Below are 144,179 nucleotides of genomic sequence, written 5' to 3' on the forward strand. Positions count from 1 at the left end.
GAATTTGTATATGATGATGCTGGATTTAGAATGTTAAACTAGTAGTATTTCTTATAATATTTTCTTTCCATAGAATATCTTGTTGTACTCTTGCTTTTGTTGGCTGTTCTTGTTGTTGTTGTTGTTGTTACTGTTGTTGTTGGGAAATTATGATAACTTTACATTATTATTACACTACTGTAAGTAAGCATTGCCACCGGGATATTTTCCATTTGCGAAGTATTTTTTAATAATAATGTCATAAAAATCCCTTGAAATCACGCTAGAAATCACGACAGAAACACACAATCTATATATATAAAATAAGAGTTTTTTCTGTACATTGCTCAGAATTTGAAAAGAATGGTATTTCTGTATCGGTCATATCCACAGTAACAAGAAAATGCATTTTTTACTTTTCCGTAATTTCTGTCTGTCTGTCTGTCTGTCTGTCTGTCTGTCTGTCTGTCTGTCTGTCTGTCCGTCTGTCTGTCTGTACACGCATCACGAGAAAACGGCTGAAGGGAATTTAATGAAAATCGGAATGTAAAGTCGGGTGATGAACCGCTACTATCTAGGCTACAAATTATTTTAATCACGCTGAGTGAAATGGTAGTTTAGGGGAAGGCCTGACAAATATTTGTGTTATTAGTGGCCGTGTCTTAATGAAAATCGCTAGACAAAGATGGGAAATAAGTCGCTACAATATAGGCTATACACGCTGAGATAAATGGTAGTTTAGGGGAAGGCCTAAAATTTAATTGTCAAATATTTATTTTATTAGTGGTCGTATCTTCACGAAAATTGGTATGCAAAGTCGGAGAATAGGTCGCTATAATCTAGGCTATCAATAATGTTATTCATACTAAATGAAATGGTAGTTTAGGGGAAGGCCTGAAAGGTAATATATATATAAAATAAGTGTTTTGCCTGTACATTGCTCAGAATTTGAAATGAATGGTATTTCTGTATCGGACATGTTTACAGTAATAAGGAAATGCATTTTTTACTTTTCCGTAATTTCTGTCTGTCTGTCTGTCTGTCTGTCTGTCTGTCTGTCTGTCTGTCTGTCTGTCTGTCTGTCTGTCTGTCTGTCTGTCTGTCTGTCTGTCTGTCTGTCTGTCTGTATGTATGTATGTATGTATGTATGTATGTATGTATGTATGTATGTATGATTGTACACGCATCAATAGAAAACGGCTGAAGATAATTTAATGAAAATCGGTATGTAATGTCGGGTGATGAACCACTACAAGCTCGGCTATAAATTATTTTATTCACGCTGAGTGAAATGGTAGTTTAGGGGAAGGCCTGAAATGTAATTCTCAAATAAGTTATGTTATTAGTGGTCATATCGATAAATCTATATATATATATAAAATAATAGTTTTGTGTGTACATTACTCAGAATTGGAAAAGAATGGTATTTCGGTATCGGTCATGTCCACAGTAACAAAGAAATGCATTTTTTACTTTTCTGTAATTTCTGTCTGTCTGTCTGTCTGTCTGTCTGTCTGTCTGTCTGTCTGTCTGTCTGTCTGTCTGTCTGTCTGTCTGTCTGTCTGTCTGTCTGTCTGTCTGTCTGTCTGTCTGTCTGTCTGTCTGTCTGTCTGTACACGCATCACGATAGAACGGCTGAAGAGAATTTAATGAAAATCCGTATGTAATGTCGGGTGATGAACCACTGCAATCTAGGCTAGACATTATTTTATTCACGCTGGGTGAAATGATAGTTTAGGGGAAGGTCTAAAATGTAATTCTCAAATAAGTTATTTATGTTATTAATGGTCGTATCGATACTACATAACTAACATAACTGTAGTTATGTCGTAAGTTAGTAGTAGTTATGTAAGAAGTTATTAAATTTCCGATCACTTATGTCTTATACATTGTTACCGTACCGCATATAATCGGAGATATTCATGAATTTGGATTTTTGTTACTAAGTCCAAATCAGCGCCGAGTCACGAGAAAATGGGTAAACAGTATTTAATGAAAATCGGTATGTAAAGTCTGAGAATAAGGAACTACAGTCTACGATATAAATAATTTTGTAAGACACCCTAATATCACAGAGTCGAAAGAAAATTAATGTGAAGGCCTGCAATATAGAAAGCTCATAAACTTCATCAACAATAACATTACATTGACCATTGTTTGTTGTGATGTGCTTTTTGTCTTCTGTTTCCTCTCATCCCCGATAGATAGGATTACTGCAGCGTACCGAGGTTTTTTAAAAAATTTGCTTGACGTCGCACCGACACAGGTAGGTCTTATGGCGACGATGGGATGGGAAATGAATAGTGGTGTGAAGGAAGCGGCCTTGGCTTTAAGGTACAGCCTGGTGCGACCGGTGTGAAAGTGGGAAACCACGGAAGACCATCTCCTTTTTTTTTTGCTTAACGTCGCACCGACACAGATATGTCTTAAGGCGACGATGGGATAGGAAAGGTCTAGGAAGTGGAAGGAAGCGGCCGTGGCTTTAATTAAGGTACAGTCCCGGCATTTGCCCGGTGTGAAAATGGGAGACCACAAAAACCATCGTCAGGGCTGCCGACAGTGGGGCTCGAAGCCACAATCTCCCGAACACCGTCCTCAGGGTTGCCGGCAGTGTTGTTCGAATCCACTATCTCCTGGATGCAAGCTCACAGCTGCGCGCCCGTAACCACACGGCCAACTCGTCTGGTCGTACCGACTGTAACAGCCTGCCTGTATATTGGTGGGAAGTAGCTGGGGTGTAAGATTTCTTCTTTAGCATGCAATTCCTCTGGTTCATACATTTTCTGATATATCTGGTACGTTACACACTGGTTCATCATAGTATTCGAGCTATACAATCCCTACTCTGAGCCACTGATTGGAATGAGTAGTGTGCATATTTAACGGAATAATGGCAAAGGAGTGTTCACGGCAGTCTGCGACCTGGTTATTCCAGCTCTGGAACTTTGGACTCTTAGATCGGCACCGTAGTACTGTTCGTTGGAAGTGAGAAAGTGTGCGGTTTTTTTTTTCATTTGATGGAATATTTTATATGATAACATTCCTTTCAATCGCTACGTTCCTACTGACGTTTTTGTAATGACCTATGATGAATTCAGTTAGGAAAACCACCAAGTCAGTCTTTCTGAGAATCCCGTAGCGAAGCACGGGTACATCAGCTAGTAGAGAATAAATCCCTCCACACAGGGTTGACGTCAGGAAGGGAATCCGACCGTAAAAATGGGCACAATACACAACCAGTGTCGACCTCAATTAGCTGAGAGAGAAGACTAGAAGGAGGAGGAGGAAGAGGAGGAGAAGAAGAAGAAGAATATCTTAGCCGTTTCATCCTGGTTGTCGACTCCCAGTACGTTAAACTTCAGGTAATAATAGCACGTCACTCAGCACACATTACACATAAACATACTGCGAGAAGTTTTGGAGATATTTTATTGTTGCACTTTATGAAATGTCGAATGATTGTGAAGTTCGGTACTACCCTACACATTAATCACCATTTATCTCTAGACAGCCCTGACAGTAATGAGACACGCCGCATTTAACACTAAATGAAGCTGGCAAGCACGCGTGGCATTGTTTCACAAATATCGTCTCAGTACGTTCATACTTTGCACATATCCCAAACACATCGAGCCTCGGTAAGACTGCATACCCGAGATGTCAAGCTAAGGAGAGAGCAGCGAGTATATTTCACCTGCCATGTGTTGACGAGACTTCAAGTGAGATCAAGGAAGACTGTTGACGTGGAGGGGTCACGAGAGATGTTCTGTGCATTATTTACAGACTTACAAAGAAGTCGTTATTACGTCTCGAATAATTCGAATCTAGAAGTCTCCATGATAGAATGCATGTTCTTTATCTCATGAGGTTCCACCTGCGTAGTCTAACGGTTAGCGCTATTAGCTGCCGGTCTCGGAGGCCCGGGCACGATTTCAGGTACCGCCAAAAATTTAAGAGACATGAACGCTAGTATGTGATTAGAAATGTACATACACTCACAAGTACTGAACAGAACATATTACTGGCCGGATTGAGTAGCTCAGACGGTAGAACACTGGCCTTTTGAGGTCAGGTTGTCGGTTTCGATCCCAGCTTAGTTTGGTGGTATTTAAAAGTGCTAATAAAATGACTCCATCAGGACAAAATTCAGGTACATCAGCGTCTCTGAAAACCGTACAAATAATTTCTGGGACGTAAAACCTTGATTATTATTACCAAATTTCAGACGGCCCAATGATGTACTTGTTTCACTACCCCTGACATGTGTCAATGCAATAAAACTTAAGTAATCATTCTGAATAAATATATTTTATATTATGTGCAAGTCTGTGGTGTGTGGGTAGCGTACTTCCCTCTTGTCCGGAGGTCCCAGTTTCGATTCTCAGCCAGTCCAGGGATTTATTTTCTGGACTGAGTGGTGTAAATGTGTCTACGCAACCTCCTTAGACCAAATAAGGAACTGTCTGATATAAGACGCAGTGCATTCGGTCAAGAAAGCCAAACAAGCGGCTGATTATAGTGTCATGCTGATGACGTGGCACACCTTCTAACTTGGCAGCAGTCGTCTTGGGAGGCCAACACATCAAGTTGCTGTTGCATTACGGGTTTTTCAGAGGGGCAAGAGCAGAATAGCTTCAGGATAAGAAAAATTCACTACAAGTACACCTTATTCGTCCGAATCTTTCAAGGAATAGATGAAAGAAAACTGGTAGCATACGAGGGTATAGGAAGGGCAAGGATATTATCTTGGAACAACACAGTGTAAAGGTGGATAATGCGAACATCTTAATAGAACGACGCAGTAGTGCATTTGATAAACAGTGCACAGAAAAAAAAGAAACTTTTTGAATTGATGAATGCATATTCCGATGCCATTTCATTTCGTTCGTTTTGGACATGGCCGTAAACACTTGTGTTTATATGTGTTCTGATTGATTTCCCGTGTTACTGTCACTGTTGCACAGGTGTGGGTCAACGCTAGCAACCAGTATAGTCATTGGTATTTTAGGTAGTTCGCTTCAATCGATCGCAAATAGGACTGGAAAGAAATATATTATGTCTCCGAGGAACTTTTCTCTCAATGACGGGCTTCACCTCTCTTCCTAATCCATACAAAGACAAAGTCACCTCCGTACAGGCAATGAAGGCGCTTGGATGAGTGGAAGCTAAAGGCTTCTACCATTGTTAACCGCGGCACGTGATGGGGTAGAGTAGTTAGCTCTACGCCCGGCCGCCTTTGCCCCCAGGAATTAACCTGGTACTCATTTTTTTGGTGTAGGCTGAGTGAACCTCAGGGCCATATGCACCTCCGGAAGTGGAAATCTCCTTTTTAAATTTTACGACTTCCTGACGGGGATTCGAACCCACGTCCTTCCTGACGAACCGAGCACGCCTTTACCGCCTCGGCCAGGCAGCCCCTTCCTAACCCATACGTGATCACCAAATTTCTTTCACGTCTGGAGTAGGCCTATAGCGGAGGAACAGCAATACCTATAAATCACCTTTAAAGTTACAATTATATGCAAAGATCTGCATAATCTTTGCACACAAGGTGAAGGCATTGTGCTCTGGAGGTATCTGCATGGTGCACTTTGCCTAAATCCTATTTTACTCCAGTCGTTTTCACTGAATCAATCTTGGAGGTAACGCCATGTTGATCAATGTTCGCAATCTGGGAATCAAAAACATTGCGAATAATATTGTAAGGATGTAGGGATCAGGTGACGTCCAACGTCTACAAGTTGTTGGTTACACGTGAAATTCTAAAACTTATACTTGACCAGCTATACTGCTTGAGCAATACAGTACTGCAACTTTTATATCAGAAGCCGGCAGCGTGAATAATTTCAATCGCCAGTTAGGCGGGCTGACAGTCAGCAAATAAGCTCACCGAACAAGGAATGTGTCACTCCTGGAGAAATCATTACAAGCATCATTTAATACAGCGTAGTTCCGCCTCTGGACTTAATAACCGCCTTGATTCGGTTAGAAAGTGAGCCCACAAGGTTGTGCAGGTACGTCACATCCAGTTAAAGCCACTCGCTGAGGGTTTCATCCAGCAATTCCGCCAAATTGCGGGAATGCTGATGTTGATGTTTTACCCGCTGTTCCAACATGTTCCGCATATTTTCAATGGGGATCAATTCAGGTGATTTTTCAGGCCAATCGAGATATAATAAGGAGGCGGAGTGTTCATGAAACCAGTCACATACTCATCCAGCCCGATGAATTTTGCTGTAGTTATCTTGAAATATCGGGTTATCAATAGCATACTCCTCATACAGATGTTGACTGAAAGGCAACACCTGATCAACCAGAAGGTGTAAATAAATATGCTGGTTCATTTTAGTGATCACCTCAGTGAGCGGGGCCTACGATAAACACTCCCCAAACAGCATAGACCCACCTCCGGCTTGAACCTGATTTTGCACACATCCAGGATTAAATGTTTCATTTGCCTTTCGGTGCACTCAGCGACGTGCGTCATTGGAATGGAGGCAAAAACTTGATCCATCAGACCACGTTACGTTCCGCCAGTCACCTACTGTCCACGTTCGATGATTTCTATCCCATTGAAGACGCGCAGCTTTATGTTCCTGTGAGAGCAACGGCCTCTTGCTACGTGACCGACTCGAAATGTTCATTGCATGCAGTTCCAGTCGCAAAGTTCTCTCGCTAACAGGTTGGGATGGACTTCATTGGCTAACTGCAGCATCTCCTGTCGGATTTAAGCGCGACCGGGCGAGTTGGCCGTGCGCGTAGAGGCGCGCGGCTGTGAGCTTGCATCCGGGAGATAGTAGGTTCGAATCCCACTATCGGCAGCCCTGAAGATGGTTTTCCGTGGTTTCCCATTTTCACACCAGGCAAATGCTGGGGCTGTACCTTAATTAAGGCCACGGCCGTTTCCTTCCAACTCCTAGGCCTTTCCTATCCCATCGTCGCCATAAGACCTATCTGTGTCGGTGCGACGTAAAGCCCCTAGCAAAAAAAAAAAATTAAGCGCGATTTTAATTCACAAGCCTTGAAACCACTGATCTCTATACATGGATCGCTGATGCCAGCTCTCCGCTGCAGGAGAAAGTACGCCAAGTTGAGTGCGCGGTTCGCCATGTTGGTGTACCCATTCTAGAGCTCTCCTTATAGGGGAGCAATGATAATTTAATCAATTTTAAACCGCAATTAATGGCGCATTGGAATAATTAAAAATATAGAGACATGTTCACTCAAAGCATAAGGACATTGGGAACATCGACAAGTCATTCCGAGATCAGTAAAACTCCGGGATAGCAATAAAAATGAGTGTATAATAACGGCCGACAAATATTAACATAGGTGCTGAATATATGCAATTAGCGATCGGCAATACAATAGGAGTGAAAAACAGTTTCTGGAAACGTTGCTGTAAATTTTATACATGTATGCCACGAAATTATGCATTCTCAAGGGGAGGTATGACTGAATTTTTCGTATATTGAGCCAAAAACTCGGTTTTTCTTTTTGTTCATACAAAAATAGCCCTATTCTTCCTGTTTCAGAAAATGTTTTTATTTTAGTAATTCCGGCTTGTTGAAGCCATTTAACATGAGCCCGCAGACATTTAAAAGCCCAGAACTACACCCACTTCTCCTGTAACGGCATAATGATAGTTTACTGTGTGTTTTTCGCTGGATATTCAAGTATTTCGCGGCATATTTGCCATAGAAGTACACTTAGGTATGCTGACAGTCACTTGTTTACTACGTGCTCAATACAATTACGTTATGTTAGGAAATATTGTAATTTGAACTGACGGAGAGAATGTTGTGCCTCTTTCAAATAGTACTCAATTTATATCTGCCACACACGTATACTTTGATAGTTTAAATACAATATGTATTTGTATTATTTAGATTTAGGAATTCGTATTTGTGTTGATTGTAGTAGTAGAAGCACGGCTCCCTTGTTTGTTTATATTTTACTAACATGCAGAAGTAACATGTGGTTTCAATTCAGCGAGTGAAATATCTAAACTAGTGATTTCTCATTGATGTATTTCATCTTAATTCCTTTGTAAATGTGTGGGGTATTATAATAACACAGCACAGAACATCCGTGGAACTACAATCAAGAGGCTTTGCGTCACTGAACTGAGCATGAACAAAGCAAGCGCGCTCCTCGTTGTCTACTGCACCGTGCGCTCGCTGCCATCTTACTACGCCAGTCATCTTCTATTCGGCTTACTGCTACCCAAGCTACCAGCCATCCATGTATAGAGATCAGTGCTTGAAACACGTCTCAGGTCCCTCTCAGTCAGGATTTTTCCGACCAAAATTATGATGTCGCGTTTCGTGGCCACGTGCAATACATCACTGCTTGAATACACGTTGAACAGGGCCAACAAATTCAGCAACTTCACACACTGTATGGCCTTGGGCATGCCCAAATACGATTGCCCCTTTTTGTCACTCAGTCACATCCTTACATATACCCATATTGAAGTAAACTGCCCGCTTGAAACATCAATGTCTCACTGATCGCTACTGCCTTATGCTCACGTAGTGGCAGTGCGAGTGCTGTTGAGCACGGGACTTGTACGCTGCGCCCTCTGTACAGGCTTAACGATCCATCTTCGCGTTCGCACTAGGGTGACTAATATTTTGTCCGGTGATCTTATATCGGTCAGGTACACAATCATCCACACTCTCATTGGGTAGATCAGCAGTGAAATAGCAAAATAAGCAATGTTAAAGCAATCGAAACCAATTGGAATGTGAAATAGGGTCAGACAGGCCATGTGAGGAAAACTGGTTTCTGCTGCATAATTATAAACTTTTTAATAAACATTCAACGCAAAGTGGCAGTGAACGATGCCGAGATTCCTGTTATTGTTACTCCTAGTTCAGTACGGAGATTGGACAGCAAGGATGCAGACGCCTTGGAATGCCTGCGTGATTGTTAAGACTGTTTTGGCTAGCTCCAATGTCTCGGATCCATCCTATGCCGAAGACTTGGTCTGAATAGGAGACTGTGCTGAATGACTACAATATAATATTTTGAAATATAAAAAATAGGTGCAGTGAATATGATATGGAAATTAACATTTCTAAGCATAAAATGATGTCAGTATGAAAGAAACTTAAGAGGACTGAATGTCCGCTTGCGAATACAAAACTCGAACTGGTAGAATATTTCAAGTATTTGGGATGTGTGTTCTCCCAGGATTGTAGTATATTACCCTTCAACGATCAAAAGAACCTTTGCAACTTTGACTTCTCCGTGCATTCTCTCCGAGTGGATGTGTGACATCATAAAGGAGTGGTGAAGGGTGTCATGTGCTGTTTGGCCACCGTATTGCGCACGCTGTGAAGGCGCGGTGAGAAGAGTTTCGTTGCCACTTCTGTATCTGTTTTTGTGCTCTTGTTGATTTTTGGTTCTACACGCATCCTTTATTTAATTGCAGTCCTAAAATCCTTTCTCGTGTAGAGTGTACTGCATTGTTAAATTGTTTTAAGTATTGTATATAGTGCTGTGTAGCATGTTATTGTAGTGATAGTGTCATTTTAGTGTATTTGGCTGCTACATCGAAGTCTGGTAGCAAATCTGGACGGACGGCCGTGAAGTGGACAAGCCTGAGAAATAGTCTATAACGTAGCTGCTTGTCTAGGAGAACAGAAATCGTTCGTAAACTTAATTACGTTATTGTATAGTGGGAAGGCAGGGATGAAATGGCTTCATAGAGTAGTAAGATTAGCATGGAGTGTGGGTAATGTACCTTCAGATTGGACAAAAGCAGTAACTGCACCTATATATAAGCAAGGGAACAGGAAGGATTGCAACAACTATCGAGGTATCTCATTGATTAGTATACCAGGCAAAGTATTCACCGGCATCTTGGAAGGGGGGTGCGATCAGTTGTTGAGAGGAAGTTGGGTGGAAACCAGTGTGGTTTCAGTCCCCAGAGGGGCCGTCAGTATCAGACTGTCAGTATGCACCAGGTAACTGAAAGATGTTAGGAGAGGAATAGTCAGTTATGTTTATGTTTCGTAGATCTAGAGAAAGCATATGGCAGGGTACCGAGGGAAAAGATGTTCGCCATACTCGGGAACGACGTAATTAAGCGTAGATTATTAAAATCAATCAAAGTCATTTATGTTAACAATTGGGCTGCAGTGAGAATTAATGGTAGAATGAGTATTTGGCTCAGGGTATTTACAGGGTTTGAACGAGGCTGTAATATTTCACCTTTGCTATTCGTAGCGTACATGGATCATCTGCTGAAAGGTATAAAGTGGCAATAAAGTGGAAATTTAGTAAGCAGTCTGGCCTATGCTGACGACTTGGTCTTAAAGGCAGGTTGCGCCGAACGCCTGCAGTCTTATATCTTGGAAATTGAAAATAGGTGTAATAAGTATGATAGGTAAATTAGCCTCTGGAAGAATAAATTGTTGTCGGTAGTTAAGAAATCGAATAGAATTGAATGCCAGATTGGTGATACAAAGCTGGAACAGGTAGGTATTTCTATGTATTTAGGTTGTGTATTCTCCAAGGATGATAATGTCGTATGGCTTTTAGTGCCGGGGTATCCCAGGACGGGTTCGGCTCGTCAGGTGCAAGTCTTTCTATTTAACTTCTGTAGGCGACCTGCACGTCGTGATGAGGATGAAATGATGATGACGACAGCACATACACCCAGCCCCCGTGCCATTGGAATTAACCAATTAAATTTAAAATCCCCGACCCGGCCGGGAATCGAAGCCGGGACCCTCAGAACCGAAAGCCAGTACGCTGACCGTTCAGCCAAGTAGTCGAACTCGAAGGATGATACTATAGTGAGATTGAATCAAGGTGTAGTAAAGCTAATGCAGTGAGCTCGGAGTTGCTATCAACAATGTTCTGTAAGAAGGAAGTCAGCTCTCGGACAAAACTATCTTTACATCGGTCTGTTTTCAGACCAACTTTGCTTTACGGGAGCGAAAGCTGGGTGGACTCAGGATATCGTATTCATAAGTTAGAAGTAACAGACATGAAAGTGGCGAGAATGATTGCTGGCAGAAACAGGTGGGAACAACGGCAGGAGTGTACTCGGAACGATGAGATAAAGGCTGAGTTAGGAATGAACTCGATGGATGAAGCTGTACGCATAAACCGGCTTCGGTGGTGGGGTCATGTGAGATGAATGGAGAAGGATAGGTTACCTAGGAGAGTAATGGACTCCGTTATGGGGGTGAGATAATTAGAGGGAGTCCAAGACGACGATGGTTAGACTCAGTTCCTAAAGATTTTAAGATAAGAGGTATAGAAATCAATTAGGCCACAGCACTAGTTGCAAGTAGAGGATTGTGGTGACGTTTAGTAAATTCGAAGTGGCTTGCGGACTGAACGCTGAAAGGCATAACCGTATACACTGACTGAGCAAATGTCATGGGATAGCGGAGCACTGATGGGCAGGTGTGTTGTCTGCGCACCACACGCCCCATGTGCAAGCGGCAGTTGTATAGAAGACCTTGTGAGCAGTAGCTGTGCATGTGACAGGTGTAACATGGATCGTCGTCGTGAGCTGACACCGTTCGAACGGGGTATGGTGGTCGGTGCCCGACGGATGGGAAGTGCGATTTCGGAAGTTGTGCGGGAATTCGGATTAACACGATCAACCGTGTCAAGGGTGTATCGTGAATGGTTGAATGCGGATGTCACCGTCCACAAAAGACGAACGACCGGCCGTCCAGCCACCCTCGATGACCGTGACCGGCGACATCTGAGACGGATTGTCAATAGTGACAGACGGGCAACCGTGCAACAAATCACGGCTCAATTCAACACAGGCCGTGATAGATACGTCTCCCAGTGGACAGTCCGTAGGAACATGGTTTCTATGGGGTATGGGAGCCGGCGCCGCACACGGGTGCCACTGTTAACCCAACGTCATCGGACACAACGACGCGCATTTGTCACCAGTCACCAGGGACGGACACTGGACCAATGGCGTAACGTGATTTGGTCGGACGAATCACGATTTCAACTGCACCATGCCGATGGGAGGCAACGTGTATGGCGCAGACCACATGAAGCGACGGATTCCGCCTGCCTCGAAGGTGTGGTCCAGGGCGCTGGTGTCTTTGTTATGGTCTGTGGTACATTTTTCTGGTATGGAATGGGCCCCCTAGTTGTTCTGGAAGAGACTTTGAATGGTACGCGGTATGTTGAGCTGCTCGGAGACCATCTCCACCCATTTGTGGCCTTCTAGCGCTTAGACGGACCAGCGGTGTTTCAAGATGATAACGCGCCGCCACATCGCTCCCAAGTAGCCCGGGAATGGTTCCAGGAACATGCAGCGAAGGTCCAACGACTGCCATGGCCACCCAGGAGCCCCGAAATGAAACCTATCGAGCATATCTGGGATGTCCTGGAACGCAGGCTCCGTACCATGGATCCTGCACCCACGAACAGACCCGCATTGACGGCCGCTCTGCAAACGATTTGGTGTCAGCTGCGTCCAGAGTACTACCGGGGACTTGTCGACTCACTTCCACGGTGTCTCACTGCAGTTCGCACGGCCAGAGGAGACCCCACTCGCTGTTAGGTGACTATCCCATGACATTCGCTAAGTAAGTGTATAATGATAATGTATGTATGTATGATAGAAAGGAAGATCTTAAAATTAGAACTATAAGGCAGTACCATATGGCTGATAAAGCAGGCATGAGGGAGTTTTCAATATGTAACTATGATCGGTGGAAAACGGTAAATCAAAAATGTAAACAGACTCTGAGATATGTTTAAAATAATTGTTGAGGAATGTGTAAACAATTTTGTACCTTTGATGTTGGTTAGGAATGGTAAAAATCCACTATATTATAACAGAGAAGTGAGGAGACTAAGAAGGAGGTGCAGGTTGGAAAGAAATAGAGAGTTATAAATGGCTGTGGCAATAAGGAGATATTGAAGTAACTTACTAGGAAATTGAATCTAGCAGAGAAGTCAGGTAAGGATAGCATGATGGCAAGCAAAATTGGCAGTCATACAAATTTTAGTGAAAATGGAAGGGTATATATAGGTACTTTAAGGCAGAAACAGGTTCCAAGAAGGACATTCCAAGAATCATTAATGAACAAGGGGAGTGTGTATGCGATGAACTTCAAAAGGCAGAAGTATTTAGTCAGCAGTATGTAAGGATAGTTGGTTAGAAGGATAATGCCCATATAAAGGAGAAGACTAATGACGAAGAAGTAACAAAATTTACCTCTGATATCAATGACATTTACGGTAGGATACAAAAGTTGAAAAATAGGAAAGCAGCTGGAATTGACAAGATTTAGAGGGATATAATAAAAGCAATCGGTTGGGATATAGTACCGTATCTGAAGTACATGTTTGATTATTGTTTGCATGAAGGAGCTATACCAAATGAGTAAAGAGTTGCTACAGTAGCCCCTGTGTATAAAGTTGTGGGTGGTAGATACAAAGCTGAAAATTTCAGGCCAGTCAGTTTGACATGCATTACACGTAATATTTGGTAAAGCATTCTTTCTGATTATATTAGACATGTTTGCGAAATTAATAACTGGTTCGTTAGAAGGCATTTCGGGTTTTGGAAAGGTTATTCCACTGTAGCTCAAATGGTAGAATTCCAGCGAGATATAGCAGATATTTTTGTTTCAGGAGGTAAATGGACTATATCGCGATTGACATGTATAGGGCATTTGATGGGGTGGATCATGGGATACTACTGGCAAAAATGTGTGCAATTGGACTAGATAAAAAATAACTGAATGGATTGCTGTATGTCTAGAAAATAGATCTCAAAGAATTAGAGTAGGTGAAGTCTTATCTGACCCTGTAAAAACTGAGAGGGGAATTCCTCAAGTCACTATTATTCGACTTTTATGTTTTCTTATATATATTTATATACAAATGGCGTGAGTAAAGAAGTGGAATCGGAGATAAGGCTTTTTACGGATGTTGTTATTCTGTATAGGGTAATAAACAAGTTACAAGATTGTGAGTAACTGCAAAATGCTTGCTTGCTTGTTGTTTAAAGAGGCCTAACATCGAAGGTCATCGGCCCCACTGCAAAATGACCTCGATAATGTTGTGAGATGGACAGTAGGCAATGGTATGACGATAGACGGGGTTAAAAGTGAGGTTGTGGGTTTCACAAATAGGAAAAGTCATCTCAGTTTTGATTACTGCGTTGATCGGGTGAAAGTTTCTTGTGGGTATCATTGTAAGTACGTAGTTGTCAATATAAGGAAATATCTCCATTGCGGAAATAACATAAACATGATTTTAAATAAAGGGTACACATTTCTGCACATGGTTGTGATTGTATTTGTGGATTATAGTAAGGATGTAAAGGAGGGGGCATATAAGTCTCTGGTAAGACCCCAAGTAGAGAATGGTTCCAGGGTATGGGGCCCTCAACAGGTTAATTTTATTCAAGAACTGGAAAAAAAATACAAAGAAATGCAGCTCGATTTGATCTGGATGATTCTAGACAAAAGAGTAGCGTTTAAAAGATGTTGAAAATTTGGGCTGGGAAGGCTTGGAAGAAAGGAGACGAGCTGCTCGACGAAGTGCAATGTTCCGACTTATCAGTGGAGAGATGGGGTGGAATTATATCAGTAGACGAATAAGTTTGATTGGTGTCTTTAAAAGAAGGAAGTATCACAATGGGTAGGTAATGCTGGAATTCAAGAGGACAAATTAGGGGCAAATATTCGTCTATAGGAAGGGGAGTTAGGGATTGGAATAATTTACCAAGGGAGATATTCCATAAATTTCCAGTTTTTAAAATCATATAAGAAAAGGCTAGGAAGACTACAGATAGGTAATATGCCACCTGGGTCACTACCCTAAATGAAGATCAGTAGTGTACCATTTTGATCGTCCTGATAACGGAATAAATGATGTCATACGGCGTTAAAATTTGCCATGCACGGTAATGAGATCACAGAGATTATGTAATTGAGCCATACATCTAAAAAGAACGAATGTATTAAGTTAAATAGGCCGTGATTTCATGATATATAATACGGACGCATAAAATCAAGGAGGCCATGAATGTGACGGCAAAGATGTTCATTTGGCGAATCAAGTATGCCTAGGTCACGAAATTAGACATAAAGATATAAAGGATCCATGCGGCCGTGATAAAAAAATAATGGAAAGTTTTTAAAAATTGTTAAAAAAAAAAGACGTGAGTGAACAATAAAACTTTTTACGCAAGACTTCGAAGCAAGTTCATCCACGAAGAAAATAGTCCTCGCGGGAAGAAGAAGGGAGATATATAAAAGAGCAAGAGCTAAAGATCCAGCACATTGAAGAATTTTTAAAGTTACGCCGATATCTGACCTAATATTGAGGCGGGTAAGGAGAATAAATTAAATAATATTTGGACAGTAGTCGGAATACAAACTGAAGGTCGACGCGAAATACCAAAACAAATTAGACTTCTCATATGCTGATTGTCTGAATGAAATATTAAGAGCTAATTCGATAATTTACTTGTTAAAATCTGTTACGGGAAATTGACATTGAATTTCTGCTATAATAACCTGATACAAAACTATAATCTAGCTTCTTTGTAGTACATTTTGAAGGCTATGGTCGTGACATTAATTACGATGCTGGAAATGTTTCTTTCACATATGACTAACGGCTACAACATGAGAGGCTAAATCGGAGATAGGGCCGACTTTCCGACGTAGACCGCCCAGCTGTTCCTGCTAGCCCGAGTCTTGAGACTACCGCCTGATGATGACGTAACGGATGTTGGAGACTATCTACGCAGCCCTAAGATGACAACATCGGAGCCTAACCCAGTCATCTAACATCGGCAGTCGCAAGTTAAGTTCCAAAGAATTATTTTATAATTTTGAAATTTATGTGTCGTAGACGTAGTATATAAATATTTGCGGTAAACATTGGTATGTAGCTTGTTATGAAGTTCTTCGTGATGAATTCTCAATCGATACTATCTTTGCAATGAGGTTATCCTAGTTGATTTATCATTATGGGAGTAGGTAATCTTCGAGTGTATATAATCAATGTCATGATATAGGAATGCTTAAAGTTAAACAAGGAGAGATTTCAAATGATGTTTTCAACCATTATGGAAATGAAACGACGTACACAATGTGACATATTCCAGACGTAACGTTTTAAAGAAGATAAATAATTTCTGAGTTGCTTAGACTTGGTTACTATTACGACGCGACTACATGTGAGTAAATATTAACTTATTTTTGTTTATACATGTGTTTACTTTACAGAATAACTTGATCATGTGTACTACAAGTGAAACTTAACCCAGAAATGCACCGCTGTAGTATATTAACGATATGTTAAGATGATTTGCCGCCTAGATGGAAATGATTAATGTTTATGTAGGGAAGTAAGGATTTGAGCGACATGTTGATGTGGTTTTACGTATAATTATTCGTTGAGATATATTTATTGTAATGAATGACGCGGTATTGTAATATTTAATATTGGTATATGGAGGGATAAATATACTTATGAATTTTTGGTGGTAAATACGATGTGTTACTAAGCAATAATGTTATTTAACGTATGCGGCATGATTTTAAAATAGTAATGCGAGATATATTGGGTTAATGATACATGTATACAATGAAATACGTCGCAGAATTCGTATGTTGGTTACCGTAAATTGTCTTCAGGTTAAATATCCAAATAAGGAATAAATAAGGGTAAACTTGTTGTCTTCATGGAGAATATGTCAACGTTGTAATGAATGTTATTTGATGTTTGGTCTCAAGGATATATTTTAATGGATAAAGCGACTTAATAATTTGAAACTCTACCACAATTAAATAAATAATATTACTAAATACATTCGTACGAATTTTATGGTACTTGATTGGACATAGGTGCAACCATAAATCATGATAGGTTTAATTGCTGATAGAATTACGATAATAACTGATCATTATACGATACCTACATTTAATTTAGGATGTAATATGATTATTTTTACCAAATGACATGGTCAAACAGACCAATATATTTCATTTAATGATCGATATATGTTCGAAATAGCCATTTTGAACTATTATATACTTGGAACTTACTTGCAACCGCTGACGTTACGATTTTGGAAGATATGCATTTGTTTAGTGACAAAATATGAATTCAATAACAATAAAAATAAGCATTATTTGAAAAAAACAACAGCCGAGGGACTCTAATTAAGCATATTTATTATGCATTTTTCTAAGGCTTAGGGACTTGGTTTTTTGTCTTAACCAATATTAATTTATCTGCTTACCAATTGATTGTCGTTATTAATTTGAGATACTTAATTTCAAAGAATATTTGACTACATCCTCATCAAATATGACTGATACCTACGATTTATGTGATTATGAGAATTTTTCTTTGTTTTTATGAAGCGGATAACAAGTATTTAGCAAGAGGATTAATTGAATCAGATCGTAGATAGTTTAGGTTTATATTTTTCAACAGAAAGAAGAGAAAGGTGATTGATGTAAATGACTGTTATCATATTTTCTTTTATGATTCTAGAATCATGAATAAAATTGTAGATTTATACAATTTAGAGGTTATTATTGAAAATAGGCTGATTAATTATGGTTGATAAGATGATTCTGAATTAATTAAAAAAACTATAAGTACTTTTTTCTCGAATGAATGGACATGGACAACTTAACATCGATTCCGACGGATGGATGGTATCGCTGGTAATTTATTAAAAGGAAATGCGGTTTCCCAGTTGACCTCACGTAAAAAAATACTATTCACAGATGCATTTTAATTATCCCTGAGTGGTGTCGCGTGGCAATTTAGGAACTATTTTGATGACAAATGTGACATGTGAAATGAAGATTGCGGCGTTGCTTAATTTTTTTTTAATGGCGCGATCACTGATTTATTCATTCATTGATAGAAGCAAGTATAGCTACCGACACTAAGCATCGTTTTCATAAATGCATTGATCCATTCTACTGATCCGAAGAGATGATAGTCGGAGGAGGGGAAAATAGCCGGAGCACTTGATAGGTCGCCCATGATGGTGCAAGAAAATTATTCCCCGCAGGATGGTGCAGTAGTGATTTATTGATTGAATAATAATATGTTTTTTGCGAATATTTTGCAGTGATATGAACTGATCGAGCTTGAGGGTAATATACTTATTTTGTAAGGCAATACAACGTCCTCCGAACGATTTCTCGAGGTACTGTGACAGTGAACTGGACCCACCCTCTCTTGAAAGAACGCCGGCTTACATGCATGTTCTAAAAATATCACTGGTTAACAATTTCACTCTGCGTATTTTTTGGACATAGTTATGTCTGCAGAGTGACAAATCCCTCTTTATCGCAGGCCCCTCATGCATTCTTACAGCGCGAGAACTTCAATAAATGTAACATAAAATATAACATACTTTTCTACATAAAACTAGACGTATCTCTGTTCCACAGCTGGTAGCCATAAGCAATGTGATATCTGAAAACGTATTCTGGAATGAATATGAGTACCATACGTTTAGGATTTCCGTGCAGAGAACATTGAAATAGCTTAAAATTATCATTATTAGGGATGGATTATGCATAATTTTCAACGAGATATTCACACAGTAAGCCCATATCATGTTCGAATATAAGAAATGACGTTATCAAAAGACCAAGTTATACCGTACAATATTTCACAAAATTAAACCGACTTCTTTATATTTCTTAAAGGTAAGTAAATTGCCTTAATATCCTTGCTACCGGGCGAGTTGGCCGTGCGCGTAGAGGCGCGCGGCTGTGAACTTGCATCCGGGAGATAGTAGGTTCGAATCCAACTATCGGCAGCCCTGAAGATGGTTTTCCATGGTTTCCCATTTTGACACCAGGCAAATGCTGGGGCTGTACCTTAATTAAGGCCACGGCTGCTTCCTTCCAACTCCTAGGCCTTTCCTATCCCATCGTCGCCATAAGACCTATCTGTGTCGGTGCGACGTAAAGCCCCTAGCAAAAAAAAAATATATCCTTGCTGTGTAGACGGCCCTCTTCATAAACTGACCGACGGGATGATCATATCAAAAGTGTTTTGCTGTCCAAGTCGTAAAGAAAATTCATTTATCATATCTACGTAACGGACATTGGTATGTTCACAAATACAGTATTCTCTCTCGCTATGTCCGGCTCCATGGCTAAGTGGTTAGCGTGCTGGCCTTTGGTCACAGTGGTCCCGGGTTCGATTCCCGGCAGGGTCGGGAATTTTAACCTTAATTGGTTAATTTCGCTGGCACGGGGGCTGGGTGTATGTGTCGTCTTCATCATCATTTCATCCTCATCACGACGCGCAGGTCACCTACGGGTGTCAAATCAAAAGACCTGCATCTGGCGAGCCGAACATGTCCTCGGACACTCCCGGCACTAAAAGCCATACGCCATTTCATTTCATTTCTCTCACTATTATAATATACAGTATTATTCAAGATAAGTTGTCCACCTCAAATATCTTCCTATCCGTTAAAATAAAAACATTCTGTTTTCAAATGTTTTATTTGTACTAATTGGTAATAAAATGCCGACCATTTCGTCTCCAGCACGTACTTAATTAAAGAGAAACCAGTAGCAACTTGGTTTTCTTAAATATTTCTACACTAACTTTACCCAACAGAACAACTAAGAATCGAGCGATATGTTTAATAATGTGCTTATTTTTCAAATCCGACGGGTACTTTTGAAATTATTAAATGGGTTCATATGTGTAGGCTTTACACAAAAAACAATGCGCTGCTCGCTGTGATGCCAAGTGCATTATTCTCCTGCATGACTCATGCCTTGTTGATAGACACACATATCTCGAGTGGGCCCCGAGAAACACAGTATGATGTACTGTACAGCACTTCAGAGTTACAAAGCTTTTGTTTCATCGACGCTGAGTCGGAAAGAGACATGACAACATATTGAAACTGTAATACTTCAAGTGGTTTATTGTCCTTATCTTCAGTACACAGTACATGAAATGGACAACTTCAAAATCCTACGAATGACATGCTTATTGGAAAGAATGGGTGCAAAAATTAACGGAGAACGTTATTGCCGGCTCTTTGGGCCTCCTTAAAGTCAACAAATAAGATCGAAGTAGCTTAGTAACCGGCAGTGGTAGGGTTCGGAATAAATAAGCACAGGTATGCTAGAATACATCACGGTTTAGACAAGCATTGTTTCACTCTCCCACTCTTCAATCACTCCCATGACGCATGGTAATACATAATCACTAATAAGTGGTTGAGTACTTAATAGTGCTCAAGTCTCTCCCAGGCACATTCACACTTGCATAAAACTGTCTAGCTTGGTTTACGTGTTCCTGAGAAACACACACATTTTCGAATAAACAGAGCGAGATGATTTAACACAGGTGCAGACGTGCTAATATATACAGGGTTATTCACACAACACGTTACACGCAAATAACTTCTAAACCATTAAAGATATCAGCATTCTGTATTCATGTTCGTAAATAGTACCCAGGGTCTTGTAAAATGATGATGATGATGATGCTTGTTGTTTAAAGGGGCCTAACATCGAAGGTCATCGGCCCCGGTCTTGTAAAATAACATACTACATAGTCTCATGGGGTGATTAACAACCGAGATATTGATACTAAATCCATATTTTTGAATGGAATGGCACAAATTAATACAGCTGATTTAAAAGATCATCTGCGTACAAGTTCAAATATGTAAGAATTTTCAAAATCGGACACTTACTTTTTGAGATATAAGAACAGCATGCGCTGTTTTGCATGCCACATCAGACGGCGTGAAGTCGGGCAAGGGCATATTGAGGCGCAAGCAGTTTCCTGGGGGTGAATTCAGCCACCGAATGGGTACCAGGCATGTAAGCACCTCGTACACATGTGATGAGTTTGCAAAGTGTGTATGACAGGCGAACACATGACAGGACAGAAAGGGTTGATGTGTTTAAAACGAATAAAATAATTACTTTGCCTTGAAAGGAACATAACGAAAGCTATAAATGTCACTGGTTTCAGCGTACAGTTCATACTACTCTGTGAGTTGAGAAAAAAACATAACACAAAACACAGGAAGAGCTCATTCTAGAAAAGCAAATGTTCAGAGCTGATCGTAGTGAGATGGCAGCAACACTATTATTTATGTTTTATTTTACACGCATTAATCTCCGCAGAGCTCCAGCGCGACTGTAGTAGCGTGCATTCGGGAGAGCGTAGGTTCGAGTCCTGCCTCGCCCAACCTCATATTGATTTTCATGGTGTCCTACGGTCAACACAAGGCAAATACCGGATATGTAATTTGTGATAGGCCACGGCCGACTTTCTTTCCAAATCCTTCCCATTCCCATCCGTCAGAAAAAGCGCTAAACTGAGCGCAGCCTATTACATGTCAAAACAAAACAATACAACTTTAATCTCCCTTCCCCGTTGTGTGTTCGCCAGTCATACAATAACGTTGCACACCCAGGGTATTTTACAGTACATCACATTATGTTTACAGTACATGCCTGCTATGTGTTCTGTGGCTGGAATCAAGGCCAGGAAGCAGCAGAGCCTCAATATGTCCTTGCCCGACTTCACGCCGTCAGATGCGGCATGCAAAACCGCTCATGCTGTTCTTATTTATATCTCAAAAATTAATTGTCCGATTTTGAAAATATTTAGGTACATATTTGAACTTATGCGCAGATGAACTTTTATATCATCTGTATAAATTTGTGCCGTTCCATTTAAAAATATGGGGTTGGTATCAATATTTCGGTTGTTAATCATCCCATGAGACTAAGTAGCATGTTATTTTACAAGACCCTGTGTACCATTTACGAATGTGAAAACAGAATGCTGATATCTTTAATGGTTTAGAAGTTATTTGCGTGTAACATGTTAGGTGAATAACCCTGTATATATAGAATACCATGCAATCATTCACTTTTCAAGGAACTGTATACATTCCTTCTGGGAATGGCGCTTGTGGTTGTTAATTTAAGGATGGAACATCGAGGTAACAATGGAATACATTGAAGGAATAAAAATGAAGAGGCATGCCCCTTGAAAACTTTCGACTTCGATAAGAAAGGGAAGGACAAAACATACAAGCGGACTAAACTCTAAGTAACCCGCGTTTTTCAATTTGTGTGCTGTGGAGGATAAATTACTTCCAAAGTTAGGAATACAGTTTCAATGAAAAGATTTATTTTAAATGCTTCTTGTCGATATACTTTTTGACGTTTGCCATCTGTATGTTATACCGACCCAATTTGACCACTGACTACAGGTAAATTTTGAACACGTACTATGAACACTGCATTTTCAGCAGTAATACATAGGAAAGGTTCCAGAAACGTGTATGCGTAGTACCGTTGCTTTTCTATAACCGTGTATGCGTAGTACCGTAGCTCAGGAATTGGAATGGTAATGCTCGTTTTGCATGTACTCGTTTACTCGCAGGCGATTCGAGCTGAAGTCACTATATTAGCACGTGCTCACGTCACCATCAACCACGACGCACATCTGCAATCTCCTGGCGAGAGCTGTGCGCACGTTTAATGGCTATCAAGCGACATGCTGCAACGATGCGGTACTTTAGGTCATCTGGAGTCGTCGGAGCTTGCTGGTAGGCTTTGTCCTTTATTGTAGCCCACACAAAAATCAAAGGAGCCAGATCGGGTGAACGTGCTATCCACTCACAATCCACTGGTCGTGGAAAGACCCGTTAAGGCCTTCCCTAGCAACGAGTGCTTAGTAAGCAGGACACCCATCATGCTGGAACCACATGTACGTACGTATGTCGAGTGGAACGTCTTCCAGGTGAACAGGTAGTACGACCACAAGGAAGTCTGCTTATTTGTGTCCTTTTCATGAACGTTCCATGAAGTATGGACCGGTCATAAATTCCCTCAGTATCCGAAACAACACATTAACACTACACGGTATCTATTGTTCCACCAGGCTCAGCCAGCATGGTTTTTCTATAGCCCAGTGGTGAATGTTCCTCAGGTTTACGTTAGCATGGATGCTGAACGCGGCTTCGTTGGTAAAAAGAACTAGTGGGAGAAACTGTCTACTGTTTTGTAGTTGCACAGAAAAAAGACCGAAGTAATTCCACCCTCCTTTCATAAACACGATCCTTCTGTTTCTGGTGAAGTGATACGTGGTACGGATGTTACTTAAGGCATTACAAAATACGAACGAGACTTGGATGGCTTATTCCTGAACCCCTCGAAATGTCCGTTGTATTCATCTGTGGATTGTGTTCAACCGCCGCAAGAACGTCTAATGTCGTAGTTTCACTTGTGGATGGTTTGTTCATGTTTCTTTCCCGGGGTATCCATTTTCCTTCAGATAAAAATTTCCTACACAAACTCCAAAGCGTAATTCGTGATGGATGCTATCGTAACGGATACCTCTGTGTGTATAACGCTACCGCTGACGTCGCATTTCTTTTTTTCATTCGTCATAAATAAGAAGCATGTCCTCTTATTTCGTTACTATAGTACATTTCCCTCCTCGTCATGAGTAACCTACACAGAAAGTAATAGTACGATGGAATGTCATTTATTGTGTATGTATTTATTTCCCTCTTCCCACCACTTCCTGTATCCTAGTGTAAATATCTGAAATCACCACACTGCGTAGGATAAATAATTAGTACTGTGCTACTTCAGTACTGACGAACTTGAGAAAATTGAACATTTCAAAAATGCATTAAAGTCCATGTGATTAAGAACATTATTTACCATCACTTCATAACGGACATTATATTCACGAATACAGTATACTTTTTCACCAAGCTGTATATTATATAGGGTTGTATAGCTAACATTTTAAAAATAAACATGAAACACACTGGCCCATTTAGATTATTGTGAACGTCTCGTCCAATTTTAATTCTTGGGAGTCCGGTTGACCATCATACACTTTGACAATGTGCAATGCAGTACCATCATAGTATGCTATGCATGCGATGTGTGTTTATCAACAAGGCGCGAGTCCCGCAGGAGAGAAAATGCACTCGTCATCAAAAGAGTGGCGCATCGCTTTCTGTGTAAAGCCTACACATATGAAATATTTTAATACCTCCAAAAGTACTCGTCAAATTCGAAAAAATTATCACACCACTGAAATTGCTGCCTGATTCTTAGTTGCTCTATTAGGTGAAATTGGCGTAATTCCATTTATAAAGAAAGTTGCTGTTGGTTTCTTGATGGCTACGTAAATCATGAAAACGAACTGGACACTGTTTTATGAGCTCCTAAATACAATTTAATAATTTAAAAACAGAAGGTCTGTATCTTTAACTTGCCTTAAATTTTTAAATAGATGCAAGCGGACATTGTAAACTAAAGGTCAAAACACCATTCCTGGCGATAGTGCTGTGTGTCGTTGAGGAGGGTGTCGCTCATCTGGTCCACACTGAGCACGCAAACGACCATTACTACTCAAAACCACCCTCGCTATTTTTCCAATCAGGCACTCATTTCACCACAACAACAGGGGGCGAGCTGCACGTTGTCAGTTGAAATCTGTCTACTGGCACATCTCTCTGGTATGTATTCCATGCCTATGCTTCTTCACCTGATTCTGCTTTTCCTACCGCTTTTCGGATGCTAACTGCGTCGCGCATGTGAAGTTGGTCCTGTTTACGGCCGGATGCCCTTCCTGACGCTAAATCTACATGGAGGGATGTACTCACTTTTGCGTGTTTCTGTGGTGGTTGGTACTGTAGTGTGTTGTGTGAATTTGAAGAGGAGAGTGTTGGGAAGGACACAAACACCCAGTCCCCCAGCCAGAAGAATTAATAAAAAGTGATTAAATTTCTCAACCAAGCCCGGAATCGAACCCGGGACCCTCTGAACCGAAATCCAGTACGCCGACCGTTCATCCAACGAGTCTGACACACGCATGCCAATGCTTATGATTACTATATCAAGAGTCACGTTAAACTGCAAGCTTGCTTGCTTTGCCTGACATAAATATTTCCCGTATTTGGACCCAGGATTGAAAATGAAGTAGCCATTGCCTAAGGTACTAACCTGGTAATCACTTGGAGCGGAAAGTATGATAATGTAAACTTACTTACGTACCTAGCTTTCTTTCTTACTTTCTTTCTTTCTTTCTTTCTTTCTTTCTTTCTTAATCTGCCTACCCTCCAGGGTTTGTTTCTCCCTCGGACTCAGCGAGGGATCCAACCTCTACCACCTCAAGGGCAGTGTCCTGGAGCTTCAGACTCTGGGTCTAGGAATACAACTGGGAGAATGACCAGTACCTCGCCCAGGCGGCCTCACCTGCTATGCAGAAGAGGAGCCTGGGTGGGAGATGGGACGATTGGAAGGGGTAGACAAGGAGGAGGGAAGGAAGCGGCCGTGGCCTTAAGTTATGTACCACCCCGGCATTTGCCTGGAGGAGATGTGGGAAACCACGGAAAACCATTTCCAGGATGGCTGAGGTGGGAATTGAACCCATCTCTACTCAGCTGACCTCCTGAGGCTGAGTGGACCCCGTTCCAGCCCTCGTACCACTTTTCAAATTTTCGTCGCAGAGCCGGGAATCAAACCTGGGCCTCTGGGTGTGGCAGCTAATCACACTAACCACTACACCACAGAGGCGGACGTTCCTAGCTTACAACCCTGAAATCGGCATTCAGTTCTTATTAGAGATGGTAATCCGATTTGGATCAACATGCATCAAGGCCATAGCAACGACTTTAGCGGCGCATTTCCCAGCATAACGATCTTCGCTTAGACTGGTGGAACATCAGGGTGATTAAATGCAAAATCTTCGAGTAGTTGGCCTCCAACACCTTAAGGAAACCCTGCGAGACAAAATTCCGTCACCTCGTTATGTTAAGACCATTAACAGTTAGAGCGTGCGGATGAACAATCATAAATTGTCTAATCTCTGGATACGTGAGATAGCCTATAAGGAAGACCACTTCAGCTATGTTCGTTCCCTGAAAACCGAAAAAGTAGTTAGTGGGACGTAATGCCCATAACATTAGCTATGTTCGTCTTTGTACAGTCGGTTAGAAGCATGGCCGGTAGTTCCAACTCCTTCTGCCAGCCACTCTCTGTCTACTCTCTCCCCTCTCTTCTCACCTGTCCCTCCCCTTCTCGTGACATGACCTTGCATAGAGCACTATGATATTATAAGCACGTCACATTCTCTTACGTAGCGCAATGGGTTAGCTATAGGCAGCAAACCATAACAGCTAAGTTTTCAATCCCGGCGTGAACGAATTTTAGTTTCCGAATGAATACATCGTGATGATGTCAGGCAACGAATATCCCATTCGGCCGATACGAAAAGAGATACATAGCCGAGTTTTCACGCAGTGGCTGCATATCTGTGTCGTTTTGGGGGTGGGTATCGTCTGATGGGGCTGAAGTGCTTCATAGGATAAATTACCGTCTTACATCTAACCAATATTTGGACATTTTGCAGATTATTGTGGCACGAATGTGGAAGAGCACTGTCCAGATGAGGTCTTATTTTGGGCTAGTTTTGTGATCAGGTCTTCATTTACTTGCTCAGTGTGTTCCTTCGAGATCCAGAGTTGAAACGCATTGAACTGGTGTGGGCAGGGTGGAAGCACTACGTAAAGGAACTCTGGCCTCAACCTCCCTTAGGTTTGAATGATGCTTTGTGGGGTGTTATGGTGTACGAATGGGAGGAGATCGCTCCCGCATGCATTGTTCTGGATCCGAACCGTGGCTGCCTACGTGAGAAGCCAGTGTCTATACCACTCGGCGACATGCCCGAACACACATCACAACTACACACATAATTAGTCAGATTTCTTATATACTTACTTAAACACAGCTGTTCACCATCATGCCTTAAATTCTTACTGGAAGAAACAGCAACAGAAGCTTGGGAACATTATAGCCGAAAGACTCAAAATCGTAGTCGGTGGGCTACCGTAGGATAAATCCAATTCCTCGGAAATCTCGGATTCACCTCTCGTGAGATAGTGTTCATAGTGAATTGCGTCTGTCTGGTGTGGGTTATGAAATGTGTTTAACTCTGGGCATTAAACTTAAGAAGCTTCCTAACGTATTCCTCGTCGATCTGTCTCAGTCTCAACTCTGGTTTTAGCGATATCAAAATAGTAGATTTGTGAATAGCATCACTCCTCTCTGCGATGAATGATGTGAATCGCTTTCATGGTCAGTTTATGTGTGCACTCTATAAGCGATGTTCAAGTGAAACATTGACATAGCTGACAACACTGCAAATAACAGTTGGGACAGCCAGAAGCTGGCAGCACTGCATGGTTGATGTTTGTGGTAATTGTTCAGAACGTGGTCAATCTTAGACATATGTTAGCTAAGTAGAGGAAAAATATTTAGCAACATTCGTGTTTAATTGTTACGACCAAACAAATATAACGTGGCATAATTCAGATTTTGCGCAAAGAAGGTGCTTTAAACGGGAAGACTGCCACGAATTGTGCTTGTGCTCCACGGTAAAGCACGCCACCACGCTGCCGCTGCGCTATTATCACTGGGATATTTTGGGCGTCAAGTAGGAAGACCTGCAGTACGCGAGTGAAACACGTCCTCGGGTACTCCCGGCTCTAAAAGCCATAAGATAAACAATTTGCTTTTTGTTTTTTTGCTAGTGGCTTTACATCGCACCGACACAGATAGGTCTTATGGCGACGATGGGATAGAAAATGCTAAGGAGTTGGAAGGAAACGGCCGTGGACTTAATTAAGGTACAGCCCCAGCATTTGCCTGGTGTGAAAGTGGTAAACAACGGAAAACCATCTTAAGGTTTGCCAACAGTGGGATTCGAACCCACTATCTCCCGGATGCAAGCTCACAGCCGCGCGCCTCTAATAGAACTGCCAACTCGCCCGGTGATAAATAAATAATACCCTGTTTACAGCGAATATGTCTCCCCTTGCGACAGTCACTTATTTGGCCTGCCCTGAAGAATATGCATTTCAGCACCGATCAAGTGGTTCCTGATGGTGTAGAAGTGTGGTTCAGTCAGCGACGAGCGACCTTCATTGTGAAGCAAAGCCATCTCCGTACAGACCTAGAAAGCCATTGGAGGAACTGAACGTAACCTCGGTACTTATTAGGACAGAGTGGTTAGCTTTGTGCGCGACCACCTTTGCTCCCAGAAATTAATCAGGTACTCATGTTTGGTGCAGGCTGAGAGAAGCTTAGGACCATGTGCCGCTCCAGAAATGGAAATCGGAAATCTCGTTCCTTAATTTTTCGACTTCCTGGCGGAGATTCGAACTCACGTCCCTCCGGGTGAACCGTTTCATTGTGAAGTATGGACGGATGATTTGTTCAGCGTTGGGACATGTACCTGAACGATGGAGGTAATTATCAGTGAACACTGTCAAAACTGCCATTGATATGCTATTGTTTTAATATAAATTTAGTGTATGTTGTCCAATACATGAGGAGTAAGGTTCCAAAAGTCATCTTATCCAATTTCGGTTGAAACTGATTTAGCAGTGGCTTCTGAAAATACTCCCTTTTCTCCAGTATCTTGCTGATACGTAATATTCTAAATTAAGTCATATCCGCTTAATTTTAACGCTAAAAATCTGACTGTTAGAAACGACGTCATATCCTCTAGCGCATCGGTTTCGAACCACGCCTTGTTTATTTTACTTTTATTATCCGCCTAATCCCTATGTGTCCGGGTATAATATCAGTTTCAATTCTCCTGGGACTGATATATGTTCAGAGTGCCTGTCACTGGGAGAGATTGCAAATTAGAACTCTGTCCCGTGTAGAAAGAGCGGGAGTAGGCTGTGCGTTCTTTGTCGACAATAACAGGTTTCTTTTTCCTCCCCCGGAATCCTGTAGCGTGTACACAACAAAGTTCTATGCTATTTGTGAAGCTGTGCGGTACACGCTGTCCGATGAGCGCTGGCATATCCTGTTGTGTACCGGCTCCTCGATCTCCCTGCAATCTACTGATACATGTTCCCATCGGCACCCTCGTGTGCAGCGGATTCAGGAGACCTGCTGGCTGGATATGCGGATACCGGCATCAGAATCACGTTTTGGCTCCTCTTGATGGAGTGGCAGGCCACCATCTGCCACTCAAGCTGAGAGCGATAAAAGGAACAACGAAGGTATGGAGGACTTCCCTTCGGGCTTCTCGGAGGGAAGCGGTGGTATTATGTCGTCTTCGGTTCGGTCACGGTATAGTAACGCATTCCTATTTACTGAAGGGAGAACTCCCTCCGGTGTGTACTTGCGGCGGACATCCTACCGTGGTACGCATCCTTACGGAGTGCATGGACGTGGCGGATCTGCGCCGTAGTCTAAAACACCCGTACCATCTCCCTCATCCTACGAGATGACGAGCAGTCAGCAGATTTCGTCATCCATTTTATGAGGGATAGTGGGCTGTTTTAGCGTATATAAACGTATTATTGTTTATTACGTTTTATTCTATTGACTTTTTTAGTTTGTGTTTGTATATATTAACGTGTTTTATATTAATTTCAATAATATAGCCATTGATTCTTTCACGGCCCGTACTTATAGACATGATATAGGCTTTTGGCCTTTTGCCTTATTTGCTTGACACGGTATTGTGACTGTTTCGATAGGCCGGATGACTAGAATATGTGAACCGAGTGGTATACCTTGGAGTTAGTGCTCTTTACATTCACATCGATTTCACCTGTGGACTTATTACTCTTCTAATTAGTTGACCTGAGCCATAAGACTTCATACTAGTGTCGGCGGTTAAGAATGAACCCGTTAGTGAAGGAAAGAAAGAAAGAAAAGAGAAAGAAAACGTGTCTCGCAAACCTACGAAAAATCTTACGGCTGTCGCCGGCTGTGTCCAACTTAGCAAACGACTAGTGATACTATTAAACAGCGTGCTGGAAAGGCAATGTGTATTTCAATAATAGTAATTATAATAATGATAATAATGATAACATTTCTGAGTATTATCTTGCGAGTGAAACAAATGTGGGAAATTGGGAAGTATTAAATTTTTAATAGAAATTCAATTGTTATGACCTTTCTTTTTTTGATTGAATATCACTTTTATTTATTACAGTTGTGAATTTGACGAGGTTTCCCGTTTGAGCACGCGTGCGCAATGCTTCAAGGACTGCAGCTCCCCAGCTGATGTGAAAGTTGATTCGGTGTTCGGCTGTTGTGCAGTGCACACGTCTCTCTCCGGTCACTGGTGCAGCGGCTTTTTCACGTCTGTAGATAAGTAGAGTGTTTTGTGTTTTGTATCCTAGTAATTCTTCTCTTGTAGTTGTATAGGTGCTTGTATAGTGTAATCACCTTTCGGAGTACTATGTCTGTAGATAGTGGCCGTGGCCCTTTAGGAAGACCTCCTGATATTGGCAAGGATGCGATGAGTGAGGACTTACACATGGACGCTAGTAATACTGATACCCAACGAGACAGTTCTCAAGATACAATACGTGACATGGATCAGCGCCAGCACGTTCCTGTATCTAAATATTCTAACACTCATCTTGGCCCCTACATAGTTTATGTAGAATCGACCGAATCTCAAAATAAAATAGGACATGTTCACCCTATGACTCTGGGTCGGATTTTCTATGAAAGGCAAATTGGTGAAGTCAAGGCCATCCATAGGAAGGGAAGAAATAGGATCCAAATTACTTTCATGTCTAGCAAGGCTGCAAACGCCTCTCTTTCTCATCCCATTCTGAAGGAAAAGAAATTAAAAGCTTTTATTCCGTCCTCGAATATTCATCGAGTAGGGGTAGTACGGGGAGTAGATACTACTATTTCCGAATCCGACATTCTCACCTATTTAGAATCGCCATATCCTGTAGTGAAAGTACAACGTCTAAATAGACGACCATCCAAAGAGGGAAAAACAGAATATATTCCTACAGGTACTGGGAAGGTTGTATTTCGAAGTCAACAACTTCCGAAAAGTGTGTCCATTTTTAAGGTCATTTTAGAGGTTCAGGCCTTTATATTCTCTCCTTTATTATGCAAACGATGTCAGCGGTATGGACATACCGCTACTAATTGTCGTTCCAGGGAGCCGAGATGTGGAAAATGTTCACTTAATCACTCTACCGAAGATTGCACTCACCAACTAGTTAAATGCGCTAATTGTGCAGAAAATCACCCTGCGGGGGCTGAACGTTGTGAAATCCACAAACAACAGAAAGAAATCAAACGCATTATGAGTGTTGAAAACAAATCATATTTAGGAGTAAAAAACTATTTTTCCCCATTAGAGTCCATATCTAACCCCCTTATGATGCCACATTTCCCTCCTTTACCCAATAGACCTTCCCAATCGGAAGAAACTCTCCCTCGAAAGCGTAAATATACTATGGTGGTTAGTAACCCTCCCCGCCCACCTGTTAAACCAGGTTATGACAGGGCATCATATCTGAATTTGATAAGTAATCCGAAGACGGTTCCAGAACATTCTGGCACTCCAGTAGTGCGTTTGATACCTGCTACTCCTACCGAGACTGCATCTACATCACGGAAGTCAAGTCCCCAAGGGCAACCTTCGGATCCCCACGCACCAATATCAGCATCTCCCTCTGTCATGGCTTTACATTGTAATTCAAATGCTAATTCTAATGAAAAATGTCGAAACGTCTCTAAAAAATTTGAAGATTTAATGGAACACATGGGACAAAACGTCCAATGGAAGCATCTGTTAAAATCATTACATGATGAGGTTCTTCTTTTATTGGGACATTCCACTACTGCCAAGTAAAACATGCGGTTACTGCAATGGAATTGTAGGAGCATATTAAAAAAGAAACATGAATTAGTGAGTATGATAAATTCTCTTGATCCTGCGGTAATTTTATTGAGCGAAACTTGGTTGAAATCTCATTTTCATTTACGGTCATGCGGCATGATGCACCCATCTCTGGAGGTACATGCATTTTACTCAAACAAGACATCTACTTTCAGGAAGCTCCATTAAACTATATAATACCGGGAACTCAAGCCCTTGTAGTAAAAATTCAAGATTGGTACGTGGTTTCAATATACTGCCCGCCGTGGATAAAAGGTAACTATGCCCAATTGGACAAATTTTTTTCACAATTCTCACAAAAAAACACTCTCATAGGTGGTAATTTTAATGCCCACAATCCTCTTTGGGGGAGCATATCTAGTTGCCCCAAAGGGCGGAATATTGAAAAAATCACCGTAAAACAGGAACTGGTTATCCTCAACGACGGTTCTCCTACTCGTCTAACAGCTCCTAACATTAATAAAAGTGCAGTAGATCTCACTATTTGCACAGTTGATTTGGCACACAAAAGAAATTGGAATGTAATTTATGATACCCATCAAAGCGATCATTTCCCCATTCTAAAAGATATAGGCCCACAGGTTATCAGGAATGTCTCTCACTTTACTGCATCCCGTAATCTCCGCTCGTTTGATTCTACACTATTCACGACCTTTCTTGCAGATAAAATCCGCTCTACACTTCCAGATCCACATATTCTTGACTATGATCTACTATTATCCTTTATTCATTCTTATTTAGATACCTATCATCCCATTGAACACAAGCAGCTTTTTAAAATGCAGAGCAATTCTATTCGTTGGTGGGATTCCGAGTGTGCTTCTTTAGTTCGTCGAAGACAAGCTGCCTTAAAAGCTTATAGAACATATGGCACCTATGATCACTATATCCAATATAAAAAATAGTCGCTTCTATACAGACTATTTTAATGAAAAACGACGAACAGCGTGGAAGGTATTTGTCACATCTATCAATCGACAAACTCCTATCAAAGATATATGGGCAGCCATCCAACATTTAAGTAATGCTCATACAAATTTTGTTTCTCAATCGCACCCTAACGGAATTGCCGAATTTTACCACTAACTAACACCAGATTACGTGGAACCTTCTTATGAATATAGTTTAATACCTTCCTCCGAAAAACTTTCTAGTCTATTACAGAATATCTCCCTCCATGAACTAGATATGGCACTCGAACATCGAAAAGATACTAGTCCGGGCAGAGATTCTATAACTTATAAAATGTTGAACTATCTACCGTCCCACGCTAAGCAAACGCTGCTAAATACATTTAACGCCATACTCGACAGCCATGCAATTCCTGTCGATTGGAACGATTTACAAATTATACCACTATTAAAAAAAGGTAAACATCCTCAAGACGCAAACGGGTATAGAGTGATCGCTTTGGGTTCCTGCCTTCGTAAAACTTTTCAACGAATCCTCTTGCACCGTCTTCTATGGTGTTTAGAATATTATAATATACTTCCAGTGTATCAGTTTGGGTTTTTGAAAGACCGAAGTACGGCAGACGCTCTTAATATATTTTTTACAGATTTATTACTCGCTCGAAGTCGAGGTGACGTTCTGACGGCTATATTTCTCGATATAAAAGGATCATATGATAATGTGGACATCGGAGTACTTCTTGCCAAATTACATAAGTGGCAATTTCCTCTTCCGTTTATTAATATCATACGGCAATTATTCACCAATCGTCACATTTTTATAAAGAACAATGGCCAGAGTCTCGATTCTAGGTACACTTCTAAAGGTCTCCCACAAGGTGATATTTTGAGCCCTATCTTATATCTGTTATATACCTTTGACTTAGAGCGGGTGATTTCTCAACAGGCTAAAATCCTACAATATGCTGACGATATAGTTATTTATTCCATTAAAGAATCGGCACTTGAATCCCGTAATACCATTGAACGTACACTAACGATCTTCCATAGATGGCTCCTACATCATAATTTAGAAATAGAATCTCAAAAATCCTCTGCAATGATTTTTACGAGGAAAGGAAATTATGATCATACGCCAATTACCTTTGGCTCCCATGAGATTAGTATCAAAACTTTGATCAAATATTTAGGAATTAAAATTGATAACAAATTACTCTGGAAAGAGCATATCGAATATATTCTTTCCAAATTAGAAACTAAATATCACATAATTAAATCTCTCACTAAACGCAACTGGGGATCGGATCCATATGTCCTTCTTACGGTATATAAAAATATCATCCGGTCAGTATTCGAATATGGCTGTCACTTTCTTGATATAGCATCTAATAGCCACCTACGCAAACTTGATACCTTTCAGTTTAAAATACTCCGCTTAATCATGGGGGCTATGTCTTCCTCCCCAACGAACGCACTTTTAGCTGAAGCATCGGAACCGCCATTAAAATTTCGACGACGACTACTCGCCAGCAAATATCTTCTTAACAAATTAAATAAATATCGCCACCCAATCCTCCCGAAACTACAGCTGTTACACGAATATTATCAAAACCGGAATGTTAATGAAGAACATCAACCGGCTCTATTATGGGCATTTAACCAATTCGGTCACTTTCGTACTAGCATGGTACAAACATTAAACCACCCGAAATACTCTATACCTTTTCGAGCTAGTACATTTAAACCCGACATTCTTCACACGATCTTCGAAAATAGTCCTCCAATACTACGAACAAATAATCATGTCACGAACAGTCTATTTCAATTTGCGTTAAGTAGGCATAACCACGAGCAATATATCACTTTTTACACTGATGGTTCAAAGAATCTATCCCCAACTGGTGTAGGTGCTGCATTTTACTCCCCCCAACTGGCTGTGAACAAAAAATACACTCTCCCACACCTAGCTTCTTCTTTCACGGCCGAAATTTTCGCCGTACGCCAGGCTTTATTGTACATAAAATATTCCGGTATATCAAAAGCTCTAATTTGTACTGACTCCTTAAGCACTTTGATGGCTTTAGACAATCCCGAACATACCAATAATTGGTACATTCAAAATTTATGCAAATTAAGTTATGACTTGTCCCAGAATTAATATTAATGTATTATTCGCGTGGATTCCGGGCCATTCTGGAATACAAGGTAACATCACAGCAGATATCCTAGCTAAAGAGGCAGCCCAGGGTACTGGATTAGACTACTACATCGCAGTTCCACACACAGACTTATGGGAACACTGTCGTCACTTCATCCACGATCAGTGGAGTGCAGAATGGCGCCGAACTTCCCAGTTGAAAGGGAAGCACTTATTCACGCTTATGCCTGATTTTCCTAATAAACCGTGGTTCGCTTTTGGTAACTACACTCGGCGTCATATTACTACAATCATACGGCTCCGTCTAAATCATGTCTGTACGCCTTCACATCTCTATCGCCTTAATCTTATCGAAAGTAACTTACGTCCATGCGGCCGGGCAGTAGGTACTGTAAATCACATCTTTTTTCAGTGTCAGACATATGAACATCAACGTCGCGAATTCATAGCTAAGCTTCTTAATGCGGGTTACCAACTGCAGTTAAATGTTTCGTGTTTAGTGTTCCAACCGCCTTTTCGCGTTGTAGACTTAATACTCAATTTTTTAGTTACCTGTAACATCCAATTGTAACATTTTCCTTTCCTCTAGGAACGGACTTTCACATCCCAACCCCTATTTGTGGTCCGGTCTTGTTTGTTTGTAGTAAGACGTCGTGACAGACCACACAGACGTGAAGAATTAGAACCCTGTGTCCCAGTGTTTTTGTGTTATGCTCTGATAGTTTAGCCTACATATCACTGGTATTTTCCTAAGTTTCATCATTACCTGCTGTAATTAGCTTCATTCCATAGCTAATCCTACTCTCTCGTAGTGTACTACTTTCTTCTAATGTTGGCACCTCTCCCAGACATTAATTAACCCGCAAACCAGTGACTGGACGTAGCTTCTTACGACGATGTCCAACATCTAACCAAGAAGAAGAAGAAGATGTGAAAGTAGGTTACTGGGTCAGTGAGTCGCCGTATGTCAGTAGTCTTCGACACCCCATTCAGGAGAAGGATTTGGTTCGATAGCGGACGGTTATACCTTATGCAGGATCTGAAGAAGTCGAACTTTGATTTAACGTAGCTGTATGCCCCGCAAATATATATCATTTGGGCTATTCTCTTTGTCAACGCACATAATACAACAGACGTCAAGATAAGTTGAGTTTCCTGCAGTATATATTCTTTGGTCAATATTTCCAGGAATTGATGATGTGACAAATTTATTAATTTTTATTGTACCAGTTTAAGCTTGAAATCCAAGAAGAGGACAGTTACAAATTTCATCATGGTGATGTTACCTAACGCCGTGTGTGTGAGTGCTGAGATGGATGCTTAAATTATGAGACCGTAGCTGACAGCGATGAGCTGAGAGGAAGGGACATATAATTGTGCTATTGAGGACCACCGGCCGTCCAGCATCATGAAGACATCGTAAAGCTAAGTCGACGCAATTGTATAATAATCTCTGTTCTGTAGTTATGTAGTTATAATTGGTAAATGGTCTTGCAGTTTGTTGCAGTTGTATGGTTGTAGTACTTTGCCACATTGTAGTACCAATATACTGTATGCTCTTCAGATATTTACCACCGTTAGATAGGCTTAATACAATATTGAATGGTATACGTGATTTTTTAATTATGCTCGGTGAATCAGTTGGTAATAATTCTCATGGTTTCATCTTATAAATTCATTATAGCCACGATTGGTGGAGAGTGATATTAGAATATTCGAGTACATAGATTAGATTTTCCTGGATGTACAGTCGTCGGAGGGATGCGGATTATACCTGCATATGGTATCCGTTGAAATATAATGGCGTGTGATCTTTGAACTTAAGTCTTGAAAAATGATTCCGTTACTTTGAATCAGAACCCGTGTATGTAAATGCAGAGTAGAGATAGTTAAATCGAGAACCGGCAGATGGACTGGATCTTCGAGAATTCAAAGATAATTATATACGCGTAGGACTTGTTGTGTGATACTATTGTAATGAATTTGTGACATCCCGGGGCGGATCAAAAATGTATCGTCGTATAATACGTTGTATGGGTCATTATTATAGATTTCACTATTATTAATGTGATAATTTTGTGTCTTTGAGAGAGATTAAATTGTAGTGCGTAATTGATGTATTTCTTCGAGAATAGAGTCACGCCATGATTATAGAAGATGATTATTGAGGCAAATGATAATTAGGTATTGTAAAGTGGTGAATATTTGCGTAATTTTGGATAATGAGTCTGCGTATATTTGAGTTTGACTACGTCTTCGATGAATCATGTCTAATTAGGTTCTATCCCGAGTTCTCCGTAATTTTTTTACTTTAATGTTTGCGTTAACTCACAGTGGCTCTGGAACAACCTTCAAGACCTTGCCCGAATTCGAGACCATTCTCGAATGTTCGAGGACTTTCATCCAGGTCATCTGCCTGAATATTAGAAACCTTCAATCAATCAAGCAATCAATCAATCAATACTGATCTGCATTTAGGGCAGTCGCCCAGGTGGCAGATTCCCTATCTGTTGTTTTCCTAGCCTTTTCCTAAATGATTTCAAAGAAATTGGAAATTTATTGAACATCTCCCTTGGTAAGTTATTCCAATCCCTAACTCCCCTTCCTATAAATGAATATTTGCCCCAGTTTGTCCTCTTGAATTCCAACTTTATCTTCATATTGTGATCTTTCCTACTTTTATAAACGCCTTTCAAACTTATTCGTCTACTAATATCATTCCACGCCATCTCTCCGCTGACAGCTCGAAACATACCACTTAGTCGAGCAGCTCTTCTTCTTTCTCTCAATTCTTCCCAACCCAAACATTGCAACATTTTTGTAACGCTACTCTTTTGTCGGAAATCACTCAGAACATATCGAGCTGCTTTTCTTTGGATTTTTTCCAGTTCTTGAATCAGGTAATCCTGGTGAGGGTCCCATACACTGGAACCATACTCTAGTTGGGGTCTTACCAGAGACTTATATGCACTCTCCTTTACACCTTCAGATACACTTAGCTATGCTAGGATTATTCGATTGTATTCGGACGCTATGATCATCTTCTGTGTAGCCAAATGTGTAGATATTGTAATATATTTTGTAGATTTTAGTGTAACTTAGCATTATACTCATGGTTGTGGTTGTTTGAGTTCACCCTTTATCTTATTGTCTCAGATGTTATTATACCATGTGGGCAGTGTTACTTTCTTTCACATTCGCATCCAGGTTTTGTGATGTGGCGTTTTGGGAGTTATATTTTGTGTTAGGCAGACCATTTGAAATGACTATCATGATATTTCCAGACTTTAGTTTATTTATTTAACTTCGCTAATCCAGTAAGCGACTGGTAACTGAACAAACAATTATTTCGTTGAGTCGATTAAGTTTAAAGAGAAATTATAGCATCAAATTATGTTATAGTAAAATTTAAACTTTGGGTAAATAATTGAAAACTTGATATGATTATCGTACAAAATTTAATTTTTCTTCTTTCTAATATTTCATAATGGATCATCGGAATCCAGAGCTTACAGCTAGATAAATGAAATCTGTTTACCTGAACAAAATTATCGAAATCAATATGTAATTGTGATTTGTTAGGGCAAGATAGGGCGAAAAATCATGTACCACCCCATTTGATTTATTTTGTTTGTACGTCAAGAGCTGCATTTTTAAATTTTATTAGCGACCTTTTCCACAATCATAGTTATTAAAGGATGACAATCTGAGATTTTTTGTTTTGTTGTTAATAAACCATGCCATATGTGAATTTTCTCTATTATATGCCCCAATTTCAATTCATTTTCTTGTGCATGCCACATGCTTGGTTATATTAATTAGGCGTCCTATTTGCACCCTTGAGGTGTCTCAATGTTCTTCGGCTGTTGACTAGTATTAACGGGTACAGTATAAACCCAAAAGCATATATCATGTCTTAAATTATATATATATTTGCTAGTTGTTTTACGTCGCACCGACACAGATAGGTCTTACGGCGACGATGGGACAGGAAAGGGCTAGGGGTGGGAAGGAAGCGGCCCTGGCCTTAATTAAGGTACAGTCTCAGCATTTGCCGGGTGTGAAAGTGGGGAAACCACGGAAAACCATTTTCAGGGCTGCCGACAGTGGGGTTCAAACCTACTATCTCCCGAATACTGGATACTGGCCGCACTTAAGCGACTGCAGCTATCGAGCTCGATAAATAATATATATTACTGCATTTGAAGGCAATGCCTTATTCAACCGTAATCTATATTTTCTATCATTTTGTCAGAAAAGAAAGGCATTGCGAATTAGATCCACTGATTATTTTAAAACTCATAATCATTTTTACCATCGTTTGTTTTACATTCTAGTCAGTGATACATTTTAACATTTCAATTACCATGTCATTTACTTTCACCTCATACCATTAGGGGCCAATAACGTAGATGTTAGGCTCCTTTAAACAACAAGCATTTTCGTCATCATCATCATCGTGTAGAAAGGAATATTTTAATCATAAAACTGAGGGTGCACAGACTTAAAGCTAAGGCATTTTCGCTGTGAGCTTGCATCCGGAAGAGAGTGGGCAGCCCTGACGATGGTTTTCCGTGGTTTCCCATTTTCACACCAGCAAATGCTGCGGCTGTGCCTTTATTAAGGCCACGGCCGCTTCTTTCCCATTCCTAAGCCTTTCCTATCCCATCGTCACCATAAGACCTATCTGTGTCGGTGCGACGTAAAGCAAATAGAAAAAAAAAGGCCTTTTCAAAGTTAATATTACAGCCACAGTCGCTTCCTCCCAACATTTTTCCCACCCATGGGTCACCGAAATCTTTCCATGTGCTATTGGGTTGTAGAACCACGAACAAATAAAGTATTCTTTCATTTCTTAAACTACCCACGAACGACTAGTTCAAAACCATGCTAAAGAAAGCAGCAGGAAGTGTGCGTGCGTGTGTGTGTGTGTGTGTGTGTGTGTGTGTGTGTGTGTGTGTGAACAACAGTAATCAAGCATTAGTTGAGATATGACAGAAAATCTTCCTTGCTACTTTAGCCATTATCAAACGTAGGGTTAAGAACCAACGCAAGCAAAATTTCTTGACTGATGCATCTCGTAAAGGCAGAAGAGGAGGACACAGGCAGTTTTAAGAAATGAAAACTCAGGGGAAGAGGGAATTATTGATAAACTGTTGCCCATTAATTCACACTGTTCTAGACACAAATACAGCACGACGTACATTTATTCTGATCTTAACACTGGGAAGCTTAAAATAAATCACTTTGTCTCACATCAACAATGAAACAGAAAAAGAAACCGGAAATGAGGAAAAAAATTGAAGTCAAGTATGACTATTTTCGGCAGGTATTCGTGTCCGAATATAATATCAGTTTAATTTCTCCTGGGACAGATATGTGTTCAGGGTGTCCGACACTCAGAGAATGACTACAGATTAGAATTCTGTCCCGTGTAGAAATAAATATTTTAACCACGAAACTGAGGGTGCACAGACATAAAGCTAAGGCTTTCTTCCTATAAACTCCCATATCAGGCTGCGTAATATGCTCGGCAGCTGTATGCTTATAATTTTACATTACGTAAACGCTTGGCTAATACCTTAATCAAAGCCGCGACTGCTTCTTTGCTATTCCTCGTCCAATTTACATCAGGACACACGAACTCCAAAGGATGAAAACCAGAAACCCAGGTTACAAAACACAATTCACACAGTGTGAGTAAATGAGCGATCACCACCATCATAAAACTTAATCCATGCACTCCATTCAGCATTTCAGAATGCGTGCCACACTGAGATGGGTCTGACACTCCCTGCCAACGTTTCATCATCTCTTATTGGAAGCAAGGGTCACAAATTTCAGAAGAATGGATCATGTTAAAACCATCTATCTGCATTAAAATCGGCTGAATTATGTCTTGATGCACGTAAAAGCTCCTCCAATCACACGATTCATTAAACAGTTCACAATTTTCCACTCCTTCGTTAACGGTGAAACGGCATCACCGAGTTTGCTAATGAGGCACAACCAAATCAATTATGAATCGCACTTAGTTTTAACCAAGCAAGAATTAAACAGCAGATAATTTCTGCGTCAGTTATATCACGCCGTACTGCATCCAAACCCTCAGTTTGTAACGGTAAATAAATAAGAAAATCGTATTCAATGACATTCCATTACATTCAATTAAGGAAATTTTGTAATAACCATACATTAATAATAATAACAATAATGTCCGACTGACTGGCTGAATGGTCAGCGTTGAGGCCTTCGGTTCAGAAGGTCCTGGGTTCGATCCCCAACAGAGTCGGAGATTTTAATCGCCTCTGATTAATTCTTCTGGCCCGAGGACTGGGTGTTTGTGTTTGTCCCAACACTTTCCTCTTCATATTCACACAACACACCACACTACCAACCACCAAAGAAACACGTAGTAGTGATTACATCCCTCCATATAGGGTTGGCGTAAGGAAGGGCATCCGGCGTAAAACAGGGCCAAATCCAAATCTGTGTGACACAGTTCGCACCCGCGACCCCACATGTGTGGGAAGAGTGGTAGAAAACGAAGAAGAAAAATAACAGTAAAATAATAACACCGAGCCAGTTGGCCGTGCGGTTAGGGGTGCACGGCTGTGAGGTTGCATTCGGGAGACAGTACGTTCGAACCCCACTGTTGGAATTACTGAAGATGGTTTTCCGTCATTTACCATTTTTACACCACGTGAATGATTGGGCTGTTCCTTAATGTAGGGGAAGGCCGCTTCCTCTGAACTCTTAGCGCTTCCCTATCCCACTGTCGCCATAAGACATATCAGTGTCAGCTCGACGTAAAGCCAATTGTAAAATAATAATAATAATAATAATAATAATAATAATAATAATAATAATAATAATAATAATAATAATAATAATAATAATTAATAATTAATAATTTACAATTGTGACTTGATCACTACTGTTCCATTCACTGCATAATCAATTTTTTTCTGCATGTTGATCGAGGAGATTACTCCCCGAACCTTATGACATTACAGCCTTCCAAAGGCAACATTCAACCATTACATTAAAAGAAATAGCGTTTTGCTCTACAAATTTACACTTAGGAATCTAGTTCCAGGAATTCCCAGGCCTATCAAAGGCACAACCTACATTTTACAAAATCAAGCAATATGGTCAACAGTCTTACATCTTTACATGAAAGTAATGAAATAGGATTTCACAGGGGTATTGAATACACATTCTACCTGGCCTTTGTCAAAAAAAAAAAAAAAAAAGAAGGTTAAAGTTACTGGCCAAAAATCAAAATTGTGTGGAGACGGACACTTGCGCTCCTTGAAATTTGAAGAGAAGGGCTTAAAACACTATTTGGGTTTATGGCCTGAAGTTACAGAGGCTAAGCCTATACTACTGAGGTGACTAGATGGAGAAAATATTTAATTTACAGGTTACAAACCGAAAACGGTTACAAAATAATAGTCACCTCAAAATCAAGTTGATAGGAAACATCAGAGGGTAGCTCACTATCTATTCACTGATTACGCTTAAGTTCCTTTGCCTTGTTTGAAATTTATATTAGAAGTTTGAAATTTATATTTTAGAGAATTTAATTTATATTATTAAAGATTTGAAACCTTCCCCTCGAGCTAGCTGTCAAAAACTATCACTTAGTTAAACCAGGACTCCCATTACCTTACGCTGATGGAGTTCTCGATAATGGACAATGCGCCCCCGCCTCTCTATACCAACACACACACTAGACTAGAGCGACGAATGAGGCCCCCCTGGTCAAGAAATGTGCCAGCTTTAATACCAGAGAGGAAGGTTCTAGAAAGCACTGGGCTAAGTCCTGACGCACCGCCAATTTTGATTGGGTAATTAAATAAATGCTAGACACAGTTTGATTGGTTAAAAAAATATACAAAATGTTCTATTGGCCATCATCCTAAGTTGGCGGGAAGAGATAAAACTGTTGTAAACTTGAACACACCAAAAACAAAGAATAATTTATTCAGTGTAGGACACCTAGGAATGAATATTACTTTATATTTTAGTAGTCATTCACACCAGAGGACATAACATAAGTTTATAATAGGGGCAAATATCCAAACTTCTTGTGTTAGTTGTTGCGACTTTTAGATGGTCGATGGCATTTTTCGAGGCGCTTCATTTGAATGAACGGGGCGGGTGTACCTCCCGGTAGAGACCTCACCCCTCGAAAGTCTTTCCTCGCGGTGACACTTTGATGTTTTGTTTGTTGGATAAATTTGAAGTTGGATTTCACAGACAGAAATTTTCTTGATAAAAGTTCATTAATAAGAATTATGTCGAAAACGAGTATTGAGTCTTCTTGAAATCGTAGAAGTACAGGGTGTCCAGTTCAAGTCTGACAGCAAGAGCGGCCGCCTCTGCCGATACCCGGGTGGGGTTACCCCGACCCCACCCCCAGTACCCTCAGATACACCTCTCCCACTACCATGAGAGGGGTAACCATGGTGATGATCGCCACAGATGAGATATTGAGGCACTGTTTCATGGTGGAGTGGGCGGTAGTGTTACCGCACCTCAGCCCTTGCCGAAAAGGATGGTGCTCCAGCACGCCGTTATGAAGGAACTGGGCCAGAACAGGGTGGGCCCTTACGCCGCGCCAGCATCACTCGCCAGATGTTGGGACACGGCCGCAGATGACAGAGAGGGCACTGAAACAGTCATTTACTTGGTGATAGAGATTGTTTTTATGGAGAGCGAGAGTTGTTTATTTTTCTATGCTGCAGGCTCAGATAAGGCGGGCGGCATTGAGGATGAGTGTGTGAATTGCAGGCTTGATTTTGGAGGCGGAGAAAAGGTAATGGCAGCCAGGAAACCTAAGAAAAGAAACCTTGCTAGATGGGAAGGTTGTACAGGATTATATACATCAACAATACAATATCCTCACTGCGCATGGGCGGGGCAGAAGACATCCCAATATAACTTATGGATTTTAAGTTACTGAGCTTTTGAGGAAACCCATATAGCTGATTTCCTACGGCCATAACTCAGGGGCCTATATTGCAGAAACCAGAGATTTATACAGGCTTTATCTGGGAGATATGAACCCTAAATATCCTCTCAGTGGCGGGGTTGCTCACTAAAAGTGTGACCGGTGGTACGAAATCTAAAAGAATACACGGCCCATGAAATCTAGGGGCAAGCTTACCTGCAGGTACGATATTCTTAAACATGACCTGATCGCCGACCTTTAAATTGGTGGGCCTTCGTCTACGATCATATCTCACTGAAACCTTCTCACCACGAGGAGTCTTAAAGTTACTTTTAACCTTCTTCCATAGGTTCCTAATATTATCGGGATCTATTGTCCCTGGCAATATCTCATCGAGGGACCAAAGATTAGATAGCGGCGTGTTGGAACAAACTTAAACATGAGAGAGGCCGGAGTGAATTTGTGGGACTCATGAACGGCCGAATTTAGAGCAAACGATAATCAATGCAGAGAAGTATCCCACCTTGAATTATATTCATGATGAAAAGCTATCAAAGCTGATCGATGATTACGATTGACCCGCTCAGCGAGAGATGGTTGAGGGTAATAAGCGGAATTAGTTACGTGGGATACTGAAAATATCAAACAGAATTTTCGGAATAAGTTAGATCGGAAAGCCTTTGTATTATCAGAAAATATTGTACCAGGAAAAGTTGATTTCAAACAGCATGAGGTCATTCTGAGGGGCGCCTAGTCCTTAGGAGAGGGTACAGAGAGGGAGGATCGCAAAGCGAAATAATAGATATTACAACTTTCTTCCATTTATTCAATCTATGAAAAGTTACCCAATTATATTGCATCATAGATATTTATTGGAAGATAAACCCCAATTCCAACAACAAAATATCTAAAAAATTATGTTGATCATGTAAAATTCAACTGGATAATGTCCTTTTCAATCAGTTATGTCCATCATGACATTTTTGGTATAAATTAATAAAGCATGTTGTAATGAGTTAATATTTCACTTGAGCGAAATACTAAAGTCCTTTCTATTATCACTTGTGATTCCAGAGTATGATTTCTACGTAAATTAAATAAAGTAAATTTTATGAATCCTTCTCGTGAACATCTCAAATTATTTATAATCAAATATAGAACACTTGAAATTAAATCCGATCTTCTGGTATAAATTTCTAAGTATTGTCCTATTCTGCGTAATTTCATTATACACTTTATGTGAATATGGCAAATGAAGAGATTATAGTACGCTTTCACTATAAATGAAGCACTGAATTGAAATTCTAAAGTTTCAACATGTGAGAACATACGATATTACGAGAGCACACTGTCTTCTAAAAGTCTGTCTTTATTTTTAAGTATTATAAAGCGCTAATTTTCCAAGTTTATGAAAATACTAAGAAAGTGAGCTATTGAATTGAGTTTATATTCTTTGTCGGAAATGACACTGTCTATAAGATTTTTGTTGAAAGTCAGAATTATGTTTTTGAATGAAAGAACACTTACATCACCTGACATATGTCTTCTCGCTGAGCTCGAACTCTTGAATACTGCTATGCAAGCAGCAATCTGGAACTCAGCTAACAGCAAGCACCACGACGTTCCATAATACCACGTCACAGGAACTGTCCCTTGTAGTGCCCAGTCCATGTTCCGCGTTGATCTGCATCAAATCTCCGTCGATCTCCGTCGTTCTCCGTCGTCTTGAGTCAGGATTTCTCGTGTCAATAAAAGAGTGGCTTTAACACGAGAAAGTCCATCAGACTAGTCTACTGGTAGCGTGTCCCATGTTGAAACGAGCACCATTTGATTTGTGCTGTTAGAACTGTTTATAACTCTTTCGGAAATAATCACCATTCACTAGATGAGAAATGTGTCAAAGCACTGCTTCTTTTCGTAAGTTGCGATAATTGGAAAGTGAAAAAACACATTTCCTTGCACAGTTCATCCTTCCACTCACTGCACGGCGTTCGTCTTGTCAGAAATAACTCTTATTCGAAGCACAGTTTATCATGACTCACTTTCACTGCAAAGAAATAAATAATTAGCACTCTCTCGTAATATAACGTAATGTTCCTTCTCACTATCATAGTTCCTCAAGTATTCGTTTACGAATCCTATAATTCACAATGTCACTAAATTACGAATTATGCGTAATGTATTACGGCATAGCCAATGGCCGTAGCCGTGTTGAAACACCGGATCGCGTGAGATCTCCGAAGTTAAGCAACATTGGGCGTGGTCAGGAGTTGGATGGGTTGCCACGCGCTGTTGGCGGGGGGTAAGGGAATGGAGGAGCGGAAAGGAACTGGCCACGCTACCGCACGTAAACTCCGGATCAGGAACACCTCTGCGCACGGTCGGACCTGCCTTCGAGCAGAATAACCCTTATCCATTACGGCATATTCACAGTTCATTATACAGTCTATTCAGACGGGTTCTTTCAAATGGTACAGTCTGTTACAATGATTAGCGAACAGTCTTTATGCACAAGTTAAAGTGTTTTAGGCTTTGATAATACTCAAAACAGGCGATGTGTTGCAAACCTGTACTCATAATGTTCTAGGCTGAAACAGTTCAAGATCATTACAATTTAAAGTAGTCGTGCTAACTTCAAGCTTGTTAAAGTTATTCATACGAAAATCGAGGTATTTGGTAAGTTCAAATATTGGTGAAATATTACAAGTCTTATGACTCCGATGTTATAAACAAGTTAATTTCCGAAGTTTAAATGTCCCCGAAGAATTGTATGTCCAACAATTTATAGGTTACTCACTGGTATTGACATAAACTGTCAATTTGTTGTCGAAATTTATATAAGTATTACGACGTTCCGGCAGAATGAACTCGGAGTTGCACATCACTCGTTGCGATCAGGATGACAGGCGAGCCAGTTGTGAAGGATTTGAACTGGTTTGATCTGCCCGGAGCCTCGGCTTATATTCCGTAAGGCCAAGGTTACTCGCCACCTCACGAGGAGAAATGTGGCTCCTTTCTCGCATATATCTGTTGAACGCCTTGATGGAATTTCTTGAATATGACATATGTTTGCCTTCAGAATACTAGCTACACGACGAGGTGTGCCTCATTTTTGTATCTTCGTCGGTTAAAATTAAAAAAATAATTCCTGTACATTCGAGAGAAAGGCATACAACATGTTGCATTGACCTCACCCGCAGGTTCGTCGCTCTTGACGAGTCAAGCTTGCCACGAGGAACTTCGTATCGAGCTCACATAAGATGGTGGGCACATGAACACATATTACTGCCGTCCTTTTCCAAATATTCCGGCAACTTAAAATAATGTACCTGGCTAAAACAGTTCCTTGTACATATTCCTCCCTCCTCGAATTAAAAAAATCGAAGGATTTTCTTATCTCAATTGCCTACTCTTCTTGCGGAACATATTTCTTGAGGTTAGAGGCATTAAAATTTTCTTCTAGGGTTCCAACCAATTTCGCGACCTGGTATGCTCCATTTCTAAAAACAGCCTCTACTTTGTACGGCCCTACAAACAAATGGCAGAACGTAGCATATATTTTCTGATCAGGTTTAGAAATAGCAGGCTTGCGTATTAACCCTTTATAAGACAGTACTCAATAAAACACTTTCTTTTCTAACTAACTTTATTTACAGGCTCTATATATGGTAATTAATACAAGTTGAAAAAATGACAATCCAGTGTTCAGGTGGTCAGTAATAAAATAGGAATTTACTTCCCACCGTCTGCTGTCTGCAATTCAGAAGTGGGAACATATCGTCGTCGTTCAGGCAGAAGTCACTAAGTCAAAAAGTGGCGATTTTGAGTTAGGTGCAAAACCATACTAACAAAATGATGCTCTATCGGCAGGTAGAACTTACTAAGTCATATTGAGAAGCATTTCATTGCAAACTGCAGTCGCTTTTTTCACTAAGTGCATTTTTCCGGTTTGTTAGTCAGGCAGAAGTTCCTTAGTCCACTTAGTGACTTCTGCTTGGTGCAAGTTCTTCCTCTAATTATTGTTCAGTAGAATTCACATCGTATTATGCAGCTGTTATAACAATAACTCTGTCCATTTTTGGCCGTAATAATTACAGTATGGGTGCATCATTATTACAATGTTTTTTCAGTTGCCAGAAAGCTGCTATTTGTGTTAAAAGCTAGTTGATATCCGTAAGTTTGCAATAATGTTGAAGTGTGAAATACGTGATTTATCTTAAGAAAGCAGAAGTCACCTTATACAAAGGGCACTAGTAAAGTTTTGCAATATGCAAAACGGTTGGAAGGACATCCCTGTTATGGTGGGGGATGAAAAGAGGGGTGAAAACCGGTCTAGGAGACAGCAAGGCGCGACCTTCACACCAGTTGTTAATAAGCAGTCGAATTGAAAGCAAGTTAAGATGTGGTCTAAAGGTGAATATCGCGCAATTATCCACTACAATTTTGCTCGTGGATTAATTGTTGACCAGTGCCTGGAGGAAATAACTCCTGTGCTGGGGAAAGACTATCCACATCGAGCAACAATTTTGCGCTGGTACAAAGAGTTCCACAGGGGAAATGTTGGGGTTGAAGACGATCATCGTTCTGAGCGCCCATCTGAATCAGTGACTGAGGGAAACATTGAAGCTGTGAGGAAAATGTTGCAGCAAGGGAGGCGGTTGACATATCAGCAGGTAGGAGAGACCCTCCACATCCCTGCACCAGCTATTCATTCAATTCTACATGACCATCTCCATGTTAGAAAGGTTTGTTGCCTTTGGGTGCCCCATTCACTTTCAGAGGAATAAAGGGCGCATCGAGTGAAATGGTGCCGAAAAGTGCTAAAACAGTTTGAAAATGGGACTTTGCATAATGTCAATAGCATCGTTACAGGTTACGAAACTTGGCTGTATTATTACGATGCCGCAACAAATTCCCAGAACAAGGTGTGGCTGTTTGAAAATTAGGGTACTCCCGTGACTGTGCGAAAGTCAAGGTCAGTGAAGAAAATTTTGATTGCAGTATTCTTCTCTAAACGGGGCATCCTAACTTGGGTTGTGCTAGAAACACAAAGGACAGTTGCTGCAAAGGGGTACAGTGAGACTTGTCTGCCTCAGGTCATCCAGGCTCTCAAGCAGGTCCGTCCAAGGTCACGGCTCAACACACAGCTCTTGCATAACGACAATGCTCCAGCACATCGTGCTAATGTAACAATGGATTTTCTTGCCAGATCAGGGTTGACTGTGCTTGATCATCCTCTATACAGTCCTGATCTTGCCCCATGTGACTTCGAACTCTTCCCAGAAGTGAAGATGAAGTTGAAAGGGTGGCATTTTGCATCTGACGAGGAGCTTCTGGCAGCATGAAATCAAGAGTGTGAAAATGTGACCGAAGAAACATGGCAGAGTTGGTTCAGTGACTGGTTTCGACGTATGGAGAAGTGTATTGAGTGTAGTGGAAATTATTCTGAAAAAGTCTAAAGCGTTCACACTCATCGCTAAACTTTCTTAGTGCCCTTTGTATGTGTAACAAAACCAAGGACAGTGATGGAAATAAAGTAAATTGGTTGAAAGTCAAGTGCTTTAGATTCGAAAACGATGCACCGGGTATTCTCAAATATCGATATAGTCATTCTGGAAGATACTCTGGGATGAACACTTTTGGGTGAGGTCGTCCAAAAAAGATGCCCAACCTTCAGAAGTCTTACAAAACTTTTCCCTATATCAGAACAAAAGTACAAGGACCTTATTAGTCTCTGCAATAAAGGAGTTATTCCAACAGAATTTCAAGCATGGTACCCCTCCTTATCCCATTCAAGTGCAGTGAGGGATCAAAATCCAGAACAAAGTGTGGACAGTGAAAATGAGTGTGAAGCTAATGATAATGAGTAAAACATGACACATAACAGTGAGAAGGGTTTACTGATTTAGTGACATGAGTGTTTTAAATTTTTTTATTGTCACACTTTGGTTCTCTGAATCATACTGTGTAGTTATGAGAAATAGTTCAAAGATAATAATAAATAATACTTGTTGTTGTTGTTTTAAGGGGCCTAACATCGAAGGTCATCGGCCATAATAAATAATAATAATAATAATAATAATAATAATAATAATAATAATAATAATATAATAATTTCATGCACCTACACATTTATTGTGAGCCAGTAGGCCTACTTGTTATTTTTGCCTTTATAACAACCTACGAAGAGTTTCCTTCCTTTCCAGGCAGAAGTCACTAAGTCAAAAAATATTAGATTTCTTTTAAATTTGGTACTTCAAATTTGCAAAAATAGTGAAATTTTGGAAGTAACTCGAAGTAATAGTGGAAACAATACCAAAAAACATGTTAATACTAACTAATAATGCAAGACTGATTTTAGGAGTTGTTTGAAACATTTAAACAGCTATAACTCAGAAGTAAGATTTCTGACTTAGTGAATTCTGCCTGAACGACGACGATATTTCACATGACCCACCTACGGACACAACTTCAGTTCAGTTAGTTCACTTTTTATTTAGCAGAAATATTTCGGACACCTATGTGGGCTATGGGAAGCACATTTCCACGAGCAATGTGAAATAAATTCATATATCTCAGAACTCTTCAATTGGTAAAAGGAAGTAAATAATCTCCGAACAAATTAGGAAAATGAACAATAAACAAAGAAAATTCATGTAAATATTATAATGTACCCGGATGAGATAGGCTCTAGCTTTCATGATTTGATTTCTATACGATAAATACAGATATATAGGAATATCAAATTGAATACAGTGTCAGTTTGTGTGGACGGAAGGATTTCAACATAGCTAGACATATCGCGACTGTCCGTCGCCACAGTTAAGCTTGCCATTTTGGGGAGAATGTTTCTTGGTCAGAAGCTAAGATCATTAAATCTAGAGCTCACAACAACAGAGGTAATGACTACAAGGAAGTGAAAGAGTATGTATTTCGGAACAAGGGCGAGCAGGTGCAGCAGCAATACCGAGAATGTGACGTACCAGTTTTTCCACCGCCTCGAGGCATTTTGTGTTGTCAGGTTGCAACGAAGAGATTTTAAACTAACCGATGCGGTGTTGACCAATGGAAAAATTTATCATAGGCCCGCAGATAAACCAACATAAGAAAAACTCAGAGTGAACTCCAGTTAGCTTCTCCGAAAACAATAATTAAAATATTCCAACCACATAATTGAATAGAGGGAATTTTTGTGATATCATACCCATGTTTGATTAATTGTAATCGTAATAAATTAAAGTAATGAATTCGTGGAAATGACCCACGCTATCCCGCCATTGGTCAAGATGAGCACGCCATCAGGGACGCCGAGTTAGCGCGCGAAAGGTGGAGAACAGGAATTAAATGATATTTCCATGATCACCGAACGATATGAGTTCAGAATACGACACATGAATGTGTATCGCCAGTTTATTAAGTAGGATAAAGCAAGGGATCAAAATCCACCTGCATATGCCAATTTAGGATAACCAACCCCCCTCCCTAGGAGATGACCGCGGATGACCCCGGCGGGAAACAATGTCGTCTATAAATAACCAGTAGTGGGACCTCACTTCTGCCAGTTCTTACCAGTCACCAGTTGTTATCGGTCACCAGTCGTGTCAGTCGTATGAAGTAGTTGAGACTCTGACACGTTGACTCTGTAAGTCAGTACCTCGGGACGCATTCAAAGTCAGTAAGAGCTGAAAGTGCGTGAGTTGTTATGAGAATGAAGACGAACAGTGAGATTATCCATAGTACCGAGTGTAAATAATCAGTACAACTGTATGTTGAATTTAATAAATGTCATGTGATTAAATAATAAATAACTAACGGAACGCCGATAGTACCTTTGGAAGGCAGTGTGCGGAGCCTGAAGTAAATAGCTCAAGATAGACTGTGAATAACTATCCGAGCAGGGAACTATAGGAGCTAGGCGATTATCAAGACGGCTTAGAAATAAACCAGGAAGTGCCGGTTGAAGACGCGATACGCGCCGGTTCAAATGAACGACACTTCGTCGTAATGTGTCACGACGTGTGTTTCGGGCTTATATGAAGAATATATTGTGCGAGTGTCAAGGCTCTAGACGCACCTATAAGTGTTTTTTTAAATTAGTATTCTTGTATAAAATAGTGTAAATTATTTAATAAGGTGTAAATCATGGGTAATCGCACAGAAGTGTTTTGCTGTGTTAATTTTATATTGTGCGACATGATGGACGAGTAAATCACCATGGGGCCGTGAGGCTTCTCTTCCGCTACGAGACAATGGAATTCTACATAGGAATGAGTACACAAATTTAATATTTGGGGATGTTATCGCGACTAAACGGGGTTCAATGTAAATTAATTATGGTTACTTAACATGGTCCGCCTCCCGAATCCACGATTTTATTTTTTTATTAGATGGACGACCTAATTTATATTAACGTAATAATGGGTTTGATTAATTAATTTGAGTATTTTTTTGTTGTATATAATGTAAATATGGGTATATATTTCTTTCAATTAACGCATGCTGTTTGCAATACTTTGACTTAAGTTCATTTCAAGTGTTAAATTCCTTTTTGTGCTAACCCATTTATTTGATTTCAATCACTGCGGTGATTATTTGTATTTTAGTTAGGAATAATTTCTACTAGACAGCCAGATTATGAAAGTGCCAGAGTATGTAAAATTTGTGTTGCGTACGGAAGGTCATAAAAATAATAATAATAATCATGTTCTGTCTGCTGTGGGCGTTCGTAAGTTCTATATAATAATAATAATGCTCGGTGTGTTTGCGAGAAAGAAATAATAATAATGTTTGTGAGTTGGCAAAGGAAAGTAAATTAAAAATAATGATAATAATAATAATAATAATAATAATAATAATAATAATAATAATAATAAGATGTTGTGCGTTTGCAAGTTGAAGTATAATAATTACAGTGCTTCGTGAGTTAGCTGGTGCAAATAATAATCAATGTGGAGATGACATGTAGCGTTAAAGACTTTAATTCGCGTAGTCAGTTTGATTTTACGTAAATTGCTGATTTCATGTTTGGACTTTATTTTAACCATTAAAATTTGTTTAAAAGCGATAGAGGCACGTGAATTAGAATGGTCACGATATGTTAAAAGCCCAGAGTGGTTTGAGACCATATTTAGAGTTGGAAGTCATGAGGGACGAATATCCGGCGGGAAATAAATTGAGCCGTATTGTTTGCAATGATGAAATAGATGAATCTCAAGGCCTAAGATGATATAAAATGCATATTCCGGTGTTATTAGTGGCAGAATTCACCCACCGAGGACTAATTTACGAATTAAATGTTTGAAGAGTTAGGGTAAAAGGAAATGGACTTCAAAATGGAAGGAATAGTTCAGCAATCGCCGGCATTGGAGGTATTTGCCCACCCGCGATGTGCCATAGGTTGTGAGATGTGTCTTGGGACGACGTGTGTCCCCATATAAAATTAACGGGAGTACGAAACTGAAGGTACGGTCCCGAATACCGTGTTGTCCCGACCGATATAAAGCAGATCTTAGTGGTTCATAACGGGATTTAACATATGTGACTAAATTCTAAAGAGTGGAAAATAAATATTATCTTTCCATTTTAATAATAATAATAATAATAATCATACTCCAAGTGAACTTGTCTTAAATCAATTGCTTAGTGCCAAAGTAGACTGAAATTGTAAAGGTTTATGCATTTAACCATAAATATCGCTAACGGTAGTGTAAACGTGAAATTAGGATAATATAATAATAATAATAATAATAATAATAATAATAATAATAATAATAATAATAATAATAATATTAATAATAATAATAATAATGATAATAATAATAATAATAATAATAATAATAATAATAATAATAATAATAATAATAATAATAATAATATTTATTAGGAAGCTGATCATTAAATTGTGCGGATAAATTACGAGGAAGAACGACCCTTCGTTTGAAACGTCGGCAAGGGTTGGCATATAATCATCCCGGATGACAACTGATAATAATAAAATATAGGATTATAATTGAAATTAATGATAATAATAAAATAATTGATGGTAATCACAGAAGATGACAATGATCAGATAAAGAATGGTAATGATACTATTTAATAATCATAGGAGGATATGATAGGGACAGTCGTCCTGTGTCGAACTGCTCCGAACCAGATGTTGGGTTTTCACGGGGCAGATTGTTAGCGGTAGATACGTAAATAACCCACGGAGGGCACATGTCTTCATTGTCAGAGCGTAGTAATGAACCTTTCCGTACGTCTTGCCGTATTGACAAGTGTAAATATTGAAATAGGCTTTGAGTTAATGAACTCTACCTGGCGTGTTTGTGAATCTGGAAATAATAGGCTAGAGTTTGTCCGTACTATAAATTCCTGTTTTCTTTCGAGGCGATAACATCTCCACGGTGGGTGTCCGGCTCACCAGAATGTACATACCGGAAGTGTCTCATGTCCAAACGGAACGAGAAGATGACAGTCAAAAGTTACTGTTATGCCTTCGTCTCCGAAAGAAGATCTCCAGCGGTGAAACGTCCACTCATACGGATGTGAATTCGATCCCCAGTAACCAATTGGGGCGAATTCACCAGATGTTTACACTACCAGAGTAGTGGGGTAAATCCAATTAGTGCGTCATTTATTTTTCAGGATGGAAGTGTCCCAATGTAATAATTGTCATCATGTGTAGTTTGCAAATAAGTGAATAAATTGCTCCTCATTGCAATTTCAATAGGAAACAGTTTCCGTATCTTTTTATTGTAGTTAGTCCAGTATGCCCATGGAATTTAAGTTGTCACTTCCCAGTCCTATTGTGGAGTCAAAAATTTGTATCCGTGAATGAGTCGTCCCCCGTAACCTTAATTTCCATGACCCGTTCATCCCTGTGTTCATTTGGTACGCCGATATATAATTTGATTTTCTTTATATTAATTTTTTTTTTCGTTTTCGAACTGATCACCCCTGAGATAAATGCTAGTCTGGGACTCAGGAAGTGAGCAGGTGCAATATAGATTTATAAAATGTTGATTTCTTACCCTATTTTCACTTCATAAATCTTGTTCACAACAGGCGTTGCGCTGACAATGTCGCCATTCAGATGTTCTCCGAAGAAGCTAAAGATCCCAAGAAGATCAGAATAGTTCCATAGATATTCCCAAGAGTGCAGCACACATCAGTACATGGGAAATATACTTCCAGCGCCCAGAAATGACAAAAAACCGAGTGGGAAAATAATTCCCTCCGCCTTATAAAGGGTTAATACTAGGTCTCCGTTTTGAAGGGGTTGCCTGAATCTTAGATTGCGCGGGCGACGATCCCTGATGGTGGCGGCATGCCTTAACAATATTAACGTATTTTCAATTTTCTCTTCCTTTGGAACGACATCTCCCTGATGGATCTGCAGCACGTAATCCCACGGGCGTTTTGGCGTTATCCCACGATGCAGAACCATGGGAAGGTCACTTGTGGATTCGTGGATGCTGGAGTTCAATATTTGCTGCATGACAGGCAGGACTTCAACTCACTTCCAATGCTTGTCACTGTAGTAGATCCTGCAGAACTTGGCTAACTCGCGCATAACACGTTCCGCTGGATTTGCTTCAGGATGCCTGATGGAATTCATGATGTGACGAATACACATGTCTTCCAGGGCTAGCTGAAATTCTGCTGATGTGAATCCGTGCCATGATCGGTTAGAAGAAACTCAAGACGTCCCATCTCCGGAAAGTTATTCTTCTTTAATCCCCTTGAGACATTACCAGCATTAGCCTTCTGTATCGGCGATAACATCGTATATTTAGAGAATACGTCGATCACTACACTTATGTGTCTGTTTCCCCTGGTCGCCTTTGGGAGAGGACCATATAGAGCCAAAGCCATAATTTCCCCTGGCTTCTCTAGGATCAGAGGTCTGGTAAACTCCCGTAATAGAGCATTATTGGGTTTTATCCTCTAGCGTAAATCACAAGGCCTTAAAATCATTCTGAAATCCAAACCAATGTATTCCCATGTGAATTTCTCCTTGATTACAGCGGCTCCGGCATGTCCTGCCAATGAATTACAATGCCACACAATAGCACTGCGAATTTTAGGAGGTGCATAGATGCAACACTTATTTTTGCTGCTATCAATAAAATTCAAAATTAATCCATTTCTAAAACAGAAGTTCTAGGCTAATCGAGCGGTGCGTGGAAAATCGGCATCGGTTACAGGAATGGATCCCTCGAAATACCGAATAAGCTCTCGGCTCTTCCCGTCACTCCGCTGCTTTTGTGTCAGATAGCGCATCTTCCGTAAGAAATTCTCTTCAGCATCGCCGAGTATCTCAATCCGATGGTCCTAAATTATTTCTGTTGGGTTACGACTTAAGCATCAGCCAACAAGTTTCTCTTGCCAGGATTATGTTTTACAGTTAGGTTAAACTGTTGAATAAACAAAGCCCATCTAGTCACCCTCTTATTGGTCAGGTCCGACGACATGATAAAAGTCAAAGCTTTATGGTCCGTAAACAGGGTCATCGGGAAACCATAAATGATTTTCTTCCAGTACTGAAACGAGAACCCTATTGCCAGGGCCTCCAATTCAGTGATGGTGTATGATCGCTCATGCGAGCGCAGCTTCTGACTTGTAAAAGAGGTGAAAAGTTTATGTTCTGTTTGTTCCGGATCAATTTGATATAGGGCCGCTCCAATTCCAAAGGTGCTGGCATCACACTCGATATAAAACGGCCATGAAACGTTAGGGCAGACCAGTTTTTAACGTAATTTCTTAACATGTCTTTTGTTTGATTAAAGGCCGCCTCGCATTCTGCCGTCCATTTCCAAAACTTGTTTTTACTCAACAATTGTTGCAGAGGTGTTACTGTCTCTGTGTATTTCGGACAATTCTAGGGCGAAAAACTGGCAAAGACCCAAAAATTGTCATACCTGCTTGAACCGTACTGGCCTCGGAAATTCAGTGATACACTGAATTTTATCGGGGTTGGTTTGAATTCCTCTACCGCTAATTATATGGCCTAAAAAGGACATAAATCTTAAGAAGCTGATTCTTGTTGGCGTTAACCTTAACGTTTATTTTCTAATTCCTGCAACACCAAATGCACATCCCTGACATGTTGTTCGAAAGTGACGGAGGCTATTGAGGTGTCGTCCACATAACTGGTAGTTATAGCTTTGACCTCTTCGAAAAGCTGGCTCTCCAATGCCCTAATGAGCACAGCTCCCGAGTTGTTAACGCCGAAAGGAAGAAAATTAAAAATATAGGGGACATCGAACAGGAATCCAGTAAACAATCGGCTATCAGGATCTAAATTAATGTGGTAATAGGAAGAATTACCATCTAAACAACTGTAGAAGTCTTTTACATTGAAGTGCCATATACTATCCTTTAGAAGAGGAGGACTGTCATACTCCAACACGAGCTTTTCATTAAGAACGCGAACGTCTAGGCACAACCTTATGGAACCATTAGGCTTTCGTACTATCGCCAAAGGGTTGATATACGGGGTGACACATGGCGAAATTATGCCATCGTTCTTCATCTGATTAATCAATGTTCTTGCCTCTTCTCGATATTTCTCAGGAACTCCATATGCTTTCAGTTTATAAGGAGAACTATCATTAACGTTGGGGTGATATTCGAAACCATGAATTTCCCGTGGTATCTCATCAAACACATTGGGATATAATTTAAAAACCTCTTGTCTAGCCGAATCAAGCTTTGCTTAGAGTTCTGGTTCTTCAATTGCACTGGTTACGGATCCTAATAAAGAAGCGCCGACAACGGAGCATTCATCAAATATGGACATTTCCTCATCCATCCCAGGGATTCCCATTTTCAATAGCTTTACCGCGACTAGCGCTATCCTCGTATTCAGCGTGCTTATCCATGTCGCTACCGGGTTCTTCAGCAGGGGTTCCCTCTTCACGAATTTCCGCATCATAACGATCCACCAGCTGCAATTCTACAGTATCAGCGTTGCTTAAACTGACAAGATTCGATTCATAATTTATAGTTCCCGTATACTTGATCATGAAGTCTGATCCCAATATAATATTGAAATTGAGACGTGAAATGACAAGAAAAGTATGTTCGAAAAGTTTTCCACTTATGTACAATTCTATGAATGCTTGTAGTTTACATGTTGCGATCAGGTACCACACCTCGAAACTTTAGTTGAACTTAAGGCATTAGTAAGACAGTGTCTTTCCTAAAACAATCTATGAGTTTGCCCGAAATAAGCGAAGCTTGCGCATCAGAGTCAATCAAAGTCATCACATTAAGGTTTACGACTCGAAAAGTTATGACTGGTAATGATCTGTTAATTATCTGCCTATCCTGATGTTCATCCTCAAATAATAATTCATTATCATAAATGTGCTAGTACTGTACTTCTGTGAAACAAATAACTTGATGATCGCCCCCCTTCCTCGTTTTCAGGCAATCTAAAATTTAGGTGGTCTGAGTTTCTTTTAATTGCGCCAGTTTATCTGAGGTCTTGGCTAGTCTCTTCTTGAATTCTCACATGGTTTTTGTGTTCTAATGATGTGGCTCCTAGGTCCTCATTATTTCTGTTCCTGTCTCGAGTATATTCTTTAGCTTCATTCCACCTATTTTCAAGATCTTCCCTCCGAGCACTTCTGGCTTCTTCGGAAGCTATCTCCGGTTTTCTCCGCGGCGGTCTCGTTCTGTACGCAGTCTGTCGCTGGTCCGGATGCCTTTGAAATATCCTAAGCCTGGGAGGGGGTACGTGAATTATTTAGGGTGTTTTCCCTCGGTGTAGATTCCTGATCCGTAGTCTTCACCTCGGCTGAATTACTGGATACCTCTTTATGTTTCGTAATCTTTGGAGTTGACTGCGTATTAGCCGTGTCTAGTCGCCCTAATATAGCATCCAAATGTACAAGATGCAGTGTCTCTGAGTCCCAAAAACGATTTAATAATGCCCTTTTAAAATCATCATAGGACTTTACATTGTTCTTAAAAGCTATGAACCAAGATAATGCCCTGCCTTCCAGCAATTTGGATACTGTTCGTAATTGCCTATTTTGTCCTATGCGATTTTCTTGAAAGAAATCCTCAACATTTTGAAGAAATTCGATAGCGGTATTCTCATCTCTACTCGCAAATGTTGTTGGTTTGTCGTCTTGCATTTTATGAGTGTTGTGGTTTTAACTAAATCTCTAGATGTACCTGGACTGGAGATAAATGATGAGTTTTCTCTTAACTTCATCGAAGAGACTTCTTCAGCAAGGTTGTCTACTTTTATCTGGAATGTGTTATCAAAAGTTTTAATTTTAGATTGTAAATCAGTTTTTAAAAGCTTGAATGTCCTTACAGAAGGCGGTGAGTTGTGTGTGTGGTATCCATTTGATACGTGAATCGCTTGTCCATTTCGGCTTGTGTGGATGTCATAAATCCCACATCAGCATTAAGTTTGCTTACGTCAGATTTGAATAAGTTCCCAAGGCCCTCCTGGATTTGTGCCATTTTTATTTGAGCCTGCGAAATGTGTCCATGAAACTCTTGGAATTCGGCTCGAAGTTCTTTTAATTCCGCAGAAAGGGATTGAACATTCTTGAGAACTTGACCAAATGATTGAATAACTTGACCTTTAATTTCTCCCTTCATTGTTTCAAGATTCTCTACGAACTGAGTTTTTATTTCTCCAAACTTGGATTCGACTTTTTCACTGGAACCCTTGAGCCTCTTTTCTAAATTAGCATTTGCCTCACGAAACCTATGTTCGAGATTAGCAGTTGATTCAGCAGATCGATTATTAAGGGATTTATCTGCCTCGGCAAATATTTTTTCAAAGAAGCTTGTGCTTCATCGAATCTTGAGTTAAGGGTACTAGCTAAATCCTGCAATTTATTATGAGTGGTTTTTATCTCTTGACGTAGTTGCTTGTTAGCCTGATCAGCTCTAGCATTTGATTCTTTGATTTGAGTATTAAATTGAGCACTTAATTGTGGTTGATCTATTTTTGTATTTGATTCCTGGATTTGAGTATTCAATTGTTGGATTTGAGTGTTTAATTGAGCATTCGAATCCTTGATTTGAGTGCGGAGAGCTTCAATTACTGCTAATAAATTCTCTATCATGACAAATGTTTATAATGGACTTGAAAATTAATTATATATTCGGAGGAAAAAATGTAATTGACTGTGCGTAATCTGACAATGCTTGCGTCCCATAGCATTGTCTAAACACATTCACATTTTATTTCGAGTATCGTCTTTCAAAGTATGCTGTTATGTTTGGTATAATGTAAAGCTTAAGTATAACAATATCCTGTTAGTTTTCGTGCTATAATATCCAGCACAGCTCCTTTCGAAATCCCTAAGTTGGCCTTCATTCCGTACTACACGCGGGGTGACGCTACGCATTTGTTACTAGCGTGATATATCTCCTTTCGAGTCCCCATAAGTTGGCCGCCATTAATGTAACTTCTCTCCTCTCTGTACCAGGAAAAGTTGATTTCTGAGGGGTGCCTAGTCCTTAGGAGAGGGTACAGAGTGGGAGGATCGCAAGGGGAAATAATAGATATTATAACTTTCTTCCATTTATTCAATCTATGAAAAGTTAGCCAATTTTATTGTTGAATCATAGATATTTATTAGAAAATAAACCCCAATTCCAACAAAAATATCGCAAAATTATGGTCATGTAAAATTCAACTGGATAATGTCTTTTTCAATCAGTTATGTCCATCATGATTTTCTTGGTACAAATTAATAAAGCAAGTTGTAATAAGTTAATATTTCACTTCAGCGAAATACTAAAGTCCTTTCTATTATCACTTGTGATTTCAGAGTATGTTTTCTACGTAAATTAAATAAAGTAAATTTAATGATTCCTTCTCATGAACATCGCAAACTATTTATATTCAAGTATAGAACACTTGAAATTATTTCCGATCTTCTGGTGTAAAGTTCTAAGTATTGTCCTATTTTACGTAATTCTGTTTAATGAAGAGTTTATGGTACGCTTTCATTATAAATGAAGCACTGAATTGAAATTCTAAAGTTTCAACAAGTGAGAACATACGATATTACGAGAGCACACTCTCTTCTAATAGTCTGTCTGCTTTTAAGCATTGTAAAGCGCTAATTTTCCAAGTTTACGAAAATACTAAGAAAGTGAGCTTTTGGACTGAGTTTATATTCTTTGTCGGAAATGACACTGTCTATAAGAGTTTTGTTGAAAGTCAGAATTATGTTTCTGAATGAAAAGACACTTATATCATCTGACATATGTCTTCTCGTTGAGCTCGAACTATTGAATACTGCTCCACAAGCAGCAATGTGGGCCTCAGCTAACAGAAAGCACTACGATGTTCCATATCACCACGTCTCAGGAACTGTCCCTCGTAGTACCAAGTCCATGTTCCGCGTTGATCTGCATCTAATCTACGTCGATCTCCGTCGTTCTCCTTTCGATCTCCACCCTTCTCCAAATAAACATTTCTCTGATTTTCTCTCTTGTTTTGAAGATGCCTAAAGAACCCCCTAATGGAGTCTCATGGTATTATTTGAAAATTATAGGCACAAGCACAGCTGGAGCAATGAATTTCATCTCCTGATCGTGGCTCAAAGGGCGAAACATAACCATGTTCCTCAACCCATAAGGGACAACATGTTCCCCAGAAGAAAGGGTTTCCATTATAGGAGCCAGCATGGGATCTCCTGGTTGACATTTCTCGATATCACGAAATAACACAGGGGCATCATTCAAAATAGCACTAATAATAGAAGGTATGGGCATGGGAGGAGAAGAAGTATCTTCCCGTTCACGGGTCACAACATCATTAGAAAACATGCGGCTTAGTCCATCTGCGACTACATTTTCTGATAGTATAATGTGTCGCACATCAAATTGACAGGCAGAAATTCTGATAGACAAACGGGCGATACGCCCAGTAAGACGAGGCATAGCTAAGACCCAACTTAAAGCTTGATTGTCTGTCTCTAATTCAAATTTGACATGCTCCAGATAAAGGTGGAACTTCCCTAGGGCAAACAAGACTGACAAACCTTCTAATTCATCGATATACTACTTGGCTTCTTGAGCCGATAATGTCCTAGACGCACAGGTGATAGGCCGCCTTCCGACTTCCGTTTCCTGAAGAAGGACAGCAGCAACATCATATGAAGAGGCATCTGTTTTGACTAGGAATGTCTCAGAGAAATCGGGCCTGACTAATATTAGGACGTTAAAAATAGCTAATTTAAGGTCTTCAAAAGCAGCTTGCTGCGACGGCTGCCATTCGTATTTGGCACCTTTCCTACGAAGAACTTTCAGGACCACCGTCCTATTAGCGAAGTTAGGAATACATTTCCCGAACAATTCACCATCCTTATGAACCTAGCGATTCGTTTGATGTCCTTAGGAAGCTTGAAGTCACGAATAGCCTGCGTTCTGGAATAATCGATAGAAACACCGTCGGGCGAAACAATATGCCCTTCGAATGACACAGAAGGCTTAGCAACAGCTACCTTACGTAATTTTACTGTCAACCCAGCCTTACGAAGGCGATTTAAGACTCCTTCATGTGATCTCCGTGTTATATAAAGGCCTCCGAAAACACAACGACATCGTCAAGATAATGATAAGGATATTCAAATTTGATGTCAGAGAAGACCCTGTCCAGCAGTCCAGTAAAGACAGCCACGCCCGTGGGGAACCCGAAATGCACGCGGTTGTATTCATACAAATTTCAATCTGTGGCTAAAGCTGTTAGATGTTTAGATTCATCTGCCAGAGGTATTTGATTATATGCCTGGTTAATATCTAAGATGGTAAAGAACTTAGCTTTGCGAAACCATGAAGAGAAAAGAATGAAGATCAGACTGGGGCACAGATTGTAATACGACCTTACGGTTCAAAGCCCAGTAATCAATGACAGGCCTGAAACCACCTTGGGTACAAGAAAAATGGGCGATGAATACGCCGACTTGGAAGGTCGAATAATACCATCTGTCAACATCTGATCGGTAATTTCCTTAAGAGCCTTCATTATAGGTGGAAACCTAACGGGAATATAATTGGTTAGCTCAATCTTGTACTCAATTAGGTCAGTTACACCAAGGGTTTCCGAAAATACACCCGGAAAAGACTGACACAACTTTCGAATACTCTCAGCTTGGTCCTCAGGTAGATACCTAACAGCTAACGATATCTCACTATGGGTAGGCGAGATAGATGAAAATGACACAGAATTACATTTCAAAAGAGGAATATTAATACTACTAGGGAACTTGAATGTGCACGACTTGCTCCGAAGATCGAGCATAAGACCAGAACGAGACATAAAGTCGGCCCCCAACACTACAGGGCAAGACAATTGTTTAGCTAAAAATAACTTAATTTTCCATGTAAATTCTGAGATTCGAACTTTAGCAAAAGTAAAGCCTAAAGCTTCTAATGGTGACGAATTTTGCCGAAACACATTTAATAGAAGACAAACAATATTTCGGAAATTTACAACAGGCTTTCAATTTTAGGTACCACTCCTCGGAAATAATGGAGGTAACCCTCCCTGAATCTAACAATGCCGTGACGGGTTCGTTATTCACATACATTTTAAGACATAGCACCAATCCTGGAGTCTCGGAAGCAATTTCAAGGCATTCTCGAGAGCCTTTGAAGGATTCGTTGCCTAATTTAACGGGGGCTGAGCCTCTGGAAGGTGAACATTGTGACGCAGCCCATGTCACTAGTCACTTCCTATCGCCTAGGTTACTAGAGTCGGCACCAGAATTTGAACAGGACGGTGTGCTGTTAAGTGAAGTGCAATTCTTAGCTAGATCGAAACAACCTTGGCACGGACCTCCTCTGTTCCTAGTTCCTCTATATTTAACCCGCGGGCATTTATTTGTATGGTGTTCGGTCGATCCGCACGCAAAACCTTTGCGTGTGGGGAATGTTCGGCGAGGTGTTGGCCGAGAACTGTTGATGACGGAGGGGGCTCCCTGGTGATATATAAAGTGTCAGCCTACCTCACCCCTTCGGCTGACACTGCCATTGCCTCGAGTTCCAAGAAGGTTTGGGGTCGACCTATGAGGCGGAGAGATTCCTTCCACAATAGTTTGCTCAATCTGATCTCCTGGAAAATGAAGAGCGAATACCCTAGTATAAAATTTAATATTTTGGATGAAGTCAGCCAAGTTTTCGTCCAAACTCTTTACTCGAAAGTAGTACTTCTGTATTAGGGATGACATTGCTCTAGCTGGAATAAAGTTGGCAGAAGAGTTGGGCGTGGAAGTCTTCTATCGTATATCTATCAGATATTCCTTGTATGATTTTGTCCGTGAGGACGCCTACAGAATAGGCGTAAATAATTTGGAGTATTTGAGAGTGAGAGAGAGCAAATACCAAAGCATGGTCTTGATATTCAACTAAGAATCTTAGAAATGAAATAACTTCTTTAGTTGTATTAATTGAAAATTTCGATATGCCTTTTGATTGGGTAATTAAATAAATGTATTTAAGCAACATGGCTAATGGGTGGGGCAAACTGCTGAAACCGGGCGACATAATAGGGGACGGCATTGCATTATTCACAAAGAATGGTGGAACTTGTCTTAGATGATCAGACACTTCTTCCGATGACGCAGATGTTTGTTGAGTAGCCACTGTTTTCCTACTCTCAACAGACCTGTTAGAGTCCCCATCCGTAGAACAAGTTACAATAGGAACATGGTCGCTTTCAGCACTAGCGGCCGCGGGCAACAATTGACTAACCCTATTAGACATATCAGACAGGTGTTCGACCAAGTTACTAGCTTCCTCGGCACGATCATTCTTCAATTTTAGAGACAATAGGTCGCTAGACCTATTATAAAAGTGAAACAGTCTAGCTTAAGAAGGATCACTTACTTCAAAAAACTAACGACAGAAGCTAGCTCGGTGGTTTTACCGTGATAGTGGACAGAACCTCATCAATTTCTTTGTCCCAACATACCGGGATACAAATAGGAAATTCTAAAGATTCCTTGAGTTTGGTAATATCTGCCACAACAGAGCCACCAGATTCGACCTTCCTAATTAGAAGCTCATAAATCAATTATTCCCAGGTGCAAGGATATCACGAGGACTAGACATATTGATAGAAAATCTAACGAATTTTGAAAATTACCAGCAACCAAGAAAATATTTAGAGTTCGGAGTTGATTTATATGATTAGCTGTCAAGAGAGGCTTCATCCAGGCCCATTCAACAACGCTCTGCTACCACTTGTTACCTTGTTTTGGTGGAACGGAGAGGTGAAAGAAGGTGCGGTAATGATGAATGGGTCGACATAAGGCGATTAGAAGATTAATTTAAATCTTTAAATTTAGAGCTATAATTATTTTCTCTGCTTTTTTGGTTTATTTCGGATGTTAAATTTTAACATACAATTCGCTTAGTGAAAAAAAAAATTCAGTTACAGCAGTAGCTCGTTAGTTTAGGTACAATGTAGGGAAAATCAGAATAATCAACAAATTGCCAATTAACAATCTGAGCTTGAAGCTCCCCATTTAGAATTGTGACTTCAGCACTACTGCTCCATTCACTCCATAATCAAGGAGTCGGATCTCCCAATTTGTTTTCCACAAGTTCATCTAGGCGATTACTCCCCGAACCTTATGACATTACAGCCTTCCAAGGGAAATATTCAACCATTACATTAATAGATGAGCGTCCTTGCTCTATAAAATTTACACGTAGGAATCTATTTCCAGAAATTATTATTATTATTATTATTATTATTATTATTATTATTATTATTATTATTTTATTCTTATTCTTATTCTTCTTCTTCTTCTTCTTCTTCTTCTTCTTATTATTTTATTCTTCTTCTTCTTCTTATTATTATTATTATTTATTATTATTATTATTATTATTATTATTATTATTATTATTATTATTATTATTATTATTATTATTATTATTATTATTAAAACACTCATTTATAAATAAACATAAGACAGGAGCGATGTTCGGATGGCCAAGCGAGGTAGTAATCTCAATGGAAATAACGAAGGTCGTAAAGACAAATTATTCTTATGTTATGTGGACTGATAAAGAGAAGAAGGTAGAGCAAATTAACATACATACACACATTATCATTATAGACCGTTATGCATTTCACCGTTCAGTCTGCAAGCCTCTGTTAATTTTTCTAAACGTTTCCAAAATTCTCTATTTGCAAATAGTGCCATGGCCTCATTTAGTCCTATACCTCTTATCTTTAAATCGTTAGACAAAGAGTCTAACCATCGCCGACGTCTTGGTCTCCCTCTACTCTTCTTACCCTCCATAAGAGAGTCCATTATTCTCCTAGGTTACCTATTCTTCTCAATTCGTCTCACATGACCCCACCACCGAAGCCGGTTTATGCGTACAGCTTCATCCATTGAGTTCATTCCTATCTTAGCCTTTATCTCCTCGTTCTGAGTACCCTTCCATTCTTTCCACCTGCTTGTACGAGCAATCATTCTCGCTACATTCATGTCTCTTATTTCTAACTTATGAATACGATATCCTGAGTCCACCCGTAAAGCAAAGTTGGTCTGAAAAAAGACCGATGTACTGATATTTTCGTCCTGGAGTTGACTTCCTTCTTACAAAACACTGTTGATCGCAACTGCGGGTGCACCTTCCTGGGAGAACACACAAAATAAATACTTAAAATTATCTACCGGTTCCAAGTTTGGTATCACCAATGTGACATTCACTTCTGTTGACTTTCTTACCTACTGACATCAGTTTAGCATTCGAGAGGCTAATTTTCATACCAGACTCATTGCACCTATTTTCAAGTTCCAAGATATAAGACTGCAGGCCTTCGGCACAATCTGCCATTAAGACCAAGTCGTCAGCATAGGCCAGACTACTTACTACATTTCCACCTAAGTGAATACCTCCATGTAAAATACGAACAGCAAATGTTAACGATTACAGCCTTGTCTAACCCCTGTAAAAACACTGAACTAAGAATTCATTATACCATCGGTTCTCACTGCAGACCAATTGTCCTCATAAATGCCTTTGATTGATTTTAATAATCTACCCTTAATTCCATAGTATCCCAGTATAGCGAATATTTTTCCCTCGGTACCCTGTCATATGATTCCCCTAGATCTACGAAACATAAACACAACTGCCTATTCGACTCGTAACATTTTTCAATTACCACGCATACTGATAATTTGATCCTGACAGCCACTCTGTGGTCTGAAACCACACTGGTTTTCATCCAACTTCCTCCCAACTACTGATCGCAACCTCCTTTTCAAGATACCAGTGAATACCTTGCCTGGTATACTAATCAATGAGATCCCTCGATAGTTGTTGCAATCCTTCCTGTTCCATTGCTTATAGGTAGGTGTAATTAGTGTTTTTTTCCAATCTGAAGGTACCTTACCAACACACCATGCTAATCTTACTATTCTACGAAGGCATTTCATCCCTATACCTACTTCTTTATGACAAGGAGTTTATTTACCATCCTTTTCACTTCCTCAAGCGTAATTTCGCTAACATCATTTTCTTTCTTCCCATGAGCTTGGTTGTTCGCGACACCACCAGGGAGATTTCCTTTTACGTTGATAAGATTTTCAAAATACTCCCTCCACCTGTCCAGTGATTCCATGGGGTCTATTATGAGTTTATCTGAATTACCCAAAACACCGTTCATTCCTTTTCCTCTCCTTTCCTATGATTCTTTATTACTGTCCAGAAAGGTTTGCCTGCTTCGTGACCTAGCCTTTCCAGGTTATTACCGAAATCTTCCCAAGACATTTTGGGATTCAACAATTTGTTTCGCTCTGTTTCCTTCATATATGTACAATTCCCTGTCTGAATCGACCCTTGTTTGGAGCCATTTCTGATAAGCCTTCTTTTTACGTTTTACAAGCTGCTCTCACGTCACCATCATTCCACCTAGATGTTCTCTTTCCCCCGTCCTTGCACACAGTCGTTCCTAGGCATTCCCTTGCTGTTTCTACTACAGCATCCCTGTATGCCACCCATTTTCTTTCAATATCATGGACCTGCTTACTATCCACTGTTACAAACTTCTCACTAATCATATATGTACTTGTGTCTAATTTCCTCGTACTGGAGATTTTCTTCCCTTATTAGTTTGCAGAACGATTCAACTTTCTCTATCCTAGGCCTAGAGATACTCAGTTCACTATAGATCGGATAGTGGTCTGTATCATCAAAAAATCCCAAAAAATCCCTTCATTCCTACCAGACTTCCTGAAAACGAAGTACTTTAAGATATAGTCTATTATAAATCTAGTACCCCCAGCCTCCCATATGTAGCGGTGAATAGCCTTATGCTTGAAGAATGTATTCGTAACTTCGAAACTCATACTCGCACCGCCCCAGGTTCGAGTCTCTTTCAACATCCACCGTGGGTCGACGCCGACGCCGCAGGACGACGCCTTCTCCTCATCTTTGAGGACATTCAAGCTATTCGTCTGTAAAAGGTGATGTAATTTCTATGCATTTTTTTAATAAACTGCAAGTTCCACTTAAAGAATGAACTCATTTCACTACCCTTCTCTCGTACTCTCTAAAGCATGAACAGTACTCGCCTTGGCGTTAATCCATGCTCTCCACAAAGCTGAAGTACGGGCGTTCCTGTTTCAATATATAAAGATAGATTAGTTTTTGAATTGTAGCAATTTTCAGGACCTAAACTACCTCCTAAATTTATAACCTTAATGGATTATCATACATATACTTTATCACAGTTACAGTACTCCCCAAAACAATCCCTTGGATCGCATCCTCAATGTCACATCTCCCAGCGGAACGGATAAGCGTGATGCAGTGAAGCAAAAAGTATACGTGGAAATTGGAAGTGAAAAATCATGTGTTGGTCGTGCGATTAGGAACGTGCAACTGTGAGCTCGCATCAGGGAGATAGTGGGTTCGAACTCCACTGTCGGAAGTCCTGAAGATGGTTTTGGGCGGTTTCGCATTTTCACTCCAGGCAAATGATGGGAATGTACCTTCATTAAGGCCACAGCCGCTTCCTTCCCATTCGTAGGCCTTTCCCGTCCCATCGTCGCCACAAGGCCTATCTGTGTCGTTGAGACGTAAAGCAACTAGCAAAAAAATCATATAGTTCAATTTTCACCCATGTCTTCTTCTTTTTCTACTTGCTAGGTGTTGTACGTCGCTCAAAAACATTGGAGAATTTCGGTGACGTAAGTATGGGAAAGGGCTTAAATTGGAGGACATAGGCCATGGCTTTAATTGAGGTACAGCTTCAGCATATGCCTGATTTAAGAATGGGAAACCATGCAAAACCATTTTCAGGGTTGTCTACAGTGGGGTTTGAACCCACTAGCTCCCGAATATAATCTCACAGCTACGTGACCAGAACCATGTGGCCAACTAGCTCTGTTTCTCCTTCTCCATATAATAATAATAATAATTATTATTATTATTAATAATAATAATAATAATAATAATAATAATAATTTAAGGGCAATATTTTTGAAGCTTTTAGAATATTCAGTTACACGTTGAGTTTGCACAAATGAAAATACATGGCAGTGTAAATCCAACGATTCACAATACCTTATACAAGACTTCAGTCTTCTAGTAGGGGTGCACTGAGAATTATCTTAATGTAGAAACGTATGTAAACTACCCATTGAGTTCAAATGACAACTGGAGGAAGTCAAGATTCAGGTTCAACATGTCTTTGATCAATGGCATCGAACACAGCTACGCTTCGAATTATTTTAATCTTCGCAGAAAATTCTTTAAATTCACGGCGAACCGTTAAGTTTGTCAGAGAAAAGTGGTATTTACTGTTAATTTTCTCACTGCCATAAATAATTGTGTATTAAGTTATATTTTAGTCGAGAACTTCATGTCTGTTACATTTGACCTATAATGGGTTAGTAAGTATTATGGTTTTATTCCGGAAATATTAGTGAAGCCATTTACCTACTACTCAGACTTACACATTAGGTTTGTAAAGTGGTCAATATTTATTTTGTTTTTCTTTCTGCCTTTATACAAATATTCCATACTTCGGAAATCAGTTCAATTGCGGCCAGTATCCAGTATTCGGGAGATAGTAGGTTCGAACCCCACTATCGGCGGCCCTGAAAATGGTTTTCCGTGTTTTCCCATTTTCACACCAGGCAAATGCTGGGGCTGTACCTTAATTAAGGCCACTGCCGCTTCCTTCCTACTCCTAGCCATTTCCTGTCCCATCGTCGCCATGAGACCTATCTGTGTCGGTGCGACGTGAAGCAAGTAGCAAAACAAAAAAAAATCAGTTCCAAAGTCTTTCATTCTATGGTACTCATATATTTTAATTATATTACGATGTACTGACCGTACGTTCAACGCAATATGCACAAAAGTATTTCTGACGCTTATCTTTAAAGATGAATGATGTGAGTTCGAGACTTGGAGAACGCTTCTGAGCATCGTGATGGGGTTCTTGGCCTCCTTCCCTCGTTTAGCTAAACATCAAGATGGTATCTTAAATTGCGAGCGGATATATCTATCCATAGCCTCATTATCTAACAAGTTGGAACAATGTACATTTGTACTAAGGTAACAACCAGTAACACTATTACCATCACCTAAATCAGCTGCGCAATCATAGTCCTCCTGATCTCAGTATGGCTCATGTCGGTGGAATATGATATTTTTATACGTAACAACTTCGTATTGTTTTTTGGCTTCCGGCACATTAAATAAATTACAAGGGACGTAATACTGACATTTCGGCTTATCTCGAACTGTACGGTAACACAAAGCATATCGAATACATTATCATTTATAATTTCAATTGTACGCCGAACATTCTAAGAAGTTTATGAAAAGAAAACCACATATTAAAAGAACAGTAGCGTAGCCAGGACTGACCATTAGAAGAGGAGGGGGGAGGTATAGGTACAAAATGATAACAGAACTTAACGAATGTGCTTGTGCGTGTGTGGTGCGTGCATGCATGAGTCTCATTATAAGGACACTGGTACACGTGAATTATGTTGATATTCAGATTGCAATACACTACAAAATCTTACATTAAAATATAGGAAAAAATATAATATGATCAAGGTCAACAGTTTTACAGCGAATTGTATGTTCAGATTAAACCTAAAATCCAACTTTCGACGCTTCTTAAAAAGTAGATTCAAGAGATCTGTTGGTTTTACGATCATATCTGTGTGAACGTCCCAAAGAGCCAAATGATTTAGTTGTATTTCACTTGTTTATTGTCGATTTCCGTTTATTTTCTTTGTAAAAATTCCATGGTGGTGGTGGTAATTCCAGCCCCCATTAACAACCCCCTGGCAAAGCCTCAGATAAAAATACAGAAGGCTATTGATGTTTGCTCCGAAGGCACTACACTGAATTAACCACACAATGGCAATACGATCTTAACATGTAACAACGCAAGCTGTACTATGGAGTTAATGATCAACCAAGGACTGGGACCAATTCCCAGAAATTATTACGAATTCTCAGTCGCACTTATATTTTCATCAAAATTAATTGAATAATAAATGGGCGGCCGTGGTGACATGTTCGTGTTACGTGTCCTGGCAGGGGCATTAAGTCTGTATCTGCACTGCAGCCCTCGCGGGATTAAGCTCGTGCTATGTTGCGGCCATTTCGCTTGCCAACTTCTGCTTCCGAATGCAGTTGTGAATGTATGTACTACATATTTTATCATATGTGTCCAGGAATGCAACGGATTTTCTCTCATCTTTTGCTGCTATGGATAAATATCGTTCCACTCACATGTATAGCTTTAATATGAACAAGAAAAGTAGGATCGCGTAAGTCATTTCTCAACGGTTCTCCAAGTGGTCAAGGTTATAACTCATTATGCCACTCTCAAACAACGAAATGTATGTCAGACGATTTCTGATGAAAGTGGAATACAGCATGAGCTATTTCCGCTGCGTGTAAAATTTGACTGATAGTGTCCACTGAAAAAAAATTCATGGTCAGCCATTCACAATTTATTATCCAGACAAGAAAAAATTATATGAGAAAAAAATGAAAATTCGCAGCCTGTTTCCAGTCATTCAACCAGATCAAGAATGGAATGAACGAAGCCCCATCTAGCGGCAAGGATAGGAATTGTGCCGGTTACCGAAGCCTGTCGCACTCCTCTGGGGCAATGATGAATGAATGACAGATGAAATGAAATTATATTGGAGAGTGTTGTTGGAATGAAATATGACAGGGAAAACCAGAGTACCCGGAGGAAATCCTGTCCCGCCTCCGCTTTGTCCAGCACGAATCTCGCATGGAGTGACCGGTATTTGAACCACTGTACCCAGTAGTGAGAGGCCGGCGCGCTGCCGCCTGAACGATATCCCACTTCTCCTCCAGGCAAATGCCGGGATGGTACCTAATTTAAGGCCACGGCCGCTTCCTTCCCTCTTCCTTGTCTATCCCTTCCAATCTCCCCATCCCCCACCAAGGCCCCTGTTCAGCTTAGCAGGTGAGGCAGCCTGGGCGAGGTACTGGTCATTCTCCCCGTTGTATTCCCCGACCCAATGTCCCACGTTCTAGGACACTGCCCTTGATGCGGTAAAGGTGGGACCGTCTTATGTCCGAGGGAATAACCAACCCTGGAGGGTAAGCAGATTAAGAAGAAGGAGAATAATAATAAGAAGAAATATAAAGGGGCGTGGCAGAGTCCTGCAAACCTGTAAGAATAAGGCCGTAAAGGGTTTAAAAACCTTATTTGTACGTACATGTCATATATGGGTGAGTTAAGGAGGAATGGATAACGCAATCATTCAGCAAGATGTTGTGCATGATGTACCCTCAAGCACAGAATGGCATGTACCGTTCTATCAGATGTCATACTAATATAAAGAAATAATCATCCCATACGACGCCACCAAATATTTTAATAATGATACATGTACAGAAATAGAAGTAGGAAATCCATTTCGTGACTACGACTTCCCCCAATGTCACAGTACACTCTAAACGATGCTACGCATTTATCACTAAATAAGCATGTTCCGCATGAAGCTACGAATTGGTGTTTTCCAGTTCAGCGGGCATTCTACGAAGTGGGCTCTGCTGGACGGTACCAATCGTTGATGGTATAAATATAAATGGAGTAACTGGAACAAACAGAACACAGTTCATGGAGACCAAAATCTATGTTTGACGTTCGGGAAATTAGAATCATGCCATCATCGTCACCATGTAACTGTCTAAGTTCTGCATGATAGCTCACCTTGAGCCAGAGCTTACCCTTCGTTCTTTGTTCGCCGTTTCTTTTACTCCGTCAGGGTTGATCCGATGGACCAATGCCAGCATAACAGTCCAAGTTAGCTCACCGAGGCTGACGAGAAAGGCAGACTACGGCTCGCATGGCGCGTTCTTTCTGGACTTCGCGAAATTAGTCTGACTTTCTTCTTGTCTTCAAACTAATGTACTACTTTAACGCTGTCATCTTTCGTCCATCTCTGCGAATACGGACAGCTCCGACCTGCGACAAATCACCGAGTACACTCCTCATCATTTTGTTGCCGGCCGGGTGGCTCTACATCTTTAACTCAGCTTCCCGCCTGACTCAATAAACCATATAGCTGCATCCACGATTGGAAAGTCAGCTACCCATCATGTCAAAGTCCAACACCGCTGTTACAATCACCACCACTAACACCACCACCACCACCTCATCTACAATTCCCCTCGTTCCTCTCACCTCTATATCTATGGCTCACCCTTCCCCAATTATGTCATCGTCACTCCTGATCTCGGAAAACCCTGACATACCCAGTCTTCTGTACATACCACCCCACTACTTTGCATACCAGCGACCTGAAGAAGAATCTCTGCCACGCCTACCACTACCTCAGCAACGGCCGCGCCATCACCGTCGACAACTCAACGACCACCAACATCTCAAGCCATGTATAGTTGTTTCATCCACGGCGTCAATCCCGCTATCCCCGACCGTAAAATACTCAGCGAACTCCAAGCAGAAGGCGTCACTGCCGGCAAAACATTCTGGATCCAGAACGTCTACGGTCCAACATGCCTGCTCCGCCTCCATCTTCCTACAGAAGATGACGTCCAGCGCCTCATCAGCACGGGAGCGCATATCCACTGCCAGCTACATCAAGCTGAACCCTCTCGATCCCCTTCCCAACCTCTCCATCCTACCAACAGTACACGTCGTCGCACCCGGCTAGCCCCTCCTCCATACGAAACTCGTCAACCCGTCCGTCCACAACTTCCCCACCCAGTTTTTTCTAACGACTCCGCCCCTTGATATCATGAGACTCCTCACTACCTCTTTATACAACATCACCGCGACCATTCACATCCTCACTCTTCATCTCAACAATAGCACCCTTGTATAAGCCTCCACTCCTTCCGCACATCTCCCGTAATTTCCATCTCCGTTGCCAAGATGCCCCATCACTTCCCCTCAACTAAAGAATATCTTCCTTTTCCCATCTTTTTCTTTCAACACGTCTCCTACCTTCTCACACTTCTCCCAGCCTGACAGAGGGCGTCATCCTCTGAGAGGCCCATCCCGCCCTTCAGGCGGGGAGTGAATGTAAAACTTTAACGCTGTAGCGCATAAACTGAGGTTTATCCACTGAACGATGTTCATAAGGAACAATGCTTGCAAATATTCACAAAATTTAAACAATTGCATTGTAAATATAATGAAGATAAATTCTGCCTATATTCAAAGGTTTTTAGGAGAGTTTGACTGATCTAAAGGAATCGAGTATGCATACGCTCTTCAAGAGACGGTAAAAGTTAAATCAAGGAAATACATTCATCAGTGCAGCATTCGATTCATCGTGGCTAAAAAGAGGACATACCTCCCTAAATACTGTAGTGACTGCCACATCATTAGAAAATGGGGAAGTTATAAATGTTGAGTGTCTGGCTAAGTGCTGCCATGGTTGAAACCCTGGCATTGATGATAACAGCTGTACCAAAAATTTCCCAAGTCTCATTGGAGGGAGTGGGCAGTGGGATTATTTCACAGGCCAAAAAAAGGACAGGGCAAGGTTTTCTGATTACTTAGGTGATAGGGAATCGAAAGGTATTCACAAAGCATCTAGCGCCCTTGAAAGGGCCTTGGCATGCTCTACCTTATGGAGGTTTTCACTTTATGATAGTGACAATATTGATGTATTCTCAGTTTCAAGATCACATTTCGAGCGAAATACAAAGAAATTACATTGTCGAGACATTTTTAACCACTGAAAGGAGTAATAAAATATAACAACACTGGTCAACAGCATTTTTGTCAGGCAGAATGTAAATAGTTTTCTTTGACAATTCATGAGGGCTGATTTCGAAAATGAAATCAGTTTTTGCCTATAGGGCTCAGTTTTCTTGTGACACGCCAACCTCTATCTATCGAAATCCTTGAAAACGCTGCATAGGCTTATTACTTGCGCAATGCAAGCATATATCGTTGTAATGCGATGTAATTTGTTTTTAGTTAAGAAATATTAACGATTTGTTGCATTAATATAACAGATGAAAACAATAACACTGTGATCTTTCGAAATACAGTAAATAAGGCAGACATAATTTTAGGAGAATTTGGTTTAGAACGTGAAAAACAAAGCATAACGATTGTCTTACTTGTCAACGCACTCAACAAATCATATTTTCTCATTAATAAAAGCATGGAGACAACGAACGTACAAAAGTAAAATGTATAATAATATAAGGCATTACCTCCATAACTTTAGATGTCCATAAATACGGCAGCTTTCCTGGTTTTCTTCTTGGAACTTCCAGCACTATCCCTACAAGATCGCTTAGAGGCACTTTCTTCTACACAAACATTTGTTTGAATTTTACTGCAGTTATTTAGCAATACATTCGCCCAAATGATAACACACCGGCCAGCAAGATATACTAATGTTTTCCCACATTCACATACAATTGTAGAGGTACTAAGTTGCATTGCTTCTAGTACAAGATGATTAAGCACAGGTTTTGGGTCCTCAGAATACAAAAATACATTTGTAACTATCAGAAACCAGAACTTCAAAAATTTTATACATCTGAATTACAATTTCAGGTGAGAAACTAGATGGATACTTTAACCCTAGACGATTTAAATGGTTTAAATAACTCACATCGGTGGGTAAATCACAAATTAAGTCTGAAGCTGTAATTAGAGTTGTCTTACACAAAAAGCATTTACATCTGAGAGAGACTTTAAAGCTAACATAGCCAGAACGAAATATTATTATTTCTAAAATAGAGGATTCCATCTCAATTTCCTCACTTTCAGTTATGACATGGTCATATTCAGCAGGCATAAGGAATTCATTGGATATGTCCTGGTCTGAAGCTGCATTAATATCTTTGATCATCTCAGAAACATTGAAAATTGCTTGCCTAGACTTTAACTTCAGTAACTTTTATTTTTCTCTCAGATTCTACTATCTGCTGAACTGAAACATTGCAGTTGCACCCACTCATCTGCCTATACTTTCCAAATCTTTGCTCAAAGTCATCAGTTTGAAAAGTGTCTAACCTGACACAATGCAAATTCAGATCATTCAGAAGTTATTTACGTAGTTCGAGCAAGGTCTCAGTGGAATGTAACAAAGCTGAATATACCTCCTTACTGAGCTTTCCACAACTTTTGGGAGAGTCAATCATAACAATACAATTCCAGTTTTGAGCCAGGAGCAAAAAGAATACAAATAATGAACACTTTCCTGATCCATGTTTCTAATAGGCTCTGCATATTTCTCTCTCAAACGAACCCCCTTCTCGGGATGCTTCACATTAACAATCATCGACCACTTCCTGACAATTTGCAACCACTCTTTCGTACCCTCTGTGCCCTGGATAGTAGACATTGCAGCAATTGTTTTATCGTCAAAAAGGGCTACAGCATAATTAACATTTTGTCGTTCAAAACCGTTTGGATAGCACACTCGAAAGGAAAGTCTTGGGGCATGCTTTACAGGATGAAATTTCTGGTCCTGATAAAATCTCCTGACATCCTAAAATTTACACAGCTGAATTGTGTTAACATCATTCATTGATGGGTAGATGAAAGTACTGTCCCTCTCGTTTAACCAATTGCTTCTTAAATTCTTCAACAGATGAACTGTATCAAATAGTAAAAAGCACTTCTTCTGACTGTCACAGGGGTTAAAGATAAAAGAGTGGATCACACTATCATTACTTAACAGTTTATAACATTTAACATTAACCTTAGCATTGTCTGCAATAACAGCAACAACCGCATAGCCTGCTTCATGAGGTGTGTAAAACATTCATTACTGACTGATAGAGAAAATCAGCATCCATATTTTTTACTGGCAGTAAAGCTACTACATCTTTCTATTTTGACAAAATAGATTTAATCACAAAAATCTGAACAGTAGTTGCTGATGTAAGATCCAATGAATTCCTTGCCATGCCAACAATTTTGTTGCCTTTGCATGTAATTTTTGGTTTAGCATATAGTGTACCTTATATAACAACAGACATACCAGTTTTTCATGCGCTTCCAGGGCATCACGTTTTATTTTCAGATATTTCTTAAGTGAATCATTAACTTCACAACTAATGCTAGATAAAGTGAATGTTTTGAGATAAGAGGGATGTGGCAACACAAGAATTTCCAAATTCCTAAGAAATCTGTAAGCAGCAGGAAATGAATAAAAAATCTACAGGAAAAAACTAAAGTATCAACAGAATACCTCATCTGACTGGAAAATAAAAGATCAAGCTGTTCACTAATGAAATCCAGAGCAGCTTTTATTCTGCTTTCCTCACAAACATCATTACACTCTTTAAGAACAACCTGGATAAGTCTTATTTTATCCTCAATCGTAACACCTTTATTTTCAAGGTTGTTTACTACGGTTAAAAAATTAACCAGTTTAGAGTAAGAGTTGCATAATAGCTCTGGGCCTAAAATATATGACAACTGCCCTACCTCAATATTTATACTATCCACAACAATGTTTACTTTTAACTCTTTATCAATAGTCACAGTTCTTTTAAGGCATGTACATTCACTGAAATCTACATTCATAAAATACAATTTCTCATTTTTACCTTTGACTACCCAGTCTAAATGATTACACTTTTATTCATTATTTGAAACCTGATCTAAATTTGAAATTTCATCTTCTGACAACCACTGAGTATGTTTCCTGTTTTCATTCTCGATATAAGGTTTTCTTTTTCCCTCTGGATCTTTACGATAAACGCGATTGTCTGAATTAAGATACTTTAGTAAATTTGGAAATAATGATGGTACGGCATCACTTGTCCGTTCCAATTTCTTGTGTGGTACCACCAATTCGGTACCTAAGCAAAATAAATTGACCCATTTGTTGCTGTCTGCAACATCATTCATACCAGCAATAGTTTAATTTGTCAGTGTTATAATGATGCTAAAATCATTTAACAAAGATTAGTATTTATAAGCTGCATTCAATTCTACATTTTAACCTGTGTTTTAATCTTACTTAAAATCAGAGGACAAAAAGGCAGCTAATTCTCAATATTCCCTACCCAAGAAACATCAAAAATTCAGGCTGAGTTATTGACCATTTAATTACTTGTAGGCTTATCCTGCAAAACTCACTACTATAAATCTGTACCACAAGAAGAAATATAAAAGCAGGACTCGCCATCAGCACGGGTTGCTCTGATTTCTCTCACAATCTGGCCTTCAGGAAAATGAATGGTGCATACTCCCGTATTCCTTGTAATCGTTAAATTTTCCCTCGGTATTTTCCCCTTCCATAAATGAATACTTTCCTTATCCGAAGGAAATGAAAATATTGGTGTATATTCACCTGTGTATTTGGATTTGCATCCTGACACACAACAACTTCTTGGCATAGTGGCAATCGCTTTTCACACACACTTCAACTCACAATACATTTTATTTAAACAGAACAGAAAATATTCACTTAATGTATTTAACAAGGAGCAATATATCCTCTGAATTATCTCAACTTCCCACGGGGAGATAGCATACTTAACCTAAACGACATTGTCTCACTATTTAAACTACAGCTACCTATGTGAATCTTGATTTGATGAATTAAGACAATTTAGAAGAAAAGGCATTTAACGTACTTAAAAATCAATAATTGACTTTCAATAACCCCTATTATTCACAGAAAGCTTTCCATCACTTCGTATTACACTCAGAGATGCAACTCGTAACATTTGCCCTAATCGATCAGCTGATTGCCTTCGCGCGCTTCCTACAGTATGACCTGTTACGTTAAGAAGGCAGTTAACGTACCAAACAAAGTGCTGACAGCCGTAGTGGAAAAACGGATGTAATCTGTACTAGAGGATAAGATAGACACAAGTCAGTGTCGTTCTGAGCCATGAAGAGCTGGCCAGAACCATATTATCAGTATGATCCGAGTACTGCGACACATTACAAAAGGAACAGGAAGTTAAAATAATAATAATAATAATAATAATAATAATAATAATAATAATAATAATAATAATAACAATAATAATAAAAATCGTTAGCCCTATTGGTGTTACATCCCACTAACTACATTGACGGTTTTCGGGAACGTCAAGGTGCCCGAATTTTGTTCCACGTAAGTTATTTTGCGTGCCAGTAAATCTACTGACACGAGGCTGATGTACTTCAGTTCCTTCAAGTACCACTTGATTGAGCCAGGATCGAACCTCTCAAATTGGTTTCAGAAGAACAGCGCTCTAGCGCCTGAGCTACTCAGCCCGGCGAGAGAGTTATATTTGGTGGATATACAGTAGATTATGTCGGACTATAATTAACCTGAAAGCGTAAGACTTCAAGTGAGGGAATCGAAGGGAGCGTGGTAGCTTAGTAACATTGTCACTGCCTTCTCACCAATCCCAACCAATGCATGTGAGAGTATGGAAATGCTAATTTCATGTCCCTGTAATTTGCATTGCACCGTGGACTGGAGGTACAGTAGCTATGATCACTATATCAATATCCAAGAGAAAATTACAAATTTGCATTACAGAGCATGTGACTTAAGTGTCCGCAATACCGGAGGTGGTGCAGTTCATTTGAGGTTCAACTCCAAGGTGAACTAGAAATACTATATTAATCCCCTACGAGCGCCATGAGGAACGTTACACCTGTGACAGGGTCAGGAATACATCTCGAACCTTTGAGGACGACAATAAACAGTGCTAATCGTTGCTCTGCTCGTGCGGACAAACCTCGTAACATATAGTCAAATATGTTTAGGTTAACAATCAATAAAGCAAGCTTTCAGATTTTCGTGACTTGATATCGTGCTCATAGCCGTGTATGATAATCAATACGTAACGAAAGCTAGACGGCAAACGTCAGGTTTGTGCTCATGAACTGCTGAATTGAACGTAACCTCGAATCTCTTACCCTTATCGCTGATTACTCTCATGGATCATTTAACGAATGTTATACGTTCATACGCCGGAATTTATTTCGGTCACTTTGATGTTACTTTAGCGGACTTCCGCACTGGACTCAGGCACTAGTTATAGTAGTACTGACTCCTACCCAACGGAATTTATTATGTAACCAAAGAGCACTTCACCATAGAAACGGGCAAAAATGCAATACACTATTTATCACATAAAGTTTCACCACCATGCACCCTCATGTCCGATAAATCAGAGGTATCGTCTAAATAAAATTTATATGCAATTTGTCACACAATTCCTATCACCGAGGCGTCATTAAAATTCGCATTATTGTATTACTTTTAGGGAACAGCTTCCCTCGAGGTGATCATTATTTCAGATTATTTCATTATTTCATTATTTCAGTGAGCCAACAATACGTTGTTCTCCAGAAGAACGCGTTTACCGATTATGTTAGAGCAGTTAGCAACATGTTATAAATTCCACTTTTTCACAATGCATTATCTAAATCAATGTAACTTTAAAGTTTTCGCTCTGACGAACACTAATTTTAGCTTCTATAACACTATATCATGCCTGTAAAAATACACTTTATTAAACAAACAAACAAACAAACAAACAAACAAACAAACAAACACTTGTTTCGTTCTTGAAATAATATAATCAGATTCTATCAAATGACACAGTTTTGTATAGATGGAAATTGTTTCGAAATGTAGAAACATTTAAGTTTAAAATCTGTTTATGCCCTTTAACACTTGAGGGTTAGAAGTGCTCCCAAACTGGGTCTTCTCTTCTTGCTAGTCCAACAACGTGTGCAACGTGGCACAATAATCCGTCAATGGCGTGAGGCCACCCGGCTAGCCTGTTGGCAACTCTTCGCTTCGCCATACTCCGGTGATGTCAACGTCGACTCTGAATTGTACTTTTAGCTTCGTTATTGATATTATTGTTACTTTTATTATTATCGTATTTCCATGCATACGTACATACATACATTTCATTATGGTATGTTATGACTTTCAGCTTTTACTCTGGAAGCATACGTGAATTCGCTAAACGGTTCTTATAAGGGTTGTTTAATGAACATATAATTGACTGGCTACTTTACCAGTAACTTTCCCTTACATCAATTTCCGGTGCAGTCAGAGCAATACGTGGGAATGTATTTGTAGTTTGATTCCTGTTATTTATATTATTATGGTCTAAATTTTAACTTATGATTATTAATATTATTATGTATTACAGAGGACGTATAAGTTAATGATTGTGATGAAATAAATGTATGAAATCCTATTAAAGAGTACCTTGTACGACATTGATTTTAGTGACCTACTAAAATGTCTAGAGTGGCTGCGACATTCAGGGAATTTCTTAGATAAGAATATTCTAACTTACATTCCAGATATTAAAGTCGGAGTAACCTCCTATGGGATTCATTAAGCGCAAATGCAAAAAATCGGATAATCGATTAGAGCAATTATTTTTTCCAAAAGAGATAACAATTACGATGCACGCAATTTAAAACAAGTATGATGTACGCAATTTACAATCTCATTGCAATAAAGTAGTCTTGATTTTAACAATTTTGCCTCAAGCAAGGAGAACTCGAATATTAAATAATGACCTATTTTTGAATTAGTCGTACTTTTACAACGTAATTATGCCAAAAGGACACACACTAAGTTAAAATCCGTAGCTTGGAAACGTATTTTTCCATATAGGTCACCGTGATCCCAATGTCCTCAAAGGGTTTGACATATATATTGGCACATTTCTAAACAGTTTTCATCGATGAAAAAAGTGTGATTAGATAGAATCTAATGATGTTTTTCGAGAACGATACATGTCATTCTTTGTTTAATATTGTATTTATAGTGTTATATGTGTTATATTAGTGTTAGTTAGATTGAAAAGTTTTAAAATTACATGAATTGGGTCAGTATTAAAAGAAGATAGTCGTGCAAATATGTGCTTGAGTCTACATATAATTTTATACCACGCTTCCTGCTAAAGTCTGCAGATAGGCTCTTGTAGTCTGTTGCTGTTTCTTCTCGCACAGACACTGTGTATGATTAAACATAAGGCACACAGTTTACACACCTGTAACTCTAAGTTCGATCCTAGCTCTATGTAGCTTAATTGACAGTGCAATTGCAGTTTCCTAACCGTGTAGCTAATTCGCTCGGTATAGCCTCCTAGCATTTAACTGGTGTAAATATGTAAAACCACGGAAACTCATATTTACTAATACAACATTACTCTACACCTACGGCGCGTAGTCAATTCGCTCAGTATAGCTTCCCAGCATTTAGCTGGTGTGAAAATGTAAAACCACAGAAACGCATCTTTAGTACTAGAACATTATTCTACAGCTACGCCGCGTAGCCAATTTGCTCAGTGTAGCCTCCCAGCATTTTGCTGGTGTAAGAATGTAAAACTACGGAAACTGCACGCCTATCTTTTTGGTTTTAAGTGCAGCGCGGCCGACACAACTAAAAAGAGAATGTCAAATACCACGTATTTTTTGCATTGTAAAACCTACTAACTCCCTAGATGCAAGCACACACACAGCTGCGCGTCCCTAGCCGCACTTCTGTTTTACTCTAAGATCCTAGACAGCAGGGTCTCTATTCGATAGAGGGGTCCGTAGTTTAAATCCTGGTTACTCTATAAGTAAAATCAAAGCGGTTACAGGTTCTTTTTCAAAAGGGGTCTTTTTAATTTTTAACTTCAGAGCGTGGGTTGGCGACTACAAAGCCCTTACCTGAGTCTCGTCTCCCTGTGGGTTATGGTGTTAGAATAACATATATAGCATTTTCTGCCTATCGTAAGAGGCGACTAAACTTGATTAGTTTTAACATAGGAACGTGGGTTAGCGACTACGAGGCCCTTACCTGAGTCCCGTTCTCCTGTACGTCGTGCTGTTAAAATAACATCTATAGCATGCCCTGCCTATCTTAAGATGCGACTAAAAGGGGTCTTGATCAGTTTTAACTTGGGAACGTCGGTTAGCGACCACGGGGCCCTTACCTCAGTTTGATTTCTCCAGGGTTGCGTAGCTGTAGAGTGATATTAATCATATTTTTATAGTGTTATGTTCTAGTAGCATTCTGTGCTAATGCTATTGCAACACAGTGCTGTAAGCCTACCCGGTCGGGGCTCAGCAGCAAGGAGAAAACCCTGTCTTGCCTCCGCATTGTCGAGCACAAATCTAACATTGAGTGACCGGGATTTGAACCGCGGTATCTAGCCGCAAGAGGGCGGCGCGCTGCCGCGGAGTCTTCTCTAAAACAACAACAACAACAACAGCAAAACTAATAATAATAATAATAATAATAATAATAATAATAATAATAATAATAATAATAATAATAATAATAATAATATAGGCAAATAAAAAGTTTTCAGTAAAACAGTAGGAGCATATCCGGCACACAAAAGAACAAACAAAAATGGCATGAGACTAATTAATCTCTGTAAATCCTTTCACCGAAAATTAATGTCTACCTTCTTTAAGAAATTTCCAAGAAAGGCTAAAACATGGGTGTCCCCAAACTCGATGTTAGGTGAGTTTCAATTGGACCATGTAGCTATTTCTCAAAAAAGTATTAAGGGAATTATGAATGTTAAAGTAATAAGAAGTGGGGAGTTTGACTCCAATGACTATCTCTCTAAAATTAAGCTAAAGCTTGTACATCACAGGAATCAAAGAAGGCCGAGAAAATTAATGAAATACAACATAGATAGGCTGAACATTACACAAGCAACTATAGAAAACTTTCAGGAAGAAATTAAAATAACTCAGCATGGCAAATGGCCAGAATTATCTAAACAGATTAATAGTCCAGCAAAGAAAGTATTTGGATTAGTTAAAACTAAAAAGAAAGTATGGTGGAATAATGAATGTGAGTAAGCACTAATCGAAAGAACGAAAGAATGGAAAAAATGGAAATGTTCCGGTAAGAATGAACACTATGAGCTATGTAAAATACAAAGAAGAGAAACAACAAGAATAATAAAGCAGGTTAAAAAATCTTTTGAAAAATCGCAGCTAGTAGAATTTGAGAATAATTTTGTAAGAAATTACTCCCGAAATTTCTATCAGACCTTTAGGAATAACCCGAATGGTTATGAATCCCCGAGTAATTGCTTCAGAGGTGCAAATGGTAAAATTGGCCTTAACAATGCCGAGAATTGTGAGATTCTGGCAAAACATTTCGAACACGTGCTGAATTGCCCTGAGCCCAATCATAAAATAATATTCTCAAAAATTCACGAAAATCTAGATGCTGATTCACCTCCAACAGCGGAAGAAATTAAGGAAGCATTTAAAAAAAATTAAAAATAATAAATCTAATGGGGAAGACTCCATAACAGCTGAACCTTTAAAATGGGCTGAACCAAAAATTATAGAAGATCCACAAATAATATTTGAAGAAATTTGGGAAACAGAAAAGCTCCCAGAGGATTGGAAAGTGGCTCTAATAAACCCATTACACAAGAAGGGTAACAATCAAGATGTCAACAACTATAGAGGCGCGCGGCTGTGAGCTTGCATCCGGGAGATCGTGGGTTCGAATCCCGCTGTCGGCAGACCTGAAGATTGTTTCCCGTGGTTTCCCATTTTCATACCAGGCAAATGCTCTGGCTGTACCTTAATTAATGCCACGGCCACTTCCAACTTCAAGGCCTTTCCTATCCCATCGTCACCATAAGACCTATCTGTGTCGGTGCGACGTAAAGCCCGTAGCGAAAAAGGAAAACAACTACAGAGGTATATCTCCCTTGCCAGTAGCTTACAAGATATTCTCAACAATACTACTATACAGAGTAAAATCGATACTGGACAGTCAATTGGGTGAATATTAAGGTGGATTTAAAGAGGAAAGATCTTGTTACGAACACATTTTCAACCTGAAATCTATAATTCGACACAGATTAATTAACTCCAAACACATAATTGTAACATTTATTGACTTCAAAAAAAGCTTTTGACTTTGCTGATAGGGAAACCCTAGATTATGTAATCCGCGAATTTGGAGTTAAAACTAAATTGGCATACCTAATACGTAAAACCCTTACAGACACTGTCTCGAAAGTAAAATTTATGGGTGAAATATCTCTACCTTTCAAAATAAATACATGTGTTAGGCAGGGCGATGGTTTATCTCCACTCCTCTTCAGTTGTGTCATGGAAAAAGTTGCAAGAATTTGGAATGAAAAACTGAATGAATCCAAAATATTGCCACTCATGCTGGAGAAAAAGAACAAAGGTGTTGCAATAAATTGACCAGCCTTTGCAGATGACTTTGCCATACTTTCAGAAAGCCTCATAGATGCAGTAAGGCAAGTCAATCTCCTTGAAAAGACAGCCAACATAACAGGCTTGAGAATCTATGCCGAGAAAACAAAATTTTTGATGAATATAAAAAATGCCCCGAAGTTTTTAGTAACGGATATTGGTCAAATAGAAAAGGTAAAGAAATTCAAATATTTGGGTGAGAGAATTCAAGAAAATGGTTTAGAAAAATCTGCTATAGAGGAGAGGATACAAAATATGGAAAGAGCTTACGGTATAACTAAGAGTACTTACATCAAAAAGTGCTTATCAATAAAATTTAAAATAAAGCGCTACAACACAGTAGTGAAGCCAGAATGCCTGTATGCCAGTGAATGTCTAGCACTGAACTACAAGCTTGATAAATTAGAAATATTAGAAAGAAGAATTATAAGGAAAATATTAGGTCCTCTAAGAATTGCAGAGTTTTAGAAATTAAGAAGTAACAATGAAATTTACCAGAACATAGAAAACATATCAGAAACAGTAAGGAAAAGGAGATTGCTATTTTCGGACACATTTATAGAATGGATGGCAATAGACTAACTAAACGCATTTTCAAGTACATTCGGGAAAAGAAATCAACCACCACCTGGATTGAAGAAGTCAAGAAAGACCTGGAAAGGAACAACATACGAGAAGAAGAATTATTGGAAAGAAAGATTTTAAGAAGAAAGTCTTACAAATGGAAGGATTCCAAGGGAGGAAGGAAAATAAAACCGGCACAAAGTGGACTGAATACAGGGAAAAGAAGCACAGTGAAACAATGAAAGAATACTGGAAGAAAAGGAAAGAACAAATAAGGAGGAAGGATTGAAATTGTAACGTGGTCCTTAGAAGGCCGGAACGCAATAATAATAATAATAATAATAATAATAATAATAATAATAATAATAATAATAATAATAATAATAATAATAATAATAATAATAATATAGAATAGAGGGGCTCTAACTTGTGTCCTGACAAGGTCAGATACTACGCGTGCACAGTATGCAGACCTGTTACTTCCGGCAAGCAGAGAGCAATGTGCGAGCAGGCAGACACAGGTGTCGTCCATTTCCTTCTATGACTTGATAGAGAGCATATCTACATATTTAAAAAGTTAATACATGATATTTTCTCCCCTTCTTCATATGCAAGTATCTCAGAAAATCGAAAAAGTGTGTGGAGAATTAAAAACTTACGTGTGTGTTTTATACGCGTAGTGATAAAATATAAGAGCAAACTCACCGCATTTGCTTGCCCTACAATTAATTCTGTATTTTGCGTGTGTTCGGTTTTTACAATAGATAGTGTTGCGCGTGTATAACATCGAAGAAGTGCGTTTGTGATCAGTGTTCGAATCCATCCACCTAGGTCGGGGGGTTCGTTTCAAACACCCCTCCAACCAAGCCATGTAGTAGTGGTAAGTATTGTTTTAACGTCAAATAACAGGTTCGTGATTACGATATTTTAAATATTAGCAGTAGTGGTGATTATTGTTTTCATACATGTAAAACCTCATGTGAGTTTGGGAGTTCGATTCACACACAGTCCTCCAACCAAGCTATGTAGTAGTAATTATTGTTTTAACGTGGAATACTACGCGGTACAACATTTAGAAAAGTTATAGTCTTGTAAACATTACATTAGGCCATCCAATAACTTTAGTGTTTAACTCCATATTCATAGTGTGTTTCAATCAGTTATTTAGTGTACTCAACACAAAACGCCCTTTGTAGGTGTCGACATCGACTATAGTGTTCGATTCTAGTCTTGTTAACATTACAGTAGGCTATAAAAATCTCTAGTGTTTTAATCTATATTCATAACAAGTTACAATTAGACAATCAGTGTTCTAAACACAAAACACCCCTTGTAGGTGTCGGTATCTACTATAGTGCTCGATACTAGTCTTGTAAACATTACAGTAGGCCATAAAGTAACTCTAGTGTTTGAAATAACATGTTTTAATCAGTCATTCAGTGTTCTAAACACAGGAAACCTATTGTAAGTGTCGGCATTGAGTCACAGTGTATAAGGCTAAGGGTTCGATTCGTAAAAGTAAATACTTCGAACTTACATGAATTTAAAACACCTGTCGATTAAAAAGGAGTGTCGCGTAAGTAGTTGTGCCTAAAATCAAGGGTAGTTAACAATACACATTTCCGATCCTCCTTACAGCTCATTTTATCTGCATAATAGTAGTAATTATTAATTTAAGAGGAAGTACACTTATATTCCTCTCCCTTAAGAAAAAAGTTTCAATCCTATAACTTTTCATTGTGTTAGAACAGGGTTTGAATCCGCAATTTTTCTCCTTAACACAATATGATGTACGACAAAGGTATCCTCTGCTAAGTAGTAAAATTATTTTATCTGCACCCTGGTGTAATTTTTATTCTGTTACGGTAAATAAACAGAATTTTGTCTCTGTTGCATGTGTATTCGAATCCCGAAAAATCCATCTTCGTAGGAAAAAGTATCCCCTGCTATGTAGTAATCATTTTATCTGCAGCAATTACGAAAAAGGTAGGATAGATAGAGATATACAATATTTGCAATTCTAAGGGTGCGCAATAATTGCATACAAGTGCGTTTGTATCAACAGAAAAGGATTAATCTCATATTTTTTGCGTTATAAGATTTTCTGTTCTCAACACTAATTGTTAACATGTTTTGTGATGTCGAATAAAGACATTCTTACCGCTCCCTCCTCAATCAAAAAGCGTAAGTAGTAGTAGTAGTCGTAGTAGTAGTAGTGGGAGGAGGAGGAGGAAGAGGGTATGTGCAGAAGGGCAGCTTGCCTGGAGTTAGAAACCTTCGCTATGTCCTCAAATTCCGCAGCATGGCTAAGACGCGTCAAGATCAATAGAAATTGCGCGCCACTGCGTGGATAAGGTGGTAACAGTCAGGTTTAGCTCCTTCAAGATGTCAGCAGTGAGGTTAGCCATGTTTACTTGTTTAAACTCCGAGGCAAAACAAAGTGCACTAGGTTACGACCTGTTAAAAAGCATATAGATTTTAAATTACGCGCCCCTAGATAGCAGCAGTAAGGTCAAGATAGCAGCACTAAAGTTAGCCATGTTTACTTGTTTAAAATCCTGTGCGGACGTGGTTTAGACCTGTCAAAATAGCAGATGTCTAAAGCACGTGGATTTTAAATTGCCCGCCACCACATGCATAAGGTAGCCACAGTGAGGTTTAGCTCCGTCAAAATAGCAGCAGTAATGTAAGTTTTTGTTTTCTAACGCTAGAGTGTGCACACATCAACTAAACTTCTTCTACTAGAGTGCACATCAATCGAGATAAACTTATATACTTGTTTTCAACTAGGGTGCACATCTATCACCTATCAATATGTATGCATCGACTATCGTACAAAACTTCTTCCACTAGAGGAAGCATCCATCGTTCCAGCCCTCGTACCACTTTTCAAATTTCGTGGCAGAGCCGAGAATCGAAGCTGGATCTCTGGGGGGGGGGCGGGTGGCATCTAATCACACTAACCACTAAAACCCAGATGCGGTTAAAGCTTTCACAAGTACAAATCTTGCAGATATTCTTTGCAATGAGAAAATATAGGAACGCTTCGTTTACAGGTAACTCACTAAGAAGCCGTCCGGCTCCATGGATAAATGGCTAGCGTGCTGGCCTTTGGCCACGTGGGTCCCGGGTTCAATTCACGGCAGGGTTGGGAATTTTAACTAAAATTGGTTAATTTCGGTTGCACAGGGGCTGGGTGTTATGTGTCTTCTTCATCATCATTCCAACCTCATCATGACAAGCAGGTCGCCTGCGGGGGTCAAATCAAACGACTTGCATCTGGCGAGCCGGACTTGTCCTCGGACACTCGCGACACTAAAAGCCAACCGCCATTTCATTTTTACTAAGGTGGCGAGTCAGAAATGCTATAGAATGGCCAGTACTCTTAGTGGCATCTCTGCTATAAAAAGTCAGTATATAATCATAGACAGAGCGACAGACAGAATATATTTGCATTGGCATTTGATGTACCTTTTTGGTTTGTTCAAGATTTCGAGTATCGAACTGCCGTCTGCGATTCTCTTATGTGTCCTGTAGACGGTTCAGGATGCCTTGCATCTAGAGAAGAGAGTTAAGCGACATTGAGTGAAAAACAATATGAAAATAATCAGAATATTGTAAGAAATAAACTACCATAACAGACCTCAATTCATATGTAGGCTACATATAACTCACCTTATGTGTATCGTAATGATTAGACAGGAGATTCGAACCGCTGACTACACTGGGGAATCTATCTGCTATAGATTTCGAGAAATGAACTGCTATCAGAGCTACCCTTGTGTGCTGTGGACTGTTCAGGGTGTCTTGTATCTAGCGAAGAGATTAAAACACCGCTAACTGAAAAAGAAGAAAATACTATAACAGGACATCAATTCTCATACATAACTTACCTTATGTGTATCGTAATGACTACACATAGGAGATTAGAACACAGTCATGTAATAATAATAATAATAATAATAATAATAATAATAATAATAATAATAATAATAATAACATACCTTATGATGTGTCGTGACAGGCTTTCTGATGAGTAGCGAGAGAGAAACACTGTCACACACACGACTTCAAATACTGGTTGAGATGATCAAATGCAGTATTATGCATTTTTATACGTGTATGCCGGATGTTACATGCAGATGTTAACATGTGTTACTCGTCTGAGAGCCCCTGCCTGATTTCTCCTATTGATTTTACCATATGATAAATAGAGAAGAAGTATATCACAACGATATGTAGACTGCATTAAGTGGCAGTCTCAATTTTATGACAAACCTCTCAGTTTAAGGAGGAAGGAAGTACCAGAATCATATGCGCATAAATGCCAGCTGGAGTTTGTACGCCCTTGGGTTAAGTTACTATATTGTACGCGCACTTTTCAGCGATAGATTTCTTTTACTGGGTTGAGGAGTAAGGAGGGAGCACTGCCGGTTCCGGTAATACTGTCAACTGAATGGAAATGTAATCTGAATTGAATCGATAATATGATAGATCGATATGATGTTTCTAAACCTTTATTATCATACGCCAACAACTCTGCCGCACACACAATGTAATACTATATAACATTTCTCGATGAGAAACTTGTTCTTAGCATGAATTCTAAAGGTTGCCAATACGAATCTCAAAGATAACCGAAGTCGACCGATTCAGCACTATGGTGTCCATCTATCACGAAAATTTGCGCGTACAGTATGTCTGCAGAAATAAGCCTGTACTGTCCCACAGCCTGGAGCTCCTTATTCAGATGCATGACTCTATTCTCTGTTCTTATTTAACTTAATGCAAATCGTACGACAGAAATTACAGAAAAATAAGGGAAAATATTTGTTGATTGGTATAACTGAGTAATAGTCTGTGGTAACTTAGATTCTTCTTTTGACTGTCTGATTGGGTCGATCCAAGCTCATGTCACATCAGCCTCGTGTTGGTTTGATCCCTGCTCAAGTAACGTTAGCGTCGTGACAGTAGATTTACGAAAGAACTCTGACTAGACACAATTCTGACACCACGGCGCCACTAAAAGCAGGCTATATAACTAAAAAGGAACGGTATTACCACTCTCACGCTACGGATACTATTGGCTCATATTACAGCTCAATATCACTTCATCCGTATCCCCTATTGAATGAAGTCCATTCTGGTGGACGTGCGCTGTTCAGTGCTGCCCTCTCATGGCGGAAAAAGCAAGTGTTGTAGGTACAGGCGCCTTTCTTCTATAAGTGTGTGACCAAAATGGTGGGGAGGATGGATGGCTGTGTACATGGTCTCACAATAACAAAAAAAATCCTTCTATGGAAGAATTAAAGGTATGGTGAGAAAATACAATCTCTTTTATCATAGTATATGGTGTTTTGAGACATTTCCTTTCTTCATAAACTTCCTTATTCTATGTGTATTGCGCTATATGTGGTGTACGCTATACATGCGCAGTATTCGGAATTATTCTGATTTATCTAGTTATTATGGTATACAAATATTTATAGGCTACCGTGTATATTTAATTTATTTTTAATACCTTACCTATATTTATTATAATATAATAATATCCTATGAATAATAAGCACATTTGCTAACTCTTTTGTAATATCATCATTAGGTTACTTCCAATCTTCATATATTGATTTTTATTATTATTATTATTATTATTATTATTATTATTATTATTATTATTATTATTATTATTATTATTATTATTATTATTATTATTATTATTACACAGGTTATAATGGAAGACATGGCGACTCTGACTGTATATTGCTGACGATAGTGACGTAGATGAAGACTGGGAAGCAATACCTGTGATCCCCCGCAATGTCATTATTTGCGAGTCGAGCTCAGAGGAAGAAGTTAAAGAGGAGAACGAACTGTTATTTGATCCCCCTGCTACAGACACATCCCCAAGGCAGGCATCCACTTTTCAGAAAAATAAGAAAAAAGCCCATTTACCGATGGACAAGGAGAGACAACATATTTTTTGGTTCTGTTCCTCCAATTCTGGGAGAACATTAGTTGAACATCCAAGGGGAACGTAAAATAGATTTTGTACCTCAGTTTCTTTCTCCTGAACTACTACAAAATAATGTGTTCCACACAAATCTGTATGCAACGCAGAATGGGAATGAAATCTCCACCTTACTGAAGCTAAACTAAAGAAGTTCCTTGGAATTAATTGAGTCATGTCATATATCAAATTTCCGAGAATAAGGATAAGGTCATCGGAGGATGGACTGCGAATGGATTTGATTGCAAAAGTAATGCCTGTTGATCGGTTTGAAATTTTCAAGCGTTTTTTGCATTTTGCAGGTAACACTGCTAGGGACTTGAACGATATGGATCGTCTTTTCAAGACCCGTCCCGTCTTAAACAGTTTACAGAGATCCTTCCTGAGTGCTGTCGGTCCACATGAATGCTAATCTATTGATGAACAGATTATCCCACATCCAAAAAACCTAAGCCACGGGCACTGAAGCTATGTGCATAGGTTTGAAGTTTACCGAGGTTCAAGTGGTGGAAGGGAATTTGTGAGTAAACTTGGGGTATGTGCTGACGTGGTGTTTCGTTTATGTGATGATGAAAACCTACAACATGTTTTCCAGTCATTGACTGGGTCAGGGATGAAATTAATGAATTATATATAGGCTATTAGTACGATGGGGTCGCCACTCCGAAAGTTATTTTAGTAATGACTGATAGACGCTATGAACTGAGAATGGAGAGTGTTGCTGGAATGAAGGATGACGGGGAAAACCGGAGTACCCGGAGAAGATCCTGTCCCGCCTCCGCTTGGTCCAGCACAAATCTCACATGGAGTGACTGGGATTTGAACCACGGTATCCAGCGGTGAGAGGCCGACGAGCTGCCGTCTGAGCCACGGAGGCTCTTTATGTGATGATATTCAACAGAAAAGTAACAAAATATTAATTGACAATTTAGTTACCAGTATTGCGTTGCTTGAAAAACTTGCCGTGCTAACAGGATTCAAGGGGCTCATCTGTTACTGCCTTCCGAGAAAGAGGCGCACTTGACTCGGCAACCAACGAAAGCAACATTACAGTTACCCGATGGATTGAAAACTCCTATATTCACATTGCCTCAGCATGTGCAGGAAGCCAACCTCAAGACCTGGCCCAACGATGGAGTAAGAAAGACGAAGCAACAATAAGTATATCACGGACCATTGCAGTTAGATTTATTAATACACACATGGGAAGAGTATACCTTGTAGATCAGTGTGTTGCACATTACCCACATCGTCGCTGAAACAAGAAATGGTACTTGAGAGTGATTTTCCGCTTCATACATCTAAATGTTTTCAAATGTTAGTTTTTGACAAGACAAGCATGAAATTCCTTTTTGCCTTTGCTGGATTTCAAAACATCTGTAGCAATACCTCTGATTAGTCTTGGTACCCATGATAAAACAAGTGTCAAGAGAGGTCGTCCAAGCATAATCTCTCCGAAAGTGAAACGCCGGCAAGTCTGTCAAACCACACCAGAAATCAGGTTTCATGGGAGAAATCACTGGCCGAAACTCATGTACATAAAACATGCAAATCGGTGCCGCGATGGGCAATGCAAGCGGAATACGAAGTGCATTTGTACTAATTGTAAGTGTAATATGTCACTCTGTTCAGACTGCCTTGCCATTTTCCGCACAAGGAAATGAAAGACTGTGAATGAAATGAGATGTATAGGGTGAATCTATTAATGTATGAAGTCCACTCCAATGGACATGATCTTATTTCCTTGGTGTCTGATGTAAATTACTGAAAGAAAGCTTTGGGTGATCCATTGGACACCAAGCATTACAAAAAATTGTTTAATTTTTTTATCATCATCTCATTAATTTATGCATGAGAGGGGTAAGTAAAGAAACTCTAGAACCTCAGCTTTCCTAAAATTTGATAAGACTGAGTAGAGTCTATGCGTCACTAGAGTAGAAGTATGAATTCTAGACAGACATCTTCGTCTCGATAATTTCATGGCGTCAAGACACAATCTTAAACAGCCTCAAGCTTAGAAATGCAACACATCATATCTAGTATACTCGGCGACTCATGTGTTCTCAACACTAAACGTTTGACATATATCTTTGTTGCAGAGAAAGAAGATGCTCTCTACAAAACCGGGGGAGGTAGCTTGCTGCTGCAAGGTCTTACAATGTATCTGCTAAACTGTGAACAGTAAGCGACCACACTACCGTCTAAGCTACTTTGCTGGCTCAGAATAGGTGATCCAAGCAATGCTCTCATGCTTAAAATTAACTCAGGGACTCGGGTGTTCTCAACATTATCATACCTTATTACCAAAATGTGTGTACGCAAAGTGCAAGCCAGGTTATCTAAACAGCTTTGCAGTATCTTTCATTCTGCAGACTATCGTCCTGTATGCGTGTTAGCTTACATTCTGTTATGCTGTAGGCGATTTTGCTTGAGGAATACAGATTACTAACGTGGAAGGACTAAAACTTACTCCTTCTGAAGTTGAGTTTGACTGAGCAAGTGGCTGCGCGCGTTTCGTCACGTAGTTATCACCTTGCATTCGGGAGGTAGTAGGTTTGAACCCCATAGTCGGCAGCCCTTGGAGATAGTACTATGTGATCTCCCATATTTATACCAGTCAAATGACACAGTTGTACCTTAATTAAGTCCATGGTCAATTCCTTCCTAGTTCTAGCCCATTCCTATTACATCGTCACCCACCTGTGTCGGTGCGATGTAAAGGAAATCTAGCTCCCGGCATGTAGTTCCAGGTCCGAGTCTGTCTCAGCCGAACATTTACAATAAGATACAGAAGTTGAAAACTAGAAAATCGGCTGGAATCGATGCCATTTCTGGGGATATACTATAGACTATGGGTTGGGATATAGTACCATATCTGAAGTACTTATTTGAGTACCGCTCGCATGAAGGAGCTATAAGAAAAGAATGGAGGATTGATATAGCAGTCTCCGCGTATAAAGGAAAGGGTGAAATACATAAAGCTGAAAGTTACAGGCCAGTCAGTTTGACATGCATTGCATGTAAGCTTTGGGCAAGTACTCTTTCTGATTATCGTATATTAGACATGTTTTCGAAATTAATAACTCTTTCAATAGACGGCAGGTAAGGTTTAGGAAAAAATATTACACTGAAACTTAACTCGGAGGTTTCAAGCCAGATACAGCAGTTAAATTGGATTCAGCAGGTCAAATGGACTGTATCGCGATTGACCTGTCTAAGGCATTTGATAGGGTGGATCATGGGAGACTCCTCGCAAAAATGATTTAAATTGGACTAGACGAAATAGTGACTGAATGAGTTACTATATTTCAACAAAAATAGTTCTCAGAGAATTAAGGTAGGCAAAGCCTTATCTCACTCGGTAAAAATTTAGATGGGAATTACTCCAGCTAGTATTATTGGACCTATATATTTGAAAAATTGGTTGAATGCCTTTAATGAGGATATTTATATTTCAGAAAATGAAGATATTACAGACCTGAAAATAGGTATTTGGGATCTCCCTTATTATAAAGAAACACGTATTTTTTGTTTTCGAAAAATCCAATTAATAGGGGGTGAAAAGGGGCGTGAAATTTTAAAATGCGTGTATCTATATCTCAAAACTTTTAAAATTTACAGATGTATAAATTGGTATTTAGAATCTCTTTTAAAAGTAAAGAAATTTGTTTTTTTTTTTGTTTTTGGAAAATCTCAACAGGAAGGGTGAAAAAGGAGTTATATCTTTAATGAGGATTACTTATATCTGAGAAACTGAAGATATTACAGACCTGAAAATTGGTATTTGGGACCTCCTTTAAAAATAAAACACACGTAATATTTTGTTTTTGGAAAATCCAATTAATGGGGTGAATAGGGGGATGAATTTTTAAAATGAGTGTATCTATATCTTAAAACTCTTAAAGTTTACTGATGTAAAAATTGGTATTTAGAATCCTCTTTAAAAATAAGTAAATGCATATTTTTGTTTTCGGAAAATCCCAATAGGATGGATGAAAAAGGGTGGAAGTATTGTTGAATTCCTTAAATGAGGATGCTTATCTCAGAAACAGAAACAGACCTGTAAATTGGTATTTGTAATCTCCTTCTAAAATAAAGAAACATGTAATTTTTGTTTTTTGAAAATCCCATCAATGTGGGTTAAACAGAAATGACAAATTGTGGTGAATTTTTGGAAAGACTATATCTACAGTATATCTCAGAAACGTAAAATGTTACACACGTAAAAATTGGTATTTGGAATCTCCTGTAAAAGTAAAGAAACATAGGTGATTTTTTTGGAAACTGGTCTGAAGGGGAACTAAAAAGGGGGTTGAAATTTAAAATGAGCATTTCCACAGTATATCTCAAAAACTTAAATGTTACCGAAGTGAAAATGGTATTTTGTCACGTCTATTAAATTAATGAAACATGTATTTTTGTTTTCTGAAAATCCACTTGGGTGGGGGATAAAAAGTGACTGAAAATGGGGTTGAATTCTTTTAATTAGGATACTGATATCTCAAAAGCTGAAGATGTTACAGACGTGAAATTAGGTATTTGGAATCTCCTTTAAAAATAAATGATACTTTTTGTTTATGGAAATCCACCTAAAGGGGAGAGGGAAATTGATAAATTAGTTGAATTATTTGTATGAGGATACTATTATCTCAAAAACGAAAGATTTTGCAGACGTGAAAATTGGTATTTGGAATATGCTTTAAAATTAACGAAACACGTATTCTCGGAAAATCCCATGAAGAGGGGGGGGGGGGGGTGAGGTGAAAGAATTGAAAAATTAATTGAATTTATTGTATGAGGATACTTACATCTAATAAAAACTGAATTTGTTACAGACGTGAAAATTGGTAATTGGATCTCCTTTAAAAGCAGAGATAAAGCGTTTTTGGGGGAAATCATCTTGGGGGGGGGTTAAAAGGAGTTGAATTCCTTTTATGAGGACACATATATAAAAAACTGAATTTGTTAGAGTCGTGATAATTGGTATTTAGAAGATCCTTTACTATTAAAGAAACAAGTATTTTTAAACCGGAAATTCACGTAAGGGAGGAGTGTGAAAGGAATGAAGAATTATTTTTATGGGGATACTTATGTCAGAACCAAAGGTAACAGATGTGAACATTGGTATTTGGAATCTCCTTTAAACATAAGGAATCCCGTCTTTTTGTGGGGGGGGGCGTAAATTAACTTAACGGCGGTGGGGTGAAAAAGGAGTTCAGACCAATTGATTTTACTGTTCATAATGTACTTATTCTGATCATGAACTGATCATCTTTAATCTTTCCTGGGTTCATTTTCAAGAGCCATCTTTTCCTTTGGAGAACATAAAGTTTGATTACAGTAGATTCTCCTGGCATATATACATATTTTCGGGTTCCTTATGGATTTTTGTGATGTACCATATGTTGGAAATAAAGTTTTAACAATATTTTAAATATTAATGGGTTCATATTGGAAATAGGCTGAGAATTGCAACCAGATGGACGTTCTTTAGAGCATGTGCGAATGCACAATTCCCCTGGCCAGGCAACTATAGAAACTCTTAGCGTGAAAATCATTTTGTTTGATAATGGAGTTCAGAATTTTTAGTTCCGTTGAAGTTTTTAAAAGGCAAGTTTGTATAAAATAAGAGACATGGCATTTTTGGATACAGTTCAATATCAGTGATGGTACTAGATTGTGTTTCTTCATTTTCACCGATGTGAATGTTAACTCAGCTCTACCGTACTCAGATATACGTGAAGAAAATCATAAGTCAGCCAACGGTGGGATTCGAACCCACCACCTCTCGAAAGTTACAATGATAATAACGATAAAATAACCTCTCTGAGTGTGATAAAGTCAAATATAAAATTATCCAATAATAATAATAATAATAATAATAATAATAATAATAATAATAATAATAATAATAATAGTATTCACGTCGGGATAAAATTGATATGATAAATTGTGTGTTCAGCAGTAATGTCAACGCATATGCTTGTTGCAACGTATGTGGTGGAGCCTGCGAGATTTGCTGTAAAGTTTACTATGTGTTGTTTCATGTGTCCATTATTACAGTGCTGCTCGACAAAGCTCTCCCTAAAAAGTTCTTGATGAATATTTTTAATTGGTTATGATATCAAACCTAGCAAAACGCTTGTCGAGGAAATCAGTTAAGAGTAGTAAATAGCATCATAACAGATAAAAACAATGAAATAAACTCAAACGCAACATAAACAACCACGGGTTCGAACATAATAGCATATAATGGAACAGACTGCAATCCCAGTAATGAAAAGAAATTTTTAAAACATTTTGTATTCATTATAATATATAGTAATGATTCAGGTGTATGCAGACTGATTTGAAGTTAATGACTGTGAAAATACTTTGAATGTTTCCTATTATTAAAATCAATTCTTTTCAGTACGATCGAGCGAGTTGACTGTGCAGTTAGGATCGCGTAGCTGTGAATTTGCATTCGAGAGGTGGTGGGTTCGAATCCCACCGTCGGCAGCCCTGAAGATGGTATTCCATGATTTCCCATTTTCGCACCAGTCATATGCTGGAGCTGTACCTTAATCAAGGCCATGGCCGCTCTACCTTCGCAGTCCTAGCCCTTTTCCATCCTTGCGTCGTCAAAAGGTGGGATGTGTTCGTACGACGTTACACCACAAGCAAATATATACACATATCTCATACGGTACGTAAAAGACAAAGCGACAACTGAAGGTAATACAACACGTTCTTCTAATGTTGCTACCGTATTACTGATCGGCACAGCTTCAGTGACGTTGACATCGCAAGCTGAAAATCCAAATCAAGCAGCGTAAAGCGCCACTACAGCCTATAATACCAACATAGCCACAAGCCATGAAATATGTTTCGTGAAAAGAGCACCCTGAATGTGCTTTTAACATTCCCGTCCCTAACCTATTTCTCTCCTTCCGGTCTCCCTGCTGCTGCGCGTGTTAAAAGGGGCTAATCCACACAGCCAGCATCACACGCAGATAACAGTCATGTTAAGAGCAAGAGGAAGTGAGAAATTGGTGTGTTTGCGAGGAGTGAGTTAAATGTTAAATAAAGGAAATGCTCTCTCCGCTCCATGAAGCCAAATGAACATTTACACATAGCGTCACAGTCTCGTCGAACTTCTATATTGGGTGGGTGAGCCAAGTTACAATGAGACTGCAGCCAGTCAGCTGCGTGCGGGAAGTGAATGACAGGATTAGAACACATAGGACGAGGAGAATATAAAATCAGTTTAATTCTGGATCATATACACAATAGTCGTTCAAACACTTCTATTTCAGTCCTTCCAGTACGTTGGAGAAACACATGAAATCGAGGAATTTGCCGGAGGAAGGGCTCATCCACAAAAGTTATCAGATGAGAAAAATGCAACTAAACAGAGCAACAATTTTACAAATGTTTATGGTACAGATTTAATAATAATAATAATAATAATAATAATAATAATAATAATAATAATACTTATTTTTCGACTGTAGGCCTGCTAGATAGCAGAGTCAACCAAACTTCAGTTCGGTCTGTATCGCTGAGTTTTAATATACCTTGTAATGTAAATACCAAATGTGTCACCATAGATCTTTTACGTCCCGACATCGTGCGACATGAATTGTCAAATGGACTTTATTTCACCCTTCAAAAATCCGACTCCAATTGCTGGGTATGAACCCGCTAACTTGGGAACCGGAGACATTCTACTTCTGGTTCACAGAGGTATTTTATACAGTAAATGAGTACGAATAGACAGTAAATATACGAAGGCAAATTCACCTCCGTTCAGGGCATGAGAACTTTGGGAGGGTTGGAAGGTAAAGGCTTCTTCTATCCGAAAACTGGGCAGTTGGTGCAGTAGAAAGGTCCGCTCTACACGTGGCCGCCTTTACCCCAGGAATTAACCTGGTACTCACTTTTGGTTTAGGTTGAAAGAACATCAGGACCATTTAGTTTCTTAACATTTTCGACTTTCTGACGGAAAATCGAACCCACGTCCTTCCAAGTAAATCGTGCGTGCACGCCTTTACGTATATACAGTAGCTGTAATGAAAAGAGTCCGAGTTCTCTGTTGTTCTGCACCATAAATTATAATTTCATGTGGCTATTCCTAGCCAGGTTCAGTCAATGAGACACTCCAGCGAGGGTGGTCGTGGTGGTAGTTATTGTTTTAAGAGGAAGTACATCTAGGCAACCGTCCTCTACCAGCGAGGGTGGACGGCATCTGCCGTGTATGGGAACTGCGTGTTATTGTAGTGGAGGATGGTAGTGTGTGAGTTGCAGGGATATTGGAGGCAAGACAAATGCAAGTCCCCGAGCAAGGGAAAATAACCATTTTAGGGCCCTCTGAAACAAAGGCGGCTACGCTGGCTATTCAAACAAGGAGCCGGACTTCTCAACCATGAGAAAGACCCATACTACTGTGATTCATTGAAAATGCTCAGGAAATTGATAGAATTATCGTGGTCTTTTAACCGCGTATCGACCTTGTTGAGCTTGTGGTATGGATTTCAATTCAGAATGTTGTTTAAAACAAAGGCGGGAACAATTCGGCTCATTGAGAAGGGCTCCACCTCAGGCAGGAAAAGTAACAGAGTATGCGTCTGCAGCTGCTTGCACAGTTCGTAGTTACAATTAGGAAAGAGACGCGTATCATTTTTTTTCTTTCTTTTTCTTGCTAGTGTCTTTACGTCGAACCGACACAGCTAGGTCTTATGGCGACGATGGGATAGGAAAGGCCTAGGAGTTGGAGGGAAGCGGCCGTGGCCTTAATTAAGGTACAGCCCCAGAATTTGCCTGGTGTGATAATGGGAAACCACGGAAAACCATCTTCAGGGCTACCGACAGTGGGATTCGAACCCACTATCTCCCGGATGCAAGCTCACAGCTGGGCGCCCCTAACTGCACGACCAGATCGCTCGGTAAGACGCGTATCTAAACTGATTTAAAATTTTAACCGTTTTATTGTGTCCAACGTCTCTTTCTATTTAATTCATTAGATTATTATGAGGGAATGTATTTTATGTATTCAAACGACATGTGCTAAGTTACGTTTAATTACATTCATTTCATTAGATTGTGCGAAGGAAACAAAATGAACTATTTTGACATGGGATAACTAAGTACTCATTTGACTACTACCTGTCGGCATGGCAACATCAGTAGGCCTACATAAAGGCTTGTTTAGGAGTACAGCATAAACAATGAACGACAGACGAACTCTAGGTTAAACACAGAAATTAAAACAAAATATCAGATATCATAAACAAAACATACATTTTCTTATACTGTATATCTGCAGATGATAAGGAAGGCGTCTCTTTTCGCTGAAGAAGACGAGTTACGTTTCGTGCAATCGATCTTGCACCTGCAGTTCGAGGAACTGCAGTGAGATGTGCATCAGTCAGAGTGGCTCTTCGTGGCGATTTATTTATCTTCATTACACAGAACAGTTTCACACACAGATATGTTGAGCCAAATATTGATAACAGTTTGGCGGCCATTTTGTGCATATTTGAAAAATCTGTTTGCCAGGTATATTGCCTTGAATGGCTTTGCTTGCGCCTGGACTCCACATATCGCCGTCTAGTCTTTCCAGCACAAACTATTAGAAATCAGCAGCTCTCTACTCTTCCCGCGCACAAGCCGTTAGCTCAAGGAGCGGGGCTCTCTCGTTGCCCACTTATGGCTTAAGACGTTCGATCAATAATATAACTTCTAATTACGACCCTTCTAATATGTGTTATTTACGGAACGTATTTTCAAGTTGAAGGTACGTTTCCTGTCTTTAAGTCTTCAGCTCAGAGCTTGGTTGGATTCTCAATACCACGGGAAGTTGTACGTCATAAGGAAACCGAAAAAGCCGATGACAGAGCCAAAATGAGGAGTACTTGGCAAATTTAAGAGGAAGGCAGTCTACCACTACTTTCCTCAATGGGCAAGAAAACGCTATTACAGCACTACCAGCCCTATGATTGACACTCAGATGCACTATTCGTTCTCCGAACATCACTCCTCAGCATCACCTATACTCGAGCAGCTTTCATTCCGTCAGAGCCACAAATGAGACTGAGATTTCGGTGGAAACTGCGTTATCTAACAATATGGCAGTAATGAGTAGCGAACCAGCCTGGAATGGAGGCGCCGTGGTTCGTAGATAAAGCCGTACCTGTCCTTAATCATATATAACCCGTCATTTAACATTTCTTGATGGATGCTATTCTTCTTCATCTGTCTCTCGATACAAGTCAGAGTAACATATAGCCTCCACGGAAATCCCAGTCCCATCCAAGGCGGTGATATTGATGGTACTGAGTAATAACATTCGAAGCATGATTTGTGCCTCTGAGTATTTAAAAGGTGTTACACTTAGGGCTGCAACAGCACTGTCTGGTTCAGCGAGGAAAGCAATGGCAAACTACCTCACTCCTCATCTTGCCTACTATTACTCATTTTGGCGCTGCCGTTAGCTTTCGCGGTTTCTTTATAACCGATCCAACCAGCCTCCATGCTAATGATCTAATCGACACCATGGAATAAAGCAGTAGTCGCAAAATGTGGTCTTGTGAAACATGCCTCCGAACAAAAGCAAGCTCGCTCGATCACTTACTTAGCTAAGGAGATGTATTGTTATTCCTAGCTGTTCGAGGATTGTGTATGCTGTGTAGGGATTGTACTTTCTTCAGTAGTGTCGATTTCAAAATCACAAAAACGTCCACGAGAAAATGTATTTACGTCCGAATGGGAGGATTTTTCTTTTATTCGCAGCCGTAAAGAAAATGTGAAAAAAAATAGAGAGTGAAAATAAGATTAGACTTACTATCGGAAGTTGCTCACCGGGGAAACGACACCTTTGTGATAATAATTTCGTGTGGATATTTCTAGCCGAGCGCAGCCCTTGTAAGGCAGACCCTGCGATGAGTGTGGGCGGCATCTGTCATGTGTAGGTAACTGCGTGTTATTGTGGTGGCGGATAGTGTTATGTGTGGTGTGTGAGTTGCGGGAATGTTGGGGACAGCACAAACACCCAGCCCTCGGACCACTGGAATTAACCAATTAAGGTTAAAATCCCCGACCCGGCCGGGAATCGAACCAGGGACCCTCTGAACCGAAGGCCAGTACGCTGACCATTCAGCCAACGAGTCGCACGACACCTTTGTAAAAAGAGAGTATAAAGATTGCATTGTTTTAGATGTTTCAAATGCCGATTTGTGAGTAGTTTACTTAGAAATGAACATCTTAAAATCACAAACAAGGACCACTTTGCAGAAGTCAGCCGTCATGCGCGATTAACAGTGGCAAATTATGAGGTAATGTCTATTTTTGCAAGCCTTTTATGGTAAAATAAGGCGTGCTCGATTCGCCCGGAAGGACGTGGGTTCGAATCCCCATCAGGAAGTCGTCAAATTTATGAAACGAGATTTCCACTTCTGGAGGTGCATATGACCCTGAGGTTCACTCAACCTACGCCAAAAATGAGTACAAGGTTAATTCCTGGGGGCAAAGGCGGCCGGGCCTAGAGCTAACCACTCTACACCATCACGTGCCGAGTTTAACGACAATGGTGGAAGCCTTTACCTTCCACTCCTCCAACGGCCTTCATGGCCTGTACGGAGGTGACTTTGCTTTTGCTTTTTTATTATGGTAAAATGATTAATCCAGTGTAAAATGTCCAACATAGACAATTATATGAAGAAAAAGAAAGTAAACACAGTTGCAACGAATGCAGTCCTAGTAATAAAAATATTTTCCTTACGTTTGTCTCTTCTTATTTCTTTATTGCGAACATTGACGGCAGATAATATGGTGTTCACAGTCAATCTCTGCGTTCTCACTCAGTACGAAAAACGAACCCTCTCACTCTGCGTCGAGCGGGTAGTATTCACAATACATTACCTTCTTATGGTATTTACAGTATTCTATATCTTCAGGTATTGGCTATAATAACAATAATAATAATAATAATAATAATAATAATAATAATAATAATAATAATAATAATAATAATAATAATAATAATAATAATAATAATAATGGTTTTAAAATCCTCAGGCTACGTTTACTTTTTTGGGATGCTGTGGTGCTGAAATTTCGTCCTGCAACAGTCCTTTCACTTGCTAATAAGTCTACCGACACCAGGCAGACTTATTTGAACACCTTAAAATGCCACAGGATTGAGGTAAAATCTAACCCATCAACTTGGGCTCAGAAAGCTAGCACCTTACCATCTGAGCTACTCGGTCTGCCTAGAAGAAGTTTGTTACATCCATTGCCGTTGTGTCAGTCTCATCCCTAGCTTTGACAGTCCGAAAGCGAGTGAGGTGTGAGCGATGTTAGTAACATAATTCCTAATAGAGTCAGTCCCTGTGATTAATCGTGTGAAAGTATAACATGCAGTGTCAATTAGTGTAAACATTTCAGTGGGTTTAGTCGACCGCTATGAAATAGCACGTTCCAGCCCAGAGACGAAAGCAAAGGGAAACTATATCATTCCAAATTTTCCTAACATGGCCTTTCGGTGACGTATATGCTTTCTTTGAAAACCGATGGCAGGATTATTGACGATTCATTTAAACTTTGACCTAAGGTACCTATATACACAGAGTTCGTAGAAATCAGTGACTGTAGCTACTTTAGGGAAAAGTGTGATCGTACTGGTGGTGATTATTGCTTTCAGAAGTAAAACTAGCCAATACCCCGGGAAATGTGCTCTGCACTCTAGGATTGCAACGATAAACAGAGGAACATAGCCAATATTGTAAGGCAAATGTCTGAGGGACACACAGATATGAGTCCTCTCAATAGAAAAAACGTCGTATCACAAGGCATGCCAAAAGTTACAGGAAAATACAGTAAAAGGCATTCGTCATACCTTTAACTTATAATAGTTTCTTAAGACGTCAGAGTAGGGCCTGACAGAATTTCAATCCATAATAGATTTTGACAAAGTATCCACTCGCATGGCACTCATGATCTTCGATGTGAAGGGAACGAACCAGCTTTTCTAACCAAAGGGGCCAGTGTCGAGGTTACGGCATCACTTAGCCGGTTAGTAAGTGAAAGGACAGAGTTTACGTACTAAACCTTTTCTTCTTCTTGATAGTGGTTTAACGTCGCACTAACAAATTCAAGGTTTTCGGCCACGACTGCAAAGGTAGAAGCCGTGGCCTTACTTAATGTATAGCCCCAGCATTTGCCTGGTGTGAAAATGGGAAAGCATGGAAAACCATCTACAGGGCTGCCGACGCTGGGACGCGAATACAACCTCACAGCTACGCGACCCTAACCGCAATGGCCAACTCGCTCGGCCTGAAAGGTTTCCCCGTATCCATCCATATCATTATTAGAAATGAAAATATGGCTTAATTCATGTTTATGTACTTCAGATTTTCCTTGTTATTACTGTATATCTGTTGCTTCCACACCTAGAGACAGATTTCAAACAGTTAAGCTCGTGATGTCCATAATGTTGCTAAATGTAACATCAATACAGCCACCATACATGCAGGTGTTTGAAGCAGCTCTACACGCCAGCCGGTGCTAACATTTTAATTTCTACGTAACTGCTACATCCTACAACTGCTCTAATCTGCTTGTCATAGGCTATTCATACCTTGGTCTACTCCTACCGTTCATACCGCCCAAACTTCCCTCAACAACCCACTGCACAAATCCTGTGTGTTTTAACATATGTCCAGTCATTCTGTCGCTTCTTCTGGTCAAATTTAGCGAAATCGACCCTGTGCCAACAATTTGATTCAGTACCCCTTCATTCGTGATTCGATCTATCCATCTCACATTCATCATTATTCTGTAACACCACATTTCTAAAGCTTCTATCCTCTTTCCCTCTGAGCTAGTTATCGTCCATTTCATTTCAGAGCACAACAAATTGTATGAGGGCTGTTATAAATTTTACTGTTCATTACAATTGCCTCTAGATTTTAAATTTATGGATGAGGTAAGATAACAACAATCCGCGTGGGTTTTATACACATACTGTGCCCTTTTCAAGGCATGCAATGCGGTATCCTTCTTGCTTGATTGATGCGCCGGCTGCTCCTATAAAAATGACATCACATAATACCTGCCGCTCATGCAGACTCTTATCTCCTAAGGGATGGTCACGTCCTTCGGCTTTCCTCGGGGTTGACAGGCCACACACGATCGGGGTGTAGGAAATGAAAGACGAGGGGTTAACTAACTACTAAAATGACGGTACCCAGAAACTGAATTAAATTTGGATAATTAAAATGGTTTATTAACAAAATCGGCAAAATACGTAAATAAATGAATTTAAAACGAACTGAAGTGAAGTTAAATTAAAATGCGATAAGGATACTGGGAAATACTACAATTCAAATCTCCTCAACAAAAATAAAACATCTGCCTTAATGAACTTGACTGAAGGTTGATAAATTGAATAATACACATCACCATCGAACTGGTGCCTTTTATATTCGAGACACAACCACAACAGACCACTGGTCCACTAATATACATAATTTGAAAAAGACACCATGAAGTGCATTTAAATCATATCTCAATTAACTGGACTTGCGTAACATTAAATAATTGATTTAATTAATTACACTGATTTAAAAATGTGGATGTCCTAAGCTTGTTGACTCCAAGTTCAATTTAAGTTGATAACTACCCAACTATAAAAACATTATTGTGTACAATAACCATGGTTAATAAAGGAAATCCATGAACACGGTATCTCATTACCATTTCTATTTCTTAGCCACAAACTTAAGTAAACAGTGGCTGCACCAAGAAGAGTTATCAAATCAAACGTTGAGGATGAACAGTCACTTATGTAGTTAATTTACACATTACTAGCTGTGATAGCCTGGACACTTTACAAATAGAATAGAACGAGTTAGGCCAAGTGCCTTAGTTTTACCTTTTTAAATGAATGTCGACCCTTTTACAATATTAATTTTATCTAACATGTCGCTGTCTGTATTTGCACAGAGAATAATTAAAATTGTATGACATCATCATTGATGGAGGCAGATTCCATCTTGTCTACTTAATTCGCGGCACTTATGACATCGCTTTTTATCAAAGGTCGAATCATTTACCTAATTAAACTTTTCTAGTGGGGTTCAAAGATTTTGTGATTTACGATGTCCTAGAGCATAAATGTTTACCTTGATTCTGACTATGAACGATCTGTGGTCTTGCTAACCTAACACAATGAAATTTTTATTTACAAAATGTACATGACAATGGAGTAACACAGTGCTCCAAAATAAAACTAATAAATTCAAAATGACCTAACTACTCCTATCTTATTCACATTAATTAATCATGAACAATCTTTCACGTACCTTCTGTCACTATAAAAAAATTAAAACACGGTGACAAAAATATCCGCTAAAAAACGTTAAAGAAAAATCCAACATGGACGTGATCACTGCCTATCAAATTTAAATAAAAATGCGCACGATCAAAATACAGAGAAATCGTTATCAAACTGACTTTGAAATAACAATAGGGTGGATTTGACGGCAATATCGTGACATCTGACGTAAATGTCTGGGCATGACATCCCACAACTTTCAAGAATTCTAACTAAGAATATTACTCGTCATCGTGATTACAATTGACTTTCAAAATTTTACACATTGCACGGTCAGTCTGTTCCATGATTCAACTCGGCCTTTGATTTGCATATTTCCGAGTGATATGTTCGTCCCTGGAAAATTATGAATATGTAAGCCTTCTACCTACAATTATCACATATATCGTCGAAGATTTAACTATGCTAGTTAAATTGTTTATCTCTCAATTCATATTCATCTCATTACTCTCAAAGTAGCATATACTTGTCAATGTAGCCTCGCTCATTTGAATACGGGCCAATCTTTAATAATACACTGTGTCGTTCGCATTCATTATTACGACACCATAATACAACATGGTCCTCAAGCTTCATATTTTCCATTTTTCAATTGCTATCATCAGGGGGATTACTATCTCTTTGTTCATCTATTTGATCTTATTTCGCATTCACGTGCCATGAATTATCAGACTTGACCTGCAATGGTTTCCCTATCTTTATTTATTGACTTTAACAACAAGATTTGCCTGTCAAATACACAGCTATTGAAGAATATGAATCCACGTACTCAAAAAAAATTACGTATTAAACACCATACCGAAAAATATAAGGTATGATATCCAACGAAAACGATCATCTAAATGTGACCACGCAAATGAATAATAAAATTGAATGCGCTATAATTACAGCTGGTTAAATTCAAAAACTACTCGGCAGCGTCCACAAAATCAAATATCACCCAAACTCTTATATTATTATATATTCCTAATTATGTTTAAATCTGAAATTGCACTGGACATAAAATATCTACAGAAATTTTAGATTCACGTATGTTAAAATATTAACTCATATCAAAAATTTATCCAGAAATATATGAGAGAATCTCCTGAGAAAAATATGACTATTTTCTGATTATTATGTTTATTATTATTATTATTATTATTATTATTATTATTATTATTATGACACCATGGCATTCACATCCCGAATCGTCAGATGTGATTGTCCTAGTCTAACTTCTAACTCTAACTGCAAATGACATCTAAAATATAATTATACCATCCGGTACGTGAAATTTTATTATTTATAAGCCTACATAAATCACTACCCTAGATTTGACCACTGATTGTTCATAGCCCTCAAGTATATTGTTATATGGTTATAAAATGCTCATTTTACCTTTGTGCTGGAAAGCGGGTTGGATCCTTCACAGTCCCCGCTACATAACTTTATTCCATCTTCTTCATCTTGCCGAGGATATTTATTATTTTATACACACGAATTGTATCCATTCTCATACTTGCGTAGCACACGTAAGATTATTTCCACACACACATTTTAACAATTATATGAAGAAAAACATAAATTACACAGCAATAGCTCTCGATGAGTTGACATGCACTGTCAGGAAAAACAGCTACCTGGCGCGCTCTCCTTCTGGTCGTTTCTGTCCAGCTCCCTCCTTTACCGCTTGTTTACACAAGGGATTTAGCAGCCATCGACCTCACTCTGATAAATGAAAGTGGACACCAGTCCTTGTACTGTTAAGCTCCACTGGTAAACAAAGTCTCTCCCTTTAATTTAGCTCACCTAATGTTTGCTCCCAATGTCTCAGATGAAATGACCATTTTATAGACTGCGCACGTTTAATTGTGACATACCCATGTAAGACATGGAGAAATGTTTATGAAAATACAGTCCTCCAAAACAATACTTCTCCACTAGAATACTAGCGTGCAAGTTACGTGTGAGCTAAGGAATGTTGTATGATTACATGTTATGAAAACTCCTATTGTCCATCTCCGTTGTCCGCCTGTCTCACTACGTTAAATGTTCATTTATGAAAAGTTTTGTAAAATAACTACCATTGTCATATTTGCTATGATAATTGTCTGATTGTTTCCTATGATATGATGTAATTTTAGAGTTCTCCCTAAATATTCATTGCCTGCTTAAGACTCTACACACACAAATGTTAAATCGTCTCTTAGCGCTGCACTTTCTGTAGAATCGCCTGTCTGCACTGAAATTTCAAGTAGGACTGAGATATCGCCACACTGCTGCTACCGCTTTTGTAAATTCTCACATCCCCACTTCAAAAATTGTCCGATTGGAGGGGATGCGGCGTAGTAATACGGCACCTTGGATCGTTTTTCCACTTGTCCGTAGGTCAAATGTTCGGAAAATGCACTCTAAATACTCCAAAATTTGGTTTGATTTGTGTGTTGCACTGCGCTATCAAAAATGATCGTAGCTTATTTTATAAATTGAAATGCGTCATAGGGCCTATTTACATTCGGAGCACGGCGCCTTGCCGCCATGACGCTTTGCTCCTTGGGTGCAACCACTCTTCCACACAATGTTGAAAACTTATATTTTGAGAAATAATTAAAAACGTATTCGCGTGAAATATTCGTTAAATATTATTTGCACGTCAGGACACAGTATTTCACTATTACTTTCGACACCAAATCACGAAACACTGGATACAGATTCCCGCTAGAACAAGACAATTAAATTTTGCAAATTGTGATTGGTTAAAATCTTGGCGCGCATCGTGGCTCGAGTGCAACCATTTTCTGCCAAGGGGTGAAAGGTATTCTCTCTTTTCTTGTCACACACTAGGGATGGGCACATTCCGTATTGCCGATTTCCCGTGAGAAACTAAGTAGAAAGTCTGCACTTTTCGGTGGCATAAAACTTTATTTGAGGGAGTCTTTTAGTTAGCTATTTCCTGTTCGTGACTTAAAGCATATTCGACGGATGTACTTCCAGCCAACGCGGCTCCTGGGTGCTAGCTTTTCCCTGCCTCTGCAGTATTCACATATACAAATTTCAATAATTTAATTATCACTTCCATTAGGCTCATTCGATTATGGGTGCAATACAAATGTTTAATATTGGTGGTTAGATAGACGCGTGTCAGCCATATTGCTCGGATGAGCTACCTAGATGAAAACAGCGAACTAACTGCCAGTGCGCGATCTATTAGCCATCCTAGTAACAAGCTGTTAGGCAGCGCAACTCTGCTTTTCTTCTCAGCCGCGTGGGTGCGCTCTTTATTTCTCTAGCGGGATCTAATAGTCATTTTGTCAGAGTAACTCACGAATTCGCCATAACGCAGCCCTGTAATCTCCCTAGCGCATGAGCGCTAGCCTTTCCCCACTATCTACCACATCCCCACCCCCATGACCTTTCAATAAAACACGCCGACGAGGTGCTCTCTTCGCCCTTTTCTGTACGATAGGTGGCCATGCCTGGCAATAGTTTTGGTCGAGAACCGGGAGGAGGTCTTCTGAGATAGAGAGCAACCTCTCTCCCTTCCCTATTTTGGTAGCGCCTGGGAGGTGGCCCTCAGGGAGGGAGGAGAGGGTCCTCTCCTCCCTCCCAATAAAACCTCGGTCCCTATCCTAACCCACTGAGGTTAGGGTAGTGTCAGTGGTTGCAGTTTAGTTTAAAACGTCACCGTAACGTCATGAGCTCACCTATGTGAAGTTGGGCCAGACCACGTAGTGTTTGACGTCATGGTAATGTCATTGACCAAGTATCAATTACCTTGCCTGCACCAGAAAATATGCTGACTCAGCAAACAATTCATATTTCCCGCCTAAAGCGTTGAAAAATAATGACGCAGCACTCATTGTTTTAGAACTTACTTTGCCCTTCTATTATCTTACAGCCCATCGCCATCGTTGTGTACAACGTGCTCCCAGCGACGAGGGAGCCTTTGGACACCATCGGCACTGCCTAATCCCTGGATGCTGCGAAGAGAACGATAGATTGCCTGCATATCATCTTCAACCATTCGGAAATGAATCCCACGTAGTGGTTCCTTCATCTTAGGATTAGTTCGAAGTCGCAGGGAATTAAATTTCGAGAATATGGGAGGTGGTAGATCACTTCCCAGCCCCAGCAACTTAACATTCCAGACAACGCTCCTACTGCGTGCACCCTTGCACTGTCGTGCAGAAGTATGGGTGATTTATGGTTCGTAAGGCCTCACGAATGTTAATGCTCCAGTACAAGAAGGGATTCCCTTCGCACTCATAAGGTTGCAAGTGAGTATGAGCACCGTCATGTCGTACCTATTTCGGCATTTCCATTAAATCATAATGAACCCATCTTGAGGTAATTTTACGCATTCCCAGGCTGCCCTTTAGGATATGAAGCACATACGAAGGTGCCCGTCCGGTATCTAGGGCTAACTCACCAATCGTCGAGTTCCGATCCGTCTCCACCAACGCGGACACAGTCTGCACGAAGTCGTCGCTCACTGGTTGACGACCAGACCGAGACATGTCTAACACATTTTCGTGTCCTGCTCTGAAGGCTTTTACCAACCATTTACCTTGCTACTGTTTGGTAAGGTAATGTAGATTCACCGCAAGCCTCTTTGGTGACACTGTCGAGCATTGCGACAGTACCACATTCAATTTTCTATCCAAGCCCCCTGCTGTCGCTTCGGAAACATTACCACTGCTGTATATTCCGTGACCACTCGTTTACAACTGCTGTGTTCCTGCTATCACTGCGCACGCGCATTGAGGGTAAGTGAGTGTTTATTTCTTTATTTAGGTAGGCACTTAACAAATCTGTGGTGTAAACCAAGTTGCCCTGCTCTGTTTCAAAGCGGCACAATAGCATTTTTGCCACTATTAAAAATCAATCTATGTAGTAACAATATAGTGTCCGTCCGTACATTGATTCTCTTTCAGCATTTTATGACGATGCGTAAATGGTATTAATCGTTTTTCAAAGTTTGTCTCTGGGTCATCCTGTTCGGACTGAATAAACGCAAAAGCTATTAATCAGTTTTTATTGAAACTTGACAATAATGAATTGGAGGCATCCAAACTTTCCCTTCACGTACAGTAGTACAATCTAAATTTGTTAAGAAGGTGCTGAGAAATGGCACTGTTTAACCGCAGAATACCGTCTCTCAGACAGAAAGAATCGATGAGTGAGTTTAGTGACTTCCGTCGCGGGCTGTCTATGATGAAACGGGAATGCCCTGCCAGCATTCGCATTCATGTATTTCTTGAGGGGAACGCGCTAACACCAGATTGTATGGATTCAAAACGAGCACCGAGCGCGCAGGCATCATAGGGGACAACATGCAAACAAGCGCTGCTACAGAGTGCCAGCCAAGGCCAGGCGACGTCACACCGAATGTTCTATTCGATTTTATGTCGTTTCATCACGAACGGAAGCTCAGATCGTCTTTTGGAGAACGTCACCTTGTAGGCCTGGACAAAAAATGCTACTGCCCCAAATTTCATTAAAATCGGCGGAAGGATGGCCGAGATATGAATTTTTTTAGAAGCTCATATTTCCAGTCTCGCCGTCCGACCTTGAGCAATATAAGGGGGTCGCCAAACTCGAGGAGAGGAGAGTGTGTCAGTGTGTCAGTGTGTCACAGTGTGTGTCACAGTACTTCGTCATGAACCAGTCGCCTCGCTGATGTAATAGAGTTCGTTACTTTGTCCGGCTAAGGACCGGGGTTTGAAAGTTCGTAATACGAGTGTTGAAAGCCTTCTCTGTGGACTCAAACTTCGCGTGTAAGCGAAAGCTTATTCACTGATAATATCGGTCTGTCGAGCCGAGTAACATTATTTCGTTTTGTGAATTGTGTAATTAAAGAGACTGTACAGTAATCAGCTGATATTTTGAAACAGTGCTTAAAGGGCTTAGGGCACAAAACTGTGCTTTAGTTGTTTCCTCTGCAAGAGACTGTGTTAGGCTATTTCGTAAAATTGTGCCCTAGTGACAGTACAATTCTTTTTATGGACAGTGTCAATTTGTTTCATAAAGGACAGTGCCAACCTTCATTTTCAAAAGACTGTGTCAATCCATTTCGCAGAATTGTGCTAACATTTACATTCATAAAACTGTGCCGATATTTCCTTTCAAGGACTGTGCTGATTCGTGAACTACGGTACCTTTATTTCATTTCAAGGGATTATGTTAATTACCCTCATAAGGGACTGTGTCTATATTTATCGCCGAAAAGTTGTATTCAATTAGGTGTAAAACTATGCCTCAGTGGAAAATTTATCTCTGAGAAACTACGTGATTTTTTTGTTACGACTGAGTCGTACCAGATCTTGGTTCTTTTCACGAGACTGTGTCATAAACTATTTATTTCCTGTCTTCACAGAAACTTTAATTTATTTCTACGTGTGCGTGAGCTAGAACATTGGATGTACTCATTAGAAACCGTGCAGAGACTGTGTCCGAAGAAAATTTATTTTCTTTTGCACTGAGATTGAGAAGTGGTAAACCATCGTATCTCAGAAAGTTCCAGATTATTTTCATTGCCTAACAATTCAAGTTCGATAGTGACTATTGCACGAACAATATTAATCATTCCCACAGAACTGTGATTTTGAATTAATCTCTTGTTTTCAAAGGTGCGTCCAACACCATTTATAGTGGACCTTATTCGGCCAGTAAACAGTGTCTCGCTATAATTTTAAGTGCAGTGCGGTAGAGAAATATCGTATCAGATTCTATTGATATTTTGTGCGAAAGTTTTACATTTCTCTGCTCCTTCCATGGAACTTAGTTGAATACAAAACTCAACAACTATTCCACGCTGTACTATCATCAGACGACCGCCCCAGGTTCGAGTCTCTTTCAAAATCGAGGGCTAACAACCGCCGTGGGTTCGACGTCGACGACGTGGGGCGACGCCGACACCGACAACGTGGGTCGACGCGAACGCCGCAGAACGACGCCTTCTCCACATCTTCGCGGACATTCAAACCATTCGCCTGTAAAAGTTGACATAATTTCCATGCATTTTTTTTAATAAACTGCAAGTTCCACTTTAAATATGAACTCATTTCACTACTCTTCTCTCGTACTCTCTTAAGCATGAACCGTACACGCCTTGGCGTTATCCATGCTCTCCACAAAGCTGAAGTACGGGCGGTCCTGTTTCAATACAATGGCTAACAATGACGTTTGTGGTTAGACTTTTCTTCCCTTCTGCAATCTGCAAGACCATAAGAACTAAACTTTTTAATGTCTTTCATATATGCAATTTTTGCTTCACCGAGATCTTGGAATGTAATTTCCTTACACTCGTAAAAAAACAAAAGCAATGCAAAGCCATTTCCGTACGGACCATCAAGGGCCTTGGAGGCGTGGAAGGTAAAGGCTTCTACTATACGTAATCCGGGCACTCGATGGGATGGAGTGGATAGTTCTAGGCCAGGCCGCCTTTTCCTTTCACTCGTACCTACGGTAACTCTAGCGTTACACATGTTGTGAGACATCAGTTTCATAGCTGCCAGTAGTTGCGTCTCTTGTCGGTCGTGGTGTAATATGATTACCCTCAGCGGTTTCCTTTGGGTTTATGGTTTCCCTTCACCCGTGCTCACTTCTTTCAGAAGATTTCACTTTCTATCAACAAATCAACGAAACCGAGTATGTTCCAACATTACTAAAAATCGATTTCCGGTGTTCATTAGTTCTCGAAATGGCTACAAAATTAATTTCAACGCACGAAGCAGCGGACGAATGAAAGTAAGTCTATGAATCTGAAATTATAAGCATGTGTTCCTATGTCTGTGACTGTAAAGTTTCTCATATTATCTTATAAATAAAGTTGTAGGGGGTCCGCTGTCTGTAATTCCTTTTGTTTTGCCAAATTTTCAAATGTCTATCCGTTTTGGTCAACTCAAGACCGAATAGGTGGTTTTTACTTTTCGTGTCTGTTTGTCTGTTGGTCTGTTCCACCATCACGTCGAAACAGCTGGATAGATCTCAAGCAAACTTCATATTTAGAGTATATTCATCCCGGGGAACGTTTCGATATGTATATCATTTTAAAATCTTTGAAAAGGCGGGGGTTTATAGGAAAACCACAACGGTTTTCCTCCATTTTCTCTTATACTATTGATTTTCTGTAAACTCTGTGGACCGTACGTGAAAGATCTCTTCCTTATAAACAACTTTTGTTATGTTTATAATTTACCTTACTCTTCAAATGACGGAGAAATTTACTATTTTCTGCCGATACCATGCTCTGCATTGAGTGACCGAGAGGCCGACAACGAATATATGGGTTACCATGGCAACGTCTCTGACTGCTTGCCAGCAGGGAATTAACGTATTGCCATTTCCCTCATCATTCCTTTAAATTCGTGGTTGTTCCTTGGGTAGAAAGCAAGAGAGTCGTCAATCGGCCTATCTGCGGGATATTGGCGGATATCATTGGAGGTTATAACCGTCCTCGAATAGCTTAAGTAATAACACAAATATTCATCTTCTTATCTGATTACCTAAGAATCCCTGCGCCTAAATTTTCTCCGATTACCGCTTTCTTATATCCATAACTCCCACCGGCATAATTTATTGAGGAGCATGTGATTTTCCAATACATTCACTTGGTATTTACATATTTGTCGTCATCCGGATGTCCTCAGTTATAATCCATTTTCTATTAATTTCAACTTACTAAACTGTATTATTTTCTTCCTTAATTACCACGTATGTATGCGAATGCTAATCCCGAATGCTGGACACTCTTTTCGTTGAGGAAATATTCTACGCTATGTAAATGAATAACTTTTGGCTCAGGAAAATTCCGAAATATGGATGCAATTTTAACGACGATGCAGACTTTCGTTTCGGGGTAATTTGGTGGCTAATCAGTAAGTCGTATCACAAGTCAGAAAGCAAATGGCGTTTCATTTTGGAGAGACCTACAACTTTTCTCCTATGACTTTTCGTCGTATTTCTATCCCTAATACGTTAAATACAGCTGTATTTCTCGATTTCAAGTTGATTTTGTACTTTTACATGTATATGTTATCATTTGGAACATTTATAGGAAAGGTAGAATCATGTCATTCGGCACGCACATTAACATGACCATTGGCCATGTTATAGCCAAATTTTATGAATCTAGCTGTCACATGAGTATCAAAAATATAAAGTAGTATGTGAAAACTGTACAAAATTTCACCCAATTCAATGACTCTAACTCAATCTAACCCATAAATATAGGAGACACGAGAAGATGTCATAGGACCAACCATGTAGAGCACTGAAAGGGGCGTCTGAAGGTGAAGTCCGTTTGTAGATATGTCGTACAGTTTCAAAGCAGTAACTATCGAAATAAAGGTCTGCACTTCTAGAGCGTGTCTGTACATTGACAATTTTGGCGAAATTTCCGTACAGTTATCCGTTTCAGGTGTAATAATGACCATCTGCATATATTCAGTCTTGGTGTCTGTCTGTTTGTTTGTCTGTTTGTCTATAACTTGGAAACTACTGGATATAGTTCCACCAAACTTGATATTTAGAATCCACCTGTCCTTTGGTAGGTTTTAGGGCAAATATTGTTTCTAAATCCCTGAATTGACTGGGGGATTATACGAAACCGAAACAGTGATTTTGCATTCCCACAAAATATACACAACCAAACTTAATGTAAATTTACCTGCCTTAATGGAAATTAATTTCTAAGACTTTTTCCTCATGTGCATCATTTCAATACGAGGATTAATAAGGGATATATCATTAACGGACCGTTTTCCGGTACAAGTCCCACCGGACTTAACTCAAGAGCGGGTGCGTGTAAAGCGTACGTTTTAAAACTTGAAAACTACTGAAGATATTTGAGTCAAACTTTACATTAACATCCACCTGTCCAACGGTAGGTGTTAATCGTCAATAACATTTCATGTTCCCGGAATGGACTGGCGGTTTATAGGGAACCGAAATGGTAATTTTACTCTTACACAATATATACAGTACAAGACCAACCTGACTGGAAATCGACCAAGCGTGATGGAATTCCATCTCTAAAACTTTTTTCATGTGCATTTTTTCGACAGGAGGATTAATAAGGGAGATATCATAAACGGTCCGTTTTTCAGGTTAAGTCCAGCGGATATAGCCCAAAAGGTGTTGTACGTGGAGCAGGTTCCGTATCTATCTATGTAAATAAAATCGTAGCGACTGTGTGCCTGTACATTGACTATTTTGGCGAAATTTTCGTACAGATACACGTTTAAGGGGTAATAATGTCCATCTGCATATTTTTTGGTTTAGTTTCTTGGAAGTCCTAATTTTTACACTCCTCACCGAAAACCCAGATTGCGGCATAATCTGCCAGTCGAAGAAGGATATTGAAATTTGTCAAAATTATACGTTTTAGCCTGTAACGGACGTAAAACTTCCAAGATATTTAAATTTTTCCCTTTTTAACCCGAAGAATATCGAAATATGGAGGCAATTTTAATGATAGTGCAGACCTACAGGAAGTATTATCATATAACGGATGGCACAGTCCCCGTTCAATTCGGAGTGATCTACAACCTTGGTCTTAAGACATTTTGTCGTATTTCTATCCCTTTTACGTTTGATTTTTGTCTACTTTCCGATGTTAAGTAAATTTGGACTTTTCACATACATAATTCATACCTTCCAGCACTTATAGGAAAGATAGAATCCTCAAACTCTACACGAAAATTGGTCCACCCAGTAGCTATATATGAGCCAAATGCTATGTATGTAGCTTTCACTTAATTATCCTAAAAGCAATGCAATGTGAGATAATCTTACACAAATTTTACCCTATTCCACGTTTCTAACTCAGTCTGACCCATGAACAGATGAGATATCATAAGACCAGCAATTTAGGCCTCTAAATCCGGCGTCTTATGGTACAATCCTTTCTCGATATGATGTACCGTTTAGCAGCAGTTAATCTGTAAATGAAGGTCTGCAATATTTTAAACAAGCACATACCTTCGTATGTCGAACTATATATATTCAATAATGTCGATTTTGTAGCGATCGAGAAAGGGTGTGTCTGCTATTGTAATCAGTACTCCCCACACCGACTTTGACTGGCAGTAGGAATGGGGTCCTTCTCCAATTCCTGTGTAACTGGCATTAATAAGGCATGCCTACCATTGTAATGAATAATTCACTTCTCGATTGACTTGCAGAAGGCAAGGGAGCATGCAGTTTTGTTCAAAACTCCCATTACCCAATTTTTTTTTCTGTAGGCAAGCGTTCCCGCAGTTATAAACAGATGTACCCATCTAAAATGTGACTGGCATTAGGCATACTGGCCTGCTATTTTGATGGAAACTCGCCAACTTAGTGTGACTGGCAGTAAGCTGGCTGGCAGTTGGAACAGGGGCCTGTCATTATAATGATAACTGCACAACTCAATTTTGACTGGTTGTAGGGAAGTTTCCTGCCATTATAATAAAAACTCCTCAATTTGTAACATGTCTGGAAGTAGGAAAGGGGGCTGCCATTGTAACGGAAACTCCCAAATCGATTGTGACCGCGCAGTAGACAATGGGGCCTGCAATTATAATGTAAACTTCCCAACTCGATTGTGAATGGCAGTAGGCAAGTGAGCCTGTCGTTATCATCACAAATCCGTAACAAGCACTTTACATTGGAAACAACGCATGGGGACCTCTCCATGCTGTTTCTCGGATAACGCTAAGAGACATGCTATTTTAAAACAATCTTATTTACTGCATGTAGAGTATTTACTTCAATATTCGTATCCAATGCAGAATACCGTAGCGAAGCACGGGTACATTTGATAGTTATAACTATTTTTATTCAATGATTTATGTTAAATTATTATATTGTGTATTATGTTGGGAATTCAGCCCGAAGGCTGGTTTGATCCTCATAGCTCTGCCAACAGCTGTAATGTTAGCGTAGCCATCACTGAAGAGGCATACTAGGGAAATTAGGAGTGAGGTAGTTTCACGTTATTTTCCCCACCGAGCCAGAAGTTGCTATTATATATCAGCCTGACAAACCTAATGAAATATATCACTAACCGACCCCATGAGTGATATTTTCACAGCATTCGTAACAGGGTCTGGCTGCATAAGGAATGGTAGTACTAGCATCGCTCATACCTCGGTCACTTTCATGTTGTCAAAGTCAAGGATGAGACTGAGACAGATCAATGAAAGTAACAAATTTATTCTAGGCCATACCAGAAGACATAGCGCACTGTAAACACTACATCTCTCAAGCAACCATATTCTGAACTATGCCACACAGCAACGTATACAAGAGATAAGAAAAGGATTATCATACAGTGCAGCAAGAATAGAACAAAAAGGATGAATGTAAATACATTCAGAGAGCGTCGTGCTTAAACAATAGCGAGATTAGAGGGGCCCGAAGCGCCTCGAATTAGGCCCGCCTTGTCTTATCTTGGTTCTTGCCACTACTGCGGTCGGCAAGGCACAACTCAAGCACCGAGGTGGTATTCGCTACCATGAGAACCTTTTCCAAGAGCACAATAATCTACAAGCGGATACGCTTTCCAGCTTTAATCCTTGTAAATTCTATAGCATGAATATGCCGCATTTTGAAAGAAAATTTCATATTTAATACATATTGCCTTTTCTAAGCAGTATGGACGGTATCGTGTAAAAATTTAGAGCAGACACTGTTGAAAATACTGGTTATTATCACAGTGTCTTTTTCGCATCATATAAAACGGACATTATACACTGTAGGTGGATGAGATGAACACTATTCCATACTTTCTTAAACTCAAACGTTAATCGGAGTTATACTATCACAGCTCAATATAAGGGTCAGCCTGCGGACTTCACATTGACCCACATACTGTGGATTAGACGAAGACATCTTACCCAGGCTTCCATGCCCTGTGAACAAGAATGTGGAATACTATATTGTAAATTTATGGCATTTCATGCACTATACGACAAATATTTATTATTATTATTATTATTATTATTATTATTATTATTATTATTATTATTATTATTATTATTATTATTATTATTATTATTATTATTAACGAATATATTATAGTTGGGAGATGTCCCGATGGCTATGCTTACTTACAGAAGTTCAACAAGACATTAAATTGAAACATAAATTATATAACAACAACAAAAATACAACAACCATTTATATGAAAACAGAGTTTTATAAGAAATTATATAAAAGCAAGAAATTTCTCACAAAGTAACTTCCAAGATAACAAAGGATGAGTACAAAATAAGTACATTAAAACAGAAAACTTGACATTCGTAAAGAAATGAATAAGAAATGTGCTGAAAATAACCTAAAATATTTCCCTTACACGTAGCGTAACATTTTTACAACACGGTCAATCAGAAATCCACCCGAAATGTACGTAATATTCCATTACAAGAAACGTAACATAATCATTACAAGGCAATCACAAACAAATTCACAGGTAATTTAAATATTCCTTAAAATGTTTAAATGTATGCTCTATTCCTGATGTTCGCTTGAATGGTCAGCGTCGAGATATTCGTCCCAGAGGGCCCCGAGTTCGATTCCCGTTCGGGTCGGAAATTTATTGTTCATTCCTCTGATCAGGGGGCTGGGTGTTCGTTTCTTCGTAATACTCTCCTCTTTATAAACAAGCACAATACATTACATTACCAATCACCACAGAAGCACGCAATAGTGAATACATCTCTCCAGATAGAGTTGGCGTCAGGATAGGCACCCGGCAATTAAACAGGGCGAATTCCATATGTGTGACACAGTTCTCACCCGCAATCCCACCAGCGTATGGAAAGAGCGGTAGAAGAAGACGACTTAAATATACCGTCGCTTTAATAATTTCGTGTGGCTATTTCTAGCCGGGTGCAGCCCTTGTAAGGCATCTTGGGTGGCATCTGCCATGTGTAGGTAACTGCGTGTTACTGTGGGGGAGGATAGTGTTATGTGTGTTGTGCGAGTTGCAGGGATGTTGGGGACAGCACAGACACCCAGCCCCGGGCCATTGGAATTAACCAATGGAGGTTAAAATTCCCAACCCGGCCGGGAATCGAACCCGGGACCCTCTGAACAGAAGGCCAGTACGCTGACCATTCAGCCAACGAGTCGGACATACCGTCGCTAAGGGAGCAATATCGCGTATCTGACAATGCACTTCCTATCCATTACTTCTCTTAAGACTGTTTACGCCTCACAGCCAAATATGGATATGCAGTCCATCAGAGCAATTTTCCTTGGGTTCATTTTTTATAACCGAGCTCGATAGCTGCAGTCGCTTAAATGCGGCCAGTATCCAGTATTCGGGAGATAGTAGGTTCGAACCCAAATATAGGCAGCCATGAAAATGGTTTTCCGTGGTTTTCCATTTTCACACCAGGCAAATGCTGGGGCTGTACCTTAAGTAAGGCCACGACCGCTTCCTTCCCACTCCTAGCCCTTTCCTCTCCCCTCGTCGCCATAAAAGCTATCTGTGTCGGTGCGACGTAAGGCAACTAGCAAAAAGAAAGTATTTTTTATGCTCAAACGTAAAATAAAATGGACTTTAAATACAGGAGTATCTAAATACGTCACGCAAACATAGATCCCTTTCAGAAAGGTACGGTAAGGTTCATTTTCCGTTAAATATTTCAATAGAAAAATGAACACAAAAATTGATCTCACACGCGGTATTGCTCGTGCAGTTACGATATGCTCTAAGCTGTACATGCAATTGTGAACTTCGAACTGGAAGCCCTTGGTTCACTGGCAAAACACATCGCGTCATTAATGTTTAGTGTAAGTCGGTAAATCACAAGTAATCCTTCAACGTCAGCACTGGGAACGTGTACATATTAATGTAATATTATAAACGTAAGACGAGTCACACATGCATTACATCAGGCTCTTACGTATCCACTCCAAAATGCTGAAATATTGCTTACTTACGATCATGAATGCTGTTTAGAAAAATAACTACAACTACACATTCTTCACTCAGTAAGCCATCCATTCTACTTTCAAACAGAACGGGCGAAGTACAATCCATTTTACTTTCGGACAGCACCGGGAATCTTGGTCAAGCATAACAATTACAACTGAAGGAAAATAACTCCATTTAGGTATTTTGCTCTTTCATTGCCACTTTATTCCTCGAGGGTGTGAGGAAATTTAAAGTCTAAGATTTTTTAATAGACATTAAACGTGTAAACTAGAATACAGTCTATGTGACGAGAGTATTTATTTATTTAATTTATTTATTTATTTATTTATTTATTTATTTATTTATTTATTTATTTATTTATTTATTTATTTATTTATTTACTTATTTATTTGTTTTGAACGCAACAAGTCATGAGTCCGAATTCCAACGTTCACGACGAATTGCCGCTTATATGTAAAATATTAACTACAATATACTTAAAATTATTCAACAGTGACTCAAAAATCAGATTAAAAACACCATGAAAGACAAAAAACTAATATTGCATCACAATGCTAATTACATTGTAACATAACTCTTAAAACGATTATTAGAACGGAATATTTCACTTGGGATAAAATAAATTTACAAGGTTTACACTCGTTATTTTTAATTTCTTCATATCGTTAAATTATAATATGTTACGGTGGATTAAAGGAAGCCTCCGTGGCTCAGGCGGCATCATGTCGGCCTCCTACCGCTGGGCTCCCGATCACTCCATGTGAGAACTGTGCTGGTCAAAGCGGAGGCGGGACAAGCTTTTCTCCAGACACTTCGGCTTTCCCTGTCATTCATTCCAGCACCACTCATCGGTATTATTTCATTTCATCTCAGTTATTAATAATTGCCCCAGGGGAGTGCGACGGGCTTCGGCAGTCGGCACAATTCCTATCCTCGCCGCTATGTCGAATGACGAAACATTTTCATGGTGGATTTAAAAATTAGAAGACCTACTTAATGCTAATATCTACCAACCTCTGGTGTGTATGATCATTGCTGCGTACGATGTATAGGTATTAGGCCTACTTACAGTGAGCTCGTTTATATCCACGTGTTATGAAAAGGTAATGTTATTTTTGAACATATCTAATGAATTTCAACACAAAAGAGCCTATGAACGAAACATAGCACAAGAAGAGAGAAAATTATGAGATTCAGAAATATTAAATCAAAAGTGAAGAAGAAAGATATAAATGCATATAAAGTACTCTATGAAACAATCGGTAATGGGTTACATCAACTACTGAATAAAAATTAAGGATAGACAAAACGAGTGAAATATCCGTAATCTTGTAATTGACAACTGATGCACCCAATCTGCTATCGCTAATAAATAAAAAACATCATTTTAAGGATAGTACGGCATATAATCTATTCGTTAAAATATATGTAGTGACGATGCAACATATATTGTATTCGACTTATTTCTGTTCTTTTAACTGCTCACCTGCAAGCAAAAATGAAGTAATAAAGAAGGCTTGCTTTTCAGGCAATAAACGTTGAAATTGTTACTTGAGCTGAGTTCTGGTAAATATGTACGTTATCAATATATTTACATATATTTATATATTCGCACCACTCGATCCTTAGAGTGATATTCTCACACCACTCATAAGAGAGACTGGCAGCACACAGAACAGCGTTACTACCAGCATTGCTCATATCTCAGTTACTTTCTTACTGTCAAAGTAAAGGACAAGACTTAGACACGACAATGAAAGTAACAAATCTGATTAAGCAAATAGTAGTAGACATTTTTCACTGTAAAAGCTAGGTCTCTTCAACAAAGGCATCATACGAAACTATGCACAGCAATATAAGAAACTTTCTTTCTTTGCTAGTGGCTTTACGTCGCACCGACACAGATAGGTGTTATGGCGACGATGGGATAGGAAAGACCTAGGACCCAGCATTTTCCTGGTGTCAAAATGGGTGTCAAAATGGGAAACCACGGAAAACTATCTTCAGAGCTGCCGACAGTGGTGTTCGAACCCACTATCTCCCGGATGCAGCCTCACAGCCGCGTGCCTCTAACCGTACGGCCAACTCGCCCGGTAATATAAAAAAAACTAGGTGAATGCCAGGAGAGTACTTAATATATAGCCACGACTGCTTCCTTCCAAAACCCAGACTCCATTAATTACACCGCCGTAGACGCCACGGAGATTATGAGACTAAGCTTTCACACCCTAAGTGCATGGTAATGACGCAACAAAAAAACTACAATAAAGCAATCAATTCAATGAGTAAAAAGTCGTGTTAAAAATTAATAAACAGAGTATTTACCATTAACGCAGCAATTACCATAAGAAGGGTGTTACCGGGCGAGTTGGCCGTGCGTGTAGAGGCGCGCGGCTGTGAGCTTGCATCCGGGAGATAGTAGGTTCGAATCCCACTATCGGCAGCCCTGAAAATGGTTTTCCGTGGTTTCCCATTTTCACACCAGGCAAATGCTGGGGCTGTACCTTAATTAAGGCCACGGCCACTTCCTTCCAACTCCTAGGCCTTTCCTATCCCATCGTCGCCATAAGACCTATCTGTGTCGGCGCGACGTAAAGCCCCTAGCAAAAAAAAAATAAGGGTGTTTGTTTTTATTATAAGTATCAATGCATTACAAGGTCTGCCAGTTCGAGGCCAGTTTGCTTTGATTTGGCAGTAGATTACACATCAGTATTAATATCAGTTTTTCGAGATCATGGTTACATCCTTTAGTATCACATAGCGTCTCAATTGAAACTTAACTTTGCTAAAGGCTGACGGATTGTTCACACACAAAAGAAATAACAAATGAAATAACTTCTTTAGTACCTTCGGCTCTTAGTTCCAAGTTCTTTACTATGGTAGTTTAAAGGAGTTCGTCAGCTCCATGCACATACTAAGCGTGCATGAAAACCATTAACCTGTATTGTTTTGATGTGTGTAAATGTGCTGTAGAAATAAAGCAAGGGCTTCGAGGTCAAGTTCAGAATTACCTAGCGTATAATAAGCGATGTATATCAGCTCGTTCGGGGGGATTCAGAAACTTGACAGTATAATAAATTTACCCATTGTTATGAGAAGTAGACTTTACAGAGAAAGGATTTTATCACTCTACGGACAGTCCTAGCATCAATGATATCATTATGTTAGCGCCATGGTCCAAGAACATTTCTAAGACACAAAAAATCAAATGCTAGTGTGCATGAGGTTTTTATGAAGAAATTGAATAAGGTTTTCATGAAACATGAAGACTTTCTGGAGTTTGCTTCCTTTCACCTGGCATAAACCAATGTGCTGCACATTGATAGATGCTGCAGTCTTCCACATACTTATTGGAATATGCCCCAGCAAAATGTAGTTTCCAATAAAACCTCAGTCTCTTTTACGAATTTAACAGTGTGGGAGCTGCTGTGGAATGAGTGATGCTGAAACATGTCACTCGAAGCACGCCTAGCGCATGTGCATTCTGTGAAAGGTGCTAGTCATGGTCAGTCGTGCTCTAATAGTACTTACTTTATCAGTGAAGAAAGCAATTCCAATTCTCATCGTTCTAAAATGCCTCACTACAGCACCACTAACGGTCTGAGTGGTATCGGATAAGCGCCATCAAAAAGATTATTGACTTCAAACGTCATGGAATCACCGTTAAATTTGTATGAACACGTTGACCAGTTATTAGGCAAAGAAGCTGATTGAGATGGACTACACGTGGATCTTCGTACACATCCTCCTTATTATATTCAATAGATTAAACAACGCTTCCTACATACTCGGAACCAAATAATACAGAGTGCGGTAGTATACTCTTATACAGCCACACCCTCCAGTAGCACCTAGGTTTTCTAAGTGGAATGCTAATCGACGATATATTTCATCACTTGTTCGGAAGCAGTTCAATCATGGAACATTTACGAGTCACCTATTCGGGATTGGCATCGTGACCTCTCCGTTTTGGCGTTGTGATGGTCAGTCATTAGGTGTCCTAATTCATCTGTTCTTCACCTGTACATTCCACTGAGCACAAGAAGCATTATCTGTGAATAGATCAAAGGAGTACGAATTCTACTTCAGGCTTGCTTGCCCCAAGCTACTCTGCAACAAGCAAAGCAGCTTAGCTTGCGCATCAGCAAAGCAACAGTGCGCACGTACTGAGCACGATAGTCATGGCGGACCAAAACCTCGGTTTCCTTTCTCCTGACAAACTTCGTGAGACCCGTCTGGACTGCCCGACTTGACAAGGGTATGTGGAATTTTCTACCAATGCGACGTGAGTCTGCCACTGCATGTTAAGTGTAGCTAAATTATGGGATCAGTAGGTACAAACAAGAAGGGTTTATTGACTAAAATATGATGCGGTGGTGGAAAACTAATTCCCAAATGCTGTCCCGCTTTCCTGTGCAGTGAGAAAATTGCTGGACATACCCGCCATATGTGCATCCAGAGTGAGGGTCTTCAGTAGCTCAGGGTATTCAGTCAGTGGAAAACATTCACGTCTTATTGCACAAAGACATTATAGTAGTACACACAAAGAGTAATTTGTCCATTCATTCAATATTGCGATGCAATATGTATGAGGTGATCACAAACTGAGGGAGCAAGCGGCAAAATTACACATCTGAAATATGTGCTTAGGTTTACAATTATTTTATTTTTTTGTTTGTGTGGGGAGGGGATTCCCAAATGACTGAATCTATTACGTGAAGTTCGCTATAAAAATAGTCTTTTTTGAGATATTTATCACTTGTGCAGTGCCTAAAATATGTATCTCTTTGCTTCATATCCTCTTTCCATAATATATTACATTTATGGCCATATTAACCTCAATTTCCATTATGTTTATTTAAATATTGAAATATTTTGTTCAGAGAGCCTGGTATTTAGATAGGCTATTATCATCATCATCATAGGCATTTATTCGTCAACGAATATATAGTACATAAATACAACGTCATTTGGACGTATTAACTGTGTCACATCACATGGCTGAACAGTCCGATTCTGGATGCACAGATTTTATTGCACTAGTTGTTCCAGCAGGTGGTTGTGCAAGGACACCATCCCTCATATTCGCTTGTTCTTTACTGCGGTTCCTCCTCTCAGCTTCTAATCTTCTCCTATCTTTATCTAGATGTTCAACTCCGTTGTATACAATGCTATGCCATTTGGACCTATCCTCAGCTGTAGTTTCCCAGTTGACCGTATCAATATGACACCTTTTGAGACTACACTTTGGAACATCCTTATATCGTTTAAGTTGCTCTCTATGGTTAGGCTGGCCATTCTTTAGTTTGGAGTACATGATTTTCTTTGGGAGGCGTGTATCTGGCATGCGGACGATATGGCCAGCCCAGCGTAGCGGATGTCTGACTATCTTTGCCTCCATGCTTGTAGTGTTGGCTTCCTCGAGGATACTAATGTTCGTTCGACGATCTTGCCATTTAACTTTCAGTATTCTCCGCGAGCATCGTTGATTGTATTTTTCCAGGCATTTTAAGTTTCTCCTGTAAGTTGTCCAGGTCTCGAAACCATACATAAGAGTAGGAATTATAACATCATTGTAAACGTACAGTTTGGTTCTCCCATTGATATCATGATTGTCAAACACTCTTCTTAGGAGACGACCGAAAGCCGCACTATCACATCTTAAACGATATTGGATTTCTGCATCAATGTTTGCACATGTTGAGAGATCGCTTCCAAGGTAAGGAAAATGTTTTATGATCTGCAAAGACTGGCCATTGATTTTAATAGCCGGAGTTCTCTTAATGGAATTTGGTGCCGGCTGGTAAAGGATCTTAGTCTTATCAATATTAATTTCCAGTCCGATACTTTCATATGCTTGATTAAAAGCATTGAGGATTGATTGCAGATCTTTCTCTGTGTTGGCTGAAATAACATTGTCGTCTGCGTACTGAAGCTCTATAACTGACACTGCGGACACCTTGGTCTTAGCTCGCAGTCTGTTAATATTAAACAGATTTCCATCATTTCTATACAGAAGTTCTACACCTGATGGCAGTTTATCATCCACAAGGTGTAGTATAGTTCCAACAAATAGGGAGAACAATGTTGGAGGAATTACACAACCTTGCTTGACTCCAGTAGAAATACGGAAATGGTCTCCTGGTCTTGTATTAGAATGAACAGTAGCAAACATGCAGTCGTGCAGCACTCTGAGTATATGTATGTATTTGTTTGGAAATCAAATCAGAGCTAGAATTCTTCATAGAACTTCTCGATTAGCAGAATTAAACGCCATGACAAGATCTATAAAAGCCATGTACAAGGGTTGGTTTTGCTCTCTAGACTTTTCCTGCATTTGTCTTGCACTGAAAATCATATCAATTGTACTTCTGTTTGGCCTGAAACCACACTGAGTTTCTGGTAGACACATTTCAGTCAATGGCAGTAGACGATTAGCAATACTCTAGCAAGAATTTTACTGTAATGATATTCCTCGATAATTGTTACACAGAGTCTTGTCTACTTTATTGAAGATAGTGATGATGGAAGCATCCCGTAGATCAGCATGGATCGTTCCTGTGTTCCATATTTTCACAATCAGAATGCGTGTATGCTGAAGTAGCAAAGGACCACCTTCCTTGAAGAGCTCGGCTGGAATTCCATCTTGTCCGGGTGCCTATTTATTCTTCAGCTGTTGAATGGCCTTCTAGATTTCTTGAATAGAAGGGACTTCACCTATGTGACATTGAATTGGGTGTTATGGAATATCAGCAAACACATCTTCCTCGACATGCGAGTTTCTGTTCAGGAGGTCTTGAAAATATTCTTACCAACGGGAAGCTATCGATCAGGGTCTATAAGAACTTCAGTACCTTATTTGGATTTTATACAATCAAGACCTATGGTGGAGGGACCATAAATAGCTTTGGTAGCACTGAAGAAAGCACTAGTGTTGTTGGAGGCGATTAAATTATCCATTTCCATTGATTTGTATATCCACCAGTTATTCTTGATCATCCTGCATCTCTTCTGGACTTCCGTTTTGAATTGTTGATATTTCTGTTTCTTGGGAAATGAATTTGGATCATTTTGCCAAGCTTTCTGCTTTTCATCAATTATTAGGTCACATATTTCCTTGTCATTCTCGTCAAACCAGTCCTGATGTTTCCTCTTATTAAAACCAACTGCTTCTTTGCCAACTGCTACAATAGCTGATTTTAATAACGACCAGTGCTGCTCAATATCTTCTGGGTATTCATGTGGAAGTTTATCAGCCAATAGTACTTGATAGGCAGATTTGCTACTGTTGTTCCTAAGTTGTTCAACATTTAGTTTGTTTTTATCGCCTTCCCCTGAATCCGTCGCTTTGGAGGAACCTGTATAGCCATCACAGATTGAACTATGCGGTGGTCAGTCCAGCATTCATCAGCACCGGTCATAACTTTGGTTATATGAACATCGCGCTTATCAATGGCGCGGACAATAATGTAGTCGATTTAGTGCCAGTTCTTTGATCTGGGATTTTGCCATGCTGTTTTAAATCTATCCTTCTGGCGGAAGAGTGTATTTGTAACGACAAGATCATATTCAGGACACTTCGTGAGTAGGAGGGTTCCATTGGGGTTGACTTTGCCTACAACCTCTTTACCAATAGTTCCAGTCCAAAGTGGCGATTCTCTGCCAACCCAAGCATTAAAGCCTCCCAGCAGAATAAGCTTACCTGACTTGGGTACATTCGACAGGAGTTCATCAAGTTGGTTATAGGACGCTTCATTTGATCATCTTCTGACTTCAACGTTGGGGCATATGCACTGATTACCGTAGCTCTTTGGTTGTTCTTGAGTTTCAGACGGAGTGTCATGAGTCTTTCATTAATTCCAGATGGGAATTCATCAAGATTGTTAATAAGCTCATTCTTTAATGCAAAACATACTCCATGAATTCTTAATTCGCCTTCATCTTTTCCTTTCCAGAAAAATGTATAGCCACCGCCATGATCCTTGAGTTGTCCTCCTCCAGCACGCCTAGTTTCACTAAGAGCAGCGGTATCTAAGTTGTATTTCTTCAACTCACAACTTATTATTGCTTTACGCCGCTCTGGTCGGTTATCTACATCAGTGTCCATCAGAGTACGAATATTCCAGGTAGCTGTATTCATGTTGCAAATCATTCCTTTGTTTCTACCACAAATTGATGTACCCACTGAATGCAGTAATCCAGTCAGGTGAGAAGTTAGACTGCCTATGTTTAGGGCAACTTTCATAGCCCCCTCCCCATTCAGGGTGAGCAGAGGGGATCATAAGTAGGACTGCTCAGTCACGGGTGTAGCACACGAGCTGCTCTACAGCCTGTCCTCGAACAAAACGGCGATCACAAACTCGCCGCTTACGTGCCGACTCATCACTAGGAGCTCCCTGATTACACTATCCTGCCCCCGTCGCAACTTGCCGATCGCCGCAGGATTTTGATACTGAGCAGATTGTGTTGCTTTCCAACTGACGCCTGTGCATGAACTCTTTTTACGTGGGAATGCTGTTGCACATCAACAGTCACACGGGCTTTAACAGTTTCAGGACGCTGGCCCAGTAGCATAGATTGTACGACGACTGGAGATACAAAAGCTGCCTAAGTTGTTAGACCTCATGGACATAATCTGGTGTAGTTGGAATTGTACATTATTCGATATTTGGAGATTAAAATGGTATCCTCCAGGAGCATCTTTGTAGTTGTCGACTATCTCTGATTGCACCCATATGGCTACAAGCAGTACAGCTTGCCATATATGCCATAGTAATCACCACACCTTAATGAATGACAGAGTGGCGATCATCCCGCATTGATCTGCTCACTGACCCAGTTTCCCGCTGGGGTTGGATACCCAACCTTCCACTGAGTTGCTATTATATTAGCACCGTGAAATATTATTTGTTAATTAGTTACATAAGATGTCTCTATTAGGAAGTAAATTTAAAAGTAATTTTGTAACGACAAATGTGTGTGTTATGTATTCAGCCCGAAGGATGGTTTGATCCACAACAGCTCCGCCAACAGCTGTCATAGACAGTCTAGGTGTCACTGAAGAGGCATACTAAGGAAATGAAGAGTGAGATAGTTTCCTGTTGCTTACATTATTGAACCAGGAGTTGCTATTACATATCAGTCTGCCAAGCCCACTGAAATGCATGCACCAACCTACACTATGAGCGATATTTTCACACCATTTATAGTAGGCACTGGTTGCATAAGGAATGGTATTACTGATGATGATGATGATGCTTGTTGTTTTAAGGGGCGTAAAATCGAAGGTCATCGGCCTCGAATGGTATTACTAGCATCGCTCATACCTCGGTCACTTTCATGTTGTCGAAGCCAAGAATGAGACTGAGAAAGGTCAATGAAAGTAACAAATTTATTCTAGCCTATACGGGAATATGTAATGCACTGTAAACACTACATCTCGCCAGTAAAGGCTAATACTGAATAATCATTACTTAAATAAAAGTATGTGTTGAGGAACAGTATATAAATACAGGCAAGTAACCCCATTCCTGTCTGCATTCATCCACACAATGAATAAGCAAACTGCTACGTTGATTAGCGCAGTAGGAAGAAGAGAGCAAGCAGGCAAGTTTGTCTGAAGCCTGCCCAGTTTGGACTGAGCTTGACCTGGAGACGAGTGCAGCAGTGTGCCTGTTCTATTATTTACTTGCGACTAGTTTGACTGCTTACACTCCAGGCATGCATGGGCAAGTTAAAAGCGGAATGTTTATATCTCTGGAATAGACTACAACAGCCAAATCAACAATTGCCGATAAACAATCAGTGCTTGCTTGCCATTTCAGAGTAAAAGACTGTAGGACGCTATTGTAAAAAAATAACCAACAACCGTGCGAGCTGACCGCGTGGTACGAGTCACATCGAGGTGAGTTTGCATTCGGGAGAGGTGGGTTCTAGTGCCACAGTCGGCAGCCTTAAAGATGGTTTCTCGTTTTTGCTCCTTTCCATACCAGGCAAATGCTGGGTCTGTACCTCAGTTAAGACCAAGGTCGCTACTTCCTTCCCACTCCTAGCCCATTCCCATTCTTCCATCTCCGAAAACCTTCGAAGTGTTAGTGTGATGTTAAAACACTAACAAAAATAAACTAACAGCATACATATATAAATTTCAATGAACTCGAATGAGTTGGCCGTGCGGTTAAGGATGCACAGCTGTGAGACAGAGGGTTCGACCGGACTGTCGGCAGCCCTGAAGGCGATTTTCTGTAGTTTGCCATTTTCACACTAAGCAAATGCTGCGGCTGTACTCTAATTACGGCCACGACAACTTCCTTCGCGCTCGTAGCCCTTTCCTAACCCATCGTCACCATAAGACTTGTCTGTGTCGGTGCGACGTAAAGCAAACTGAAAAACTCTGGCTTACTGACTGTCCGCTTCCTTGGCTGAAAGGTCAGCGTTGAGGCCTTCGGTTCAGAGGGTCCTGGTCTCAATTCCCGGCTCAGTCGGGAATTTTAATTACGTCTGACTAATTCTTGTGTTTCGGGGACTGGATGTTTGTGTTTGTCCCAACACTATTCTTTCCATATTCAGACAACACATCACACTACCAACCACCATAGAAACAAGAATAGTGAATACATCCTTGTACATAGGGTGATCGTCAGGAAGGGAATAGGGCCGTAAAACAAGGCCAAATCTACATTGCGAAGGAGTTTGCACCCGCATCTCCAAATGTGTGTGTCGGTGAGGAGCGACAGAAGAACTACGATTTACTGCCTATACCTCTTCGGAAGAGAGTCTGCAAGTGGAGAATCAGTGTCTAACATAAGTCCATAGCTCTTCCAGGGTGCAAATAGTATGCAACAATTCATGTTTATTTTATTCATTCATTCATTCATTCATTATTCATTCATTCGTTCATCCTCTCGACATATAATCGTTACTTATACGACTGCATGAAGTGAGTGAACCCTTTTTGTAAAACACAATATACGGTTTGCTTTATGGTAAATAGGGTCCAAAGTAATCAACAAAAAATTCATTTTCAGTGGTGCTATTTGGGGATCCAGCCTCGCTCTGGGATGATGATGGACACAGACAGACAGACAGACAGACAGACAGGGATATTGTTAAACGGAAATGACTATCATATCTACTCTCAAGATATTTTTTGCTAGGGGCTTTACGTCGCACCGACACAGATAGGTCTTATGGCGACGATGGGATAGGAAAGGCCTAGGAGTTGGAAGGAAGCGGCCGTGGCCTTAATTAAGGTACAGCCCCAGCATTTGCCTGGTGTGAAAATGGGAAACCACGGAAAACCATCTTCAGGGCTGCCGATAGTGGGACTCGAACCTACTATCTCCCGGATGCAAGCTCGCAGCCGCGCGCCTCTACGCGCACGGCCAACTCGCCCGGTAAGATATTTCCTCTACGTCAACCACAAGGGGAATGCTATAATCCGTGCAGAATATTCGCATTGCTAAAATTGTTTGTAGTACTAAAATTACTACACAGGAAGGTAGCGCGCTTTACTGCCCAAATTATTGAACTACTCTTTACAGTTAATCACAAGTTCACCGGCGTGTGAGTTATGCACTACACACAGCTTTTAATCGCAATCATAATACACACTTGAAAGCACACGCAAACACCAGCGCGGGGAACTTCTGCTCTCCAAACGTCTTCTCACAGCAGAGTGTTATTCCAGAACAGTTCACAACTAGCAAGTTTCCTTGAACTCCGTGTAACCAACCGACGGTCTCAATCCCGATGAATGACCCGTCACGGCCAGAGTTGCCAACTCACGAACACAAAAAGTAGCTAAACTGTATTAAAATATAGATAAAATTGGATAAAATTACGGACTAATATAGCTTAAAAAAGGCTAGATGAACTCACCTAATTATTGAAAAATCTGGTCTCCTCATCCTGCTCCTTGTCTCAAACAGCACTACTAGAGGTAGCAGAACTTATAGTTTCAGTTTTAGAAGCACCAGAAAAATATAATGTTGCTGTGGTGCCAACATTTTAAGCACACCTGTAGGAAGTTTGAATCATTGGCAAAAGATACTTGTTCTTCTGGGACCAAAACGTACAAACAGAATGGAATGTAATGTTTGTGTCTTCATCCTCTTTCTTGAGTTTGATTTTACAAAATGAGCATGACAAAAGGCATCGGCATTTGAATATGGTAGTCGTAATAAAGGAAATACTGAGAATACAAGTTCCTAATAGGGATGTTCTTCACTATCATATTCCTCAACCCTGAACTCTATTGTATTAAAGCATTTTGCTATTTGGTGTAATTTAGTATTATCACAAACAACACGAAGGTACGATATCAACAATTTAAGTTTTTAGTACTTTCGGCGTTCCCCGACAAAAATAAAATGCTTGTCATTTGCATAGTATTTATACCGTGTCTAAGACGTCACCGCAGTTCATCGGTCAATTTTACAGTAAAATTAGTTCACCCTGGCGTATGTTAAACTCAATGTCACCGGGCGAATTGGCCGTGCGGTTAGGGGCGCGCAGCTGTGAGCTCGTATCCGGGAGATAGTGGGTTCGAACCCCATTGGTGGCAGTCCTGAAGATGGTTTTCCGTGGTTTCCCATTTTCACACCAGGGAAATGCTGGGGTTGTGCCTTAATTAAGGTCCTAGGCCTTTCCTGCCCCATCGTCGCCATAAGACCTGTCTGTGTCGGTGAGACGTAAAGCAAATAGCAAAACAAGAAAAAAACCTCAATGTCAGTTATGATACTATGCCTGGTTACATAATATTCTGGCACATACCATTTTACCTTCTGCTTTACGTACGCCTAATGAACTTGTAGTGTGTAAGTCCGCTGTTCGCTGGCGCAGACTGGTGAAGAGATCGGCCGCTCTTTCAAATGTTATCACGTTGTGCATGCGATCTTTGATTGTATGTCACACTTGCAATGTTAAAAACATGCAGGAATCGTAAAGAGAAGTATTAAATGGAAAAAAGACAACATTTCTCACGTAACGGATATTTATAGCTAAAAAGACAGGTAGTAGCTAAAATCAAAATTTTTCATAAAATGACTTTTCAAAATAGCTAGTACTAGCTCTAAAATGACTAAATTAGTAACACTGCTTGCGACCGTCTGTTTACGTTCACTTGTGATTGGCACGGTTGTGACTGACTTGGTCGAGACTGACTCCAAACTGACTAGCGTACGTCAGTTGCACTCTTTATATAGGCCCGCAGAAGATTATAATAGTACGCACTTTCAGATCATTCTGTGTGTATTAATGAAATTCGGGCTTGTTCTAGGAGCTTCCTTATCGCGAGCCACGACAATTCACCAGCGGTATTGTATTGCTCGTTGTCACCGCTGTGCTGGAATTGTTGCCTCTCCCTGGAAAATCCCTTTTTAAGCAATATACTATTACAAATCATGCTCATATATGGAATTTGCATGTTTCAGAATCACCACCGTTTTAGTTACTTTCAAACACTTTACTAGCTTCTAAGTATGACATTTCTGATAAAAACGCGTAACTATGCATTCATTGTGAGACAAGTTATATCTATAGGTGTGCATAAAGCTAGCATGTTTGCCTTTCATAATTCTGAAGCAATTTCCAAAGGTTGCAACTAGTGATATGCAAAATCTATCTAAGCTCACTCGGTTTTCCTTGTCCGCGTGCCCCCTGTCGGTTAAGTACTGGAAGTACCAGTACAGATTACCGAGCATGGAACGTAAGCTTGGGCAGGACACTAGGCTCGGTAGGTTATTCACGTGCTGCGTTGTGAATCATGTTGGTACTCGCTCGTAAAATTATAACAGGACACGGGGAGTTTAGTGGACGTAAAATGCATAAAGAACTGGCGTTATTGAAGAATGAAGTTGCGCAGAAATGAAAGGGTGAGGAGCATGTGTCTGTTCAGGAACGAGGAGCGAATAGGCCCCCATTAAAAAGAGCTTATTGGCAGAAATACCTCGTAATTCGCCGTGCAGCCACAAATGACGAGGTAGGATTTGTAAAATGTATTGCATGTGATGTAGCTTTGATCTTTCGTTCAGGAATGAGTAGCTTATTGGGATTTCAATGTAGAAAAGTTTGAAGGCACAAAGAAATTTTGATTTTGACTTGTTTGCCCACATTATAAAGCAATCTAATACAAAGTGAATTGTATCCACAAGAAATTACAAGCCACAAATGGACATACATAACAACAATGTAAAAGGCAAGCATAACTGTACATCAGTTAATATAATTTGTGTATCAACCGATGTATATGTGTTTTGATGCTAGAACAAACGTGGGGCTAATAGGGGCCAGCTGTCGCAGGTGTAGTGCGGGTCTGCACTAGTGTGCCCCTTGCGGGTTGCGGCGGATCCTGCGCCAGAAAGTGAAACTTGAATCCCTTAAGGTATGTACAACACATACTTCAAATAACAATAAACACTCAATCAATTAAATTGAAAAATTAATTTCACTGGCCTAAGAGCTACTTGTTTATCTTTTGCCCCGCTTACTCCCACGATGTGGAGGTGGGAGTGAACTAATTCTTTGTCGTCGTCGTCAATGTAGAAAGCTTGTCTGTATGTCAGTGAGACCAAGAATCCCTACCGACGTCAAGGAAGACCTCATTGATAAATGTGCTCACATGTATGCCAAAGATAATCTGTCCTATAATAAAGCTGCAGGAGAGGGATTTCTTCACTTGAGACAAAACTCCATTGCCATCGGAACAACGAATGGGAACGTGAACGTTGCAGATAGTACGTCCCAGACCTCTACATTCTCGCGCCATATCATAGATGCTGCTGATAAAATCAGGCTACAAATATTACTAATTATTCAGGAGGCTACAAATAATATTTTTTGTCCTCTTACAACCAATTAGTACACCCACCATTATAAGAAGTGACACACTAACTTGGCATTTTCCCTGAAACTTTAAGGAAAGTTTCTTTGTTATTGATCAGGGTCCAAATGTGGTACGTGCCTTACGAAAATACAGGCGCTTAGTTTGTGCAGCACAATGTATCTACACGGCACTAGAACATTCCCTAGATGAGGAAGCTTTCCTGAAAAATGAATTTATAGAGCTTCAGTACACACGCCACTGCAGGCAAGTAAAAGCGTAGTCAGATATTTTAAGGAAATTGTCTGGTCAATAAGGTACCCAAGACGTTTGAACGGGAATGCAGCAGGAATACTGTGTGTTTTATACTGTAATGTTCACATTCAAAATTTGAAGTAGTAAGAGAGCCTATGTACTTACGGAGAACAATGGAAGTGAAAATCTACGTGGTTATAATCACGAGCTTGCAGGAACACTAAGTGATTTTCTTCATGAATTAAAGGAGCGAATATGTGATTTAACGGGAGGAAAGGACCTACTCTCCATCTAGTCCAACTCTATTAAAATCAGCGTAAGAACCACTCCTCGCCTCAAGTGGACGACGAAGTGATATATCCCTTGAGAACAATTGAAAAAAATATCTGTTCTTTTTCTATATTCTTCTTGTTATATTCTGCCTGCCTTTGTATCATTTAATGAGGCTGTATACTTTTACTTTGAAAAAGCGGATGTTGAAAGACAGGGAACTTCTCTATGCTAAACAAAAATTGAAAAATCGAGAGATTGCATCAAATTTGCAACATTTCTTTGGACATCGTTCTGCCATCTGCATTCTAAGGAAAGAAAAGCTGTATATGACCAAGTCTGGATCGATGGTGGAAGTATGTATTTTTCTTTGTCAATAATTTCTCAATCATCATTCTTACGCCTAGTACGTTTTTTATATCTAGGCATTTTGTTGAAATCAATGGGAAGTTAACACCTCTTGTCCACCAAATAAAGAAACCGGAAACTTCAGTTTCTTATATGTAGGCAAGCATATGTTGCCGGGGACAGGCAGGACGTAGTTCATCGCTAGATTACGCATCCTCTGACGATGACGATGAAGGTGACAGTCTACTTACGTGGCAGAAAACAAGAGCAAAATAGTGCACAATATTTTCGGGAGTACCTAGGAAGATTTTATGTATACCTACAACAAACGTTCTACGGAAGTGAGTAGGTACCTTACACGGGTACCAAATCAAGCGCTTATTAGCTGCTGTCGATCACGTGACTGTGACGTCACAAGCGCGAGAGATTTGAAATGTTTGAACGCCCGAGAGTTGGTTGTGACAATCTGCCTACAATCTTGCTAAATCCCATAACTTTATTATCAACATCTTACATTAAGACACGTATGAGAGAGAATCGCATTAGGTGAAGCCAGGCAGAGATTTTCTCACAGCGTACAATAGGACGGGCCGCCTATATTAGCAGCAAATAGTAAGACTTACGGTCAAGCACACAGTTATGCTAGAGGCGTAACGAATATGTTACTAACCTACCTGCAAGAACAGGAAATGGGGCCTCTGAAAGACAGCTACCGACAGAGGTGATCGAATCCACTATCTCTCGTGTGCAAGCTCACAGCTGCGAGCCTTTAGCACGCACGGCCTACTCGCCCGGTAAGATTTCCAGTAATAATAAATGAAATATATAAGTTTACATTGGAACTTGTACTATATTTAAAATACGATCGTATTCGTCATACCTGTCAAAATATTAAAACCCCCAATAAGAGAGAGTTAATGGCTATGTACTTAACGTGAATCATTTGTGACTATTCACAATCAATGGAAGAGCAGAACAAGAATATACTCGTTTTTGTTTGTCAACAGTACTTTTCAGGAAGTTTAATAGAATTGAGTTTCAAACTGTCACGCTATCGTGGTATTTAATCCTATCTCTCGCTACCCATACGTAATTTGGTAGATGAATGTATCCACTACTGGACAAATGGTAGTAATACTCAGTCCCGCAATTACAACACATAACATAATCTTGTCCCATTGTAAGCTTTAATCCAGAGCTGTTCTGCACTACATGGCTACTATCCCCCACGCAGCACACCTCTCTCTCTCTCTCTCTCTCTCTCCGTACATTACACACATTGTAAAGTGATTCGATTTATGCAAATGTGCGGACTAGTGCTGGAAAACGTGTAGCATCACATCATGGATGTAACAAGCCATTTTCCCCAGGTTACTGAATTCGTCATTTAGGAATGTTTCCGCGGAGAATCCAACAGCGTATTTGTAGGGTATCGCCGGAGAACATTTCTACGCACCGAAGTTTCATTACGCCCATTCATGGCTGTATAACGTTTCAAATGACCTTATAACTGAGCGACTACAGTCTGTGTCATTTTGACCTAAAGGGGATAATCAGAATTGCTCAACAAGGAGGCTGCTATGTTGTCGCGTTATCCTACCCTCTAATTGCAATGCACTTCGTGGAAAATTTTACTGCATTGGGCATCACTTGCACCAGCTCAAAATAGTTTTACTGCACGAAAACGACAGCAACAGAAACAGATTTCTCACGGACTACAGTAATAAGAATGTAGTTGATCACACTGGTGCAGATACAAAATGCATATTCATACATTCCTATGTTTTCCTATTTATCTTCATGGTGCACCGGCACAGACAAGTCTTATGGCCACAATTGGATAGAAACGGCCTAGGACTGGGAAGAAGACGATCGTGGCCTTAATTAAAGAACAGCCCCAGCACTTGCCTAGACCAAAAATGGGAAACAATGGAAAACCATATTTAAGGTTGCCGACAGTGGGATTCGAAACCACTATCTCCCGATTGCAAAATGTAAGCTTCATGACTCAAACCGCGTAGTCAACTCGCTCGGAATTTTAACATTGTGTCCAGTCTGTTAAAGTACTTGCTGCAATTGCTATGTCCATCTGAGAGACAATGCATGCATCTGACGATTACAAATTGGATCCAGGGGAATCCAACATATTCATTATGAAGTAAATCAACGAACTGAAGAGCATTACATTCCTTTAGTTGTAAGTACATCTACGGCGATTTCTGTTCGTTCTCCTTGACACAGCAACTAGCCTGAGAATGATATGAGGTTCCATCTGAAATAGTAATATAAAATCTCAAATTGAAGGCATTATTTAGTATTCTTGATTTCCACGCTACCGTGGTTCATCTCCCGCCATCGGGGAATAAATTGTTGCATAGATGTAAGTACCAATCTGACGACAACCACAATATGCTCTTCCGTAAAGAGCAAATACAGTGCGATTCTCCACTATAGTTCTGTAAGATTCAGTAATATTGGTAAATATAGCTGTGGAAATCTAAATAAGAAACTTCGTGTGAACTCTTTTGTAGCCATAAGGTAAGGGCGTACTCTGCCTGAAGGCAAGTTCGTACCTCCGCAGAGGTGTGCCTGAACCGGAGTGTACGTACGGTAGGGTGGCCAGTTCCTTTCCGCTCCTCCTTTCCCTTACCCCCACCAAAAGCGCGTGGCGACCCATCCAAATCTTGGCCACGCCCAATGGTGCTTAACTACGGAGATCTCACGGGATTCGGTGCTTCAACACGGCTACGGCCGTTTGATTCGTAACTGTAATTGATGGTACTCTTTGAAAGTCGAAATTAGACTGAGTGATTTCGTGTGTTACCGTGCTACTGTGATGGAGCTAAGCTCTGCATTCGTGAGACAAACGGGCTCGACTCTCACCACAGATCGTCCTGAGAATAGTTTTCTATTGTTTCCCCATTTTTACTTCCAGGCAAACGGGCGAGTCGGCCCTGCGGTTAGGGTCGCGCAGCTGTGAGCTTGCATCCGGAAGATAGTGGGTTCGAGCCCTACTGCCGGCAGCCCTGAAGATCGTTTTCCGTGGTTTCCCATTTTCACACGAGGCAAATGCCTTAATTAAGGCCACGGCCGATTCCTTCCCACTCCTAGGCCTTTCCTATCCCATCGTCGCCATAAGACCTATCTGTGTCGGTGCGACGTAAAACAAGTTGTAAATAAAATACTACTACTACTACTACTACTACTACTACTACTACTAATAATAATAATAATAATAATAATAATAATAATAATAATAATAATAATAATAAATGCTTCCAGGCAGCCAACGGCCGTAGCCGTGTTGAAACACCGTATCCCGTGAGATCTCCAAAGTTAAGCAACATTGGGCGTGGTCAAAATTTGGATGGGTTGCCGAGCGCTGTTAGTGGCGGTTAAGGGAGTGGAGGAGCGGAAAGGAAATGGCCACCCTACCGTACGTAAACTCCGGCTCAGGCACACCTCTGCGGAATTCAGGCAGAATATACCCTTACATTCATTACCTTCCGGGCAAATGCGGGAAGCGTTCCTACTCATAGGCAACATCCGTTTAATTCCAACTCCTTATCTAATTTCATTCACTTCATCTTCATAAGCTCATCAACTGTGGTTGGCGTCGGGAAGGTCATCCGGCCATAAAAATTGTCGTGTGATTAATCTCACCTCTTCCCCGACTCCGTATCAGGAAACGGGACTAAGGGATAGTAATACGTACTATGAAAGCTGAGAAAATAATAATGATCAAGAAATTATTGAATGACGATATTAAAGGTGGACTCGTTATCGTAAGTTATAGGCCTTTGTGATGCTAACAATTATGTAGAACTTCGTCAATTGCGTTGAAATGAAAGGGAAAAACAAATGGTCTTAACTTAAGGTCTTGGCAGACGCAGGTAGATTATATGGTTCTAGTCGTTTCATTGTAATTTGATTCAACGAACACTTGACTATGGTTTCACAGATAAAATTTCACGGATCCATGTCCTCATTCTACGAGCACAGCGTCGCGTAAACCGTAGTCATGGGCCATGCTGAATCCAGATGGTAAATACTTCGGTCTACTCATAAGTTACAAACCATACATCATTCTGTAAAATATTATATGCACAAAGGAACGTCATGAAGGTCAGAGAGGACTGTTGAATAGCTCAATCGTAGAGACAAATGGATGGTTATGAATTATCCGTGCAATGGAAGTGACAGGGAACGGCAAGGATCTTGGAGAAAGCACATATTCTGCTCTTTCCTTATGATGGACGCCCGACATCCAACGGTATGTACACGAAAGGGTTTCAGCTACTAAAACGATGTAAATACTGTTTTTGAGACATATTCGACCAGCTACTAAAATTCAAAATTCTAAACGCAAATAAAATACCACTTCCTCTGGGAATAAGAGGGGAGGAGGAGTAATGCTGAGTACGCTGTAACACATATGAAGGGGAAATTTAACGAATCGCTTTATCTCCAAAGAGTCTATGGATTTTTATTACTAACTTATATAGGAACGTCACTTACGAAATTTCGTCTCCCTACACGAATACCATTAATGAACATTCTGACTTTCTAAAGCTTAAAATCTGTCGCTAAAAATGTAAAAATTGGCACACCAATCCCTTTCGTGTGACCATAACTGTTCTGTTCGGCTCCATGGCTGACTGGTGAGCATCTTGGCTTTCAGCTCTCGGAGCGCCGGGTTCAATTCCCGGTCGAGTCGAGGGATTTTACTATTACACTAATAATTTCCTCGGCTCGGGGCTGAGTGTGTATACCATCTGCAACATTTTTTTCGCCTCATAAAACTCACACAACACCACTACTATCTAGCACAGTTACACGCAGTTTCTCTCATACGGTGAATGCTACCCACTCTCGTCGGTGGGTGTGCTTATAAGGGCTGCACTAGACTAAAAATGCTCACACGGAATGTTTATGTATTTTTGCTTACAAGCTGCTTTACGTCGCTCCGGCACAGATCGGTAAGGCGACGATGGAACAGGAAAGTGTTATGAGTGGGAAGGAAGCGTCCGTGTCCTTATTTGAGGTACAGCCCCAGCATTTGTCTTGTGTGAAAATGGGAAACCATGGAAAACCATCTTCAGGGTTGCCGACAGTGGGGTTCGAACCCACTCTCTTCCGAATACCGTATACTGGCCGCACATAACCGACTGCAGCTGTCGATTTCCTTTATTTATTATTATTATCATTATTATTTTATTATACATGTTCTCTAAATATGTAACCAAGGGTGCCTAGTCCTGGATTATCCGTCACTGAGCAATTGGTCATTTCAGAATCGACTAAAAAGTGTAGATGAAGTTAGAAAAATGTCCAATCATGCAAGATTTTTGTTTCTTTTCACAGTAAATATCCTCTTCGACTCCTTGACTGAATGATCATCGTACTATAATTCGGTTGAGAGAGACCTGGGGTCGATTCCCAGTGGGGAAGGGGGTTTAAATGTGTATGGTCAATTCATCTGATTAGAGGACTGGTTGTTTGTGTTCGCCTTAATACACATCTCCTCATGTAGCTACAACACACCATACCACCAAACTTACTGAAGCACGGAATAGTGAATACGTCCCTCCACATAGGGCTGGCGTCAGAAAGGGCATCCGGCCGTAAAACTGGGCCTAATTCACATGAAGTGTCGATCCAATGGGATAATCCGAGATGTGACCTACAGTTTTACGTAGAATTTGAACTATGGGAATTGAGTTTCATTGTGGGAATTTTCAAATATACTGACCAGAACATGAACCCCAGTCACCGTCGTAAAACACCTAGCAACAACAAAGACTAAGTACTAAATTACATTGTGTAGGATTAGGCCACTATGAAAAAATATCCTCAACACATACGGTACAACCCATTAACGTCCTTAGTTTACCAAGACAACTGCTGCCCCGCAATATAGACTACAGATATTGGAGTTTCACATGATCAGCGTGACAACATATGCTTCTGGTTGGTTTTCACGACCGAGTTCGCTGCTTTTCGCATCAGACAACGCCTCACGTAGTGTTACGAGGCCGAGTGAACCCTGTTCCAGCTCTTAGTCAAGGAATTTTCTTGGGTGAGTTAGGAACCAAAATTGTGGGCTCGGGGTATGAGGCAGAAACATTACTCCTACACCGCGACTCTGGCAT

The sequence above is a fragment of the Anabrus simplex genome, chromosome 2 (genome assembly GCF_040414725.1).
Source record: "Anabrus simplex isolate iqAnaSimp1 chromosome 2, ASM4041472v1, whole genome shotgun sequence".
Classification (NCBI taxonomy): Eukaryota; Metazoa; Arthropoda; class Insecta; order Orthoptera; family Tettigoniidae; genus Anabrus; species Anabrus simplex.